We start from the raw sequence: 139,303 nt of genomic DNA on the forward strand, positions 1-139,303 counted from the left end.
TGCTTGAGGGAACATAGGGGATGCTGGGGATTGAACTCAGGTCACCCTACCTGCTGTACTATCGCTCCAGCCCCCAAGTGCAGAGATTTGAAACAATACCATTCTTCTCACTGTATTGGTTTGGTTAGGGGAGATATAGGGTTTTATTTGAAACCTTGCTTTATTATGAGAAATTCTTCTTCTTTTTTTTGGGGGGGGGGGTCGGTGGGTGGGTAATGGGTCAGACCTGGTGGTACTCAAGGCTTACTCCTGGATCTGCACTCAGTGATCACTCTTGGTGGGCTCAGGTGACCATATGGGATACGGGATCGAACTCGATCAACTGCATTCAAGGCAAACACCCTACCCATTGTGCTATCACTCTGGCCCCTATTATTCTTTTTATCTGGAAGGGACACACCTGCGAGAGCTCACAGGCCATGCCTGAGTCTGTGCTCAGAGATTACTCCTGGGTCTGTGCTCAGAACCACGCCTAGCAGAGCTCTAGGAATTTGAATCAGGTTCGTGGCCACAGCTGTATGCAGAGCACGTGTCTTAGCCTCTGTTCTGTCTCTCCAGCCCTGGAATTACTATTACTGGGTGAGGCACACCCGAAGGTGCTCTGCAGTCCTCGGGGGACCATATGAGGTGCCAGGATTCGAATACATGTGGCAGCTACAGCTGCATGCAAGGCAAGTGCCTTAACCTCTGTACTGTCTCTGTCCCTGGAATTGTTATGGGTAAGTAAACAAGCAATGCAGTGAACAACACCTCTATACACAGAGCACTTGCGGGTCAGCGATGTTTGTGAGAAGAAGAGGGCCCCGATAGCAAACAGTATGAGGATGTTGGAGTGTGGGGCCCTGAGCAGGACCATGGGGTGCTGGGGGCGGCTCCAAACTCAGAGCAGGCCCATGGTTGGTGCTTCTGTCATCAGCACCCGGAGCTCTGGGCCGGTCGAGCCATCTCTTCCCACCCCTCCTCCCCATCCCCCAGTGGCAAAGGCACCTCAGACCCACCCAGAGGACCCTGAGAGGCCCCCAGAGGGGCCTCCATGCTGTAAGAAGGCGACATCTCCTTCCCCCTTGCTCTTCCTTCTCCCAGTGTCAGAACCAGATCACGGCTGAGAAGCCCAACTACTGAGAAGCCCATGGCCGATGGGCCTACCCTGGCATCACTCCCCCCACACCTCCTCCTTGCTGTAGGAGCTTACTCACAGGCCACGCCTGCTTCTGGCTTTAGCCGAACAAGCCAACTTGTCTGACTTTGACACACAGGGAGGGAGGGAGATAGAGAGGGGGCTGGGGTGTTCCCCTGGGCGGCCCTCAGGCCGTGAGCTCTGTGGCAGAGCCGGGGAGCCTGGAAGGCCTGGCAGCCTGGGGGACCCTTCCCGCGTCAGGTCCTGCCTGTGGTGGCCCCTGGGCAGTCCCCTTGCCACCCATCCCCTCTCTGGCCCTTCTACAGGGCCCAGCCTGCTGGCAGGGAGTAACCCAAACCAGGATCTGTGTTAGAGTCCTTGACCTCCTCTGACCGATCTTTCCTTCCCCAGGAGCCAGCCCCCAGTCCACTCTACCTGGCAGAGCCAGTGGTGCGAGCTAGGGCCTTTGAGGCGTGCCAGCCAGTGCTTCCTGGTGCCAATTGCCCTCCTGGGTCGGCAGCATGAGGGCCCGTGAGGTCACTTCCTCCCGAGACACCGTGCCTGTCACTCGGCGGGCTGCTCAGTGGGGCGGGGGTCATAGGTGTGTGTGTGTGTGTGTGTGTGTGTGTGTGTGTGTGTGTGTGTGTGTGTGTGTGCTGCTGAGGCATGTGTGTGTCCATGGGGGGTGGGCCTACGGGGGCTCAACACTCCTCAGTTCCCGCCCCAGAGGGGGCTCCCCACTCAACCCTGCTGCCACACGGGGGCTGGGGCACGAGGGACCCACCCCCAGCGGGTCTACGTGCCCGGGAGGAGCTACGGCCCGAGATGCGTGAGGGCGAATCCACCTGGGCCCGTATGCGGATCCGTCACAGGCAAGCGTTCCGCAGCGCGTGCCTCACAGAAACGGCCAAACGTGCCCAGCCGAGATGCGTGTGGGACCAGCCTGCACCACAGCTTTGCCCCCTGCCCCCAGCACACACACTCCCCGCAGGGGACCCGAGTCCTTTCCAGGGATCCCCTGAGCCCCCTCGAGCGACTGAGCTCTGCCTGCTCCTTCTGCGCGTGCTGAACTCAGAGCCACCCCGTGCAGTCAAGCTGCCATCGTCAGAGACCCGGGCGGCCAGCTCAGCGAGCCAGAGCCCTGCGGAGGCCAGCCGTGCCGAGGACGCTGGTGCTGCTTATTCTCTGGCACGTGTGAGTGCATGTGTGAATGGTGGGTCAGTACGTGCAAGCATGTGTGTGTGTGTGTGTGTGTGTGTGTGTGTGTGTGTGTGTGTGTGAGTGGGTATGGCTCTGTGTGATTATATGTATGAGTGGATGCGGATGGGAGTGTGTGCATGTGTGTGTGTATGAGTGGGAATGCTGTGAGTGTGTATGAATGTCTGTGAGAATGTATGTGAATGTGTGAGAGGTTGTGAATATGTTTGAGTGGTGTGTGTTGGTGTGTGAGCCTGAATGTGTGTGCGAATGTGAGTGTGAGTGTGAATCTGTGAGTGCGAATTTGTGTGTGCAAGTGTGAATGTGTATGTGTCTGAATGTGAAGGTGTGTGTGTGAATGTATATGTGTGAGTGTGAATCTGTGTATGAGTGTGAATATGTGTGTGACTGTATGTGTGTGAGTGTGAATCTATGTGTGAGTGTGACTGTATGTGTGTGAGTGTGAATCTATGTGTGAGTGTGACTATGTGTGTGAGTGTGGATCTGTGTGTGGTTGTGACTGTATGTGTGAGTGTGAATCTGTGTGAGTGTGACTGTATGTGTGTGAGTGTGAATCTATGTGTGAGTGTGACTGTATGTGTGTGAGTGTGGATCTGTGTGTGGGTGTGACTGTATGTGTGAGTGTGAATCTGTGTGAGTGTGACTGTATGTGTGTGAGTGTGAATCTGTGTGTGTTAATGTATATATGAGAGTGTGAATCTGTGTGAGTGTGGCTCTGTGTTCGTGTGTGACTGTGCACAGCTCCGTCTGCTTCCTGCCAGGCTTAGTGAGATTGGAGAAGGATCATGTTAGAGCCACTTTTTCGCCCCACCCCTCCCCCCGCCAAGGACTTGGCCAACTCTGGTAGCAAAATGGGCCAGAGGAGACCGTTGCCCTGCAGTGCGGGTTTTCTTTAAAGGAAGACACTGTGGCCAGAGCTGGACCCCGCGAGAATGGTGCTCAATGCACCCACACCCGCACTCCCACACAACTCTCTCTTTTGCTCTCTCACCCCCCCCTCCCCACACACACACCCAGCTTGTCTGGCCGATTCACATTTTCCAGAAGGCCCTGTGACCTTGCCATCTCTTTATCGCTTCTGTGGTTGTGGTTAGGTTCTTTTTTTTTCCAACTTCCTTTTACTCTTTCCAGCTGATTTAACTTTCCATGCTTGAGGCCAAATCATACACCAGTTGCTCCTGCGCCGCTATGACGTGCACTCATACAGTGTGTGGTGTGGGGTTTGAGGGACGGACCTCTTTGAAGAGAGTGCAGACACGCACCCAAACTCACATACACTCACACACATACTATCACACCCACAGGCACTCACAAACATCTGCACACACACACTCAGGCACACACATTCACACACATACATGTACTCACATTCACACATTCACACGTAAGCGCAAACACACACACTCTTGCACACATATACTCATGCCTCACACACATACATTCACACACTAACATATATTCACATATTCACCCATGCACTTGCACACACACACACATGCACATGCACTCACACACATATACACAAATACACACACACGTGTGCCCCTCTCAGGGCCAGCTCTTACACAGCTGTGTGCACTCTGCTGGGGCAGGGACCACCCCGAGATCCCACCCAGATCTCCAGTGTGGATACGCTGCCCTCCTCCCTTATTAGGGTAGAATTATGTCCTGCTCCAAAGGCACCCAGGGAAGTGCTCACCCCAGAATGAAGCCTTCAAGCAGTGTGGCTCATCCTTAGAAGAAGTGGAGGGCTGGAGCGATAGAATAGCGGGTAGGGCGCTTGCCTTGCATGCAGCCAACCCAGGTTCAATTCCCAGCATCCCATACGGACCCCCGAGCACCGCCAGGAGTAATTCTTGAGTGCAGAGCCAAGAGTAACCCTTGAGCATCGCTGGGTGTGACTCAAAAAGAAAAAAAAAAAAAGAGGCGGAGACCAGGACACAGACACACTGAGAGGGGGGCAGGGGGAAGTTCTGGGAGGACATGGGAGGGAGCCGGCAAAGCCACCAGTGGGCCAGGAGAGAGGCCTCCAGAGGCGACCCCTCCTGGACACCTTGACCTCCAACTCTCCTCCCTCCACAACTAAGAGAAAAGACACGTCTGTTGTGTAAGCTGCCCAGTGGTGGGGCTTTGTGGTTTTCACCTCAGCGACCCCTGTGCTCTGCCGGGCTCTCCCTCCTGCTGACTCCCCCAGCCGCCAGGTGGAGAGGCGCCTTGGTGAGATGGCTCTCTCGTCCTTGACTCTCTCTCCCCAGCCTGAAGAGGAATTTGTCTTCACACCTCAGTGCCTGAGTCTTCAGGTGCTCAGGAAACCACTTGCTGGACCGAGCTCAACATTTCTTGACCCAAATACACCTGCTTTATAGAGCTCCACAGCGAGAAGGAACTGAGACTGGGCCTGGCTCCACCGACTCTTCAACCCTCTCGAGCAATCCAGGGGCACCCACATTCCATTAGCTGCCGGTTAACTGACAGCTGAGGCGCCTGAGGATGTCCTCTGAACTCCCGCCTGTGTTCCCGTCTCCAAGCCATGACCTCTAGTGCCCGTATGCACCTGTCCTCTCTTTTCAGTCTGAGTGGTGCATGGTCTTGTAGTATCATTGTGTAGTTACACATGTATGAACTGACAATGCATGAAGTCAAAGAGAGCTGTTCCTATAAACACTAAATTAAGGGCTATGCAGCTATTTGGCCTCATTGAAAATAGGGCCAAAGAGTTAGTACAGTGGGTAGGGCATTTGCCTTGCATGGGGCTGACCCCGGCATCCCATATGGTCCCCCAAGCACCGCCAGAGTTATTCCTGAGTGCAGAGCCAGGAGTTACCCCTAAGCATCGCTGCTGTGGGCAAAAAAAAAAAAAAAAAAAAAACCTATTGAGGGTGAGTTGCTTTAAGAAATGTCTCTGGGGGCTGGAGAGATAGTCCAGTAGGTAGAGAATTTGCCTTGCGTGCCATCCAGTCAGTTTAACCCCCAGCACTATATACGATACGTTAGCACCAGAGTAAGCCCTGAGCACTGCAGACTGTGGCCCCCAAATCAAAAAAGAAATGTCTCTGTTGAATCCAGTTGGTGGATCAGATCCCACCCAGGTCCCAGCGTCTGAACCCTTGTGGGTCCTCTAGCTCTGAGCTGCTCTCCCCTGTAGAATCGAGACCAGCGGGTGAGGGGAGAGATGTGGAGAACGTGACCCCCAGAGCCTTCTGACATCCTCTGGGCGTGGGTGTCTGCCGGTTCTCTGGGCCACTTGGGGCAAGCTTCCGGCCACGAGGGCACTCTGCCCTCCAGGAGAGGCCCACAGCAAGAGGGGCTGAGGCTGCCCACCACAGCCACAGGAGGGAGCCGTCGGAAAGCCAGGCTGCCGCCCCGGGCTGCCCTCTGCACGCTCTCACTCACGGCCCTGGCCCCCTCTGGCCACAGCCCAGAGAGGAGCCCAGAGCAGACAGCCCAGCAGGCTCCTCACTCGGTCCAGTCCCGTGCGAGAGGCCCAGTCCTGCAGCACTAAGGCTCGAGGGGCCGTGGCAGATGGTCTCAAAGCAATCAATCGTCACCCGGCACGCCAGGACAGACCTCGGAAACGAATCCCGGAGAAACAGCACCACGACCTCAGTGGAGCCTGCGCTCTGCTTGCTCGGCCACTGTTTTGAAGCTCTCTGTTTCAGAGACGTAGGAAGTAGGAGGGTGGAGGGGTACCGTGTGGGTGCAGCTGACGCAAGAAAGTCAACTTAGGCCCCGGCCACGTGACCACACTCGGCGAAGGCTGTGCCCACATCAAAACGGGCTGGTGCTGGCGCTGCTGCGTGACCTGAGATACAAATAAAGGTTTCAAGAGATGCTGGGATGTTTCTAACACCGCCCAGGTTGGCTCACGTCTCTGTTTTTCTTATGTATCTGGTTTCAGAGATCGAACTCGGGGCCTCGATGAGTTAGTTCCACCACTTAGCCACATCCCCAGCTTTGACCAACGTTTTTGTTCTGGGGCCACACCCAGTGGTTCTCGGCACTGGCTTGTGCCTCTGCACTCAGGGATCACTCCTGGCGGGCTCTGAGACCTTGTGGCAGGCTGGAGAGCAAACCCAGGTCAGCCGTGTGCAAGGTAAGCACCGTCCCCGCTCTGCTGAGTCCCTGGGCCCGGCCAACATGCTGGTGAATGGAGCGACACTCCCAAATGCTTAGGGAAAGCGCTTCTGTGGAAATCAGTGACTGTGAATGGATGCCCTTTGGACAACGAGCGGGAAGGGAGAGGTCGGTGAAGCTTCGGAGTATTTGGACTACACTCTAGGCCAGTTTCTCAGCCTTTTTTTTTTTTTTTTTTGCTTTTTGGGTCACACCCAGCGATGCTCAGGGGTTACTCCTGGCTTTGCACTCAGGAATTACTCCTGGCGGTGCTTGGGGGACCATATGGGATGACGGGGATCGAACCCAGGTCGGCCGCGTGAAACGCCCTACCCGCTGTGCTATCGCTCCGGCCCCTCTCAGCCTTTTTCTGATCTTGCTTCCCTCCACTTGCCTCCTGTCCTACGGGTTGGCCCCCAGTCTCATGCTGTGGCCTCATCCCATTTACTCTATTTTCATTGTGGGCCCCTTGCAATATCCTGGGGGCCACGGAGAGCTCTGGCCCCCAGCTGGAAACCGCTGGTCCGGGTGTCCTGGTGGATTGTGTGCGCAGAGGGTCCACGGCAGTCCTGTGGCTGGGCGACACTCAGATCCTGGGCCGGCTCAAAATCTGCTCTCGAGGCTTCGGCCTCCTCGGCCAGGGGGGCGGGCCAGAGAGAAGAGTTCACGCTGGCGTTGTTGGGCGCGTGTGGCCATCCTGCCAGCCCCTACCTCTGCTCTTCAGACGCTTCTTCCCTCACATTTTCATGAATGAGAGGTTTGAGGAAGATGGAAGCATCCCCGCCCCAACTGGCTCTGTTGGTCCTGCTCCAGCCTTAACATTCTGTAACCGCTCCTCGCCACACCTGGTCCTCCCAACTCTACACCTGGTTGTCTCACCACACCTGCCCTCTCCTCGCCACACCTGGCCCTCTCCTCGCCACACCTGGTCCTCCCCTCTCCACACCTGGTTGTCTCTCCACACCTGGCTGCTGCTCTAGACTTTCCTGAGCCCAGACTCCTTTCTTGTATGTCCATGTGCCCGCTGGACAGCTGGCAGACACACAAAGATCCTGATATGAGCATCTCTGCCTTGCCCACCTTGACCCTCCTGTGACCTCTTACAAATAGAGCCACTCTTCACCCAAGTGACATCTATGTTGGAACCCCAAGAAGGACGCTCGGAGAGGCAGGGGTGGGGGCAGCGGGCCTGCCTGAAGAGAGGTGGGCCCCAGCAGTGGGCCAGGGAAGGAGTGTTGAGGGAGTGGTCAAGCCTGAAGGCAGCCGGGGAGCCACCAGGTGCTCTCAGGTGTTCTGAGGCGTGCAGAGGAAAAGGGGGAGCTTCACTGTGTTCCCTGTCTCCCAGCTGCCATGATCCGTTTCGTTCCTGGAGCTCCCCTGCCCCTGGGGGCCTTGGTGCCCGGGAGGTCAGTGGGCAGGTCATGTAGAGTGATGGGAGGGTCATCCCAGCATGGACAGGTCAGAGGCACCACAAGCAGGTGGCCAGGAAACCTTAGCGGGTCCAGGGGCTGTGGACTGAGCACTCACATCTCCCCCAGATGTACATGCTGGACCCCCCCCATGATGGAATTCCTTCCGCATAACTATCCCCACGCCCCTTGCAGCCTCCCCCTCAGGCAACCTGCCTGAGGGTCTGAATCCAGGACTGGCTTTGGTGGGTTTTTCTGTTCCCTTTATATCCCACACCAGAGAGAGGTCAGCCGGTACTGTCTTTGGAGTCATTTCAGTTGGCACCAGGTCAGGGGACCGCCGGCCCCTCTCCATGCAGCCGCGCAGGCACCGTGGTGCAGAGACCACGTCTTCTTTCCTCTTTATTTCCAGCGCCATCGCAGGGCTCAGGGCTTACTCCCAGCTCTGCTCCCAGAGACCACTCCTGGCGGAACTGATCTCGAGGGACCACCTGGGGTGCTGAGCAGAGGGCCCAGGTTTTCCGTGTGCACGGCAAATGCCCTACCCACTGTACTATCTTTCCTGGTTCCCATCCTTTTCTGTTTGGTTTTGGGGACATACTCAGCAATGCTCTGTGGCTACTCCCAGTACAGTGCTCAGGGAACTTGTCCTGCAGAGCTCCAGGGAGCTTGTGGTGCTGGGGATCAAGCCCAGTGCTCCAGCATGCAAAGCCTGGCCCCGGCCCTTGAGCCACTCCCCCCAGGGGCCACATTTCATGAGTCCTTTGAAGACTTTAGATATGAGCTCCTGGTCAGATGTATGATGTGTGATTATTTTAGAAAGAAGATCATTCTCCAGAAAATTCTAGAACATTTCTTGAGACAGTTATGGTTACATGAATGCAGAGGGATGGGGTCCTAATCTGAGGGACGTGTTGTCCTTTCAAGGACGGAACCAGGGGCGGTGGATGAAATTTAATAGTCGAGCTCCTGTCCATTGTGTTGAAGTCCTCAACTGGTTCCCCAGTAACACACACATGCACATACATGTATACACGCATCTATGCTCATACAGACATGCATAGATACACACCAAAGGATTAGAACTGGCTCCCATGTGAGGACAGTGAGAAGCTGGTGTCTGCCAGGACACAGCTGCTCACCAGAAACAGAACTTTCCAGAACCTTCTGGAACCCTCCAGAATCCTCCAGCAGCCCCTTTCCGACTGCCCACTCCAACTATTTCTACTGAGAAGTAGATGTCAGCTGTGACCGTCATCTTGGTCAGCGAGGCCTGGCGGAGGCTGCCTGCGAGTCTGTGATTTCTAACAAGAAATATTTTGGGTCTCGAGTCCCCCCAAACCAGTCGAACCTCCGAAGCGAAGGTCCTGATTCGCAGGGCTCCCCTTCGCTGGGCAGGTGGAGGCGCAGGCAGGGTACATGTGGAGCGCAGCTCGTGGGGGCTCTGCCTGGCTCCCTGCTGAGGTGGTTTTAGAAGAACCCCACGCTTGAGATCTGTTCCCCGGCACTGTGCGTTGTTCTTACAAATTCCTCCGACCGATGATGGGATTCCGGGAAGCTCTGGCATCACTGAGCTCTTGGACACCCTGACTGCAGTGGGCCCTAGAGAGCTGGAGGGGGCGGGGAGTGAGGGGGTGGGGGATGGAGGGGTGAGTGGAGGAACCAGCCTTGTCCGGTTAACCCCTCCAGGTAGGCCCGCTCAGGAGTCAAAGGCGCAGCGTCAGCAGCGGGAGTGTCTGGGGAGATGGCTTGGGGTGGGAGACACAGCTGAGGACAGAGTAGCTGGAGCCCAGCAGATTTCCCCCATTCCCCCTTTTTATTTGGGGAGGGGAGGGTCTGGGGATGGGCGACTCCAAACAGGGCTTGGCGGGGGCGGGGACCCTTCCCAAAGATTCTTGGTCTCTTCTAGAGGTTCCGTGTGAGGCCCAAGGACATGGCACTGCTGGGGTCCTGCCGTTCTGGGGCCCTCCAGGGCCACCCTCGGTGATGCTCAGGGGACCATGCGTGCCAGGGATTGAACCCCAGGCCGGGCACTTGCCAGGTGTGCACCCCAACCCCTATCTCATCTTCCTAGCCCCAGAAGGTTTTCTTTGGGGGGGTGCATGAAGGGGGACAGCAGGCCGGGCACAGCTGGCAGTGCTCAGGGCTGACTCCTGGCTCAGTGCTCGGGGACCATATGGGACGTGGGTTGGCCGCTGTACTGTCCCTCCAGCCCTCTCCTCACCTCCTCTACCCTGCCTGCTCTGCTCCGGCTTCCTCTCTCCTTAGAGCTCAGTGCGAAGCTCCCTCCCCGCCAGCCCCCACCCCCTTCCTGCAAAGCCACATTAACTTCATTTCCTACTTCTTGAATAAAAGGGAAATATTTGCTTTTTGCTCCGGAGAGGTGCATTCAACCCTGAAATCGGTTTAATCCTTCCTCACCAACAAAGAAAATGAAGAAGGGGGGCGGGTGGGAATGACAGTTTCTGTGTGAAACCAGGTTTGTGTTTATTTCCCGGCCTTCGTCCCTGAGACACTTGTTATTTGGTCTCAGAGGGACCCAGAGGGGACTCAGGCAGCCCCCAGCAGCTGCAGGGTCACGTTACAGAATCAAGGTGGTGCGGGGCGGAGGCTGCTCAGGCGTGGAGCCTGGAGCGTGACTGGGGCTGGAGACGCAGGACTGGGCTGCCTCTGGCCCCGAGAAGGGGAGCTGGACAGGACAGGCAGGAAGCCGGGGCTGCCCCCACTCTGAGATGCGGGGAGCTGAGCAGATCCCTGTGCTCCAGGTCCCTCTGCCATCGGGGGGTGGGGGGTGGGGGTGGGGTGGGGAGCCGAGGTCTGTGCCGGGTTGGCTCAGTCAGAGCCTGGCACGAATGCCCAGGGTGGCACAAAGCTGCAATGTGTCCTCTGGTGCCATCGGTGGAACCCGCATCACCAACCAGGAACAAGGGCCGTGCTGAGGGGAACCGGGCCCTGCAGTGGCTACTACCCCCCTCCCCTGAGAGCGCCCCCTTCTCCTCTCCCCACCGCTCTGTGCCCAAGAGGACCCCCTCCTCCCACCCCAGAGGATGGGGGTCCTCTGTCCTCCCACCCCTCCCCCCACCCCTGATCCCTGAGAGGACCACCCCCCTCCCTCCACTCCCCACCCCTGAGAGGATCCCCCCCTTTCAGATCCTGCCCAGAAGCCCCGGGACTAGCGTCCTGCCCTGTGACTTGGGGTTTGAAAGCACAACAGCAGAGCCCATGTCAGCCTAAGCCCAAGGCATGGGAGGGAAGAGGTGGCCTGACCTTTACCCCGTCCCCTCGCCCCTGCTCACAAGCCCCTCAGCTGCAGTGAGACGCTCCCAGGGGCTGCTCACTCCTCCCACCTGGAGGGGTCCCACAGTGCAGAGGCTGGAGCCAGGGGGTCAGCGGGGATGGGGGGTCAGGAAGGGTGGGATGAAGGCCAGGAGGGGATGGGGGTCAGGGGGGTGGGGGTCCGAAGGGTGGAGGAGTGCCAGGAGCAGTGGGGGCCCGAGGAGTAAAGTTTTCTGGGTCTCACATCAGGAGCGGGCATTTGCGTGACACCCCCAGGCCTGTTCTTTCCTTGGGGACTCTGTGCCTCTCCACTTGGGGAAGGGAGTCGCCAAGTGCCTGTACCTGGCCCTCGGCAGGGACGGGCAGCAAGGACGCTGGGAGAGAAAGGGTGCAGGCTGAAGAGAGCCTTGAGGGGAGCACCCTAATGCAGGGGTGCACAGGTCCGGGCCAGGTGTCCTCTCAGAGGGCTGCAGAGGGACCGGGGAGACCCTTGGGTCTGAGTTTGGGCACGGGGCCAGCGGTCAGGATGGGGTCACTGTGGTTCCAAACCCGCTTTGATTTTTTTTCTTTTTTAATTGAATCACCGTGAGATACATGATTACACAGCTGCTCATGATTGGGTTTCAGTCACTGTTCCAACACCCGTCCCTTCACAGTGTACCTTTTCCACCACCAATGTCCCCAGTTTCCCTTCCGCTACATTCCCCGCCCTTTGGCCCCTGGCCTGCCTCCATGGCACACACTTTTCTTCTCTCTCTCTCTGTGTCTCTCTCTCTCTGACTCTGTCTCTCTGTCTGTCTGTCTGTCTCATTTTCCCTTTATTTTTACTTATTTTTTTATGGGCTCCAGCTTCCCTCCCCACCCCGAGCAGAGCTCCCGGCGGCCGAAGACCACCAGAACCTAGCCATAGCCATGCTCGAGGCCCTTCTCCACACAATCGGACAGGCCTCATGCATGAAGGTACCAGCAGAAGAACCCGGGTGTGTGTAATCCCATCAACGGCCAACATCCAGAGACTTAGCGATATCTTTAGCCTACTTCTCCCTCTGGGAGAAACTGGCAAGCTTCTGAGAGTTTCCTGCCCACATGGGACAGCCTTGCAAGCTTCCCATGGTGTATTCATGGTGTATTCATATGCTAAATCCAGTAACAAGCTGGATCTCATTTCCCTGACCCTGAAAGAGCCTCCAGTGTGACATCTTTGGGAGGGCCAAGTCTAGAGAGACTTCTAAGACCTCAGGGAAAAATGATGAATGGAGAGATTACTGAGTCCGCTTGAGAAATCGACGATTAGCGGGATTTTGTGATTTGTGTGATTTTTTATTAGTGAATCACCGTGAGACAAAGTTACAGACTTACAGGTTTTCATGCTTACATTTCAGTCATACAATGATCGAGTGCCCAGCCCTCCACCAGTGCCCATTCTCCACCACCAATGGTCCCAGCATCCCTCCCACCACCCCCACCCTGTCCCCTTCACCCCACCCTGCCTCTGTGGCAGGGCATTCCCATTTGCTCACTCTCTCTTTTTGGGTGTTGTGGTTTGCTACAGAGGTATTAATCTCATTTTCCCTTTAGGCACTGTGGTTTGCAATACTATTGCTGACAGGGTATCATACATATCACTTTACCTCCCTTCAACACTCCATTCTTGTCTAGAGTGATCATTTCCAACTATCACTGTCATAGTGGTCCCTTCTCTGTCCTATGTGCCCTTCCCAACCCCCTTGGTGGCAAACTTCCTTCCATGGACCAGTCCTCCTGGCCCTTGTTTCTACTGTCTTTGGATACTATTCACGTACAACGTTGTTGTTGTTGTTTTTATATCCCACAATTGGGGTTCAATCATTCTCTGTTTGTCCTTCTCTCTCACTCTGATTTCACTCAGCAGAATGCTCTCCAGTCCATCCATGTATAAGCAAATTTCATAACTTCATAACTTCAGGGAGATGCAAATCAAAACAACTGAAATATCATCTGCCCCAGAGACTGGCACACATCAAAAAGAACCAATGCTGGCGTGGATGTGGGGAGAAAGGGACTATCACCCGTTGCTGGTGGAAATATCAACTGGTCCAGCCTTTCTGGAAAACAATATGGACATTTCTCCAAAAACTAGAAATGGAGCTTTTATATGACCCAGCAATACCACTCCTAGGAATATACCCCGGGTGGCCCAAAATCACACTGCAGAAAAGCCACCTGCACTCCAAACCCACAGCCCACTTAGATTTGGGAGGAGCTGAGTTCTCATGGGCTGGAGTGATAGCACAGTGGGTAGAGCATTTGCCTTGCATGCAGCTGACCCGGGTTTGATTCCTCCGCCTCTCTCAGAGAGCCCGGCAAGCTACCAAGAGTATCTCACCCGCATGGCAGAGACTAGCAAGCTCCCCGTTGCGTATTCGATATGCCAAAAACAGTAACAACAAGTCTCACGATGGAGACGTTCCTGGTGCCTGCTTGAGCAAATTGATGAGCAATGGGATGACAGTGAGACAGTGCTACAGTGAGTTCTCATAGCCGTGCTCGGACCCCAGAGGCAGCGCCTGCGCCAGGCTGCAGCGAATGGTCAGGGCAGATGAGACCTGACGTCTGGGCCTGGGACGGCATCTCAGACTTGCAGGCTGGGCCTGGCGGAAGTGGAGCCTCTCAGCAGGAAGCCACCTCCAGTGCTGAGTCACTCGGCCTCCAGGAAGGCGCAGCCCGGCTCCATGACCACCGGGTCCCCGGTCCCAGGGCTCCCGGCCTCTGGGGCCTGTCCAGCTCCTGCAGCGAGCCACTGCTGGCCCCCAGGGTTCCCTTCCCCAGCCCCGCATGCGCATGCTCTCGGCGTGAGAGCGGGGAGGGGTCCAGGAAGGTCACGGCCAAGCCTGGCCATAGTGCCCTGGGTGGAGGAGACCAGACATTGCAGGTGCAGGGTCAGGATTTGGCGGGGGGAGTCGGTGCCTGCCGCCTGTCTGGTGCTCGGGGAGCTGCCGGTACAGCTTCGACATGAGTTCTGTGTCTGTGTGTTTGCTCTGGAGACACACTGGTGGTGCTTGGGGAACCCCACGTTCCGGCATGCAGAGCACACCCCTGCTCAGAGCTCTCTCGAAGGAGCAGGGCAGAGAGGAATCAGGAGTGGGGAAGTGGGGGGGGCTTGTGGAGGGAGGTGGGCGGCAGGAGGCTGGGGAGGGCGCTTGCCTGCAGGAGGGATCCAGGGAGGTGGTGCTGATGCAGTGTGGGATGGGATGAGGGTCACATGGTGGGGGCAGATGGGGGTGGACAGGACACGTCTAGGAGGGCAAGGGGCCGACTGGCAGCCTGCCAGCAGCTCAGGGCTGCCCACTTGCTGTGGGCCCTGGTGTTTCAGCACCTCCCCCCACCCACTTTGATCAAGTCCTCAGGGCGCTCTTGGGCTGGGGAAAGCTGTCAGTTTGGGGAGCTGCCCTGTCTCCAGAGTAGCCCGTGCTCCCCTCTCCAATCCTCTCCTTTGGTTTGGTTTCTTTGGGGGGCCACAGAGGTGACTCCTGGCCCAGTGCTTGGAGACCATGTAATACCAGGCGTCACACCCGGGCCTCTGATATACAAAGCACTTTCCAGCCATCTCCCTGTACCCATTTTTGTTTTATGTTTGTTTGTTCGTTTGTTTGTGGGCCACCTGCCGGCTGCGCTCAGAGCTTACTCCTGGCCCTGGCACAGGGATCACTCCTCATGAACTTGGGGATGCCAGATGGGGTGCCAGGGATGCAACCAGGGTTGACCACAGGCAAGGAAAGTGCCCCATACTATCACTCCAGATCACTCCAGCCCATCTCCCCTTACCTATCTATCTATCTATCTATCTATCTATCTATCTATTTATTTATTTTTGTTTTTTTGGTCACACCCAGCGATTACTCCTGGCTCTGCACTCAGGAACTACTCCTGGCGGTGCTTGGGGGACCATATGGGATGCCGGGGATCAAACCTGGGTTGGCTGCGTGAAAGGCAGCCCTCCCCTCCCCTCCCCTTCCCTCCCCTTCCCTCCCCTCCCCTCCCCTCCCCTCCCCTTCCCTCCTCTTCCCTCCCCTCCCCTCCCCTCCCCTCCCCTTCCCTTCCCCTTCCCTTCCCTTCCCTCCCCTCCCCTTGCCTTCCCCTCCCCTCCCCTCCCCTCCCCTCCCCTCCCCCCTTCCCTTCCCTTCCCTCTTCTCTTCTTAAGCTTCTTTTTCCTACCCTCCCTTCCTTCTTCCTTCCTTTCTTCCTTCCTGTAATAGCTTTATTGAGATTAATTTTTATACCAGACAATTTACCCATTGTAGAGTACACAATTCGGTGATCTTCAGCATATTTGGAGTCATGCATCCATCACCAGTCATGCATCTAAATTGTTCTTAGAAATTGTTTTGTTTCGGGGCCACGCCTCGAGTTGTTCAGGGCTTGCTCCTAGCTCTGTACGCTCAGGGGACTTGACGGGGTGTCAGCTGTGAGCAAGGCGAGCTCTCTCCCCGCTACACTAGCTCTCCGGCCTATACTGTTTGACATTCCTTCCTCCTTGTTTTGGGGGCCACGCCCAGTGACGCTCAGGGGCTGTTCCTAACTCTGTGAGGGGCTGTTCCCAGCCGAGGGAGGCCATACGGTGCTGGGCGTGGCACGGGGGTCTCCCGAGGCACAGCGCATGTTCCAGCCCAGTTCATGGGCTGGCGCTGGTGTGCAGGTGCCGAAAGGGCGAAAACCACTGAACTACTGCCTCAGTCTACCTGCCTGTTCATGGCCCAGAGCAGGACAGGCACCTCCAGCTGGTAGGTGTGAAAGGGTGAGGGACGCTCTTAGTCCTTTGAACTGTGTCCCTGCTCCCTGACCCTAAACATTCTTTTTTTTTTTTTTAAATCTCCTCAAAAGAAGGCTTTCAGCAGATATCCCCGTTTCCTCCCATCAGCACCCCCTCAAGTCTTAGGATCCCACAAGTTTATTGTCGCACTGTAGCACTGTCGTCCCGTTGTTCATTGATTTGCTCGAGCAGGCACCAGTAACATCTCCATTGTGAGACTTCTTGTTACTGTTTTTGGCATATCGAATATGCCATGGGGAGCTTGCCAGGCTCTGCTGTGCGGGCAGGATACTCTCAGTAGCTTGCCGGGCTCTCAGAGAGGGATGGAGGAATCGAACCCAGGTCGACCACATGCGAGGCTAACACCCTACCCACTGTGCTATCGCTTCAGTTCAAATGTGCTAGGAAAATGAAATGATTTTCACTTAGAATTCTGCAGAACCTAGCTCAGCCCCCATCCCAGGAGCACAGACACACTTGGAGCTGATATTTTATTTCTTTACTTTTTAAATTTAGTCACCATGAAATGATGAAGGTATTCAGGATTGGGTTCCGGGCATACAATGTTTCAACACGGATCCTTCCCCAGAGTCCTTTTCCCTCGACCAATGCTGGCCCCTCCCCCGCCCGGCAGGCGCTTTTCTTTTGTTAAATACGGTTTTGCAGGTTTACAGTTCTGTTACACATAGGGTTTCATGCCTAACTCTTTATGGCCTTCGGGCTGACATGTTGATGCCCTGCCTTCTCTGGGAATGGCCCCAAACCTCCCCAGGGTCCACGTTCCAGCCTGATGTTTCCCTTGAAGTATACAAAGTATTTTTTATTTCACTGACCTTTTCAGAGAAATCTTTCTAAGCGACTGCGGGAATTGTCCCAACAGTCCTTCTGTTCCCCCCACCAACAGAACCCGATTTGGAGTTGCAAAGATCCCCGTTAGAGGACTATACATGTTCTGGAGCTACTGCCTGAGTGCACGCTTCACAGCTTTGCATGCAGGAGGCCCAGGTTCAATCCTGGGCACCACCTGGTCTCCTGAGCTTCACTGGGAGTGTGCCATTGGGTGTGGATCACCCCCCACGCCCCAAAAATAAAGCAAAAACAGAATAAGAAAGGTCTCTAAGTCCTGTTACTCAAATCACATTAAAAAATAAACAAAACAAAGGACTACACATATTTTCACCTCTTATCAGAAGGTAGAGTCATCTGAATACAGAACTGTAGTCTGGCACTTGTCTTTAGAAGGGAGGCCTTTTCCCCTTCTCTTTTCCCTTTGGCTAGAAAAAGGGTGCAAATGCTGGAGCTTTTGCAGCCATTCTGGGCCACGAGGTAACTTTGAGATAGGAGAGGAAGAAAGGAGGAGAAATATAGAAAACTAGGTCTCTGTCACTAGGAGCAGTTTTAATCTCTCACCTCCTATCTCTGTGCTATACACACATTAAAAAATTGACCATAGTGTGCTTTAATCTACATTAAATAAATTGCGCCCATTTTTAAGTGTATAGTTCAGTAAGATCTGACAACTACATATACGTTTACATGTATATACACATATACACTTATACTTATGTAACCGCCCTCCCGATCAAGATATGGAATTTTCCCATCACCCTAAAAATCTTCCTTTGCAGTTTTCTCTCTCCTTTGCAGTTTCCTCCCTCCTGCCCTTCCCCCCTCTCTCTCTCATGTGTGTGTGTACACGCACACCCACACAAACATACACCACAGATAAACCCCTATCAGCTTTCTCCCTTCTAGATTAGTTTTACCCTGGACTACTTTTATATGAGAAATAACTTAATTTCCATCTTGCTGAAGCCAATATCTTTCAGACCTTTATTATTTGCAGCTGATTCTCATGCAGAACTGAATGTAGATATATTACACCCAGCCTCAATCGAGGCTCCTAAACACATCGCAATATTTTCCTGATAACTTCAGACCGTTGTTAGATTTCTGTGTCTTAGATTGGTTCCCTGGGAAACAGATTTGGAGATGAGATTTGCTGGCAGAAGGTTTATTAGGGAATGCCCTGGGGACATACCTCGGCAGTGAGCAAAGGACCGTTCCCCAGAGGGAGCTGCCAGGCTGGGGGAACCTTCAGAGACAGCCTGGGCCAAGCCCCCCAAATGTGCTGCTGTCCCTGGGAGGGCTGAGTTCCCAGGGCAGGAGCAGCTACTGACCTGGCCTGCGAATGGGGCTGGACCTGGCTTCTCTCGGGCAGGACCTGGGCTGTGCGTGACAGCTGCTCTCCTCTCCACCCCCCTGAGTGCTGGTGCTGAAGGGGCGGGGGTGGGGGCAGGAGCTGGCACCTGCCTGTTCGTACCTTCTAGCCCTGTAGCTTCGGGAAGCTCTGCCCCCACAAATACTACACTCCTCCAAGGCTGTCTGCTCGACCTCGCCTGGTTTCATTTTTTGGTGGGGGGAGTAGGTGGTGGGTGAGGGGGGGTTGGACCACACCTGGTGATGCTCAAGTCTTAATCCTGGCTCTCTGCTCAGGAATCACTTCTGGTGGGGTTTGGGGGAACCATATGGGGTGTCGGGGATCGAATACGGGTCAGCCACTTGCAAAGTAAGCAGCCACGAGTAAAGTATACTATTGCTCCGGCCCTGGGCATGCTTTTATTTTATTTTATTTATTTATTTATTTATTTTGCTTTTTGGGTCACACCCAACGATGCTCAGGGGTTACTCCTGGCTCTGCACCCAGGAATTACCCCTGGCTGTGCTCAGAGGACCATTATGGGATGCTGGGAATCAAACCCAGGTCGGCCATGTGCAAGGCAAACGCCCTACCCACTGTGCTATCACTCCAGTCCCCTGGGCATGCTTTTAAAACAATTGAATGAAGTAGGGCTGGAGCAATAGTACAGCGGGTAGGGCGCTTGCCTTGCAGGTGGCCGACCTAGATTCAGTCCCCGGCATCTCATAGGGTCCTCTGTGCACTGCCAGGAGTGATCCCTGAGTTCAGAGCCAGGAAGCCCTGAGCACAGCAAAAAGCCCCCAAACAAAACAAATATCTTGCCCAGCATATAAGTGCTGCATCCCTGGTTCAAATTTCAGCATCACATGTAGTCCCCTGAGCACCGACCCACGTGTGGCTCCTGAGTACCACCAGGTGTGCCCCTCGCCCCCCAGTGTCTTGGTGGGAGGCCTTTCCAGTGCCCGCGGTTCTCAGCCCAGGAGGCTGCTAGGGCCGGCCACACAAAGCTGCTCAGCTTCTCTGGGGGACGGCAGGGTTGTCCTTCCCGTGGGTGATGCATTGGGCTTTGCTGGTTTTGATTTAGGGGCCACTCCGGGCTCAGGGCTTACTCCTGACTCTGTGCTCAGGGATCACTCTGGGTGGACCCAGGATGCTGGGGTTCAAACCCGGGTGGGCCCTATGCAAGGCATGCATCCTCCCCGCTGTAATACCTCTCCTGCCTCGCATGAGTGATGCTTCTGCTACAAGTCACACAAATATGCATATCACACAAATATGTTATTAAGTGGTAACGCACAGTCCAGTCCCCATTCTTCGTCTTCGTCTCAGACTTTTCTAGAGCAGGCCAAGGTGTGGTAGGGCTGTAACTTTTTGTGCCAGCCCTTGCCTGGGCCTCGAGGCAGCTGCCATACTCCCTCCCCAGGGCCGGTGCCCTGCTGAGTGTCACTGGAGGGCTTTGTTGGGAGGTATTTGCCCTGGGGCCTGACTAGATAAGCTCAAGTTGATCTCCAAGGTGTTTGCTCTGATGGACTCTCCTGTCCTCAGGCCATGAGCCCGGCTCTCCTCTTCCCTACTCGGAATTGGATTTGGAGTGATGTAGGGGTGAGGGGGGGCAGGGAGAAGTTTCCTGCCAGTGCTTTGCTTTCTTAGCTGCTGGTGTGGCTGTACCTCTTTACTATTTATTGGTCATTTGGATGATATTTTCTTTGAAGTTCTTTTTCACTTCCTAGGGGTACTTCTTACCTTCATGTTTCTTGTAAAGTCTCATCTTGCAGCACTTCTTGCTGGGGTGGGTGGGTGGGTGGGTGGAAGGGGTTTGGGTCATGCACAGCAGTGCTGGCAGGCTGCCTTCTGCCTGTGCTCAGGGCTCATTCCCAGCAGTGCCAGGAATGGACCTGGATTCGTGGTATATTGTTCTTGCTGTTGTTTTTAGGCTTCATCCTGCAATGCGCAGGCTAAGTTCGGGGTTACTCCTAGCTTAGTGCTTGGGAGTTGCTCCTGGGGGTGCTGGGGAGGATTTACAATGCTGGGAATCGAACCCAGGGCCTCACATGACACTTACCCCCCACACACCCTGCTCTTCTAGTACTGAAGAAAGTGTAGCAGTGAATCAGGGATGTGGGTCAGTGTAGAACACATGCTTGGTTTGTGACTTTGGACTTGGACCCCAGGCACCAAAAATTACATGGGAGAGAAGGGGAAAGGAAGGAGGGAGGGAGGGAGGAAAGGAAGGAAGGAAAGGAAAGAAAAGGGAAGGAAGGAAGGAAGGAAGGAAGGAAGGAAGGAAGGAAGGAAGGAAGGAAGGAAGGAAGGAAGGAAGGAAGGAAGGAAGGAAGGAAGGAAGGAAGGAAAGCAGTGATGGAGGGAGAGAGGGAAAGAGGAAAGCAGTGAGGGAGGAAGGGAGGAAAGGAGTGAGGGAGGGAGGGAGGAAAGGTGGGAGGGAGGGACAGAGAAAGAGAGGGAGGGAGGGAAGAGAGAAGGAGAAAGAGAAGGAGGAGGCAGGGAGGAATGAAGGAAGAGAGGGAGGGAGGCAGGAAACAGTGTAGTCTCACAGCTCAGAGATGTCTTTGCGGGAGCAGAGAATCTAGTCTAGACCTGGATTCAGCCTTTACCCTCACCTTGACTATCTCTGTGTTCGGGTAAATACATTTTTGCTTTTTTAAAAGTTTATGTAATAGGGGCTGGAGCAATAGCACAACAGGTAGGGAGTTTGCCTTGCACACGGCCGACCCGGGTTTGATTCCCAGCATCATATATGGTCCCCTGAGCACCACCAGGAGTAATTCCTGAGTGTAGAGCCAGATGTAATCCCTGTGCATCACCAGGTGTGACCCAAAAAGCAAAAAAAAAAAAAAAGTTTATATAATAATTGTATTGAAATATACCATTCGGTATTTTTCAGTACAGTCAGAAAGCTGCACAACCATCACCATTAATTCCAAAAGGAGCCCCACAACCAGGAGCAGTGACGCCCCTCTCCTCTCCCCAGCCACCGAAACCCACACGCCCCCGCCGCACCCCTCCCAACTATTGTCCATGTACGCATCACTACATTTCATGCAGACGGAGCCTGGCCGAACGTGACCTTTTTGTGTCTGGCTTCTTCTGCTTAATACAGCATCTGCAGAGCCCAACATATTGTCGCCTCTGTCGGTGCTTCAGCTCTTTTGGGGGCCGCATGATGCTCCACATATGGACAGCCACATTTCCTTTATCCATTTATCCACTGATGGACTTTTGGGTAGCTTCCAGTCGGTTGCTGTTGCGAAGAGTGCTGTCATCAACATTCAGACATACGTTTTTAGGTGGACGAATATTTTCAGCTCTCTTGGGAGTATGCCTGGGAGTGCGATTGCTGAGTCACATGCTAGCTCTAAGCTTGACTTTTGGAAGAACCACCGAACTGTTCTCCAGTTCATAGCCCCCCCAGCGATAACTGGGCTCCAGTTTCTCCCATCCCCACCAACTGCTGGAATTGACCATCTTTATGACTACAGCAACTGTAGTGAGTGAGTGTGCAAAAGATGTATTTTTTGGGGAGTGGGAGGACACCCAATGGTGCTCAGGGCTCTACACTCCTGGCTCTACACTCAGGAATTTCTCCTGGAGGTGCTCAGGAAACCAGGGATGCTTGGGAACGAACCTGGGTCGGCCATGTGAAAGGCAAACACTCTACTTGTTATACTATCACTCTGGCCCCGTAGTAGATTTTCATTGAGACCCTCATTTCAATTCATATTTCCCTGATAACTAATGATATTTAGTATTTTTGGTGTGGGGAGCATACATGTATTGGTCATACATGTGGTACACAGGGCCTTCTCCTGAATCTGTGCTCAGGGTGACTCCTGTCAATGCTCAGTGGACTATGCAGTGCTGGGGACGGAACCCCAGGCCCCCTGCTTGCAAAGCATGTGGTCAGTCCTTTGAACAATCTAGCTCCATTTAGTATCCATTATTATTATTATTATTATTGTTTCAATTTGGGGGCCACACTTGGCAATGCTCCGGGCTCACTCCTGGCTCTGTGCTCAGGGATCACTCCTGGAAGGGCTCAAGGGCCCATATGTGATGGCGGGAATTGAACCCCGATCTGCCACGAAGAAGGCAGGCATTCTACAGGCTATACTACGGACCCAGCCCCCACTGAATATTTTAATGTGCCTTATTACCCCTGGAGAAATAGCTGCTCAAATAGTTTTCTATTTTTAAATTGGGGTAGTAGTCTTTCTGTGATTGAGCAATAAGGGTTCTTGATAACATTCTTTTTTGTCTGAGGCATGGTCATTTATAGCGCTGTGGATGTTAGGGTTCCACGCGTACAGCACTCCAAGCCTCCACCCTCCACCAGCGTGTCAGGTCCCTGTCGCCAACTGCACCGCATAAGGGTTCATATATAATCTTGGTAGAAGTTCCATCTCAGAGACCCTAACGTGCACTTCTCCCCCAGGTGTGTAGTCTTTTTAGTCTTTCAAAACTTTGAAGCACAAAGTTCTACATTTTGGTAAAGTCCAGTTTACCAACAGATTGTTTGGTTGTATACACTTTTGGTACTCTATCTAAGAAACGTGTTTAATTCAAGAGCTCAAAAACGTACACTTAAGAGTTCTGCTAGGAAACTTCTACTTTTGAGTTCACACATTGAGGTCTCTGATTCATTTTGAGTTAAAAAAAAAAATCAAGGAGGGGGGTCCACATCCTGTGTTGGTCAGGGCTCACTCCTGGTTCTGCGCTTAGGGATCACGGGACTATATGAGATGCTGGGGATCAAACCCATGTTGGCCACGTGCAAGGAAAGTTCCTGCTGTACCCTCTGGCCCCAAGTTGAAAATTTTTAATGGTGGGGCTGGAGCGATAGCACAGTTGGTAGTGCGTTTATCTTGCAAGTGGCTTACCCAGATTCAATTACCAGCATCCCATATGGTCCCCCAAGCACTGCCAGGAGTAATTCCTGAGTGTATGAACCAGGAGTAAGTAACCCCCGTGCAATGCCGTGTGTGACCCAAAAAGCAAAAAAAAAGAAAAAAGAAAGAAAGAAAAAAGAAAGAAAGAAAGAAAGAAAGAAAGAAAGGAAGGAAGGAAGGAAGGAAGGAAGGAAGGAAGGAAGGAAGGAAGGAAGGAAGGAAGGAAGGAGGAAAGAAGGAAAGAAAGAAAGAAAGAAAGAAAGAAAGAAAGAAAGAAAGAAAGAAAGAAAGAAAGAAAGAAAGAAAGAAAGAAAGAAAGAAAGAAGGAAAGAAAGAGAGAGAGAGAAAGAAAGAAAGAAAGAGAGAGAGAAAGAAAGAAAGAAAGAAAGAAAGAAAGAAAGAAAGAAAGAAAGAAAGTAAGAAAGAAAGAAAGAAAGAAAGAAAGAAAGAAAGAAAGAAAGAATTTTAGTGGTATGAAGTGGCTGCTAAATGCCATTTCTTGAGACAGGTCTGTCCTGGGGGTTAGGAGCTCTCTCAGGTACTATTTTGCACTGGATAGTTCCTGGGTTCAGTCCCTAACCCCCTGAAAACAAACAAATAAAAATGGCTCTCCAATTGTTCCAGTGCTGGTTGTGGAGAATGTCCCCTTGAAGAGATTATTTGCTTCCAGTTGAATTTTCTTGATACCTTTGTCTTTTTTTTTTTTGATACCCTGTCAAAAATCAACTGATAATAAATGTGGACGTTTAATTCTTGACTCTCAATTTTATTCCACCATTACATTGATGATAGTAACAGGGTTGATTGTGATAGCTTTGTCCTCATAATTCACAATAGCTTTCTAATAATGATAGCATTTTTCTAGATGTAAATTAAAAAGCACATTTCTTTTCTTGACTCTGAGGACTCTCTAGGCCACTGGTTCTCATCCTGTGGTTTTCCAATCAACAGTTTCAGCCTCCCCTAAGAACCTATTAGAGCTAGCTCCATGCACGTCTTAGCATGCAGAAGACCCTGACTTTGATCCCTGTGATCACAAGTCCCTAAGCTCTGCCAGGGCGGGAGCAGCAGCACATCTCTATGCCTGAACATCAGTCAGGTTGGGTGATGTTGCTTGGGAGCTCCCCTCCCCCAACAACAACAACAACAACAACACTGTAGCACTGCACTGTCATCCCATTGTTCATTGATTTGCTTGAGGAGGTACCAGTAACATCTCCATTGTGAGACTTGTTACTGTTTTGGCATAACAAATACGCCACAGGCCACAGGTAGCTTGCCAGGCTCTGCTGTGCGGGTGGGATACTCTCGGTAGCTTGCTGAGCTCTCTGAGAGGGACGAAGGAATTGAACCCTGGTCGGTCGCATGCAAGGCAAATTGCCCTACCCACTGTGCTATCGCTCCAGTCCAACAACAGCAAAAAGAACAAAATATAAATTCCCAGGCAACATCCCAATTTGTGAGTCAGAAACCCTTGTGTGGAGCCTAGTAATTCATTTCTGCTTTTTTGGTTTGTATTTCGGGCCACACCTGCCTCTGAGCTCAGGAATTACTCCTAGCGGGCTTGGGGGACCATACGAGGTGTTGGATTTGAGTCAGTCTTATGGTCCAGCCACATGCTGGGCGAGTGCCTTCGTCTTTGCACTATCTCTCTGACCCACGGTAATCTGCAGTGTTACAAGTCCCTCCGGAGATGCTAGAGTGTAGCCTGGTTTGGGAGCCTCGGGTCTTCCTACCTCTGGGTGCTACTGACGCTAGCCTGGTAGCCACGCCGGGATCTGAGCAGTTAGTGGAGCACACGTGGAAGTACAAAGACAGCGGGCAATCAAAACAGATGCGAAGCATCTCATTTCTCATTGTTAGACATTATATGGAGCAGAAACGCTTTCTGGGGTGGGTAAGACACTTGCCTTGCACATGGCTGATTAGGGTTCAATCCTGGACACCCCATATGGTTCCCTGAGAACACAACCAGGTGTGGCCCCCTCCCAAAAAGAAAATTTCTTTTATATATTAGACTAAATGGCAAAGTCTCTTGCCCACGTGCCTGGCTGTCTTCCCTGGGACCCCTCGGAGGGGATGGGCTCCGGCTTCCTTCCCCACCCCCAGCAGAGCTCCCGGCAGCTGAAGACCTCCGGAACCTAGCCACAGCCATGCTCAAGGCCCCTCTCCACACGTTTGGACGAGCCTCACGCATGAAGGAACCGGCAGAGGAACCCAGGTGTGTGGGACCCAGGGCTGAGACCTCCAAGGCTGCTTGGATTGGGACTGGGCCTGCTCCGCCCAGATTTCCCATTTCCTAGTAGCTAGGCGGTCACACCCAGGGACTGTCCCTGGCGCCGTGTAATCCTGTCAATGGCCAGCATCCAGAGACTTAAAAGCAAGCTCCTGGAAGTGCGCGGCTGCTTTGAGGCCCTGCGATATCTTATAGCCTAGTTCTCCTCTGGGAGAACCTGGCAAACTACTGGGAGTTTCCTGCCCATGTGGGAGAGCCTTGCAAGGTCCTCGTGGTGTATTCATATGCCAAAACCAGTAACAAGCTGGGTCTCATTCTCCTGACCCTAAAAGAGCCTCCAGTACGGCATCTTTGGAAGGACGAGTAGAGAGAGGCTTCTAAAATCTCAGGCCTTGGACAAATGGAGACGGTACTGAGACCGCTCAAGAAATTCAACCCCCAACCGGATGATGATGATGATGATTAGACTAAATAAAAGGCATTATTAAAGCTCACCTCAGCTGTGTCTGTTTTACTTTGAAAAATGAGCCCTCTAGGAAAATTTAAGACACCTCCTGAGGCCAGTTCCCTTCTGCTGGAATCTGGATAGCACGCACAGGGCTAGAAGAGGGGAGGGAGTCTGGCAGAGCCCCATGTCTGTGGCCGACTGTGTTTCAGCCTTCCTCCTGCTGGGGCGCAGGCCAGGACCCCATTTCTCAGTCATCAGCTCCAAGTGGCCATTTCTGGTTCAAACTGGTTTGGCAACCTGGGGCTGAGCTGCTATTTAGGTTTGACTTGGGGTTTTGAGCTGTGGCTGAGGCTTGTGGTCAAACGGGCGTTGGGTGTATGTGGAGAGATCCCCAGGCTGGGGTCTGGGTGGGGGGGTCGCCCTCAGCTGCTGCCAAAGCTCCCCTTCCTGCACAGTCACCAGGGATTGAGGACTGGACGCTGGTCCACCCAGCTGTACAATCCTTCACCCTGCAGCCATCCCCAGGGCTCAAGACACACCGTCCCTGCTGAGGCTGGGGGTCAGGATCTGCACTCGGGGACCTGCAGAGCATGTCTGAGGGGGCAAGGCCGATCCCCATATCTGAGCCCTCACACACACACACACACACACACACACACACACACACACACACACACACCATCTTTGAGGAGAGGGGTGCAGAGTGAGGTGGCAAAACTGGAGGACTGGATGGGGACAGAGCCCAGGGCCCCCGGGGGTGACTCCCGACCATGTCTGCTCTGCACGTTTGGACGGTCAGTGCCCATTGATTGAGAATCCATCGGCTGAGAACTTTTGCCTGCCTTCCTGCTCTCACTCCCGAGGAAATGTTCCTGTCCACATTTTGCCCACTATCAAATTGGAACACTGGGTTAGGGCTCCATCAGGGCTGCTGAGGAGACTGCTCTAGACTTCCTAAAAGTGGGGGAAGGTATAGGGAGGAATAAAAGAGAGCTATTTCTTGGACTGGAGAGATAGCACAGAGGGTAGGGCATTTGCCCTGCACACGGCCGACCCAGGTTCAATTCCTCCACCCCTCTTGGAGCCCGGCAAGCTACTGAGAGTATCCCGCCTGCACAACAGAGCCTGGCAAGCTACTCGTGGCGTATTCGATATGCCAATAACAGTAACAATAAGTCTCACAATGGAGACGTTACTGGTGCCCGCTCGAGCAAATCGATGAACAACAGGATGACAGTGTGACAGTGCGATTCTCAACAAACACGCATTACCTTCATAGAGGAACAGCTGATGCAAACCTGTCTTAGCTTCTCAACCACCCCACAAAGTAGCTCCAGAGGCACCACAAGGTTAGGGGGCCATCTAGGGTCTGAAAGCCAGTGACTGTGAGAGCCAGACCAGGAACTGGCTTCTGGGCGTCTGACGTGAGCCTTCACTCACTTTCTTCTGCTCCTCCGAGCCTGCCTATGGACCCCCTTTCCCGCAGCTCCACGCCTCAGCCTGTTTCCCAGACGTCAAGAATGGGGGAAGGCTGGGGGCTGGAGCAATAGCACAGCGGGTAGGGCGTTTGCCTTGCATGCGGCTGACCCAGGTTCAATCCCCAGCATCCCATATGGTCCCCTGAGCACCGCCAGGAGTAATTCCTGAGTGCATGAGTCAGGAGTAACCCCTGTGCATCGCCAGGTGTGACCCCCCCAAAAAAAGGAAAAGAATGGGGGAAGGTCAGGGAGTGGGGGTCAGAGGTCAAGGCACTGCTCAACGAATGCAGTGAGGTTCCCCAAGGTGCTGGTGTGGGCAGAGAACCCAGCCTGGAACTGAGGAGAGGCCGCAGGGCAGACGGGGCGGGGCATCCTGGGTGAGGAAACAGGCAGGCATTACCTTGTCTGCTGGGGTCTCCGTGCCCCCCAGTCTCACAGGGGTGCACTGCTGGACATTCACTTCTCACAGCCCTGGACCTCCAGCACCAGGAGCCAGCCCAGCCAGGCCCCGGGAGGACTCTCTTCCCAGCTTCGAGACCACCGCCTTCCTGCTGGGTCCTCCCGGGGCCCCTGTGAAGAGGACAACCTCGAACTCCCTCTTCTTCTTCTTCCTCTTTCTGTTGTTTTGAAAAAAGGTTTGGGGTAGGGGGCATGCCCAGAGCTGCTGGGTGGGAACTGAACAAGCTGTGTGGCAATCCATCAAACTTGGTCCTCTTCCTCTTCCGAGAAGGCCTCTCAGATTAGCCCTCATTCTCAAGAACTCTCGAGCCCCGGTTGCCTCCCGGAAGCTCTAGCTCCAAATATATTCACCTTAGGGGGTGTGTGTGTGCGTGTGTATGTATGTGTGCATGCGTGTGTGTGTGTGTGTGTGTGTGTGTGTGTGTGTGTGTGTTTCTGTGGGGGGGGGGATCACAGTTCAGTCCACAGCAAGGCTTGTGGATGGCTGCAGGGCACGGGATTGTGCAGCTGGGTGGACCAGTGTCCAGTCCTTGGCTCCTGGTGCAGAATGGGGAGCTATGGCTGCAGCTTAGAGGCCCCCCCTTGACCCCAGCCTGGGGTTTTCTCCACTCTCTGCATACCCCCCACCCATGCCAAGACACACACACACACACACACACACACACACACACACACACACACACACACACACACATACGCATGTCTAGTGGACTCTGCAGCTTCAAGGACGAAGCGACAGAGCCTGCCCTAGTAGAGACTGAGTCATACCGCCTGAGCGAGCCACAAGCCACAGCTCTAGGGCTGCCAGAAATACCCGCGGCCCTCAGACCCTCGCTTCCTCCAGGCTGAAGCTTCTGAGGTCAGGGAAAGAGCAGGTAGGTAGCCAGTGGGGTTGCCTGTGGCCTGAGGGAGTGTGACCAGCCCTGTCCCCCCCACCAGCCCCCATTTCCACGGGCTATTCTCTCTGCTGTCATTACACAGGAGACAGAGAGATGGGAGTCAGGGGCACCCAAACAAACAGGTCGCACACAATCAGGTTTGTGAGCTTGTCGGTGCTCATCCCAAAGGGCCTTCCTGGGAGAAGGAAGCTCAAGCTCATTCAATTGCAACAACATTTTTTTCAACTCTCATTATTTTTCTGGGGAAGGCAGGGGAGGGGGGAGGAGAGTCGGGTTTCGGACACACCTGGCTATGCTCAGGGTTTACTCCCGGCTCTGTGCTCAGGGATCACTCCTAAAGAGGTTTGGGGGATCATGTGCAATACTAGGGATCAAACCCAGGTTGGTGAGGTCTGAATAAAACGCCCTCCTCACTCGCTGTACTATTTCTCAGGCCCTCAAATCTCGTTCTTTCCTGAGCCTGTGTGGGTCCAGTCCCAGGACACAACTGTACAGAGCAGGTACCAGAAACATCTTATTTCCTTTGCTTCAGGCGGGAATGGTGCCTTTGTTTTGCTTTCTCATTGACACTATAACCACATGACATGGCATGAGAAAACATTTCCCTAGGTATTCTTTGGCTTGAACCCAGTTCCTAGGAACCTACCAACAACATTCAATGAAAGTGTACTGCCTGTGGCACCACACCAGTTCTGGGGTAAGTGGTCCCCCAAAGATGCCGCAGCCCCCTAACCGCTGGTACCCAGGAAGGCCACCTCACCACCGCAGCGCGGCAGGTTGGGGTGAGGTCATTCAGGAGCTGAGGTGTGGAGCACCAGGTCACTGTCCCTCTCCACCCAGCGAACAGGCAAACAATCAGAATGGGGAATGGGATGGCTGGGGGGCAAGGTTTGGCTGCAGATGAAAGGAAGCCCCCAGCCCAGCTCTCCTCTTTTTGGACCACTCATTCCCTGGACCCTCTTCTGTCTTCCTGGACCTCCGGGACGGGTAGAGTGGCGTGACCCTGGACAGGGCCTACTACAGGGGGGCAGCTCAGGGCCAGACAGAGCAGAATATGGACAGGACTTGGATGCCCAGGAAGGTGGTGAGCACAGGCCTCTCACCCATGCGCACGTGGCCGTAGTTGGAGGGTCCGGAAGCCGGGAAAGGACAACAGGAACTGCTGGGATACAGCTGAGAGGCCCAGCCAGGGGTGTCTTGTCCACGTGGGCAGCTGAGACCGGAGACAGAGGAACATAGGGACAGGACCTGGCCATTGTTCACGGGTTAATGAGAGGCCTGGATTTCTGGGGAGGGACCCCGGACCCACCTACCTTTATCGGTATAATAATCTCACTTTTCATCTACCGAGTTGTGTATACATATCTTTCACACAACTCTCAGGAGCCCACCGGCGCAGGAAAAATCCTCTTTCCCGCTGACGTGCAATATGACTGCAAAAGGGGAAGCTGGGACATGAGGACATGTGACAGAGAGGGAAGATGACGCGGGGACACAGAGAAGAGAGTTGTCCAGCCTCACCCAAGGCTGCAGAAATGGGGCCTGGAAGAGATTCCCCCACCCCCTCACCGCTCTCAGGAGGAACCAGCCCTCTGACAGCTTGCTCTTGAACTTCGGCCTCCAGAGCTGAGACCACCCCCTCCCGAGCTCACTGTCTGACCTGCTCTGTTTTTTTTTTTTTTCTTTTTGGGTCACACCCGGCGATGCACAGGGGTTACTCCTGGCTCTGCACTCAGGAATTACTCCTGGCGGTGCTCAGGGACCATATGGGATGCTGGGATTTGAACTCGGGTTGGCCGAGTGCAAGGCAAACGCCCTACCCACTGTGCTATCGTCCAGCCCCCCCCCCCCCCCCCCCCCCGCTCTGGTTTTTAAAACCTGGAAGTGCAGACTGAGCCACTACCGAGTGCTCTCTACCCGACAGGCCTGTCCTGGGGGTGCAGGGCCCAGCGAAGAGACTGTAGTCACCAAGGGAGAGACTTGCCTTCCTCAGAGGCTCCTGGAAGGGAGAAGTGCCGGGGGGTGGGAGGGGCTGGCCAGAGCTGACCTCGCCACAGGTGTGTGGGAAGACTCAGAAAGTTCCAGATCGGTGGGGAGAAAAGGGAAGTCGGGCTCCATGAGGAAACAGCCTGGGCATAGGCACCAAGGCCCAGGGGCGGGAAGCACAGGAGAGGTCCATGGGGGCGGGGGGGGGGTCCACAGGAGAGGTCCATTGAAGGGGTCCATGGGAGAGTCCACAGGAGAGGCCCACAGGCGGGGTCCATGAGAGATGCCCACAGGACAGTTCGGAGGAGAAGTCCACACTAGAGATTCCCAGAAGAGGTTCACAGGAAGGGTCCACAGGCAAAGGGAGACCCACAAGGGGGTTCACAGGAGAGGCCCGCAGGAGGGGTCCACGGTAGGGAAGCGTCCAGGGGAGGCCCACATAAGGGACCCACAGGAGGGGTCCCTGTGAGGTGGGTTCAGAAACAAGCCAGTCCACTTTCCCAGAGTTTCTCTGCCTCTACCCTCTAGTGCCGGGGTCTCCCCTGATCTCTTATTCTTTGGGGGCAGTGTTGGGCCATACCCAGGGGTGCCACTGAGTCAGGGCTTACCCCTAACTCTGTGCTCAGGACTCCCTCCCGGTGGTGCTAGAGAGGGCCACATTCAGGTGCCAGGGACTGGCCTCCAGCGGGGCGAAGGCCTCACCCCTGCAGAGAGATCTCTCTGGTCTCTCCCCTCCTTGTTTTCCAAGGCCCAACCCCACGGTCATCTCCTTTGGGAGGTGACTGCCCAGGAGCAGAACGAGGCAGGCAGGCTCAGCGCTCGCTTGCTTGCTCGCTTGCTCGTGGCTCAGGCTGGGGCGACGGTGATTACAGGGCTTTGTGTAGGCAGCCGTTGCCTCACGACCGGGCATCAAGAGGAGCGCTCGTGCGTGTGGTAGGGACATGGTGACACGCTTACCAAAGAGCCTGCTTGCTCCTGGGTGCCCGAGGAGGTGGTTTGATTCCCAGGGTCCCAGCGTCCAGGTGTGGCGAGGACTCACGTCTGGCCAGTGATGCTGGCCAGAAACATGCTCTCTCCAGACCTGGTTCCTAAGGATGGTGCCCCTAACTCTTTGCTCTGGTTGCTGGCAGGATTTTGAGGTGCTGGTAGAAGTGGGGGGGGTGTGCGCCCAGGAGTTCAGGGATGGAAATACTGCGACAGGAAAGCCCCTGAGCGTCCTGGATCCCTCCCCAGCCCTGTAACCTAGATCAGACTCCACTCAGGGGACCCAGGATCTGGTGTCACTTAGCAGGTGGGCCTGGGCGGGGGCTCTCCACTTGTAACCCCAACCCCCTGCCACCCTGCTGGGACTGTGCCACAGGAAGCCCCCGGGAAAAGCTTCGGGAGCTGGGCTCTGCGGGGCAGGAGAGCGGGAGCCCCTCGCACCAGGCTGGCTCTGGCAGACAGCCTGAGCCTGCTTTGGCATGTGCATGCACTCAGTCTATTCTGGGGAGGGTTACACCAGGCGGTGCTCAGGGACCACTCCTGGTGGGGCTAAGGGGACCATTGGGGTGCCCTGGATCTGTACCCCGTGTTGCGGGGGGGGGGTAGGGGGGAGCACACCTGGCCAATGTTCAGGGATTACTCCTGGCTTTGCACTCAGGATTGACTCCTGATGGTGCTCCGGGGACCCTAGAGGATTCCGGGGGATGGAACCCCTGTCAGCCACGAGCAAGACAAGTGCCCTTCCTGTTGTCCTATTGCTCTGGCCCCTGCACTTCATTCTTTCTGGCTCCTTGCAGCAGAATCCAAGAGGCACCAGCTCCCTGTGTGTCTGGGGTGGCTCCTAGCAGGCGGAGAGTGGGGATCCAGGCTTAGACCGCTTAGCCTGCGGGCTCCCTGCTGGTGCCCCCCCCTCCGCGGCTGGGCCACCTGCTGTCTCTGCTGCTATGTGTGGTGGGCGTTCACTCACCGTGTTTGTATGGAGGAGGATCGGAGGATGGAGATTTCCCCTAGAGACGCCAGAAAGACAATTTGTCTCAGCCTAACACTAAGGCCCTGCTCCACGTTTGTGGCTGTTTCTGTGGTTACCTTTGCAATGTTTGCGGTGGGCGGTGGTAGTGATGGGGGCGCGTGCATGTCTTATTTGTTCCCCTGAGCCCAGCTTTTCGTAGCTCTCGGAGGTACTGTCCCTCCACCCTGTTCTCCCTAGCAGGTCCCTTGGGAGTGGATCGGCCAGCAAGAACAAGCACCCCTCTGCCCAGAGGTCAGCCAAGACCATCCGGGGCACAGACGGGCAACGCAGAGCAGGTCAGGGAGGGAAGGGTCCGCAGGGGCGCGCTCCTCCCTCCCCACCCATTTTAGAGCTGGGCAATCAAGGCACAAGGAGTTAGCCGGAGTAGCCAGATCCGGGGCTCCGGGTTCCCTCAGCGCAGCGGGTTTCTGTCGCCTTCAGAGGCGCGGCCAGGTGGGTGGTTCGTGCTCAGGCGACCCGCGGCGGCGGGGCTGCCCCGGGGCCTGGACTCGGGCCTCTTCCCGGCCGGTCCGGGCCACCCAGGCCGCACTTCCTGCAGAGGACCGCGGGGGCGGAGAGCGCGCCGGCCGGCCCCTCCCGGGCGCCGCCTCCCGGCCTCTCCCACACCCGCAGGCCAGAGGCCAAGGGTTAGGGAGGCGGATCCGGTGCCCACTGCAAGCCCGGGCTTCGGAACCCCCCGCCACGGTTGGGGACCAGGGCAGGGCCTGGGCAGGGAGCGGGTGGGTGCAGAGTGCGCCCCCGGGAAGCCCGCGACGCGCCGGCTCCCGCAGCCCCGCGGCTGGACAGCCGGGGGCGTGGCCGCGGCGGGGGCGTGGCCGGGCCAGCGCGGGTGGCAGGAAACTTAAGCGCCCGCCCCCGGCCGCGCGCCCCGCCCCCGCCCCCGCCTCCGGGTCCCGCCTTCGTGTCCCTTCCTTCCCGGGGCTGGCGGCGGCGGCTGCGGGCGGAGGACTCGCGGAGCGGCGGACGCGCGGGCGCCCTCACCTCGCCGGCTCCCCGGCTGCCCGGCTTCCTTTTGTCCTTCTGGGCGGCGATGAGCGCAGCGCCGGCGCGTCGGCTGCGGGCGCACCGAGGAGGCCCGCGCTCCTAAGCACCCTTTCCCGGCCTCGGCGCCCTCGTCCCCGGCAGCGGCCCGCGCCCGCCCGGGTGGTTGCGGGCGGCGCCGAACTTGAGCTCCGAGAGCCGGCGGCGGACCGCGTCCTGCGCCTGAGCAGGTAGGGCAGAGGCCGGCTGCGGGGGCGCGGGGGCGCGGGGGGCGCGGGGAGTGCGCCCTGGGCGAGCTGCGATCGGGGCTTTTCTGCGTGCGCGTGAGTGTGCGTGTGTGTCGGGGTGCGGGGGGGGGGTGCCTGGGTTTCTCTGCGCCGTGGAGTTGTGCGTGACCGAGGACGCGTGGTGGGCTCCCGGAACGGCGTGGGGCCTGTGGGGTGTGCACCATTCGGGCTGCGTTTGCGGGCTGGGGTGATGTCTGGGGGCGCCGTTCTTGGGGTGCGCGGCGGGGCGGGGGCTGCACCGATGCCGTACGGGTGTCGTGTGTGAGCGGCTGTGCGTCGGCTGGGGGTGGCGGAGTGGGCGTGGGCGGTGCAGCCCGGCGCGCGGATCCCGGGTCTGCTCTGGTCCCCGCGGGTCCCCGCTGGCCAGCGCAGTGCGGAGCTCCCGAAGCCCAGGGGACCGCGGGGACCCGGTGGGGGTGGGGGTGCGGGCGTGGCCCGCCCCTCCCGGAGCTGGTCAGTCCGGGTGGAGGGGGCAGGTCTGAGCGGCCCACGTGGGGCGCCCGTGTTCTCCGGCCCGAGCAGGGGCTGCCACCCGCGCTCTTGCGAGAGGACCACGACGAGCCCTGCTTGCCCCGGCGCAGAGAGCTTTGGCATCTCCGCCACTCGCACCGCGACCCGGACCAGACGCCACCTGCCTGTGTCACCGGATTGCTCGCCCCCGAACGGGGACATTTCCCCGCCACCCCCACCCCTCCCCACCCCCTTCCCCACCCCTGGGACTGTCGTGACAGTTAAAAAAACGGGAACGCACTAAAGATAGCACTTGACCCAGTGCCTGGTCCGTAGTAGTAGGGGATCGCCACGGGGATTGGGAGGCATCGCTGCCTTTTAAAAAAATCTGTTTTTTTCCCCCTTCGTTTTCGTGTAGGCGGGACACTTGCATCTCCGGCACCTCCCACCCGCCGGCGCCCCCCACCCACCCACACATACACAGGCATTGCGCGTGTTTGATGCCTCTCTTGTTGCCCCAACTTCACGCGCCGAGATGGGAGAAAGTTTCGGCTGCGGGGCGGCGCCGCCTCGGGGGTGCCAGAGCGCGCGGCGCGGGGCGTGCTGCGACCCATCTCCCGCGGGCGGCCAGCGCGGGGGTCCCCCTCCTGGTGGAAGGCAGCGGCTGCGGGAGACGAGAGCCCTTTTGTTCAACAAGTGCCCGGTCCCCCGGTAGGGGGGATGCGGCTCAGACACCAGCCCGCTTGTGAAAGTGGCGCCCGGGGACAGGGAAGCCAGGCGCTCCTGCTCCCGGGGGCATCCCTGCCCTCTCCATCCCGGCCACCACCTCCAGACCCACAACCCGATCTCTCTAGAGCCGAGTGTTTGTCCAGACTGCCGGTCCTGCCCCAGGCCTTGTCACTGGACCCACTCTACCACCCCCGGCACCCCCTGTCATCCTGAAAGCAGGGTGCGGGTTCTGAGAACCCTTCGTGCGCCTTCGGAAACGATGTCGCTAGCATTGAGCTGCAGTGAAGAACGCACCGCGGTTCACTGTCAGGGAGAGTCCTGCCAGCCTGCCAGGGCCCTGGCTGTGCCCCAGCCTGCCGAGCTGGCCAGGGCTGCCCTGCTGTCTTGCCAATGATTCTCTCTGTCGCTGCGGGTTTTTCCCCATGTCTCAGGACCCTTTCCAGTTGGAAGAGCTAATATGGAAAAGCTCCCTTTCTCCAGGAGAGCAGGGCCTCGTGGTGGCACCCGATGAGCTGGCACGCAAAGGGCAGGGCAGGGCAGGGCATGGTGGCTGCTTTGGGCATGGTGTGTGTTTAGCAGGTGCACCTCCTCGAGTTTTCTCAGGGAAGCGGGGACCCTCCGGAGGCGTTTGTGACGCTGGGAGCAGAGCCCCCTGTGGGCTGGCACTTTGGTTTTCTTTCACCAAGAGTGAAACCCGGAGATCTCAGGCGGAGTGGCAGGCCCCGAAACCTGAATTAGCCATTTTTTTCATCCTGATTTTGTTGTCAGGGGTGCACTTAAGAGTGCAACCTATTTTTTTTTTCCTGTTTCAGAAAATGACTTTTTTTTTTGTGTCCTAGTGGAGAGAAGGGTTTATTATACTTGGAATCCTATTCTCTTCTCCATAATTAGATTTATAATAGTGGGGAAAAAATTTAGTCTGGTTTTCTCAGCTTCGAAGACAGACTAAGAGCTGACTGTGGGTTTTTTTTTCTTTTTCTTTTGGTTGTTTTGTTTTGTTTCCAAGTTAAAAGAGGTCCTTTGTCTGCTCAGGCAAACCAGCGTTTTGGCCCTAGATCTATTTCTGTTTCACTTTTGAAAGTGCCTGTAATTACCGAACTCTTGAGGTTTATTGGATAATGTACCAGCAGGAAGAAGGCCCTGGGCTCTGCCCTTCTCCTGTCCTGGGACATGGTGCTTCATTCTAGATTTGCCAGACCCCCCAGGGGCTCCCTTCTTTACCCTTTTTTTAATTTTATTTTTCAGTGTGTGAGGTGGCATGCAGATGTCACCGTTAGATAAAGGTTTGGAGGGCTTGGCACAGGGAATTAGATGCCTGAAGCATCCTTCCTTGTACGGATGGAACAAGAACAAGTTAAACCCCCAGAAGAACAGAGATTTGGCCCAAGCTGTGGCCGAGGACCCATCCGTTCATTTCCCTTCCAGAGAGCGGCTGTCAGAGTGGGGACAGTGAGAGAGCTCTGCGCCTCTGACGTTTCTAATGGGGCGTTAGAAGTGCAAGCTCAGGGGCTGCAGCGATAGCACAGCGGGTAGGGCGTTTGCCTTGCACGTGGCCAACCCTGTTTCGATTCCCAGCATCCCATAGGGTCCCTTGAGTACTGCCAGGAGTAATTCCTGAGTGCATGAGCCAAGAGTAACCCCAGTGCATCGCGGGTGTGACCCAAAAAGAAGAAGTGCAGGCTCCTCTGAGTTGCCCTGCCTTGGTGCACGTGCCCGGCCTCTCGCTGTGGGACCTCAGGTGCTCCTTGGAGCTGCTGTGCCGTTTTTACCGGGTGAAGTGGAGGCCCGCCTTCAGGGCGCCCCACACCCAGTTTCATAGAAGACGCCCAGCTAGGTGTCATGCGCCAGAGCTGTCTGTCTATCCCGCACTCCTTTCTCCAGACACGGCCGCCTGGCCTTGCCACTCCGAGAAGGTGAGATGCCAGCATCTCGGATGAAGCGGTGCTAGTCCAGGATACTAATAAGGTGCTCTGGAGTGTTTCTGGCACCAGAGAGTCGGCTGGCTGGCAGCTAACGTCTTATCTAGATGGCGATCAAGTTCGTCTTAGTATTCCAGCAAGGCCGAAACCATGTTTGTCGGTGGTGGGAGAATGCTTCTAATTTAGGAGTTGCCAGCCCAGACTTGATGGGGGCCTGTGTGCGTCCTGCTGGTGTGTCAGCACTTGATGTCACTGTGTTTGGGGAGGGAGGGGACCAGTCGACTTCAGTCATGCTCTCCGTGGGGACGTGTCTTTCTCCCCGTCCCATCGGGTCTTGTTACTGTTGGCGTGCCCGCACCTTGGCCGCGCAGCCCATCCGGCTCTGGTCCTTTTTCCCTTCGGGTTGAATTTCTAACCAGGGGATGACAGAAGGTAATTGTCTAGGAGACACTGGAGCCTGGAAGACACCCTGTGAGGGGCTCTCTCAATGCCACTTGTCTCAAGGGAGAGACATGTTTCTTTCTTAGCACCTCCCCCCACAAATACGCACACCTGCATGCACAAATACTCACGGGCATGCACACACATGAGCACGCACACACTGGGACTGGTGCCTGGGCTTTAAGATAGCTTCAGGTGATCAATACACTCTGACAGGTGGAGTATGTCTTTCTTTCTTTCTTTCTTTCTTTCTTTCTTTCTTTCTTTCTTTCTTTCTTTCTTTCTTTCTTTCTTTCTTTCTTTCTTTCTTTCTTTCTTTCTTTCTTTCTTTCTTTCTTTCTTTCCTTTTTGGGTCACACCTGGCGATGCTCAGGAGTTACTTCTGGCTCTGCACTGAGGAATTACTCCTGGCGGTGCTTGGGGGACCATATGGGATGCCAGGGATTGAACCTGGGTCGACCGTGTGCAAGGCAAACGCCCTCCCCACTGTACTGTCACTCTGTCTGGCCCCTGGAAACATTTCTTAGGCACTGATGAGCAAGCTGCAAGTTTTTAGATTTTATTTTCCTTTTTTTTTTTTTGATATCATCTAAAAAGCACAGTAAATCCTTTAGAGAGCCTTACCTTGGCCGTGTTGTTTCAAGTAAAATTGGATTTCGAAGGCAAAGCTTCATATCTCTGAATTTATGAGGCATGACTAACGAAAGACCTTTCCAGAGCTCTCTGCCGGCAGGAGGGCAGGAGACCAGGAGCCGCCTCCACCGACTCCTCCTTTCCCCTCGCAAGCCTGGCGCGCTCTCTGCTCGCCCAGCCCGAGGCCACCTTTCCCAGGCGTTTGTTTCCCATGTGAGGCGTGGTGGGATGTGGCCGCAGCTCGGACACGGTGTCTGAGAAGGGAGCAGCGGGGTCCCCGACCTTGGCCGAGAGACAGGCTGGTTAAACCCTCCTCCCCCACTCACGATCTCAGGACCCTGGAGACGGAAGGAAAGAAGGCTTTGGCGGTGTCTGGGTTCCGGCTTAGGAACCGTCCCGGGCTTCTGGTCCAGACCCCCCTTTGCCGAGTGCCCTCCAAGTACCTCTGCGTGCCGCCCTGGCTCACACCCACCGCTGTCTCCCCCCCCCCCCCATGGTGTGTGGCCCCTGAGAGCTTCATGCCCAGAACTCCCCTCACTCTGCTGTGCCTGTTGGTTATAGCTGGGGGCCCCCTGGGGTCTGGGCACCCCTTCCCCTTTCTCCACTACCCAGAGGGGCAGAGCCTGCCCTGTCCTTAGGTCTCTCCCTGCTCAGAGAGCCCTGGAGGGTGGGGGGGGGCGGTTGGGGGGACGGTAAGAGGAGCCTTGAATCCACCGCGTGTCAATGTTTAAACCAGATTTCATGGCATGCCCCTCCCCCCTCCTTCCTTCCCCCTGGCATTGTTCTGAGCACCTCCTGTGTGCAGCAGGCTCCTCCCTGCCCCTCGGAACTTGATCTTGGCCTGGCGGGGGAGAAGCTGGAGTCCTGAAGCCTGACTCGGGCTCCTGAGCGGAGCACCTCTCTGGGGCTGGGGCTGGGGCCAGGGCAGCCTGGGAGGAATTTCCTAAAGCTGACCCAGGAGGGCTGCCTGGAGGGGGCGGGCGCAGGGCAGGTATCTGGCGGGAGCCCTGCCAGGGTGCGGTGCTGGGTGGGGGGAGTGGAGGGGGCTGCTGTTCAGAGCCCTCTTCCCCCTCCCACCCACACCTCTTGATCTGCTGCATTCCTGTCCTGAGAAAAATGCTGGGCAGGCCGTCTGCGGGGCTGCCTGGTGGACCCTGGCGTGGGGGCCACACCTGCTGGTGCACAGGGGCCTGGAAGGTGCCGGGGTTGAAATTGGACCTCGCACGTGCCTTCGAGCTAGTTCTAAGCTACCCTATTATTATTGTTGTTGTTTTAATTAATAGCTCTATGGATCTATAGTTTGCGCACTGTGGCGCATGCCCGTTTCAAGTGTAGGATTCTCAGGAGGTTCCCACATGGTCTCAGGGACCCCGGGTGGAGGCCATCGGGGCGTGCCACCATCTCCGTGCGGCCCGAGACGGGTGAGACCGTTCTGCCCGGCCCCTTGCCTTTCAGCCCCAGGCCCACTGGGAGAGTGTGGGCCTGGGGCTGACCCGGACGGTGGCAGAGCTGCGAGAGGACAGCCCTGGGCGGGAGTGGCGGACCCGGAAGCTGCTGTCGGACCTGCTGTGGGGACCGTGCCAGCTCCCGTCCCAGACGTGTCCCCGGCACCCTGACCCGGGCACGTGCAGAGACCCGCTGGGTGACCGTGGGCCGGGAGGAGACTGGAGGACCCTCCGTCTCGCCCCACCCCGAGGGCTGGCTGAGTCGGCCAGCTCGCTGCCTGCCAGGGACTGGGGGTGGCCCCGGGACACAGACAGGGCTGTAGCCTTTACGTCCCCAGCACCACAAGGCCCGGGGGCAGCTCCCCGCCCTCTGCCCTGGCTTGGTTCTGCTGTGATCTGTTTCTGGGGGAGTGAGAGTCTCTCCAGAGCCATCACCTGGGCTTAAAGAAAACCATTTCCAGTGTTTTCCAGTTTCCGGGATTCATGTGTGTGGCCGGAGAGTCGTTCCCAGAGCGGCAGCGTGAGTGGGGGATGTGCAGGAAGGCCCCTCTCCGACGGGGCATCAAGGAGGCGGGGGCAAGCTCCCTCTCCTCCTCCCTCCCCTTCTTCCCTCCCTCCATTCTTCCTCCTTCTTCCCTCCTTCCCGGCTCCCTTCTCCCTTCCTTTCTCCTTATTCCTTTCTTCCTTTCCTCTCTCTCCCTCTCCCCTTCCTTCTTTCCTCTCTTGCCCCTTCCCTCCTTCCTCTCTCCCTCCTTCCTGCCTTCCTCTCCTCTCCTCTCTCTCCCTCTCCCCTTCCTTCTTTCCTCTCTTGCCCCTTCCCTCCTTCCTCTCTCCCTCCTTCGTGCCTTTCTCTCCTCTCTTCTCTCCTCCCTTCTCTCCCCCCTCTCTCCTTTTCTCCTTCCCTCCTTCCCTCCTCCCTCCACCCCATCACCTCCCTTTCTATCCCGCCTCCTCCTTCCCTCCTTCCCACTCCCTCCTCTCTTTCCTGCCTCCCTTCTCCCTTCTCCCTCTTTCCCATCTCCCTTCTCCCTCTCTCTGTCTTCCCTCCTTCTCTCCTCTCTCTCTATTACTCCGTTCTTCCTCCCTCCTTCCTCCATCCCTCCTTCCTCCATCCCTTCCTCCTCTCTCCTTCCTCCCTTCATCCTCCCTTTCCCTCCTGTTCCCTTCCCCTCTGTTGCACCCCTTCTCTCTCCCCCTCCATCACCATCATTGCTCTCCACTCCCTCCCCCCAGCCCCATCCATCTCCCACTGTCATCATCTTTCAGCCTCAGCATCATTCATTCTCTCGGGTTGGGCACTACGGCGGTCCGCAAGTGAGAAACCATCATCCTCCCCCCTGCCTGCGGCTCTCCCCAGCCCAGCAAGGGCCGAGCAGGACCGAAGGTGGCAGGAAGGGGCGCGCTGCCCGTCTGGGCTGGGTGGCCGGCCTCCTTGTTCTCAGACATCCCGGTGTGCCCCGTTCCCAGGCCTCAGGCCTTGCGGTGACAGTCACGCTCCTGGCTTTACATGACGCGTGGGACCGAATGAATGGCTGAGCCTGAATAGATACAGCTCGGCCTGATCTCTCTCCCTCCAGCGCTTGACGGGTCTCCCGCTTGTTCTTCAGGCCAGGAGAGCCGGGGTCCCTGTTCTGTTGCGCCTCCTCTGCCCACAGAGTCCTCTCGCTGCTGGCCACCGTGTTCGCCCGCCTCTTCAAGGGAGGCGAGGCAGGACCTCTCCTCTGGGCACCCCCACTCTCCCGTTCCTGGCTCAGGGGGTGCTCAGGTGTGTGGCTGATTCACCACCCGCTTCTCCTCTCTGTAGGATGGTGGGGGAATTGGATTATTTAAAACTTATTTAAAACTTAACGCCTTGGCTGCTGGGGCTCGCTCTGCAGGCCGGTGTGTCCTGCCTGGTCGTGGACCAGGAGTGTCTCAGACCCTCGTTGCTGTTGTAGGACCCACCCCCCACCCCCCCGCTCCACGCCCCCCTTGACTCTCTGGCTTCCTTGACTAGGCATGGCTGCCGTTTCTTCCTCTGTTCCCCGGAGTCAAATGCAACTCGGGCGAGATGCCTTCTTGGTTCTCCAGCCCTGGACAATCCAGGGACGCTGCCTAAACGATTTCCAAGAGTTGTGATCTGTCAGAGGCAGGGGACGTGCGGCATAAAGCAAAGAGAACGTTCAAAGCTCCGTAAGAGAGAGGTGGGGGGGAGGACTGAGGGCCAGAGCGAGAGAGAACAAAAGGAACCTCTTGGAGAACACAGATCCTTCAGCAACTCCCACCCGAACTCGGTGGTGCTGAACACGTGTGCAGGCCCAGAGGCTACGGGAATCAGGTGCACAAACTCTGCGTATTTCAGGCCATCCACAGGACAGTTGTTGGAGGCTTCCGGTGCCGGGGAGGTGCTGTGTTGCATGGCAGGAATGTGGGTTACGATGACCGTGCGGTGTCATGGCGCAGAGGCGCCTTCTCAGCGGGCCAGGCCCTGTCGGGACTGAAGAAGAAGGTTGATAATTAAGTTCTTAGCTCCAGATCAGGAGCTTTTCTCCACCCCCTCCTCCCCCACCTTTTCTGGGCGGGCAGGGTGTGACTTTAAGCCACTCAGCCATCGTTTGGGCCCTTCCTTCCGGGGAGCACAGACAGCAGGACTGCTCCCCCTCAGGCGTGCCACCGGGATTTGAACTCACTACCTGGCGGTAGCAAGCCACTGAGCCATCTCTGGGGGTCCAGGAGCCTTCCTTAGGAGATGTTGACGGTTTCTTTAAAGAGGACAGACTCCGCAGAAAAACCTCTGCACAGGATGCTGCCTCCTCCTCGTGAGGTGTATTTTTGTTTTTCCCGGGAGGTCATACCACTGGTTGTCTAAGAAACCGGCAGACGCATTGTGATTTAGAGAAAAGCCAGAATTATTGTGGAAGACAGCAGCGGTATTATTTTCAGACAGAAGTAGGTGTATTACTGCAGCCTCCTGTCTGGATTTGCACTCCAGTTCGCCTTTTAAATGAGTTACTCAGAATTCTGTGGCGTGAGCACAGTTGTAACGGGCTAGTCGGTGTTTGCGAAAGCGGCTGGGAAGAAGCATTTTAAACATTGCTCCTTATCCTAGGGCCGTAGAGCAAGAGTGAGAATTATGCGGACGGTTTTGTGCCAGTTCTGTTTGGGAGGGGGACGAGAAAGTCAGAGAAAATAGATGGGAAGGAAATCAACTGAAGTTGATGCTAGCAGTTGACGCTGATGGGATTGTTAAGTGCTTTCTCTTCCCTGCCTTTTCCTGTTTCTCCACAGTCTAAATTTTAACCAACAGGCATGCATTACTTTTGCTCTTAGGGGAAAAAAAGCTTTTAAAAGGAACCCCAAGAACACATTCCTCTAATAACCCTGTTTACTCTCTTCGTTTGCGTAGCAGACTTTCTCTTTATAGTCAGACTGGCTGGAACCCACACATTCCATACTGGTGATGATTTAAATGAATGGAAATTTATCATAATGCATCATTCGGATTTGTTAATCCATCAGAAAACTGAATGTTGAGTAACTCTATAAACTGGGATATAAAGAAGAATGTTCTGGTCTCAGAAGGAACATTTCATCACAGCAGAGGGCAGGACTTGTTTATGATAAGAATTTGGGTAGCCACTTTTTTTTTTTTTAATGTAGGAGTACTGCTGTTTATTCAGCCATTGATGAAGCTGATTGAATTGGGCATGAACTCCACGCCACTATGTTTCTTGATATGAAAGTGTCCCTAGCTCTTGCAGTGTGAACTTTGGGTGTATGATGAGGTTTCTGCCTCCTGCCCCTGCCTTCATCGTGGTTTGCTTCTGCGTTTCCTTCTCGTTACTAAATGCTTGTGCAATGGGCCCTTTGCCAAGGGTAACCTCCTTAATGCTTGTCTCTCAGGCAGGCATGTTCCTCAGTTCTTTTTTGAATATTTTTGAACTTTTGTATTCCCCATCCCTGATTTTATTGAGATAACCCCTTAAGAGAAAAATTTCAGCTTTTCATCTCTGACAAAGTGGAGGACTACTCGGGATGGTACCACTAGGTACCATAGTACTACTAGGGAGGGAGAAGGGAGAAGGGAGGCAGGAGGGAGAGAGAAGGGAGTGGAAGGAGGGAAGGAGGAGGCGGGATGGAGAGGGAGGTGATGGAATGGAGGGAAGGAGGAAGGAGGGAAGGAGAGAGGAGAGAGGAAGGCGGGAAGGAGAGGGAGGAGAGGAGAAAGGAGAGAGGAAGGGAGGAGGGAAGAAGGGAAGGAGAGGGAGGAGAAGAGAGGAAAGAAGGAGGGAAGAGAAAGGAAGGAAGAAGGGAGATGGGAAGGAAGGAGAAAGAAGACAGGAAGAAGAGAGGAGGGAGTGGGAAGGAAGAAAGAATGAGGCGGAATGGAGGGAGGAGAGAGTGGGAAGGAAGGGGGAGGAAGCTCTGCCCCCAGCTCCTTGGTGCCATATCTGAGCCTGACCTCCTGGACATCCCCCACTCACATGGCCGCTGCTGTGGACCCTGGGTCGGTGGTGGGGTAATTTGTGTTGGAGTTGGACTGACTTGTGTTGGCTTTGGGTTGACTTGGGTTGGGGTTGTGTTGACTTGGTGTTGGGTTGACTTAGTTGGTATTGGGTTGACTGGGTGGTGGGTTGATTTGGGTTGGTGTGGAGTCCATTTGGGGTGGCGTTGAGTTGAGTTGAGTTGGTGGGGGTCGGCTTGGGTTGGTGTTGACCTGGGTTGGTGTTGGGTTGACTTGGGCTGGATTTGAGTGAACTTGGGTTGGTGGTGGCTTAGCCCGAGTTGGTGTTAGGCTGAATCTGTTTATGTACGGCCTAGTAAAACAACCATTTCAGTCGTTGTCAGGAATAAACCTCTACTCTGGTAGTTTCTGAAGACTTCTTGCATATCCCATCACTTTTCATAAGTTGAATCCTTCCAACTTCAGGATATTGAGTCAGCAGTGGAAAATTAGGAAGGCGAGGCCAGCCATCAGAGAAATTGGCTAATATGAAAGACTAATTTCCGGTGAATAAAGGAGAGAGATGTGGGTAATTGGACCATCTCTCCAGACAAATAATACTGCTACAGAGTGGGAAAAGCCAGAAATTGACTTTGCCACTAACTCAGTGTCTGCATCTAGTTTCTTGGATTACTACCAAACAAACAAACAAACAACTTTCTGGTCAACTGTGTATAGTTAGGATTTTGAAAAAGAAAATATAACTGTCAGAAAAATTCCATACATACCTGGCATTCTTTCAGGATGCTTCCTTATAGGAAAACCTGTATTTAAAAAGCACTTGTATGGCTCCAGTATTCAAAATTGTTATTTTCAAGGGCTGGTTGCTACAGGATTCCACAGAGGCAGGAACCTCTCCTCTCACTGAAAACAGGTAGGTTACCATGGAGATTGGGTGTGAAGTTCCTGTAGAGACTGGGTGTGCCCCTAGCCACCCCCCTGCGATTTTCTGGGTATCTTCCTTATCTGGGCAAAGGGATCAGCCTCGCTTTACATGCTAATCCCGAAATAGTGAGTGTGAAACAAAGTTTTCTAAGCAAACATCAGACTTAAGCTCGTTTAGCGAATGGTTTCTTTCTGACATATTTGTGCTCCCTGGTATGTTTATTAAGTTATTAGTGCTGCATTACCCTTACCTTTCTTGTTCGAAAGACTTAACTGTGTGGAGGGAACCCCTCTTGGAAAGAGTAAGAACAAAATCATTTAGTCAAATGAGGTCTGTGCTCTTTCAAAGCAAGTGAGAGTAACCAGGACGCGTGGAACAAGTGAAGTTCAGCAATTCCATGCTGGCTGCTACGCTCAGGTCTGGGCTGAGGCGGTACTCGGGTAAAGGGGGGGCATGGAGTCTGCCCCGTGGAACTTGCTTACGGTGTGATCTGAGATGGAGGGAACCCAAGGATGGGCCCTGGGCTCCTGCAGTCCCGCCCGAGCCAAATCCCAACCCCGAAGGCCCTCTTGAGGGATTGCTGGATCTGGGTCTCGCTGGGGGGATGACACAGCAGCTGCTGTTTGATTTGTTCTGACGCATAAGCGTTTCCCGGAGCGCTGGGCAACTCTCTACTGGCCTGTCTTTCATAATTTCATGGTCTTGAGAAATCCCATTCTTTTTTGGGGGGATGGGAAGGGCACCACACCTGTAGTACTCAGGGGTTACTTTTTTTTTTTTTTTGCTTTTTGGGTCACACCCGGCAATGCATAGGGGTTACTCCTGGCTCTGCACTCAGGAATTACCCCTGGCGGTGCTCAAGGGACCATATGGGATGCTGGGAATCGAACCCGGGTCAGCTGCGTGCAAGGCAAACGCCTTACCCACTGTGCTATTGCTCCAGCCCCTCAGGGGTTACTTCTGGCTCTGTGTTTGAGGATCTCACTTGCTGCGGTGCTCAGGGGACCACACGATGCTGGGGATCGAACCCAGGCATCCCGCGTGCAGAGCCTGCGCTCAGCTCCGTGCGCTATTGCCTGACCCGTTGTTCCCGCCCCGTTCCCTGCCCAGGGGCTTAGCCAGTGTCCACCCCCTCCCTCTTCATGCAGGCCCATGGGACCTGCCGAGAAAGCACCACTCTGCTTTTTCCTCCTCCGTAAAATGAAAATTCTGAGGTTGCGATTACGCACCGTTAAGTGCCGTGTAAATGTGCCCCAGCCACTAACCACCCGCCACCCCCTTCTGTCCCCCCACGGCCCCTGCTGCACACAGGGTGGACTGAGCCCTCCGGCCTCCCGCCCTGCTCCGCTGCTCCCGTCTGCTCAGCCTGCAGTTTCCATTGTCCTCCCGTCAGGTGTCAGCCCGCAGAAGAGGACAGGATGATGTGAGAGCAGCGGAGGAAAGGAGGGGACATTTGCATGTGGTCTCCCGGGCACCGTGGGCAGGGGCTAACCCGCTGTCTGAGTGCGGGGCAGCCTGGGGCCTTCCTGGTCTCCGGGAAAGCCTGTTCTTGGGGCGCATGTCGGGGCTGGGGCTGGGTCACTTTGTTCCTCCTGTCACAGCCTGCTTCGTGGTCAGACGTGGTCGGGGAGCAGAGGCTGGGCTGAGCTTGCCCCGTCTGATTCTCGGGGACTCTTTTTTCCCCGTCGGACGCTGGCTTTGCCCAGCGGCGTGTTCCTCCCTGGCAGGCTTGGGTTTGGGGTGATGGGGAAAAGAGGCCGGTCATCTTCATTCTCTGCACCTGCCTTTGGGGGGGGGCGCGGAGCATTTGCTTCCTGCTCCCCCCTCCTATGAAAGGGTTTCTTGCACCTTCCCAAACCCCTCACAGCCTCCTCCCAGAAGCCCCCTGGGCTCCCTCGGGTCCTTTTCTTTCTCTCTCTCTCTCTCTCTCTTTCTTTCTTTCTTTCTTTCTTTCTTTCTTTCTTTCTTTCTTTCTTTCTTTCTTTCTTTCTTTCTTTCTTTCTTTCTTTCTTTCTTTCTTTCTTTCCTTCTTTCTTTCTTTTTTTTGCTTTTTGGGTCACACCCGGCAACGCACAGGGGTTACTCCTGGCTCATGCACTCAGGAATTACTCCTGGTGGTGCTCGGGGGACCATATAGGATGCTGGGAACCGAACCCGGGTCGGCCGCGTGCAAGGCAAACGCCCCACCTGCTGTGCTATTGCTCCAGCCCCTCTTTCTTTCTTTCTTTCTTTCTTTCTTTCTTTCTTTCTTTCTTTCTTTCTTTCTTTCTTTCTTTCTTTCTTTCTTTCTTTCTCTCTCTCTCTCTCTCCCTTTCTTTCTTTCTTTCTTTCTTTCTTTCTTTCTTTCTTTCTTTCTTTCTTTCTTTCTTTCTTTCTTTCTTTCTTTCTTTCTTTCTTTCTTTCGTCACATCCAGCAGTGCTCAAGGGTTACTCCTGCCTCTGCCCTCAAAAATTACGCCTGGTGCTGCTTGGGGGACCATATGGGATGCCAGGGATTGAACCCGGGTTAGCTGCGTGCAAGGCAAACACCCTACCCACTGTACTATCACTCCGGCCCCAGGTCCTTTGCTTTTCCTGTGGATGCCACAGCCTGGCCATGTGCCTGGCTCTGGCCCTCGGGACAGTTGCTTCTGTCCAGGATCTTGTACCCTGGCTGCGAGGGCAGGGCTGTACTGCGAAGTCTCTGTTTAAGGGAAAGTTGGGCCCAGAGAGGGGGTCCCCCTGTGTAGGGAAAGGTCTGCTTTTCCGAGTCCATCGTAGGACCTAAGGCGGAGCTCCACTCGCTGGCTCTGGCACAGTCTGTCTGTGCCAGCTCCTGTGCCGGAGCGTCCGGGCCTCGTCATTCCAGCTGGGAGCCGGCGGTGAGCTGGAAGCTGACAGAGGACCAACGGACAGTGAGTGGGTCAGGGCATCCTGACTAGAGGAGGGGTGAGAAGTGAAGTTTTTGTTTGTTTGTTTTTCGCTTTTATTTTGGGGCCTCACCCAGCAGTGCTCAGAGGTTCCTGCTGGCTCAGCAGTCCTGGCGGGGCCCTGGGGGCCGTATGGGATGCCCAGAATAAACCCAGGTTAGCTGTGTGCAAGGCAGACGCTTCACCTGCTGTACCATCTCGACAGCTCTAGAAGTGAATTTCTTAATGGGGCATGGGGGGCCGTCAGGAAAGACCTGGTGAGGAAGTGCCAGGTGAGTGAAGATGGGAAATAAATGAGGGTGCCGGCCACGGGGGCGCGGGGGGGGGTCAGGATGGGTGGGGTGGTCAGAGGGTAGCAGGGGTAGGGACCAGCAATGCCTGTTACTCAGAGGCTGGACAGCTAGTGGCTTCACCTTCCAGACAGGAGACCCCCGTTAATGCAAGACTGCTGATATGTGCTCCTGACCCCACTGCTTTCCTCTGCGAAGACCCAATGATACCAGGAGGTTTTCAGCCAGCCCATCTTCTTTCTCCCTGGAACAGCAGATGGGATTTCTTGAAGTAATACAGCCACCCTGGGAGCACGAGGTCGTAATTCATGCATGTTGCTGAGGACTGTCGTGCAGAAAAAGACTCAGAATCCTTGTTAACTTCCATTTTTTTCAGGGGCGGGGGCGGGGGCAGTGACACATCCGGCAGGGCTACTCCTGGCTCTGTGACCCTGGCAGTGAGGGGAGGGCCGTATGTGGTGCTGAGGGTTCCCACAGAATCCTAGGATTCAAGGCATGCACCTTGACCTCTGCTCTCTCTCTCTCTCTCTCTCTCTCTCTCTCTCTCTCTCTCTCTCTCTCTCTCTTTCCCTCCAGTTCTTTGATGATGTTCGTGAGCTATTGCTCAAGCCCTAGACCCCTGTCCCATAGGTTTGTTCCATTTCACCAAGAAAACCCTTTCTCTTTCTTGGAAATGTATGTTTGGTTTGGTTTCTGGGCCACACGTGGTGGTGCTCGGGGGCCACTCCCAACTTGGCCTTGGAGTTCACCCCCCCCCCCCCCGCAGTGCCTGGGATCGGAACTGGGTGTCCTGTATGCCACCGTGCGCTGAGTTCCGACACTCTGGCCCGGAAAACCCTTTTCTAAGTCACTGCCGCTGTGTTTTATGTTGGATTAAACGCTGGAAACATGAACACATGCTTCCCGAGACCCCCGGTGTGCACAGTCTGTCTGAGCCCCAGCAGGTAAGGGGGCATTCTCGTGCCTCGGCAGCTCTCTGAGCCCTGTGTCCTTGCCCTCCAGGCATCAGATCAGGGGCTCCAGCTGGATCTCAGTCCCTCGGGTGTCCCCATGACGGGCTGCCCCCCACTGCCCTCAGTGTCGCCATGCTGCAGCCCCCACAGTCCCAGAGTAGATGGGCCACACTGTCTCCTGCTCTCGGACCCTTTTAGTGGCCCCGAGTGTCAACTTCACAGCCTCTGTGTGGCCCCATCTTTTCTTCCCTTCCCGTCTCTCCATCCTCCCAATTCGCATCATCTATCCCTCTCCCCCCTTTTTCCTCCCCTCTAGGCCACACCCAGCTGTGCTGGGGGCTCCTGCCAGTTCGATTCGAGCCTCACACATGTAAGCCCAGTGTTATCGTACCGCACCCCTCGTGCCCTCCTCCGTCGAGTACTCCATCGATCGGCGTTTCTCTTTTCCTCTCTGCTTGGGGTCCCGGCACATGTGGCTCCTGCTGGGAGCCCCTGGCCCCTCATCTCCACTTGGAAAGCACCCACTCATCTTCCTAGAGGCAAGCAGGGCTGCTCCCGCACCAGCTGGGGCCCTTTCCCAGGGGACCCCAGTGCTGAGGGTGTCTGGGGGGGGGGGGCATTTCAGGAAATGGGATTCTTCTTTCTACAGTCAGAGCCCTGAGGTGCAGAGACCAAACCTCGTTCCTGTGCATCTCAGCTCCTCTTATCCCATCTCTCTTCCTTTGTGCTCCAGGTCTTCTGGGGGGAGAGACAGACAGACAGACAGACAGACAGACAGACAGACAGACAGACAACAGACTGCATGTGTGTGTGTGTATGTGTGTGTGTGTGTGTGTGTGTGTGTGTGTGTGTTTGTGTGTGTGAGATCAAGGAGGTTCAGAGAGAAAGGAAGAGAAACAGAGACAGAGACTGTGTGTGAAAAGAGACAGAGAGAGAGAGAAAGAAAGAGAGAGAGAGACTCTGTGTGTGTGTGTGTGTGTGTGTGTGTGTGTGTGTGTGTGTGAGATCAGGGAAGTTTATATGTTGGTCCCAGATAAATCCCTCTAGCACTTGTCACCCTTACCTTGGAACTGGCCTCATGGTTTTTTTTTCTTTCAGCTGGTTGGTTGGTTTGGGGGCCCCACCTGGCAGTACTCTAGGGTTCCTCCTGAATCTGTGCTCAGGAATCACTCCTGGCAGTGCTCAGCGGACCATATGGGATGCCGGGGATGAAAGCCAGGTCAGTCACATGCATAGTCAGTGTCCTACCTGCTGTACTCTCTCATGTTTACAGGCCCACAAGTACCCCACCTTTGTCAGGCAAGAAGCGCAGTGCACTTGTAATAGTAAAATAGTAAAAGCCGGGGGCTGGAGAGATAGCACAGTGGGTAGGGCGTTTGCCTTGCATGCGGCCGACCCGGATTCGATTCCCAGCATCCCATATGGTCCCCCGAGCACCGCCAGGAGTAATTCTTGAGTGCAGAGCCAGGAGTAACCCCTGTGCATTGCCGGGCGTATCCCAAAAAGCAAAATAAATAAATAAATAAATAAATAAAAATAAAAGCCCACGTAAGTGGCCCTGTCTTAAGTGCTTTCTGCCAGTGGGTTCCAGCCCTGTTACACCGGGGACTGGTGGTGGAGACCTTTGCGCTAAGCAGCAATGCTTTTTTTCCCAGATCGGAAGCAAATCTCTGCTGACGGGCACTGGTCCATGGAGCGTTAGTGGAAAGCCGCTGCCTTGGACCAGAGAGCTAGTACCACGGGCGGGGCACCTGTCTTGCTTGCCAAGTCCCTGTTCAGTCCCCAGCACCCCCTATGGTCCCCTGAGCACTGCCGGGAGTGATCCCTAAACACAGAAATAAGCCCTGAGCACTGCCAGGTATGGCCCCAGCCCCCTCACTCCTACCAAAGAGAAACAAGAACACACAAAGGAAATACTGTTTCATACACTCTCGGGTCATGGGAGCTAGCCCAGTGGCTTTCATTCACCAGGAACAGGGTTACCCGGTGCCCGCTGCATGCCAGGGATCCAGCGGGCATGAAGGGGCCACATGGGTGTGTGGGTGGAAACTGAGAAGAAACAACCAAAAGACTCTTCCGGAACTCATTTTCTCTCCTTTGTTGCAGTTCAGACATTCCTCACACCTTGAGATCATGCACAAAAGCTTTCTAATCTTTAATTTTTAAATGTGACGCAGCGAGTCTCAACGATGAACTTCGGCGTGAAAAAGGCTCAGCTGCCTTACCAGGAGAAAAAGGGGAATGAAATGAAATGTACTTTCAAAAAGCTACTGAGGAATTTTTTTTTTTCCCCAAACACGAAAATTTGAAAATGAGTAGCTTTCATCTCCTTGTTTTCTAGGGTCGCACTGTTTAAGAACTCCTCCAGCCTGTTGTTATTAAGGGCGAAACCAAGACGGTTAGTTATGTAAAAGCCAATTAAAATAAATTAAATGCAAATACTGTTTCATTGTGATGTTAATTTTGAGAACTGGATCAATCAAAGGTTGTGGAAATGCCAAAGTTAAGACTTTGGTTCCCATGACAACTGTCCTCTCCGTGAGGGTCTGTTATTCGGAAATTTTGCAAGGTGGATGGGGGGGGGGACATTTTTCCAGGCTGAGTCTGGTCTGCTAGAGATCTGGACTCATCTGTCCTTTCCCCTGGTCCTCCAAGTGCTTCCCTGCTTTAGGCCTTCCCCCCCTCGCCTCCCCCTGCCCTCGACCTGCTGAGTGAATGGGAGTGGGGGGTGGCAGGGCTGGGGCTGCCCACTTGCTAGCGTTCAGCATGCCTCTGGGAGAAACATGAATACTGCAGAGGGGGCAGTCAAGAGACACTTGGGTCCTGCTCCTCTGGCGATCGTGGGGTTCTTTCTCGGCTGATGGCCAGTGAGCCCCTGTGGGCCGTGGTTGTTCCACCGTTTGGGGTTTTTTCCTGGCATTGTTTCTGGTTTGCAGTGGGGACACCGGCTTGGCAGACTCTGGTTCTTAGGGGGCCTCTGGCAGCAGGCCCACCCTGGGCCGGGGGACTGGTCAGGGGCAGGGGGCACCTGCCCACAGCCCCTGTCTCATGCCCCTGTCCCAGCGCCCAGCCCCGGGGTCCCCGCAGAGAAGCCCCTGAACCAGCGGGGCTGCTGGAGCTGTCTCCCCCCTCTCTGCTCTCTTCTCCGGGACTCACCTGGCTTCCTCACCTGCCCTGCGTCCTGCTTCTCCCCACTGGGTCGGGGCTCACTCTCTGCTCCTTCATGAGGGGCGTCCAACTGGCCCTTTCACCCTTTGTGGGGGCGTTTGTCGGAATGATGAAGTGGTTGGGGCTCTTTAAATGCTGTGTGAGAAATGTGCCCGGCACAGGCCAGGCCTGGAGGAGGCAGAGGTGAGAGGGGAGGGAAGGGGAAGCTGGCTTGGCCCCAGGGCCCTCGCTGCTGCCTCACGCAGGGGGACTGTCTCCCCCAGGACCACCTGTGGGATGCTAGACCAACTGATCGAAGAGCAAACAGATCACGGTAGCAGTTGTGAGTGAGTGTGTGCGCGTGCCTCTGTGTGTGTGTGTGTGTGTGTGTGTGTGTGTGTGTGTGTGTGTGTGAATGCAGCCAGGGGCGCCCCAGCCTGGTGCTTGGAGGGCAGGGCGCTCTCAGCACCTACAGGAAGAAGCCGCCCGCGTGCCCTGTCACCGCGGGCTCTTACAGCAGGTGATGGAACTGTCTGGCTGATCCTGTTGTATTTTCCTTTTTATAATTTGGTTTTGGGGACCATGCCTGGTGATGCCCAAGGCGTGTGCCGGGATCTGCACTCTGGAATCACTGCCGGTGGGTGCTCAGGGGACCATCTAGAATGTCTGGGGTCGAACCTAGGTGGGCCACGTGCAAGACAAACGCCCTACCTGCTGTACTGTCGCTCTGCCCCCTGTTCCTGCTTGGAAAACCTTGACCGAGCACTCCGGGGGGTGGGGGGTAGGTGGGGTGGGGAACTGGGACCCGGAATGGGTGGCCTGGTGTGTGGGCGGACCCGCTCGCCTGTGACGTTGGCCGTGTTTTCCCCTCGAAGTGAGCTGAGGCTGTCTTCTGTGCCAGCTCCCGGGCTCGGGGTGCGGGTCGAAGGGGAGGCTGACAAGCTAGCAGCTGGCAGGGCCCCGAATAAGGGGCTCCCTCTGCCCCCAACAGCAGCGCGGGGTAGGAGACATACGGTCCTCCCCTCAGCGAGGCGTGGGGCCCCCCTGTCGCCCGACGCGGTTCTGTCTTTTATAGAACTTGCCCCCTCGCTCCCCGCCCCCCTCCCTGTGAAGTTGGCTGGTGCCTGCGCGCAGATGCTCCAGGCACCCAGCCTGGGCCGCTGGCCACTGTGGCGGCCTCTTGCCCCACATCCACCCCACATTCCAGCTGGGCTGGCCCTGGGCCACCCCACACACACCCGTCTGTCCTTCTGCCTCCAGCTCTCGGGCTCTGGTACTGCCCCCTCCTGCTCCGTGAAGCTCTCCGTCCGGGTGGCCCGACTGGGACTGATTAAACCTGGGGACCCCCATATCTTAGAGTGGGGGTGGGGTGGGCTGGCATGGGCTGGGGTACACCTTCCCCGAGGCCCCGGGGCTCTCTCCAGGAAGGGCAGCTTTGACCAGAGACCACTTGGAATCCAAGCTCGCCTTCCTCCCCAGCTCCTGCGATCTGCAGCCAGCGCCAAGAGTTGGAGAAATACTTTTGCATTGTTCCAGCTCACACTAAGCAGGGTTTCAAAACACGGGTTGTGTGGGCAGCAGGTCTGTTCCCCCAAATGTGGAAAGCAGCACCCCCACCCCCGCAGCTCCTGTGGGCGAGGAGGGGACGGACCCTGCCGGCTGCTTCTCTTGGCCGCTGTTGGGCCAGGGAAAAAGGTGACACCTCATCCTTTATCCGTGGCCCCGTGACCCCTCGGCAGGTCGTGCCATGCTCGGAGCACCCGTTTTCTCACGCGCCCATGATCCTGCCTTGGGCAGGTTGTCAGGAGGCTGGTAGGAGTTGGTGGATATTGAAGTACTATATTTGTGTTAGTTATTTTATTAACATTAGAGCTCCAAGAACTTGGTTTTTTTTTTATGATTTATTTTTATTTGAAGATTGAGCAGGAACCAATCCGCCAGAGTCATCTGTGGGTGTAAGGACTCACCTTCAGTCAGGACTTAATTTGGGCCAAGAGCCTCGTCTTAATTCCGGTGGGGGATGGAATTATTCCAAGCCCAACTGTACGGACTTCATCCTCCGGGCAGCGTTCTCTGCAGATGGTGCCCGTGCTAATGACTTTCTATATATGTATTCACAAGTGGGTGATTTATGGTTAACACCAGGCCCGTAACTTTTCTATTTCCTGACTGATCTATCAGAAGCTGCGTTGAACGGGGCTTAGAGAGTTGGGTTTCGTTAGTGGGAAAAGGTTTTGTTGGAGGCGTCTTCTGCCTGTGGAAGTGTTTATGGGATAGTGGAGCAGCCACGGACAAGGGGCAGCATCTGCTCCATGCGGTGTCCTCAATCTCCCTGGACGCTCAGTGAACCCCGTTTTATTTATCTGTGTGCTGCTGGGGATGGAACCTAGGGACTCACACGGGCCCCGGGACCACTGAGCCACACATCCCGTGGCGGATTCTGTGGCCGCAGAAGACACAGGAAGTGAGGTGAGTGCCTCTGGCTTGGAACTGCGCTGAGCACAGAGCAGGTGCTCAGGAAACGTGACTGCCCGAGATCTGGGTCACTCTCAGTACCCGGTCACTCCGTCCCGGGAAGAGGGGCGGGGAAGGGGTAGGCGTTGTTAAATGCAACTCCCTGGCCCCGCCCTCCTCCTGGCCTCTGGCAACGCAGGGCTGAGTCTCAAAATGTCTCTGAGCTGCGCCCCAGAGGGTTTTTTTTTTGGGGGGGGGTCACACCCGGCAATGCACAGGGGTTACTCCTGGCTCATGCACTCAGGAATTACTCCTGGCAGTGCTTGGGGGACCATACGGGATGCTGGGAAGCGAACCCGGGTTGGCCGTGTGCAAGGCAAACGCCCACCCGCTGTGCTATTGCTCCAGCCCTGCGCCCTGGGTTTAGAAAGCCTTCGTTTCAGGGGTGCCTTTCACCTGGAGTTGTCACTCACGTGCAGGTCACAGGACAGCCCCTATGAGGGGGTCCTGCCCACAGGAAAGGGAGGCCCAGCGCCCCGAGTCCTGCCAGGTGACTCTTAAGAACGGGTGTATCGGGGCTGTCCTGGCAGCCATGTCATCTGTTGCCGTCTTCCAGCTGCACTGCAGCTACAGAAAGGGCTGTGACCCCTTACCTCGTCCCCACGAGCAGCCGTACTATCTCCCTGGCCCTCGTTGGAACACTTCAAAGAGCCAGCTACCGGTAGACATGGTCTGAGTCTCAGCAAATGAATTAATTGGGAAGGGAACAGCTCAGTTTACCTGGCAGGGCAATGGTCATGCTCTCGACTAAGGTTTTTACAGGATTAATATAGGTGATGGCGCCCTGTTTATTTTGGGGGACGGTGGGAGGCGGGGTTACACCTGACCGGTGCTCAGACACTGCTCCCGGCTCAGTGCTCAGGGGTCACTCCTGGTGGTGCTCGGGGATCCGTGTGGTTCTGGGGCTGGACCCGGAGCTCCGACACTCAGGCGTTGTGCTCCAGACCACTGTGCCGTCTCTCTTGCCCGAGGATCCATCTCAGCGCACGCTCAGGAGAGCCAGCACCACTCCGGACGGGGAAGACCATCTGTGGAGTCGCAGTGAGGTCGGGCTCGCTAGAGGTCAACTCACTTAGTGGGCCTGGCCCCGCTTTCCAGACCGGGCATCGGGGTTGCGCCCTTGAAGGCCTGTGCGAGGATGCCACACTGATTCTTTGGGCCTTTTCCCAGGTTTTGGAGCCGGAAGCTGGGCTGCGGTTTGGAGGGGAGCACTTTAAGCGAGCCTGTTCCACCCCCACCGGCCCTCGGTGCAATTTGAGAAGCTGCTCAGCCGTCTTGCGGCCTGTGCTCCCTGCCCTCCCACAACCCACCAGCTCCATTTCCGTCTCCAGAGCCCCGAGGCCTCCCCCTACCCACTTCTGCGGTAATCACTTCCTCGAGCCACACATACCCACCCCCACATGCTTTGGGGACAGTGCAGAGGGCAGCCCCTGCCTGCTCTAAGGACTGCCTGGCAGCCAGGTTGGGTTTGCCTGTGCCTAGACCATACTTCTCTTCGCCTGCTCCATCACGTTCCAGGTGCCCTGGCCCCTGGATCCTTCCAGAGCCTTCCAGAGCCTTCTAGAATCTTCCGGAGCCATCCGCCATCTGCTGCTCTAAGAGTCCCTGCCTCCTGGGCTTTGCACCAGAGGTTGGAGGGCTCAGGGCTCCTCCAGCTGTTCCTCCTGCCTGAGCCCTCTGTCAGGTCTTGTGGAGACTCGGGAAATCTCTTGTTGGCTCCATGGATACAGGAAGTGAACTCCCAGTACCTCGACCAAGGCTGGAATTCTGATTTTTTTTTTTTTTTGGCTTTGTGGGTCACACCTGGCAATGCACAGGGGTTACTCCTGGCTCTGCACTCAGGAATTATTCCTGGCGGTGCTCAGGGGACCCTATGGGATGCTGGGGATCAAACCCGGGTCGGCCGCGTGCAAGGCAAACGCCCCACCCGCTGTGCTGTCGCTCCAGCCCCAATCCTGCCTCTTTAGCTGCATTGCAGAGGCCTCGCCACCCCTGGGGAGCTGAGACTTTTTTTGCCCATCGCTGAGTGTCCGCAGACTTCTGAGAGCTCATCTGTTCGGGGCGCTCTATGCTTCCTGGAGGTGAGGGCTCGGCAGTTTCTGGCTGCTGCTCCCGCCCCTCGGCTTGGTTTCCCACCGCCTGTGGGCTTGGAAATAAAAGAACTGCCACGGCTCGGCCACGCGGCCGCGGTGGCCTCTGGCTGAACCTGCTGCCCGGGCTGGCTTGCCTTGGCAGGGCTTGGCGGGGGCGCACCGTGTCACCTGTTGTCACTTTACAAGGAGCCTTGTGTCACCTGTTGTCATTTCACTAGGGTGCCTGTGTCACCTGTTGTCACAATTCAAGGGAGCCATGTGTCACCTGCTGTCATCTCAGGAGGAAGCCCGGTGTCACCTGTTGTTGTTTCACTTGGACACCCTGTGTCACCTGTTGTCACTTCATGTCTGTAGACTTATGACTGGGCTGTCACCAGGGCACACGGGTCCCGGCCTCGTGCCCAGGCACACACGGCTGCAGGCGGTGTCTCAGGCTTCCCCTTCCCCTCACTGACCTGTGTTTCACTGAGCTCTAGGCACTGTGTCATTTAAAACTGCTCCGCCCAGGGGTTTGAGGGCGGTCGCTGGGCATTTTCACTAGAAATAGCTCATTATTACACATCTGAGTCGTGCTGAATATGTAAAATCTTTTCCGTTCAAGGTATTTGCCACTATTTTTTTAAACTTCTTTTTTTTGGGGGGGGGGGGTCACACCCGGCGATGCACAGGGTTACTCCTGGCTCATGCACTCAGGAATTACTCCTGGCGGTGCTTGGGGAACCATAGGGGATGCTGGGAATCGAACCCGTGTTGGCCGTGTGTTAAGGCAAACGCCCTACCCGTTATACTGTCGCTCCAGCCCCTATTCCCCAGTATTTTTCTGCGGTTGTTTTTCATTTCCCTTTCCCTGCTTGCTGAAGTCCTGGCTCCCCACCAGCTTCCCACATTCTCCTGGCCACCCCGCTGGGCCTCCGGAAAAGGCCCTGTCGGATGACCCCTTCATTCTCTGGGCAGCTTCTGCTCAGGGTAGGGAGGTCAAGGTGGGTAAGCAGAACCGCAGGCCCTGGTTCCCGCGCCGAGCCAGGCTCCAGGGACGGTAAAAGGACAAAGATGCCTCCCACGTGTGCAGAATCTGGGAAGACTTGGTTCAGGGTCGCCGCTGGAGACGACCCCTGTGTCTCGGGGCTCCGAGTCATACAGGGAGGGCATGCGGGGACTGACTGCCCCGTAGCAGAGACGGATGGAGTCAGAGTGGGAGGCCCCCGGGCACCGACTTCTTACTGACCGGGTGGGACTGTTGCCAGGGGCACATCTGGGTCTTCTCGAGTTGGAGCGGGGTGGTGCGGTGGGGGGCGAGGTGGGATATCGGGAGGAGAGGGGGCTGCACTGATGGGGCCAGGCCAGGGTCAGGACCCCTGGGGTTCCTATCCGGAGCTCCGTCCCGTGGTCGCTGCGGTTTCTCTCTGGCCAGTGGGTGGGCGGCACGGCTGCGGGCAGAGGCTGCTCCTGCTTGTCACTCTCCGCTCTAGAGTCTGGAGCAGTCTTTCCCAGAGTGGGGGTCCTGTGCTCCCCCCGCCCCCCGCCGGGGGTGCTGGAATGATACAGGACGTGGAGGGGGCTGCAGTGGAAGCCCCGAGTGTAGTCGGTGGACGCTTCCATGTTTGTAGAGAAAGTTTTCCAGGGGCACCAAGTGATTTATTTTTTCCCCTGAAAGGGGGCAGTAGGCCGGCGTGTGGGCACTCTGCCCTCCAGAGGGTCCTGGGAAGGACAGAGGTGCAAAATGCCCCCAGGACAGAGGTGCAAAATGCCGCAGTGCTTGTGCGTGCTCAGCCCCGGGAACTGGTGTGGAGTTTCTCTTCCCGCCTCTGACCCTTGGGGAAGATCTGGCCTGTGTTGGAGGGAGGGGAGGAGCCTTTCCAGCTGCCACCTCCGGGCAGCTCCCCGGGGTCTGACATCAGAACCGCCACCTGGCTCTGGGCTGGGCTCCTCTGAGAGTGCTCTCCGGAAGAGACGGGTTTCCTCCCAGTGCGCTCAGAGCTGGCCTCTGCTGCTCTGCCCCTATGGACATATCGCTTCTGAGCTTAATTGCATTGGGGCAGGAATTTTTAAAAATTCATCATCTTCATCATTCTTATTAGGCGCTATGGTTTACCATGGTGATAATAGCAGGGTTTCACGCGTAAAACACTCCCTCACCACACCTTCCACCAGTGCATTAGCTTCCTTCCACCACTGTCCCTGTGTCTCTCCCCACCCCCCACCCCGGGCCCTTCCCACCCCCAACCTGTTTCATTTGAAAAAAAAAAATATTTTTTCCGTTTGTGAGTCACACCCAGCTGTGCTCAGGGATCACTCCTGGCAGGGCTCAGGGACCAGATGTGATGCTGGGACCAGCCAAAAAATAAAAAAAGCAAAAATTGCATATCACTTTGGTAAGAATAAAAAACACAAAGAAACAGCAAAGAAGCCCCCTGCAGTCACGCTGCCCTTGTCCACTCTGACTTTGCCGCTTTCTATCCTGTATCCCAGTCCCCATTTCTCCCCATAGAAAGGTATGGGCTTTCTCGAGATAGGCAGGTAGAAAATGCATTCTCGGGGGCTGGGGCGATAGTACAGCGGGTTGGGTATTTACCTTGCATGTGGCTGACCCAGGTTTGATCCCCAGCATCCCATATGGTCCCTCGAGCTCGGCAGGACTTAGCCTAGCGGCAGGAGTAAGCCCCGAGCACCACTGGGTGTGGCCCAAATACTAAAAACGGAAAAGCGTTTTCAGTGTGTAAAGGAATCAAAGAAGACTCTTGCTGTCAAAATGTCCTGGGTAGCCTGGAAGCTCATGTCTCAGAGATGTGTATGGATTTTAGTGGCAACATGATCCTGTTTTTATTTTATTGATTTGTTCTGGAAAGATCTAAAAACCGGAAGAAGTCCAAGCAAAGTCCCGTCGCTGCCCACTGCCCTGCCTGCCCGCTCCTGGATGTAGCTGTGTTTTAGGGGCATGTTGTAGAGCACTGGACAAATTCTTGTCTTTGTGTTCGGAAGACCCCTGCACTGTTATTCGGTTTGTCTTGAAGTTGGTTGGCCTGAATTTGGCAACTCGATCCACACTGGTTTTGGACTTCATATAGATACATATACACGGCTCGTTCTCTCCGTTACGGGAGCAGCCGCTGCAAATTCATCCAAAGAGCTTTCCGTCACACCCACTCTCCTCTCTGCATTTCCCCTAATGCTAGCCAATGCTTCCGTGCACGGTGTTACTCGGAGTGACAACCTCAGGCGAGTGGAGCAGGCCCAAGAACAGCCGCAGATGGCTGCCGATGGTGTCCCACCGACCATGGGAGGCTGGAGTCGCCTGGCGGGATAGCCGTCCAGAGCACGGGTTGGTGTGCCCCAGTGGCTTCATCAACCCCCCCCCCCACCAACCTCGTGTCAGCCGGATGCTGCCTGCCTGGCCCCCATCTCCCCACCAGCTCGTCACTCTTCTCTGCTTTTGCCCACTTCCTTCTCCCATCCTGTACAGGCCTCAGCCCCAGTCTGCACGTACCATGGTTTGGGGACAAGGAGTTCACCAGCTTCTGAGCTGCTTGCACTTGAGTAGACCTGTCTAGCACCTGCCTTGTCTCTTTGCTCTTTGAACCGGGAGCAGATGATCCCTGGGTCCAGTCACGTTCCCCCCTTTCCAGTTACCTCTTGCCAAGTGTCCCACTGACTCAGAATTGGCACTCTCAGCTTCCGTTTGTGCTCACAACTGCTGCTCTAGTGAGCACTGGATTCCCGTGGGTGCCTCAGAAGGACGCCTTAGACACGCAGCGCTGCCCTCCAGCCTGTGATCTTGCACCCCGATCTTCATGCCCACGCGTAATTCCCTCCTCTTGGGCAGGGGCTGCACTTCATGGATGCCAACAGGTAGCAGAATTCAGGAGAACGGGCCGACACCTCTGACGTCAGGTTGTAACAAGACTGTGGCTTTCATCTCGCATGGTCTTTGTGTGTGTGTGTGTGTGTGTGTGTGTGTGTGTGTGTGTGTGTGTGTGTGTGTGTGTGTGTGTGTTGGGGGTGCAGGGCACACAACCAGCTGTGCCCAGGGCTTACTCCTGGCTCTGCATTCAGGGGTCACCCCTAGAGAGGCTGGGGGGGCTCTATGGGGTGCTTGGGCTCCAACCTGGGTCAGCGTGTGCAAAGCGAGCGCCCTGCTCGCTCTGCTATCTCTCTGGCACTCCCGTCGTGGAGAGTCTTGATGTCTGGTGGGAGACTGGCCCCAGAGGAGCCAGTCCTGAGCTGGAGGCCCCGAGCGGGGACCAGCAAGGAACTTGGAGCAGATCTGCACTCTGGCTTCCGGACCCACAGAACCCTGGAGATGATGATGCTTGTTGCATGGACCTTCGCTTGGGGCCCAGTTTGTTGCGCAAGGACAGAGAACTGGTATGAACTCGGCTGGAGGATGCCTGCAGGGCTCTGCAGTGTCCAGCGGGCAGAGTGTGAGATCCTGGGAGATTCTTCTGCTCACGTGGTTGTTCCGCTTCTAAATTGATCTCCGAGGTCCTGGTGGCACTTTGGAGGATGCGCCACATTCCTTTCGCCCCCTCCTCCACTTGGGAGGGAGTTGTTTGTTGTTGGGTCACACCTGGTGGTATTCCTGGGGGTGCTTGGGATCAAACCAGGCTGACTGGGTGACATACAAGCGTCTTCACCCCTGTGCTGTCTTTCTGTCCCCTCCAGTGTTTTTTTTTTTTTTAAAGTCAGACATTTGCATTTTCACAAGATTGTTTTATTTATCAAGTTTAACCTGGGGGGGGTCTCCCCTGCAGTGTTTGGGGCCCCGGGGGCCCCTCTCGGTGGTACTTGGCCCTGTAGTTGGGGTCTGACAGCTCATTGCTCGGCCTGACAGTGCTCGGAGCCAGGCAGTGGCACTAATGATTGAAAACTATCCTCCTGGGTGCCAGGTGGGCATCCGGGCCCTTTGAGCTCTCCCTGGCCTCCCCCCGAGGCTGGGTTTTATTTGCATTTGCCTGATTTCTAACAGACTTGAGCCTCTTTCCAGTGCGTTTGTTGTCTTTTTCTGCTCTTAGGGCCTGCTGCTCGTTTTCTTTTTTGGATAGATTATTGTTTTCTTTTTGATTTATAGCTATTTTCCTACTCTGGAGACGAATCCTTTGTCATCCTGCTCTTTAGTGTATATTTAAAATCTTTTTTTTTGTCACCCTGCTTTCTAAAGAAATTTAGGGCCTATTGAGAATGTGCTTTGTGCCAATGTACGCGTCATTTTTTTTATTGACGTTCCTTTGCGGGTAAGTAGATAACTGCAGTTGTGTGCCGCTTAGCCACAGGGCTGTGTTCCGACACATGCAGCGTTGTGAGAGGCTGCTGTGTGACCATCCGAGACCATTTGCTCGAGCCGGGATGCAGTTGCCTGCCGTGCACTCGGGCTGCCGGGAGACCTCGGTGTGTGTGCGGTTCCCCATTCACGGGGGCGCCATCATGACTGTTAACATACACGTGTTCAAGCCCAGTTTGTCCAGCCGGTCCTACTGTTTGGCATTACCAGGGCCACGGCTCCCTGTCGGTGAAGTTGTGTTCTGGTAACGAATGGCCCCAGATCTTACGTCTTCTTGCTCTGGTTACATAACTGTTGCTCATTCACTGGCTGTTGGCTGCACCTCCGCTTTGAGTCCTTGTCCTCTAGGACCTGGGCTGGTCAAGGAATGTCTTGTTGCTTTTTGTTTGATTGTTTGTTTATTCTTTTGGGGCAACACCTGGCAATGCTCAGGGGTTGCTCCTGGCTCTGTGCTCAGAAATTACTCCTGGCAGTGCCCAGGAGATCATAGGGGATGTCGGGGATCGAACCCGGGTCAAGCAGTGGGCAAGGCAGGTACCCTACCTGCTGTACTCTGGCTCCAGTTCTGTTTCTTAGGCATTGCTGGTCTCGTGACGGGAGCAGAGGCAGTGGGACGCGGTGACCGTGTGAGCTTCTTCCCAGGAGGGGAACTGACAGCGGCTCCCTCGCTCGCCTGGACAGTCTTTTGGCAGAAACAAACCATGCACATTGCCAGGACTGTGTCGAACGTGGGGGCGGGGGGGGGGCGGAGAGGGCTGTCCAACTGGGGAGAGACGGTGAGTGTGGGACAGTCAGGTCTAGCCCGGGCTATGCTGGGCGTTCACAGCACCCACGTGCGTGCTTATGCCTCACGTGACACGTTCGTAATTGCTAGATGGGCAACCGCACATTTGCTGAACCTTTGCTCTCACGTTAGCTGGGTTGTAACTGTTATTTCATGCCTGCTGTGAACTTGTAGGAAATTACTAGTTCTGGTGACATTGTTATCATTATTGTAATAGTGTCTATTGTAACAACCCAAATGAAAAGCCGTATAAAGACTCATTTGTGCGGAGAGAACTTGTGCCTACCGAGTTCTGGTTTAACTCACATATACAATCATCTTATTAATGTAGCTGATGCCAGGGCAGGCGCGATGGTACAGTGGGTAGGGAGTGTGCCTTGCACACGGCCGACCTGGGTTTGATCCCTGGCACCCAGTATGGCCCTCCGAGCACCACCAGGAGTGAGTCCTGAATGCAGAGCCAGGGGTAGCCTCTGAGCGTTGATGGCTGTGGTCCCCAAACCAACAATAACAACAGCTGTATATATAACATGTATATTTTTAACTTTGTCTCCATTATAAAAGACTAAATTTGATCAACCTTCTGATGTACTTGCTCCATCCTTTTGGTCAAGCGCTTCATATGTAGGGCTGAAGAGCGCTAATGCGCTGTGTGTGCTGTGTACGGAGGAAGCCTTTGTTCAATTCCCAGCACCATTTGGTCCCCTGAGCACCACTAGGAGTGACCCCCACGAGCACTGTGCCAGGAGTAGCCCCTGAGCACCATTGGGTATGGCTCCTTCGCCACCCACAGGCCTCCCAGTCTTTTCCCTCTGCTTGGGCCCTCTCTTAAGCTTGTGTCTGCGAGTGTCTTAGCTGGCGAGTAACTGGCTGGACCCAGGTGTGAGTTGGTGTCATCATTCATCAGCCACCCCTGCTCCTTCTGGGGCATGCGTACCTGTGCTACCTTGGCATGCAATCCTCACAAATGGTCCCTGGTGCAAAGAAAAGAAAAAGGGAGTGTACTCGAAAGGAACACTGTCACCTCACTGTGTCCCTTCACCCCATGACCATCACAATCTATCTCACTTGATAGCTTTTATTTATTTATTGGGATTTTTTTTTGTTTGTGTTTTTTCTTTTTGGGTCATACCCGGCAATGCACAGGGTCCCTCCTGGCTCTGCACTCAGGAATTACTCCTGGCGATGCTTGGGGGACCATATAGGATGCCGGAGATTGAACCCGGGTCGGCCGCGTGCAAGGCAAATGCCCTACCCGCTGTGCTATCGCTCCAGCCCATTATTGTTTTTTTTTTTAAGGGGGGTTGGAGAGGGCCCACACCCAGTGATGTTCAGGGATTACTCCTGGCTCTGTACACACAGGAATCACTCCTGGTGGGCTCAGGGGCACATACGGGATGCCGAGGATTGAATCCAGGTTGGCCTCGGGCGAGGCAAGCGTCCTAACTGCTGCACTGTTGCACTAGGCCAGCCTTGGTAGCTTTTAAATGACTTTTGGGTTTTCCTCCCTTACACAGCTCTCTTGTCTCTTGGGGATACACAGACCGGGACTCCCAAGGCCCAGAGAGGTGAAGAAGTTTGCTCGGGGCTGCATAGCTGGCTGCAAGGAGAAGTCTGGTCGCCTGCCTCCTCCTGGGCCTGGTCTCTGCCAGGCCTGCTCACCTTTGCCCCCTGCTCTCCTCTGTCCCGTGGCGCCCGGTGGCCGGTGGGCAGGTCCAGCCGCGTCCCTGGAGCGTCAACACCGGCCGCGTCGGCTTACTCTGAATTAAGGCTGCCGACCATCTTTGGGCTTGGGAGGGGATTTGCTATTTTTAGGAGAAGTTGAGGGAGCATCTTAGATCTCCTTAGCACCGAGCAGTGGAGATGGTCCTGAGGCGGCTTGCCCCAGGCGGGTCCAGCGTGGACGGTCAGGGGAGCCGCCCGAGAGGGTTGTGAGGCTCTCAGGGTGCCCACGGGGTGGGCCGGTCTCTGCCCCACCTGCCTGTGCCTTTGCTTTTTTTGGGGTGCGTGTGACATTCTGACATTTTCCCAGTAGTTTAGTCATTTTCTCTGAGTCATTTTTTTTCTTTTTTCCCCCCTGCCTGCCTTAGGTGGTCAGCAGGAAGCCCCAGAAGGGCTGTGTGGGTTGTAAAAGCACACCTGGCGGGGGGTGGGGGGACTGGGTCAGGGCTGGACCCTCAGGGCGGGGGCGAGGGTGTGGAGAGAGGAGAGCTCGTGTGCGCTGCTGGCAGGAAGAGAAAACAGTGTGGTGGCCCCTCAGACAGTGGAAACACAGGGGCCCGAGAGATAGCACAGCAGGGAGGGCGTTGGCCTTGCATGCCGCCGATCCGGGTTCGAGCCCCAGCATCCCATATAGTCCCCCGAGTACCGCCAGGAGGAGTAATTCCTGAGTTCAAAACCAGGGGTGACTCCTGAGCATCACTGGGTGTGACCCAGAAAGACCAAAACAGACACAGAACAAACCGTGGAAACACAGAGTGACCACGTGACCCAGCCTGATTCGTTCCTGGGTGTGGTTGACCCCAGAGAACAGAAAGCACAGGGATCACACAGCAACTGGTGTGTGGCGAAGGCCCTCCACCACTCACCGGGGCCAGAGCACCACCCAGCTGGTGGGCAGAGAAGCAGCATGCTGCTCCCACATTTATTGCGGCCCTCAGGGTGCCGAGTCCTGACACCTGTCTCAGTTGGTGCCTCGGGAAAGCAGCTGGACACGGAAGGCCACCGTAGCAGCACAGTGGACAAGTCACAGTGTCCGCAGCTGGCCGGGTGGATGCGAGGGCCAGGGTGGCCCTAAACTGACTTGGTACAGCCTCTCAAATGTGCCCCTCTCGTGTCCTCTTCCTCTGGGCAGCAGGTGAGCGTGAAGGGGGTCAGGCGGTCCACCCGCTCTCTGCAGTGCCTCTGGCCCCTGGCCCCTGACCCCTGACTCGTGAGTTCATGTGTGCATGTGTGGGGTGCTGTGGGAGAGCTCTGAGGTCTGTGATCTCTGTATGATCCAAGACCATCTCCTCTGACGCAGGAGAAAACAGCAGACGTGGGGGCCGGAGCCATAGCACAGCAGGTAGGGCGTTTGCCTTGCACGAGGCCGACCCGGGTTCGATTCCCAGCATCCCATATGGTCCTCTGAGCACCACCAGGAGTGATTCCTGAGTGCAGAGCCAGGAGTAACCCCTGTGCATTGCCAGGTGTGACCCAAAAAGCAAAAAAAAAAAAAAAAAGAAAACAGCAGACGTGAGGTGAAGTGATGCTGGTCACAGGAGAAGAGGCTGCTAGCAGGAGACCCCCTGACGCACCTGCCGGGAAGACAAGCCCCTGTCTCCGGGACCTCGCCCAGTACCCCTCCTCCTCCGGCTTCTCAGACAGGGGCAGAAGCCGGCATGAGGAGATGTTTCCCCAGAGGCTCAGCAGGGACGGAGGGGACCTCATGGGTCATGGCTGGGGGATGCGTTACCAGTTGGCGCGGGCTGAGGGCTGGAGTTGTGTTTTGCTTTTTCCCTTCCCCAGTGGGAACCCCACTAAGCCGTATTCAGTACTTACTCCTGGCTTTGTGCTCAGGAAGGACTCCTGTCAGGCCTTGGGGGGCTCTATGGGACACGGGGGATTGAACCCGGGTCGGCCGCATGCAAGGCAAGCTCCTTCCCCTCTGTACTGTTACTCGGGCCCCTTTAAACATTTGCCTTGGAGAGCTGGAGTCTGGAAGCGGCGCTCCTGCAGGCTGCCCGGGGTTCACCCGCCCGTCCTTGCAGAAGGGTCCCGCGTCTTCTGGGCAGCAGCTTCCTGAGTGCCCGCAGGAAGGCACTGATGTTTTGGTAAGACCCTCCTGTGAGGACTTGAAAGGGGGGGGGGTCCTTTTTTTCAGACCCTGGGCTCTCTGTTTCATGTGGATGGGGCTGGTGAGACCTACGACGGAGTTTAGACAGTGATTGCGAGCTGGTCCCTGCGTACAGCTGGGGGCTGGGGGCTGCAGGGAGTGGCCCTGCCCTGATCCCTGGAGGGGGCATTGCAGCTGTGCGCCCTGTGGAAGCGTCTGCGCACCCCCAGCCCTCCTACCTCCTGGGCAAGGCCAGACGGTGCAGAGGGCGGAGCGGCTGGTGGATGTCCCAGTGCAGCACCCTGGGACAGGTGCCCAGGGGACTCCGGGGAGGCAAGGCGGGGAGGCAGGGGAAGCCCGCTGTGTGGGTTTGCAGAGCCGCTCGCCCTCTGACCCGGCAGGAAGCGGGAGCGAGGCTCTCCAGGCCCAGGGAACAGCGTGTGCTGCCTCCCGAGCGGCAGGGCCAGATGTGTCTAAGCTACGCTCCCCTCCCCGCACCCCTCCCGCCCTTTTCTGGGGCTCTCATTCCGTCTCTGGCGGAGTTTTGTTTTGTCGAAGAAAGGCATGCTCTGTTCCCGAGCTGGCCGCAGTGTCCCAGCCCGGCCTCTGAGGAGTCTCCGGTCCAGCTGTCCTGTGGCCTGAGCCTGCCCAGGGCTGGGAGGCACGTCTGTCCGTCCGTCCGTCTGTCCGTCCATTCGTGGCCGTGTGTGTCTGTCTGTCTCTCCCAGGTGCCCTGCCCCTTTTGGTGGGGGCAGGCTGTGCTCCGCAGCGGAGACCACCAGCCTCAGGGAGGATGGGAGGGAGGAATGGGACGGATTCCTTCTCCCTGAGGTCAGGGCTGTGGTGGCCGTGTTTGAGACACGGGCAGCACGTGCTCCCGTCCATGCCTCTTCTCTTCCCCTGCACTGGGTGTGCCCGTCTGGCCAAAGACTCATCTTCCCTGAATACACCCCGGCCATGTGCACGTGTGTGCCCCCCTCCCCCCACAAACACACGCCCACACATGGCTTAGCACCTGTTCCTCTGCCCCTCTACGAAGAGGCTCCTCCTTCAGTGCTCATTCACGGTGATTTCCTATCTTCTTCCTCCAACCCCTCCCCCACACACACACACTAGGACGAGTCTTGGGTACTTGTAGGGGGATTTGGGGTTGGAGGGAATGGTGGGTGGGTGACCAGCTGAGCCAGCCTCCTTCCACCATCCACAGCCCTCCTTCCCGTTGCTCTTGAACTCAGAGATCTCCCAGGTCTTCAGCGTCCTCTGGGGGAGACGCCGGTTGGGCCAGGAACGGGTCTGCACGCACTAAACGCTTTCAGCCTAGGGCACAACCGGCCCCACGACGGTCTGATTCCTGAGTGTGGCCCCTGCGCTGGGTTGGGGCAAGGAGGAAACCTGAAAGCGGAGGAACAAAAGCCGGACGCGGGAAGGGCCCGTTAGAGGGGCTGCCGCAGTTGGCACAGAAAGCCTGTCTGCTCTTCTCGGGGGCAGTGGTCGGGGGGCAGAGAGGGGCAGGGAGGGGCAGGGGGAGTGGGCGGAGGAGCAGAGGGAGGGCTGCATCTCCCAGCCGGTGGGGCTGGTCTGCGCCTCCAGGAAGACCCGCTTCTCTGGACCGCGGGCAGATGGTGCCCTGCGTCCCAGCCTGGGCCTTTTGAACCGGGTTATTGAGCTGCAGCGGGACCAAGGGCGAAGGGTCTCTTATTAAAAACTGAGAATAAACAAACAAAGCGGAACCAGCTGAGCAGAAGAGTGCGTGCTGGAGGGGCCGCATCAGCCCTGCAGCTTTGATCTCCGGACCGAGGAGGAGGAGGCGGAGGACGAGGACGAGGAGGAGGAGGAGGAGGAGGAGGAGGACGACGACGACCTGGGCTTTGATGCGTGTCCCTCTGCTCTCTCCGGCATGTGCGGCTCGAGGAGGATTAATTATGTAACAGCCCAGATCCCCGCTCGCGGGCACCGTGCCAGCCAGGGCCCTGGCAGCTGCTGCCCACGTGTGCAGGTGCCCGAGGACTCAGTTCGTGCACACCCTGACTGGGAGCCCCCGATCTGTGTCGCTGTCTTTATGGAACCCCAGGGCAGCGTCCGGGATGTGGCTCCCAGGGCCCTGAAATGCAGCTTGTGCAGAGAAACGAAGAAGAGTGCTCAGGGCAACCGCAGCTGCCTCTGCACCATCCCGCAGCCCAGAAATACAGTATAACCCGGTGGGTAGGACCAGCTTCCCCGGACAGGCCTGCAGCGGCCACACCTTCGTCCCCAGCCACGTCTCCTCCCTCCCTCTTCCGATCCTTCCATCTCTCCCTCCTCTCCCTCCCTCCCTCTCTCCCTTTTCCCTCCCTCTTCCTCCCTCCTTCTTTCCCACCCTCCCTTCCTCCCTCTATCCCTCTGTCTCCCTCCTTCCCTTCTTCCCTCCTTCCTTCTCCCTCCATCCCTCCTTTTCTTCCCCCTCCTTCCCTGCTTCCTCCCTCCCTCCCTCGCTCCCTCCCTCCCTCCCTCCCTCCCTCCCTCCCTCCCTCCCTCCCTCCCTCCCTTTGGAGTCAGGGCTGCTCTGGATGTGGGTTTTCAGGTCCTTTGTCTCCTCCCTGCCCGCTGCCCACTCCGAGCTTGGCCCGTTTTCGATACTGCACTCCATCCCCCACCCCCCCATCCCCTCTTTTTCCTCTGTTTCACGGGAACAGAGCACCGGCAGGCTAGCCCAGGTGCTGCGTGCCTGCACTGCACGTCACCTTCAGAACTCTCCAGAACCCAGCTTGCCCGAGACCAGCCTGGTTCTGAGGCCTCGGAGTGGGAAGGGGTCTGCCCTTGACCCCTGGGTGAAGCTACATCCTTCACATGACTTGCTCTCAAGTTCACTGGCCTGGGGGTTTCCGGTCCACCCAGGGGTTGGAAGCACCTGGGGACAGGGACCCGGGCGTCCGGGAACATTCCCTCACGGCCCGATGCCAGGATAGGTCTAAACTGCACTGATGTTGTTGCCTTCCCCAGCTCCAGCCAGGGAAGGAAAAGCTCATCTGGTGGTTTCACCTGCCCCTCTCTGATTTGGGTGTCACTCCCACGCTCCTGCACTCCCCGCCTGCTCTCCCTTCTCAGACTCTGGTCCTTCTGCCCACCTCTGTTTCTCTACAGATTCCTTATTATTATTTTTTTAATGTTTTTGGTTTTGGGATTACACCCATTGGTGCTCAGGAATGTCTTCTGGTGGTGCTCTGGGAACCTGTGGGATGCCAGGGATCGAACCTGGGTCAGCTGTGTGCAAGGCAAACACCCTATCTGCCATCCTGTCGCTCCAGCCCCCTCAGTCAGATTTTTTTTTTTCCTTTTTGGGCCATACCCGGTGATGCACAGGAACCCCTGGCTCATGCACTCAGGAATTACTCCTGGTGGTGCTCAGGAGAACATATGGGATGCTGGGAATCGAACTTGGGTCGGCCGCGTGCAAGGCCAACGCCCTACCCGCTGTGCTATTACTCCAGCCCCACCTCAATCAGATTTAAATGTGCCTCGATGGGCATCTCTTTGCGTAGCCCTTGTCAGGAAGAGGCTGGGAGTTCCGGGGGCTTCCGGGGACCCACTGTGACCTGGCCCAGGCTCCTGTCGACTTGCCGTCAGCGCCCCAGTTCCTGCATTTCTCTGTGCTCATTGGTTTAGGCCGGGTTCCGGGGTTACGACTGCAGGTCGAACCTGGGGAAAGGTGATGCTGAGCAGGGTCGTGTGTGCATGCCTCTGTGTGTGTGTGTGTGTGTGTGTGTGTGTGTGTGTGTGTGCACAGTTGGACAGCACGAGGAGAAGGACTCAGGGTCCTGCTAAGCCCCCTTTGGCAGCCTCCTCTAGTCTTGTACCCCGTTATCATGCCTCCTGTTAACCACGCAGGGGCTGAGGCTGGAGAGCGAGGGCAGGTCTCAGGAGTTGAGGAGTTGACGTGCCCCCTTGCCCACCCGTAGCAGAAACCTCGCCGAGTTGGGAAATGCACTCGGAGCTCTTGTCTTTCCCCCAGAAACCAGGTCTGTGTGCTGAGACATTGCTCCAAGCTCTTTGGCTCATGGGACGGACCCCTTGTCCCGAGGGTGGGGACAAGTCCGTCTGTCCACTGCTCCCAGGGATGCATCTGTCTCTTATTTGGGCTGGGGCCTGTCCGTCTGTCCACCGCACCCAGAGATGCTTCTGTCTCTGTGTCTTGTGGGTGCTCACAGAGAGACGCGCTGGTCACCCCCTCTTGCACTGCTTCTGCACGAATCCTTCTGCTTTCCTGCCCAGCGTGGGGGGGGGGGGGGCGGGGGCGGTCCACGGCGGGGCCTCATCTGAGTTTCTCCCCATTGTTTGCTGGAAGTCATGGAATCTCAGTCTGGAAAAAGTTCCTTTTCAGGTTTTTGGGTTTTTTTTTCCCCCTTTTGCTTTGTTTTTATTTGTCTGTTTTGGGACCAGTCCCAGTGGTGCTGTTGGCTTCCTCCAGGCACGCTGGTTTAGGACTTGGTCCTGGTGCTCAGGGGAGCCTAGGGAGGGGGCCCTGTGCTCAGTTCCCCGGGGACTGAGCCTGGGTCTGGCAGGTGCAGGGTGCAAGGCAAGCACCTTAACCACCGTACTCTCTCCAGCCCCCAAAGCACATATTTTTTGTTTGATTATTTTTGGCTTGAGGGGATCATACCCGGCTGTGTTGGGGGTGGGGTGGGGACGATTCCTTGCTCAGTGCTCAGAGACAACCCCCTGTGATGTTCCAGGGGACCCTAGGGTGCTGCGTCTTTGGAAAAGGATCACAGCTGGCTAGATCTTGTGCAAAACAAAAGAGCTCCAACTGCTGTACATTCATTCATCCTCTCTGGCCCTAACGTAGTACATTTAACTCTGCGTTTTCTCTAGTAGGAAGCAGCATGTATGTTTTAGAACATCTTGAGCACATGAAAGGAGATTGAAAGACAAATGGCCCCTGGCCACAGCTGCTCTCTGGGGAAAAGGGTGGGCGTTCCCAGGCCAGGGAACCCCCGTCTGTAAGTATCGAGAGGAATTTCTCATTTATGGTATTGTTATCTTTGGCAGTGTGTGAGTTAATTTGGGGGTGGGGTGAGGGAAAGAAACGGGTGGAAAAGAGGAACCACAGATATGTCTGGGCAGGCGTACCAGGAGCACTTAACAGAAAACATTTCATTTTGAGATTATAAACACCCATTCTCTGCCTTGTCTCCGGGGCCCAGGGCTTTCTCGGATTTGAGGCTCGCCACACGATAGTCTGTTATCTTTTTCCAAAACCCTTATCCTTGAATGCGTGTTCTGTGCTCCTCAGGTGCTGTTTCTGCCCCGTGAAATAGGAGTTGCGTGCCCGACCCTGGCAGGTTTGCTCTCGCTCCTAATTTGATACAGTTGTTTTGTCCACGCCTCATTTAACGGCAGTCTTCCCAAAGCAGTTAGCTCTGTTTTATAAAAACAGTTCCTTTTGGACTCCTACCCCCATGGTTTGCTAGAATTTAATTAAGCTCTCTAATTGCACAAGGAGAACTGGCATCAGCAGGCGTGAGGACAAACACGACGGAGTTTGTGTCTGGGCATTGGGAGCGTTGTTGGCCCCGCGGTTCTGACACTCTGCTCCTTGCAGTGGTTCGGGCATGTCCGCGGGTGGGGGCCACCGGGAGGTGGATGCTGAGGTCCGTCTTCCCCTGGTGTTTTCCTTTCTCTGCTTATTTTTGTTCAATGGAAAAAATGGTGTGATTTTCCTCTTTTAATTACTAGGGCAAGTTTCCTGAGTGTGGTTTTTTTGTTTGTGTGCTTTTTTGGGGAGGGGGGGCAGGGCGTGTTGGGTGACACGGTCCTGGCTCTGCACTCAGAAATCACTCCTGGTGGTGCTTGGGCCGGGGGGGGGGGGGGCGGGCTGTATGGGATGCTGGAGATTGAACCCGGGTCAGCTGCGTGCGCGGCAAATGCCCTCCCTGCTCTGCTCTGTGGCCCCGAGTCTCATAATGTTCATCAGTTCTAGGGTGGAGTTTTTAACGGCTTGAATAAGAAGCAGGGAACTTAAGAAAACAGAGGCCAGGGGCTGGAGCGATAGCACAGCGGGTAGGGGTTTACCTTGCACGCGGCCGACCTAGGTTCGATTCCCAGCATCCCATAGGGTCCCTTGAGCACCGCCAGGAGTAATTCCTGAGTGCAGAGCCAGGAGTGACCCCTGTGCATCGCCAGGTGTGACCCAAAAAAGAAAAGAAAAAAGGAAACAGAGGCCAGCTCTGTGCTTCAGTGGTTCGAGGGTCTGGGGCTGTGTCCCAGCGGCGGAGCACGTGCCTGGCATGTGTGAGCCCCGAGTCCCATTCTCAGCACCCAGTGCCAAGTGTAGGTGGCCCTGCGCAATGATGCATTACTGAGTTCTGAGGCTGAGCACCGGTGGAAGTGGCCTCACTGCCCCCGTGCCCGCACCTTATGGGGGGTGGGGTCGGGGTGTGACGAAAGAAAAGTAAATAAATTGAAGCGGCACACAAGGACTTGGGCTTGTCACAGGCGAACAGGGGATGGAGACGCGTGGTGATTCCGCACGAGCTCATCTGGCATGGTGGGTCCGTGGGCCAGTGCCAGGCCTGTGCTAGCTTCACTCGGAGGGCTCAGGCTCATCCACCCACCGGTGCTTCCTCCCACACTCTCAGCCCCTCCCTTCCCTTTGTGGTGCTGATGCTGCGGGGGTCACGCATGTGGCTGTGCCACTGAGAGCAGAGCCAGAAGCCGAACTCACACCCTCACACACGGCGGGCGGGAGCCCCACCACTGAGCCGCATCCCTGGCCCTCCCCCGTGCTGTGCTTTTGAGGATAAACTTTTCCTGAGGATCGGAACGATAGCACAGCGGGTAGTGCGTTTGCCTTGCATGCGGATGACCCAAGTTCAATCCCCGGCATCCCACCTGGTCCCCCGAGCCCCGCCAGGAGTAATTCCTGAGTGCAGAGCCAGGAGGAACCCCTCAGTATCGCAGGGTGTGACCCAAAAAGCAAAAAAAAAAAAAGAAAAGCAACTTTTCCTGAGAACAGCCGTGCTCGTTCGTCCTGCAGGCAGTTTTTGTACTTGGCATTTTGACCTGCTGAGCCCTAAGTATCGACTCTCTGGCCCTGGTGCTAGTGTGTCCCTGGCCTAGACTAGAAAGAGGAGTGTAGAGTCAAGATGTCCCGGGTGGAAAGGGACTTTGCCAGTGTGTGTGTGTGTGTGTGTGTTTGCGCACGGAGCAGGTCTTGGGGCTCCTCTGGCTCTGTGCTCAGGGAACACTGCCAGTGGGCTCGGGGGACCCTCTGTGGAGCCAGGGGTCGAATCAGGGTCCTTCCCTCATGATACCGACTCTCACTGCCTTGGGAAGGGCCTCTGGGGGAGGCCGTAACTCGAGCACCGGCCTTGCGTGCTTTTTACTAGGATTGTGCAGTGATCGCTTATCTGCTCCGGGCTTGCACTCCTCCTGCGACCGGGCACTCGCTCCCCAAACCGAGCGATTCCATTGCTTCCTCCAGCCTTGGCACACACGCTGACCTCTGCCTCCCCCGACCCTCCCTGTGCTCACCAGCCTCTTCCTTCGCCCACCGAGCTCTCGGCACTGCTGACGGCGTCCCTACCACCCCAGGAACCCTGGCCCCAGCACCCTAACTCCCTTTTTCACCTGGCCCGGGTATCTGTGGGCGGAGACCAAGAAGGGCTGCTTGTCCAAGTTGAGGTCACAGGTCAAGGTCGACTGCTGTCTAAATCAAACTCTGGGGCCTGTGGTACCTGTGGCTTCGAGACTCAGGGCCCGGGGTGCGGGCTGTGACGTCCACCACGTCCTTCTGTGGACACACAGTGCCTAGGTGGGGATGGGGCCTCTAGCCACTCAGATCTTCCCTTTGCATCTGCCCCGGTTCTTGCCCGGGGCCTCAGCCCTGGAGGCAGGGAGTAGGGACGTCATGGGCCCAGACTAACCCAGGGGCTGTCCTCTGGCGGGCTGCTGGGAGAGCCTGGGATGTGACCTTTGTGTGGCTGATTAGGTGCCTCCCGACAGGTCTGGAGTTGTCAGTCCCCTCCCGGGGGCCCCCACCCTGCTTCACCGGGTGCTGGGGGCATGAGGGAGATGGTATCCCTGTGCTGTGGGACATCCCGGACCCGCAGGCCCACCCAGCCTGTGGCAGTCTTGCAGCACCCAGGCTGGAGTAGCTGGCGTTGAAGGGTGGTGAGAGCCCCTGGGAGAGCCGCACAGTGCATGGAGGGTGAAAGCCAGGAGCGGTGATGGGTGTTTGCTGCTGACAGGGCCTCCCGCGGATGTCGCCACCCCTTAGTGTCACTGGGGAGACCAGTGACTCGACCTCCTGCAGCCTGAGACCCTGGTGGAGTGTAAGCGCCGTGTGGATGGACAGTCTTTCCCTGTTTTTTAAAATTGGATCACCGTGAGATACTGTTGCGAAGCTTTTATGATTGAGTTTCAGTGATAAAGTGATCGAACACCCGTTCCTCCGCCAGTGTGCAAGTTCTGCCACCAAGGACAGTCTTTCCTTACCTTCAGAAATGGTCAGAGGGGCCTGGAGCCATAGTATAGCGGGTAGGGCATTTGCGTGGCACGGGACTGACCCCAGTTCGATCCCCGACATCCCACACCGTCCCCTGAGCACCTCCGGGAGTAATTCCTGAGTGCAGAGCCAAGAGGAACCCCTGAGCATCACCAGGTGGGACCCAAAAAGGGGGAGAAAAAGTGTCTAAAAATTTCAGAGAGTTAGCACAGTAGCTGACCCGGACTCGACCCCTGGCACCACATACACCCCCTAAGTAACACCAGAGTGAGCCCTGAGCACTGCTAGGTCTGACCCAAGCCATAGTCCCTGCCCATTTAATTAATTAATTAATTAATTAATTTATTTTTGGGGGGTTCACACCTGGAGATGCACAGGGGTTAGTCCTAGCGATGCTCAGGGGACCATATGGGATGCTGGGAATCGAACCCGGGTTGACCACATGCAAGCCAAACGCCCTACCCACTGTGCTATCACTCCAGCCCCTATTTATTTATTTTTAAGATTAAAAAAAAACTGAATCACCGTCAGATACACAGTTCCAAAGTTGTTCATGATTGGGTTTCAGTCATACAATGTTCCATCACCTCTCCCGCCACCAATGTGCATTTCCCGTTTTAATTTAAAAATCACGTCCCTGGAGTAGGGGGGAGGTATACTGTGGTTCTTGGTGGTGGAATATGTGCACTGGTGAAGGGATGGTTGTTTGAGCATGTGTAACTGAGGCTTAAGCCTGAAAGCTTTGTAACTTTCCACATGGTGATTTAAAAAAAAATAATTAAAAAAATTAAAAATTAAAAAAAATAAATAAAATTTTTTAAATGGTGGGAAAAAAATCAGGTCCCTGGGTTATGTAGTGTTCACACTGACGGGGATGATGTGTGTAAATAGTGCACCGCACTGCCAAAGTGACCGAGACCACCCCCCCCCCGCCAAGAACGGAAGTGGGCCCCAGGTGTATGTCCCCTCTCGCCCCCTCTTTCTGCCCCCTGGCCCTCCCCTGTGCTCGGTACTGTTCGAGGTGCAGGGAAGGGTGTGCTCTGTACTGCCGGTCACTCTGCTTTGTGTCTCTGGGCACCACGGATGGGTGGTCCATCTGCCTCTGCCCTTCTCTGTCTGACCGAGGCCCTTTCTGAACAGATGCAGAGGAAGCCTGAGGAAGGTTGACTCTGCACCTGCCCCGTGGGGCTCGCTGGGGGAGGGGGCCGACCCTCGCCCAGGCGCGGGGCTCCGGGCTGGAGATCCTTCCCGGCTGGCCCCGGCCCCGGCAGCAGCGTTGCGAGAGCAGCTTGCCTTGGCAGTCACACAGAATGGGATGGTGTTGGTTTGGGGACCGTGTTGTAGCTGGCAGCAGGAGCGGCTGGAACACGTGGCCGGCACACCTGGCTGCACGGTCAGATCCAGCCTTTCCCGGAGAGATCCACACGGAGGGCGAGAGCTAACGCGTGGCAGGCCAGGAGCCGGGAGCGAGAAGGCACCAAGACAGAAGGCGGGCGCAGAGCAGGGGTGAGACCGACGGGAACTCGGACCCGGACGGGGCAGAGGGAGACCCAGAGGAAGAGAGAGACCGCGCAGGGAGAGGCACCCATGGGGGGCAGAGACAGCGGGTCCATGGGGGGCTGCTGTGCCCCGAGTGACCTCCTGCAGGGTACTCAGGCCCGGGCTGCGGGGCCACCGCCCGCCTGCCTTGGTGTCTACGCTCCGCTCCCCCCCCAGCAGCCGTCCCGGATGCCGCGGCCCTACGGCTGAGAACCCGGGCGTCTGGGACGGGGGTCCTCGCTGGCTGCTCTCTCTGCGCCGTCCCTCGGCATCTGGGAGCTGATGGGCGCCCACCATGGCCTCGCGTGCTTCCCGCTTGTCCGGCCAGGCCCAGGCGGTCCACGCAGTTGTGTGCTCCCTGGTCCCAGCGGTCAGGGGCCTGGGACGGGTCCCCATGTCGCCACCTGGTGAGATTAGGCGCCTGCATCCCACTGAGACGGCTGGGCCCCTTGACGCAGCCTTTCCATCCTTCGTGTCCCCCAAAGGAGCGAGTCAGTGAAACAGGGATGCAGCCCTGGCCTCAGGCTCCGACTCCTGCTGCCAAGGGTCCGCCCCAGACATTCAGAGAGTGGGGCAGGGACATTGGGATGCACAGCAGGGGTCCGGGCGGTGAGGTCCAGGAAAGTGGGGCGCACAGGAGGGGCCGGGCAGTGAGGCCCACACCCAAACTAGCCCAGGGTGGCCCGGCTCAGACTTGCTCTTGCCTCCTGTGTTTTCCTTCCCATGCCTTCAGTCTCTCACTTCTGTTAGCAGCGCCGGTTACTGTGCAGGGCTGAGTCGTGTCCCTTATGAGGGGCTGCTGTACCCGCTGCTGCCCCGACCCAGCCGTGACCCCCCGGGTGCAGGAGGGGCAGACTGTCCTTTGGCAAAATCTGGTCCAGGGCCGGAGCAATAGCACAGTGGGTAGGGCGTTTTGCCTTGCACGCGGCCGACCGGGGTTCGATCCCCGGCATCCCATATGGTCCCCCAAGCACCGCCAGGAGTGATTCCTGAGTGCAGAGCCAGGAGTAACCCCTGAGCATCGCTGGGTGTGACCCAAAAAGCAAAAAAAAAAAAAAAATCTGGTCCTGATGGGGACAGCTCCCCCCCCCCCACTCCTCTCCCTCCTCCCCACTCTCTTTCTCCCTTCCTCCTCCCTCCCCCTCCTTCTCCTCCCCCCTCCACTCCTCCTCCCTCCCCTTCCCTCCTCCTGCATTAGAAAGTGAAACTGCCCCCCTGGTTCTTTATCAGCTCCTCTTCCATGCCAAGCCAGCCACAAGCCAGGATGTTCTTCCACACATCACGACCTCCCTCCCTCCCTGGCTGCTGTTTACAGAACAGTGTTATTGGGTTGCACACACACACCTGTTATTGGGTTGCGCGAGCGCACACACACACACACACACACACACACACCACACACACACACACACACACACACACACACACACACATACACACACACACACACCCCTCCGCGCCCCATCTGCAGGGCAGAGGAGAAAATCAAGAAATCCTGAGTTTCTCCCCACGTCATCCTGGCCCCTCCTTGCTAACAGCCAGCCTGTCTTCCTGCTCAGGGGAGCGAGACCGCTCTTGGCAGGAGAGCATGAGGGGGAGCTGGCAGGAGAGGGGAAGGGGAGTGTCTGCAAGCAGGGGGGGCTGCGGGGGTGCAGTGATGCCCCCCCCCGCATCCCCACCCCTTCCCCAGACACCCCAGCACCCTCTCCCGCCCAGCCTGTCAGCTCAGCCTCTTCCCTTCAGGGGGCCAGGGCAGCCCAGGAACCCTCAGAGACAGGGCCGATGCGTCAGCCACTGGGATAGTGGGCTTATTAAGCCCCCTTTGGGGGGCCTCCTTGGGGACCCCGCATACAGCTCAGCCTGGTTTTGTGTACGGAGTAGCTCAGTGTTTGGGTCACAGTGTTGGTGATGTCACTCAGGCACGGGGGGCACTGGAGTGGGTGCTGGGGTGTCTGAGGAACCCCCCCAACTGTTCAGAAGCTCCTGGGGGCCGCGCCGAGGGCAGAGTGAGTGTCGCCGTGCCCTCAGAAGGGCGTGGGGCCTCGGAGACCGGCCAAGACATGAATGGTGGCGCCTTTGTCCTCGGTTCTGCCTGCCCTGGCTTTGTCCCCTCATCCCGGCGACCTGCGTCCCAGATTTGGCTTGGGGATGCCACAGAGCCACAGAGCGAGGGTGCCAGGACAGTGGGCAGGTGGCAGAGCCATGGAGTGAGGGTGCCACGGAGGTGGGGGAACCACACAGTGGGCAGGTGGCAGAGCCATGGAGTGAGGGTGCCACGGAAGTGGGCGGATCACAGAACCGTGAGACTAAGAGTGCCAACGAGGTGTGGGAGACTGCAGAGTCGGAGTGAGGGTGCCACGGAAGTGGGCGGACCACAGAACCGTGAGACTAAGAGTGCCAACGAGGTGTGGGAGACTGCAGAGTCGGAGTGAGGGTGCCACAGAAGTGTGGGGGCCGTAGAGCCACAGAGGAAGGGTGCCACAGAAGTGGGGGCACTGCAGAGCTACAGTGTGAGGGTGCCACGGAAGTGGGGATCGAAGAGACATGAGACTAAGGGTGCCACAGAAGTTGGGGGGGCCGCAGAGCCACGGGAGTGAGGGAATCATGAAAGTGGGGTGGGGGGGCTGGAGCCAACTCTCTTGCCTGCCCCAGCTGTCCCCAGGGGAGGGGGTGCCTCCTCAAAGCAGGCTCAACACGCTCTCCTCCCCGTGACTGGCGGTCTCACCCCCCTCCTCTCCTCCCGAGGCCCCCACTTCCATCGCCTCTGGGCCTCTGCTCTGCCTCGGGGGCCCGTGGGCTCAGAGAGCAGTGCCCAGCGGAGCTGACCCTCTGGGTTCCCCATTCCAGACCCTTGCGGGGAGCCCACCCGCCCGCCCTCCTTCCTCCCCGCCAGCTCAGCACAGCATGTGCCGGGCGTTCCCGGGAGGGGCTGTCCCTGCTGGGGGTGGGGGTGGAGGCCCCGGCGGGGCCAGGTGCACCGTGGGCTCGGGAACGTGCCCCTGGGCCCTGGGAGGTGCGAGGAGGGCCCCACCCTGACGGTCTGGACCACGGAAAGCAAAAACAAAATGGAATCTTACCGGACTTTCTTTTGGAAAACAAATCCCTCGTGACAGGAAGCCGGCCAAGGGCCCAGAGTGTGGGCTGCCCCGCCCCCCACATTCCAGGGTGCTTCCCGGGGCTCCACTGTCCCTCTCCTTCCCTTCCCCCCCCCGCCCCTCCCTCCCCCTGCTCCTCTCCTCCCTCCCCTCCCCCCTTTCCCTTCCCTCCCCCCACACTCCAGCCCCCACCTCCCCACCCTGTGACCCTCTCAGCCACGCTCTTCCCCATTCATCCCTTCCGTTCTGTGGGCTGGTGTGTCTCGTGGCCAGTACCGCGCTCAGCACCCCTGGGTACTGTTGAGTCAAACCACACCGAGTTCTCAGCTGGTTTCCCCGCACCCTCCAGGGAGGAGCACGTATGAAGTGGCTGGGGTGGGGCTCCCTTCCCCTCACTGCTTCCAGGTGTGTGGCCCGGAGGACAGTGACGCGGCCCCCGAGGCCTGTCCACGGGGTGACTGTCCTCCCCATCAGAGGCTCCGTCTCCTCCCGGGGGCTCTTCTCTCCCGATAGGGGCACCAGTGCCTTTCTGCGTCTCTCCAGAGCGTGCTGATGGCTCGTCCACACATCGGCATATTTGATTCTCCCTGCGATGGCGACCGTGAACCGGGGTCACCGTGTCCCTTTCAGAGGGGGCCCTGGCTCCGTGGGGCTCCTGAGCACCCCCGGTCTCGCAGCCTGCGGGCGGAGGAACGGGCCTGGTGTCTGAAGTTGGTTTGCTCCACCAAGCACGCGTCTCCGTTGGGTGTTTGCTGGTCATTAGCCCAGCGGGGGTGGGAGTGGGCAGTGCCCCTGGGCAGCCGGGAGGCGTAGCAGCGGTGGGCAGCACTGGGGCAGGTGGGCTTTGGGCGCCGGCAGCACCTGCAGGGAACGGGCACAGACCTGGGGGCCGCTTCAGTTTTGTCTGTTCTTGTTTCTGACCCGATGGTGGTCGGAGCTCAGGGCCTTTACCCCTGGCTCTGCACTCGGGGGTCACTCCTGGCGGGTTCGGGGGATTATAGAGGGTGCCAGGGATCAGACTGGGTCGGCCGTGTGTAAGGCAAATGCCCTAACGTCGTGCCATCTCCCCGGCCCCTGGGTCCACGTCGAGTGGGCAGCGTGCGGGACGGGCTTTGGCGGTGGGGCCGGGAGGAGTGGGAAGGGACATTCTCCTCTCCCTCCGCTAACTCGTCTAGAGGCCAGGCGAGCCGCCCCTGGAAGGAGGCCCCGGCCGGCGTCACAGTGTCCCCATTGTCCCCTCTGCCAGTTGGCAGCCTGGCGGGGCACATTCCACTGCCCGCGCTTATCTGCAGATAAGCTGGCTCCCATTCCTGTGCCAGGGAGGGAGGGAGGCAGCCCGCGGGATGCTTGTTCACAGAGGGGCGGGTGCGAGGGCACCTTCCCCGAGTCCCCCGGCCCACGCCCTCACCCGTGCCCCTCTGACCCAGGGAACGCCCGGCCACAGACTGGTCTGCGCCCACGTGGGTCAACCAGGGCCTTCTGAGCACCCCGGGGCCAGCATTTTCTCCCTGCACCCTGCGCTCTGGCCTGCGGGGGGCGCTGCCACACCTCCCGGGCTGCAGGGTTGGGTTCCGGCCCAGAGAGTGAGGGCCTCTTGGGGGCTGCCAAGCAACAGGGCGTGGTTTGGGGGTACAGAAGGGAGTGCCAGCCCCCAGAGAGGTGCTGTGCAGGGTGGGGAGGATGGGCAAGGCCTCTGGGCACAGGGAGGAGGCTGCATGGAGGGCCTGAGGCCAGTCTGGGGCAGAGCCAGCAGTGGTGCTCCAGGCCGGTGCTCACTTGCTGGGCCCCATCCACGGGCTTCCAGAACCCGGGCCCACAGGCCATCTGGGAGTGGGTGACCCGGTGAGCCGGGACCCGCCCAGGCTCCGCCCCAGCACAAGCTTTGGCAGATGTCTGACCCTTGTATGGGGCTGGGGTTGGGGGGGGCAGGGAGGGGCGGGAAGATGGGGAGGCCCGAGACCATCAGATAAGAGGGGTCCTGGGGGCAGGGCTCCCGCTGGAAGGAAACTCCCTTTCCTGTTGGCTGGTCTTCATGGAACTTTCCTCCACCCCCCCCAACTTCCTCTGCATGTCCCCGCCCCTGCAGCCAGCCTCCCTCCTGCTCTGCGCCCCCTTCCAGGAGAGAGTGCCGGAGAAGGTGTCCTTGGCCCATCTCTGTCACCCGACCGTGGGCACTGAGAGTCCTGCGCTGCGTGAGGACCCCCAGGTGTTCCCTCGGACCTCCAGACTGAGAGTGGCCTAGACGCATAGCTGGGCGCCCACACCACACCTCCTCCGGGAGGCCCTTGTGGGCAGGGCTGGCCCCGAGTTCTGGTGCTCTCTCATGCACCTGCTTCACAGGAGAGGACATGGGAGTCTTTGCGCCCGGCGGGGAGCCCCTGGAACAGGCTGGAACAGGGCGTTCCTGTTTTAGATCAGGGGGTCCTCAGCTTGCTTCACCCACCACCCCTTTTCAGAGAAGACATCACTCAGGGCCCCCCTTGGAAATCTACCCTTTGGGGGTGGGTGGGGAGGTGCCTTCTAGGCCATGGTCAGCGAGCCCAGGGCCACTACTGGGGATCTCGCCCCGCTGGGCCAGAGGACGAAATCTGCTTTCTTTAGGCTGGCAGCAGGCAGTGTCCCCAAGGTCACTGCCACCTCCAGACCATCACGGTGATGGTCTCCACCATCCTCACCCCCGCAGCACCACCCACTCTGGGGACAGCGTCACAGATGATGTCTAGGATGGACACCGTGCACCTGTTCCAGCCTGTGTGTGTGTGTGTGTGTGTGTGTGTGTGTGAGAGAGAGAGAGAGAGAGAGAGAGAGAGAGAGAGAGAGAGAGAGAGAGAAACAGTCATGTGTATATGTATGCTTCTGTGTCTGTACCCATGTGTCTGCATGGGTATAATGTGTATAATCATGTACATGTGTGAATGGTGTGTGTGCATATGTGTACATGCCTCTCTGCTTATGCATATGTGTGGAGAGTGTTATGTGTACATACTCATATATATGTCTTTGTGTACCTGTGTCTGTATGCACGTACATGTGTATACATGTGCAGGTGCCTATGTGTGCATGTTTATACCGCACCATGTGAACATGTGTGTATGAAAATGCATATATACCACATGTAGGTGCACATGTGTTTTACATAGCATAGTACGTGTGCCTGTGCATGTATGTACGTAGCATTGTATAAGTGCACATTGTATTATTAACACATGGATGTGGGGGGTGTGCACAGGCATGTGCTGCATGTCTACGTGCAGGCATGCATGACTGTGCACTGTATAGTGTGCGTGTGCACACGCATTTGTGACCCTGTGTGTCCATGTGTGAGTTGGGACTACATGCACGGGTGCGCAGAGGTGTGTGATTCCTGAGGGGGCAGACGGCCTGTGTCCACCCGAGACTTGGTGTGAGCTGGCTGATGGCCAGAGGAGGCGCCAGCAGTTCTCGGGGGGTCTGTCCCCAGCCTGATGCTGGGGGCTCCCTCGGGCCTGGTGACGGTCCTCCACACGCCGGTCCCTCTCCTGCAGCTGCCACACACCCTCTTGTCCAGCACCCCACTCATCCTGGTGGCCTCTCTTGCTCCCCAGGAGGCCCGAGGAGGAGGAGGGGTCCGAGGAGCATGCAGGCCCCAGGCAGGCTCTCGGTCCCTGGGAAGGGCGAATGCACGAAGACCTGGTTTTCCTGCATGTTCCTGTCTGGCCAAGCTTGTGGCCAGTCTCCTGCCCCCTCCCCACTCTGTGTAGCCTCAGCCTCTCACCTCAGACCCTCCAGCCCCCGAGGCTGCCCTGCCCTCCCGGGTCCCCGTGCCCTGGGCTCTGTGTGTGGGCGCCGTCCCTGCCCCTGCTCCTGGGCCCGATGCTGCGGCGAGAGCCTCGGGTGCTCCCTGCAGGGCCCTGACGTCCAGGGGCCGCGCTCTGCGGGCGGGCGCTGGCCACACAGGGCTCGAGCCGGGAGCCCGGGGCGGTGGGGAGCGCACGGGATAGCAGCTTCCCGGGGCTGCGCCACTGTCATGTTGCCGTCTGGAAGCCAGGAGCACCTCGTCCTCACACACACTTGGTCTTTTTCACTCCTTGCGGGGGGGGCAGGCGGTGGGGCTTACGGGGGAGCGCTCTGTTGGCAGCCTTTAGTCTCAATAGTAATCCCGGCGTGGGAATTCCTGCGCTGTAGAGAGCGGCCAGGAGAGCGGAGTAATAATAATTATTATTATAGTAATAGCAGCCACTGTAATCCCACACACGGCTTGGTTCAGATGTAAATTGTCGGTTTCCGGGCAAAAATTTGTCCAAGAAATCTACGGAAGGCTCTTACTTAGGATGGGAGAGATTGCGCGACAGGGCAGGCTCTAACCTTGCCGGAACTGACCCGGGTTCTATCCCCACCACCCCGTATGGCCCCCCCAAGCCCCGCCAGGTGTGACCCCCTAAGTGCAGAGCCAGGAGTAAGCCCTGGGCACTGCCGAGTATGTCCCAGACACCAAAAACAAAACAGTCCCCGAACAAAAACTAAAACAAACCCACTCCCTCCCCCACAACCCAAAGTCATCCCCTTGCCTCATGCCCCAGGGCCCTGACTAAAGCTCCACAGAAAGCCCTGAGCTGTGACAAGCCCCAGGGTTGGGGTGAGGGTCAGAGATGCTGCTCCCTGCATGCACACGTGTGAATGCATGTGTGCTTGTGTGAGCAGGCGGTGGACACAGGTGTGAGCGGACATGTGTGTGTGCATATTCAGATGTTTATATACACGGCTGTGGGTCTCTGTGCCTACCTGTGTGGACATGCAGATTCATGTGCACATACATGTGGCCTGCATGTATGTGTGTGTGCACATGTGCGTGTTCGAGCTTGCACGGGCACACATGTGTGTATGTGTGTGTCTTGTATGTACATGTCTGGACCTCAGGCCTGAATAGGAGCCCCTGAGGGTAGGGGGCGTCCCTCCTCCCTGCCCTCTCCCCTTCACCCACCCCAGCCCCACATAAGCCTGGCTGTCCCAGCACACAGGGCTGCTATGGAGCACGTGTGCACACGAGTGGGCACCCCAGGCTCTGCAGGTGCGGAGAGGAGCTCTTTCCTCAAGCCCATGCCTTCTGTCCATCTCTCTAGCAGGACACCCCTCCCCACTGGGGTCAATATTTGCTCTTGGTCAGTGCCTCCAGCGCTGCCTGACCGTGCCCTTGGGAGCGGTCCCTAGTGCGCCCAGGCGTGTGTGTGTGAGTGTGTGTGTGTGTGTGTGTGTGTGTGTACGAGGTCAGTGGGGGTGTGTTTGGGCTGGGCCCGGAGTGTGTTTACTGAGCTTCTGCACCGCCTGCCCCGGCGCCTCCAAATGACATTTCAGGAATTGAATTACGACGTTTCAGTGCTTGCGGGATCCAGGAATAGATGATTTGATTCTGTCTGTTGGAAGTCACTGCCGCAGCCGGCGTCGTGCTCCGCGCCAACATCCGTCCCGAGCCGGGAGAGGGGGCAGAGGGCCGCGGCGGGTGTCTGCGTGTCCCGAAAGCACGTCTCCCGGGCTTCCCTTCCGGACTCAGGAAAGCCCGGGCCGGAGGCCGCCTCCCCGCTGGACCCAGACCGCCGGCTTCCCCGCTCAGGGCCCCCGCCCACAGCTGTCGGTGCCCTGGGAAACTGCTCTCCCGAGCTCGGGTAGCACGAGATTCTCCAGAGCGCCCAGCTGCCCTTTGGGGCCCTCCTGGGGCTGCCGCCTTCCTGCCCCTGGTCCATCGCAGTGACCGGGCCAGCTGAGGGTCAACGTTGGCCCGGTGTCCCCTTTGTTCATTGTGGGGCCGATTGGGTCCCTGGCTGGCCCTGAGCACAAACCCAGGAGTCCAGAGCTTCCTTGGTGCTGAGAGAGGGGTGGGGGTGCTGGGTTCCCCCCGCCCGGGCCCCCAGGTGCCTCCTGCTGTGCTGCTGCCAGAAGGAAGTGGGTTTCCACAAGACCCGTCCTCGTCACCTCCCCTCGATACCCTCCCTCGGCACCCCTGCTCCCGCCGCTCTGTGCCCTGCTGCTGGCGGGAAGCTGGCCGGACCCCCTTGCTCTGGAGCAGGCGGGCGAGGTCCTGTGGCTGTGTCTCCCTTGCAGCGCTCCCCTCCACCCCAGGCACCCGGGACTGCCCTTCCTGCTTGAGTCTTGTCCATCCCCACCACTGCCGGGAGTGACCCTCGGGACAGCTGGGGTAGTCCCCGAGTATCTCTGGACGTGGTCCCCAACCCCAAACACAGGCGGGGCTGACCTGAGAGTATTTCAGTGATAGAATGTTCTTTCGTTTGTGGATTAATGGTGCTGTGTGAATGTATGTGACTGTGTGCATGTGTGAGTGCAGGAGTGTGTGTGCAAGTGTGAATGTGTGACCGCGCAGGTGTGAGTGCATGAGTGTGTGTGAGTGCATAAGAGTGTGAGTGCATGTGTTTGTGTGAGTGTGTACATGTATATTTGTGTGTGCATGTGTGTTGGTGTGTGAATGTGTGTCTGTGTGTATATAACTGCGTGGTATGTGGATTTGTATATGAGTTTGTGAATGCGTGTGGGTGTGTGTGTATGTGTGTGTTTGTGTGTAAATGTGTGTGAGCTTGCATGTGTGTATGTGCCTGTGCATCTGTGTGTATGTGCCTGTGCATCTGTGTGTAAATGTGTGTGAGCTTGTGTTTATGTGTGTATGCGCGTTTGTGCATTTGTGTGTTTGTGTGTGTATATGTGAGTTTGTGTGTGTGCACGCATTTGTGTCTGTTACAGACCCGTGTGCCCTCAAGCCTCCTGGCTGGTGTGCAGGTGCATGTGACGGCCCTGTAGCACCTGCTCTTGTCAGCACAAAGTTCACACAGCAGGCCCTGCCCTGCCCCTGGGCGCCCGGCCAGGGGAGGAGTCTCACCTGGCTCAGACCGAGTGAGGCAGAGACAGCGGCCAGTGTGATGGCTAAACTATCGGAGATCCCTTGGGTCTTCCTGGAGGAGGTGGCTTTACCCAGGAAGCCGCCAACTTGGCTGGGAGATGCTATTGATTTCCTGTTCACCAGATAATCCTGGCTGTGCTGTGTTTGGATCCACGGGGGAGAGCTGACAGTGGGCTAGAAGGAAGCAGGACTCCGTCCAAACCAGAAATAGTCACCCTCTGAGAAATGCATCTGATGATTTTGAGAGAGACTCTGGCTTCATTAGGCCACCCCCAGTGTCCTTGAAACCTTTTTACTCCCTGCGATGTGCTGCTTCGCCTTTGGAAAAACAGCTCTCCGTCTATATATAGCCTTATCTCCATATGCAGGCGCGTACCTGCGCCACTTAGCTTGGGGCTGGCGCGGGGCCGCCGCTCAGGTATGGCATTTGGCCTTCAGCCCAGCTCACGTGGGCCCCGTGGGGTGGCAGACGCCTGGGAGCCCCTGCCCTTAGCAGTGACCATGCTCCCCTCTGGACACCTGTCCTCCAGCCCGGCGTCCCCAGGCCCTGGAGCAGGAAGGGGGCGCTGGGAGGGGAGGACAGTGGCCTGTGGTGTTGGGGGTCTCCTCCTCACTGGGGAGCAGGTGGTGTTGGCAGGAAGGGGCTCCAGATGCAGGGGTGGGTGTGGGGGCGCCTCTGTGAGCCGAGCTGTGTGCACCCAGGGCAGGGGCGGCCGTGTGCTGGCCCCACGCTAAGGCCCGGCTGAGCCCTCCATGTGCCCGCTGGGAAGGTGCCCTGGGCCCATGGGCCTCAGAGCAGGACACTGGGCCTGGTCCCGTCCTGGGTTTTCTCAGCCCTTTGCTGTGTCTGGTCACTCGCCTCGGGGGCTAGAGGAGAGGAGGGGCTGGCCGGGCTTGGTTGGTGTTGGACTGGGCTGGGCCGTGCAGGACGTCTGGAACAGGCAGAGACCCCCCCAGGAAGCAGCCCTGCTCGCCGGCCGGTGACACAACTGCAGGGGAGGCGGAGAGCAGGGCAGGTGGGGGCGGAGGGGCGGGGGATGGTTCCGGAAGGGGTGCTTTGTTCGTCCTGGCTCCCGCCCGAGCACTGCCCCATGAATAAGTCATGGAGGGCTGCGGCATGGCAGCGTCCACCTCGGTAATAGAAAAATTAAAATTTAAAGTGGCAAGAGCAGCGGGGGTACAGGACAGTTCCTAGAAGCCGGAGGTGGGGGTGACCGAGGGAGCTCCGGGCCAGCTGCTCAGACACAAACCCTCGGCACTGTGGGCGTCTCATGGTCCCGAGCTCTAGGCCCAGGGCAGACGGGGTGCTGGGGACCCCCCAGACTTCCCTCCCTGTGTCTGGGCTCACGCCACAGCTTGGTTCCAGGGCAGAGCCTGCAACACTAGGAAACGCCTTAACCCTCCCCGCCCCCAACACTCTCCCAGGAGGCAGAGTGGCCGGACGGCCGGGCCCCTCCAGTGCCCTCACGGCAGGGACCCTGGCCGGATGGCCGGGCTCCCAAGGCCCCTGGACTCTGCTCCCAACCCACTCTCGGCCCTCAGCAACGGCTCTCCTCCCACCGGACCCCTCAGCTCCTGCGACCACAAGGGCCTCCGGGCCCGGCTCTCTGGGCCCTCGGGTTGGGGGGAGCCCTGGCGAGATGCAGGGGCAGCCCCACCTCTGCCCTGGCCCCGGGGACCCAGTCCTGGTGCAGACCCGCCCGCCTGGGCACATGCGGGCCATGCCGGCCCACCTGCTCCATTTCTCTGGGGCGCCTCGGTCTTCTGGGGGGCCCGGGGCCTCTCATGGCAGGTCACTGGGCCGGGACGCCAGGCCCAGGGGACCGCAGGCCCACGGGGCACTGCTGTGAACTAGAGGTCAGAGCTCTGTGGTGGCGCCCCCCAGTGGTGCCCAGTGCAGGACGTCTGGACCCCCGACCCCGCAGAGGCAGCCAGGCCTCCGCACATCTGGGTCTCCCTCCTGTGGCCTCCGCTTCACAGCAGTGGGGTCAGCCGGTGTTTCTCATGGTTCTTGCGGGCGACCAGGGGGCTGTTTCGCTTCAGGGTTTGATGGAGGAGTCGCAGCCCCGGGCTGCCCTCGGGACCCGCCTGTCCAGTTTGCGGCAGTGGAGAGGCTGTCCCCTCCCTGCCCCCTGCCCAGCCGCCGTGCCCGGGGGTCCGGCGTGGTTCCCAGCCAGACCGGCCCTCCTGGACCCCTGCGCCGGGGGTTATCATTGTCACCAGACAAGGTGGGTGGGTGGGAGAGAGAGGCCACTTCGGGGCCGGAGAGACAGGACAGCGGGCGGGGTGCTTGCCTTGCATCCGGCCCACTCAGGCTCGGTCCCTGGACCGTGTGTCGCAGCTGGAGCCCCTCCAGGAGTGACCCCCGAGCCCCGAGCCAGGTGTGACCTGAAACCAGTTGAAAGAGGCAGGTGGGGGGCTGGAGCAATAGCACAGCAGGGAGGGAGTTTGCCTTGCACGCGGCCGACCTGGGTTCGATTTCCAGCATCCCATAGGGTCCCCTGAGCACCCAGGAGTGATTCCTGAGTGCAGAGCCAGGAGTAACCACTGAGCATCTCCGGGTGTGACCCAAAACGGAAAAATAAAAAAAGAGGCAAAGTGGGAGAAGGGCCCCCGAGCACTGCCGGGATTGATCTCCCAGTGCAGAGCCAGGAGTAAGCCCTGAGCGGTAGCCCCCGGACGAAAGCAAACAAAGCAAGAAGCAGGACGGGGGCCATAAAGGCATTTTTCCTCACGGTTCTCCGTAACGGCGCTTACACACACACACACACACACACACACACACACACACACACACACACACAGAGCTGACTCAGTTGCAGTAACACCCACGTGTTCACTTTGCGGGTCACACCGACTTGCAGGGTCTTGGGTCTTGTCTCAGCCCCTGGCCCTGCTCTGCTCCCAGGGCAGCTGTGCCGACAGTCCTTCCACACCAGCTTCTCGACAAAGGCCCCTGGGGTCTCGGTGTTGGCCCAGCCGTGGGGCAGTGGGGGAGGGGGTGTTGGGGGAGGGAGCCTGGTCACCACCCTCCCCCCCAGTTTCCAGCCACAGCATGTGAGTGGAGAGGAAGAGAAGCTTCTAGAAGCAGCCTGCTGTGGGCTTGCGGATGGCCGGGAGGGGTGGAGCGTGCGTGCCGTGCGGGAGGGGAGGTCCGGCGTGGCCGACACTTCCTGAGGCTTCTTCCCTGAGAGTCGGAGGTGCCTGCCAAGCCCCTTCTCCCGCCGTCTTCATCCCTGCACTGTAAGGCACTCCTGCGGAGTTATCTGGACATGTGATGTATGTTCATTGCGTGTGCTGCATTGTGCATTCCCGCCCTTCTTCCTCATGAATATGCAGGAGTTTTCTGGGGCATAAAAAAAAAGAGCCATCAGAATGTGTATGAGCTGCCAGGTCAGCCTAGCTCTGCCGGGCGTCACACAGAGCCCCCACCACCCACACCCCTCCCTCTCTTTAAAAAAAAATTTTTTTTTTAGGGGGGAAACACAGCAGGCAATGCTCAGGGGTTACTCCTGGCTCTGTGCTCAGAAATCGCTCCTGGTGGTGCTCGGGGGGCCATGTGGGAAGCCGAGGATGGAACTTGGCCTAGCCACATGCAAGGCAAGCGCCCTGCCCGCTGTGCTGTCTCCCAGCCCCCCCACCCCCCCTCTTCAGAGCCGTTCCCTGTCCGTGTGGGCGGACATGCCCTCCCGATGGCGGCAAAGCAGCTCTCACCGCCGTTTCTGGCTTTCGCAGGGACCGCTGGGAGTGAATTGGGGGTCGTTCTGCACCAACTCCCCGAGCCGATGAGATTCCAGAGACCAGTTTCCCCCCAACCAGCGTCCCTGCTGGTGCCATGAGAGGTGTTGCCTGGGGAGGGGCTGCCCAGCACGATGGGTCCGAACACCCCAGTTCTGAGCACTGCTGGGCCAAGCATTGCCACGAGTGGCCCCCAGAGCCTCCTGACCACCACTAGGGAGCCCCCCACCCCCCCGGAAAGTACATGCCATCATAGGCAGCCAGCTAGCCGCCGCCGAGCTCCTTGGAGTGGGGTGAGGGGAGCAGAGCAGGGGGCCTGGGTCTGGAGAGGCTGGGTATGCCACTCTGGCACCCCCAGGAGACCCCCAAACGGCCTGCCAGGCTGTCCCTGAAGCCCCTCCAAGGAAGGAAGGGACAGAGGGCCAAGGCCCGCCTCCTTGCACCTTGGACGTGGCTGTTCTCTGGGGCCCTCGCGCCTCAACCAGCCTTACTGCTGGCCACCTCTTCCTCCTGGCTCCCGCTGGACCTCAGGCACTGGCCCAAGGCAGCGAGAGAGAGGAGCAGGGGCAGGAGACAGCAGCGGCATAGCAGGGCGTGTTCAGGCAGAGAAATAGCTAATGGGGTCAGTTGGGGGGCGGGTCCTGTACTCTAGAACACCCCCCCCCCGCCCCCAGACTTCCCGGGGATGAGGTGACCCGAGCCAGCCCAGCTCAGTGAGAAATGAGACTCAGGGTCTGGAGCGAGAGCTGGGGTCTGTGGGGCTTTGCACAGACTTTGTGGGGCTCTTGTCCTCCTGTCCCTGTGACTCCAGAGTGTAAGACCAAGCTGATGGTTGGGGGGAGCCAGGGGAGCTCCTCCCCCTGGCACGTGTTGGGGGTGCAGTGCCCCAGTTCGAGCCCTGCAGGTGGGGCGCCCAGGCTCTGCGTTTCAGGGCACTGCTGACTCCTGTGTCCTGGTGCCCGGGGCTGGAGTGCTTTGGGGCTGTGTGTGTGTGTGTGTGTGTGTGTGTGCGCGCGTGCGCGTGTGCATGTGCACATGTACATGCAAACTTGTGTGTATGTATGCGTGTGTTTATCTGTGTTCATATGTGTGCGTGTGTTTATCTGTGTGTTCATATGTGTGCGCATGTGTATGTGCGTGTGCACATGTATATCTGTGTGTACATGCATGTATGTATATGCAAGTGTGCGTGTGTGCATGTATGTGCGTGTGTGTGTACACATGTGCGTGTGTGTGCACGTGTATGTGTGGTGGGGGGTGGGGGGCAGCCTTCTGGAGCCGAGGCCTTGGTGTTCCTCAGGCTGCAGGGCTGTGATTTTCCCACCCGGCAGGCGGCTTTCACTGGGGTGCAGGATGGAGAGCCTGCTGGTCGCTCCCCTGAGCACCTCCCGGGGGCTGCCAGTGGAGCCGGTGACTGCGTGGCCGAGTCGTGGCCGAGTCGTGGCCGAGTCGTGGCGCTAACAGGATTCTCCGAGAATCTGTGGCACAGCGGCTGTTACGGCAGCCCAGAGGCTGCTCATTTGTGGGGCATGAATAATTTATCTGCGTTTCCCGATGACTTATCCCCTCCTCTCAGCTGAGGCGGCGAGCAGCCCCCGCCGGGCCCCCGGTACTCAGTGGGCCGCTGAGTAAGTGGCCCCAAAGCCGCCTGCCCTGCCCCCCTCTGCCGGGCCGTGGGCTTTGCAGGCTGCTCTGTGTCCCTGCCCGTGCTCTGCGTCAGGGAGCGTGTCCCGGGTGCCAGCTGGCCTGGAGTTGGCGGGGCCCGGCAAGTAGGTTGTTCCCACCGCGAGCACAGCGGGGCTGTCTCCGAGTTTGTTTTCAATTTCTGTGTGACCCCAGCCCGCAGCTGCTGCCCTGCTCGCTCCACAGCCCTCAGAAGCCCGCCCCCAGCCCCACTGTCCAAGACCCCCGCCCCTGGCTGTGCGTTTCTCCCCAGCCTCTTCGCACCTCCCCTGCCTGAGCTGCCCCCTTGCAGACTAGCTCATGAACTGGCCGAGGGCGTGCAGGACGGCGGGCACCGGCCTCGAAGGCAGCTGTGGCACCCTGGGACCACATGTGTCCCCCAGACTGCCAGGAGGAGTGATCCCCCCCGTGAGCACCGGCCTTGCAGGCAGCTGTGGCACCCTGGGACCACGTGTGTCCCCCAGACTGCCAGGAGGAGTGATCCCTGAGCACTCCCAGATACGACTCGACCCCCCAAATAACCATTACTGGAGAGTCAGCCACGATCTGGGGGGGCAGGGGTTGCGGGGGACAGCGGGAAGGACCCCGGGGGTGTGGGGGTGCAGGAGCGCCCAGTCTAGGGGGGGCGGTAGGTTGGTGAAGGCGGAGCCCACTAGCCCGGGCTGTGGAGCAGTGCAGGAAGGAGCCTCACAACTGGGGGTATCTGAGGCCATCTGGCGGGGTGGCCTCTTGGGGACTGGGGCGGGGACACAGGGCTCCTGGGCTGGTGAGGGACCCCCTGCCTCTGCGCAGACCCCCTCCCTCATTGTGTACTGCTGGCCTCAGGACCCTGAAATGCGGCGATGGCGTATTTCCCACTTTCCCGGCTTCCTCCTGGGTCCCGGGGGCCAAGGTCTGGTCTCTGCTGCCCCATGGCTGGGTCTTGTGGCCACTGGGGTGAAGCCTGGCCTGCAGGGCAGGGTGGACTGTGCCGGCCTGCTCTGCTGTGTGGCCTTGGATGAGTGGCTCGCCCTCTCTGAGGTCTGCAGGTAGGGGTGACGGTTCTAGGCAGAGCCATGTGCCACCTTCACATGTTCACACCCACAGCTTCCTGGGTCCTCCAGGCCACCTCTGGGGGCTCATGAGGAGAAGAGGAGGAGGAGGAGGAGGAGGAGGGGTGACCTGACAAACGTGCCCCTGGTTACTGCCAGGTGTGGCCCTGAAACCGACAGAATCAAAGTTCCTGTTCTCGCTCAGCTGTGGGGGTGCAGCCCGGGGGCAGAGTGTGCGCCTTGCGCCCCGAGCCCCGGGTTGGTGCCGTGAGGTTTCTCAGCTCACGCCCCCTAACTCGGGGCCACGGTCTGGGGCTGCTCCCAGACCGAGCAGCCGAGCGCCTGCCTCCACGTGGCCCCCTGAGAGCTCCCCGTGAGCCCGGTCCCCCGGCGGGGGGAGGGCGTGGACTCGCAGCTCCACGCCATCCACAGAGACCCCCTCGGCGTCTCTCCCCAGGGACGCTTCCTGGCAGAACCAGATTCCAGGAGATATTAAACGAATCCGTCATCCCTGGAGCACACACCCTCGCCCGGTGCGAGCCAGGGGGCTGGCCACAGGGGTGCCTGGGTGGGTGCCTTGCTTAGGAAGACGCTGCCCTGGCCCCCCTGCGGAACAGGACCCTGAAATGGCCCGAGCACTTGTTGGGGGGCCGCAGGGGGTGAGCTGAGAGGGCCTTCAGGGGCCCTGAGTTGCCCCCCCACCCGCCAGCCCTGCGGGAAGGAGCAGCTCTGAGTCCAGACAGCTTCAGAGTGCTTGTGTCCACGCACCCTGGAGGGTCCCCAGGAAGGAGGGTCGGGAGGGTGATCGGACCTAACACAGCCAGGAAGCCTGTGTGGGGAGAGTGCTCGGACCCGCAGCCCAGCCCAGCATCCATTCCCGCTCGTGGTCACTCCGGGGGAAAGCTGAGGGCACTGCCCAGGGCTGGCCTCCTGACCCTGTGTGCTTGGTCGAGTTCGCTTTTCTGCCCTCTGGTAAAGAAGCAAAGGCCTAGATCCCGTAAGAAAAGGAAAAGCTGGGGCCAGAGCCGTGGTACAGCAGCCGACCCGGGTTCAGTCCCCAGAATCCTGTATGGTGGTCCAAGCCCACCAGGAGAGATCCCTGAGCACAGGGCCAAGGAGTAAGCCCTGAGCATAGGTAGGGGTGCCTCCCCCTTCTCCCCCCCCAAAAAAAAGAAAGACTTTGGTTTTGGTATCAAGGCGTAGACCAGGATGAAACCATAGAACGAGCAGGGACGCTTCCTCCCCTCTTCTGGTTTTGGGGAAGGGCTTGTAAAAGCTTCCTAGACAGGTACTTGTCCTTTAAGCGTTTCTCGGATTCAGCCGCCACACCATCTGGGTTTTCTTTGCAAGGAATGTTCCCGGTTCCTAATCCAGTCTCTTCTTGATCGTTCAGTCTCCTGTAGTATGATCTTGTCACAGGCCTTCATATTACTCCTTCTTGAGTCCCTTAGGCTCACTTGGGTCTTGCTGGTTGGCCTCAATTCTTACCAGCATTTTTTTTTTTTTTTTTTTTTTGCTTTTTGGGTCACACCTGACGATGCACAGGAGGTACTCCTGGCTCTGCACTCAGGAATTACTCCTGGCAGTGTTCAGGGGACCATATGGGATGCTGGGATTCGAACCCGGGTCGGCCGCGTGTAAGGCAAACGACCTACCCGCTGTGCTATTGCTCCAGCCCCTTGTTTGTTTCTTTTAATTTTTCTCTGAGCCGTCATGGTTTGCAATGCTGTCAATGATAGGGTTTCATGTATGTGCGCACGCGCTCGCGCACACACATACACACACACACACACACACACACACACACAGCATGCTTTTGAAGGCTTCTCTGCTCTGTCAGACCCAGTGGTCATTTATTGAGCTCCTCCCAATAAATGAACGTCGTGTCGTAGAATCTCAGTCACCACCCACCTTGATGAACTGGGTGCTTGATGAACTGGGTGCTTGATGAACTGGGTGCTCCCCTTTTTCATCGTCTCCCTTTCACAGAAGGAAGCAAGGCAGACGGCAGCTCAGACTGGCTCTCCTGGCACAGCTAGGCAATAGTGGAGCGGGGTCAGTGAGCCTGACCTGTCCAGCCCTTGGGGCACCTCCTCCCAGGACCCCTCCCTGGGCCTGACTTGGGGCTGGAGCAACAGTGTAGCCGGTTAGGGAGCTGGCCTTGCACACGCCCACCTGGGCTCGGTCCCCGGCATCCCATAGAGTCCCCCAAGCCTCACCAGGAATAAGCCCTCAGCGTCGCCGGGTGGGGCTCCCCGACAAAGGAAGACACAGACCTGACCTGGTCACTCTGGGTCCACCAGCGCCAGAGGCCAGTGAACACTGCCCAGGAGGCGAGGAGGAACTGGGTGCAGGAGGGCGCACCTGGGGACTATTCCCGGTCTGCTGGAATCCCCCCGACCTCTGTCGTTGCCTCCGTGCCTGACGGGAGGGAGAGGAAGAAGCCCCCGTTCAGTCTCTAGACAGAACCCAGGCGCGACCAGACATAACTCAACATAATTATTTCTGCCTAATGACTTCTGCTCTCCGATTCCGTCTGGAGCAATGACTGTAATCTTTATCTGTCACAGGAAAGCCGGTGGCCCGGGAGCCCCTGTGGCTCAGTGATAGATGGGGAGGAAATTTGCAAGTGGAGTTAATGGACTGTCCAAGCAGCCGGGGAGCCAGAGCCTTGGCAGTCCCAGGGATGATGGACACTCCTCCTCCCTTCCTCCCTCCCCGACTGGGCCGGGAAACCAGAGCTGGTACCCCGGGGGGCGGGGGGGGGGGGCTGAGGGTTTGGGGGACGACTTAGCACTGATGGAGACGTCAAGAATGCAAGAATGCAGGGGTCGGGGCTGGAGCGATAGCACAGCGGGTAGGGAGTTTGCCTTGCACGCGGCCGACCTGGGTTCGATTCCCAGCACCCTATATGGTCCCCTGAGCACCGCCAGGAGTAATTCCGGAGTGCAGAGTCAAGAGTAACCCCGTGCATTGCCGGATGTGACGCAAAAAGGGAAAAAAAAAAAGAATGCAGGGGTCATGCAGAGTTAGGGGCCAGAACTGCCCTCCCTCCCTGCCACACATGGCTTTGCCCCTGTTGTGAGACAGACTTGCAAAGTGTCCAGTGGGTCACTGACCGGTCATGAGCTTGTCGATTGTACAGTGCTGCCCCCATGAGGCTGGGGGTGGTACTGTATGCTGATCTGCCCCCAGCTGAGACTGCCAGTGGATTAAAGGTGCAATGTGGCAGCAGGGCGTGTCCTGGGGGGGGCCTTTCCCCCAGAGCTTCTGACCCAGCACCCCTCACTCCTGATCAGTGCATTCCTGGGGCCTCCTAGAAGCAGCCGCCCAGAAGGTGCGGATGAGCACCTCTAGAAAGAGTGGCGCCTGGGTCATTTTGTAATCCTGCTGGGCCGAGTGTGACCTTGGCAAGTGTCCCCAGTTCCCTCTGCTCCCCTGTAAACGGGGCGGGGGTGGGGCGAGGCGCAGAGCAAAACCCTCCCTGCCGGGGCCAGTCAGAGAGTGGAATGAAAGATGAGGCCTCGGGTGCGTTCTGCCGCTGACCTGTGCTCCAGGAGACCCCGGGGAGGAGGGTCCCTGGCCTGTCTGGGCCGTGAGCTTCATGTATATCAGGGCGAGCCAGCGCATCAAGCTCCCAGGTGACGAAGCGAAACTGAGGTGAAAGCTGCTGTGAACAACAGTGGGCGAGGGTGGGGAGAGAGCTGAAAGGGCAGGAGCCTCTGCAGCAAGCAGGAAGCTCGGAGTCCTTCCCTGGCATCACATGCTCGGGCTACTCCGAGCACTGCTGGGAACAGCCCTGGAGCACAGAGCCAGGAGTCGCCCTTGAGTACCACTGGGAGGGGCTCCCCTGCCCACCCCCCCAAAAAACCCAAAACCCAAACCTACAAACGAAAAAGCAAAATACGGGAGCGGGTGGGCACCACAGCTGTTGAGGGCAGTGTGGTACTGTTTTGAGGGGACACAGCACACATCTGTCGGACTCACGGAAACCAGAGCCTGAGAGAGGACCCGGCCGTCGGTCGGCTCTGGGCTCGGCCATGACAGCCGTCCCCACGGCAGAGGCCGCCCGGGGGACAGAGGGACGCGGGAATCGTGTCCTTTGCCACGCACAGAAAGCAGCTGTAAGAAGCGCCTCATGCAGCCTCCACGGGGCGGGCGTGCGGGCGTGCGCGGCCTCTTTCGGAGCAGGCCCAGGTGTTTCCCGCGCGCAGCAAGTGTAGGTAATGGGACTGGCAGCTTGGCATGGGAAGCTCTATATTAGGGGAACTGGGTAGGGCTTCAACTCCGAGCAGCGCGCGCTCCGCTTCCAAGAATATCTGTGGTGCACCGGCGGGGCGGGGGGGGGGGGGATGCGTTTGCCAAACAGAGGTTATTTATCGAGCGCCTGCCGCGTGCAGGGCCAGGCACAGCTGCACGGGGACGATGAGGACGCGCCCCCAGCCCTGCAGTGCAGCTCACAGTTGGGGTGGAGGGCAGGAGGGGTACCCCTCTCTCGGCCACACCGTGGGGAGTACAGCTGCCCCCCGCCGCGTGGGGCTGGGGTTTCGGGGCAGGTCAGCGCCCTGGGGTCCTGACCTCAGGACCATGCCTTCGCCGGGGAGGGCGAGAAGGGGTGTGCCCGGAATGCCGCCCGCTGGGGAGAGGGGCCCCCTTCAGGAAAGATCCCGGCTGAGGGCTTCCTCCTGGCTCTGCCCCTTGGGAGCCTGTGTGCATGTCAAAATCTCTGCTTGCTTCCCCATCTGTGAAATGGGCTGCGGGGAGGTTGAAATAAGACCGAGCAAATCACGCAGCGGGGTGCTAGTGGGTGGGTGAGAAGACGGTGCTCCTGCGTCCTGGCTGGGCGCTCTGGGCTCTGGGGGGTATGGGAGGGGCTGTACTCTGTCCCCCGTGCACGGGAGGTGTGAGCGCTGGTGTGGGAACTGCTGCCTGGAATCAATGATGCACCTGGCCGGGGTGTCACTGCGAGGGGCGGTGATGGCTTGAGGGGCCGCAGGGAGAGAAGGGCGCACCCCAGTGCTGCTGTGGGGATCAGGAAAGCTGTGGAGGCCTGAGTTTGACGGGAGCACGCCCCCTGAGCCCTCTCCATGCCGGGGGCGTTGGGGCCAGAGCCAAGGTCGAGGCAGCCCTTAAAGGTGCACTGAGGGGCTGCAGGGCCCCGGGGATGTGGCTGTGCTGTCCCCACTTGTCTCAGGGGAGGCCCCTCCCTCCAGGTGGGGGCAGGAGTCGGGTTCCTGCACGTGGTGGGGGGCTCCGGAAGCTACGCCTCCCACCCCCCCGCCCCCCGATACACAGGCACGTCCTGAGAGAAGGCAGTGCCCCCGCCTGAGTCCCCGTGGTCTCTCACAGGGCATGGTCTAGCGGCTGCCGCAGGACACGAGCCAGCCCGGAGGGTGTGACCCGGCCCCGACTCAGCCTCCGCTCAGCCTCCGGTAAGTCGTTCTGGGGCGGGCACAGACCCAGGGAGGTGTGTGTGTGTGGGGGGTGAGGTCCACGGGTAGAGGTGGAGGGTGAGGTGCCTCCTGCTCTCTGGTGCTCGGTGGATGGGGGGTGGGGGGACACGGGGGGGCAGCGCCCTGAGACTCCGTGAGGACAGAGCCTACTCGGGGGTCTTTGTGGACAAGTCTTTCCCCCCCAGGGCGCGTCTGTTCGGGGTGTCCCCTGGGAGAGGCTGGGGGGCAGCAGGTGGGGAGTCGCTCTCGTGCCCCTCCTGCACCCCTGAATCTGACCAATCCCTCCTCCCGCCCCCCTGCCTGCTCCCCAAAGGCGAAGCCTTCCTGGGCCCCTTGTGGGTGAATCGGCTCCCCGTCCCCATCCCAGTGTCCCTCCCCCCGCAGCCGCCTCCCGCTGCCTCCCCCATCAGACCCTCCTCGCACTCCAGCTCGTGGGGGGGTGGTCGCACCCTCACTCCAGGCCCAGAAACCCAGACTTTCCCAGCCCCCTTTGCCCTGGCAGAGTCCTGCCTGGCACCCCACAACTCCTTTGCTCCGCCCCCGACTCCTGTCTCTGCCCTCGCCCACACACACTGCAGTCGGGACCCCAGAGCTGTGGGGGCTCACAGCACCCCCCCCCCTCAGACCAGGGCGGCTCCGGAGTAGTTCCTGCGGCCTAGCGCCCTGCTTTGTTGGAACCCCTCCGGGCTCCGGGTGCGAGCCCGGACCCTCTGCGTGGGTACCTGCCCCGTGCCCACTGTGAGCCCTGTCTGCCGTGCCCCCCTCTTCGCCAGCCCGGCCGCTCCTGGCTGCGCTCAGGGTTCCAGAGCAGGGCTTGGCCCCACGCCCCTGCCGTGCCTCCTCCCCAGGGGTCCCCGCTGTGTAAGGTGGGTGCCCTGGGCCCGGAAAAGGGATGCTCCTGCTCCTCCCCCTCCTCCTATTCCTCCTCCTCCTATTCCACCTCCCCCCTCCCCTCCCCCTCCTCCCCCTCCTCCCCCTCCCCCTCCTCCTCCTACTCTTCCTCCTCCCTGTCCCCCTCCCCCTCCGCCTCCTCCTTTTCCTCCCCCTCCTCATCCCCCTCTCCCTCCTCCTCCCCCTCCCCCTTTTCTTCCTCCTCCTCCTTCTCCTCCCCCTCCTCATCCCCCTCTCCCTCCCCCTCCCCCCCTTTTCTTCCTCCTCCTCCTCCTCCTCCCCCTCCTCCCCCTCCCCCTCCCCAGGCAGGCCACCACACAGTGATGTTAGCCTCTGCCCTGCCCCCATGCAGTGCTGTGAGCAGCTGAGGCCAAGATTGTGGAGTCTGTTGCCAAAGATTGGGGTGAGGGGTGGCATCCAGGACAGCCCTGCTGGCCATGCCAGTCCTGGAGAACCTTCTGGAACTTTGCAGGCCCCCAGAGCAAAAGATACCCCTTCGTAACTCTGCTTACCCTGTGAGGGCCGCAGCTGTGCTGTCTGGCCCTCACCCGCCAGGGCGTCTCGGGGAGGGAGCCCCAGGACAGACGCCCCAGGCCTGTCTCAGGGGAGGCCCCCCACAGAGCGGGTGTGGGCAGGTGGGACCCTCAGGCTCAGAGCCACCAGCGGGTGGCGTGTTAGGTCAGGGCGCAGCACACTGTCCTGGGCCTGTGGGCCCAACGTAGCGACCTCCCTCGGTTGGGGACAGGGGTGCCCCTGCCGTTCCTCCGTCCCGGGCGTGCTCGCACACCGCCTGCAGAGCCCTTGGCTTCTGGCCTCCAGAGCTCCACGGCGGGGCCCAGGGTCGCCCTGGGGGGTCTCTGGGCTTTCCCCCCACAGGAAACAGGCACAGCCTCCGGCACAAGGTGCCTTATCTCTCGCTGGAGTGAGCCCCAGAAATCCTGCAGTAGGCGAGCAGGCTGGGGGACAGCGGGGCGTGGGGGGATAGAAAGATGGGCCTGGGTCTCAGTTTTCCCCCTAGCGCTAAGCCTCCAAGGAAAAGACTTGGTGGCATCTTGCAAGCCCAACTCACAACCCCCCATAATGGGGCCTTCCAGGCCTTTCTGTGGCAAGCCCCTGACCCCCCAACACTGCCAAGTCAGTTGTCTCTCATGAAGATGTGTGTGACCACGATTCTCCCAGGAGGCTTAGATCCACGGAGACGTTCAGGGCTCCCCGGGAGAAGGGCCAGGAAGGAGTGAGTGCAGGCAATAGCCAGAATCTGGAAACAACCCGAGTGCCTGAGGACAGTCGACTAGTAAAAGAAACTTTGGTACGTTTACACAATGGAATATTATGCAGCTGTTAGAAGAGATGAAGTCATGAAATTTGCTTATAAGGGAATGGACATGGAGAGTATTCACATGCTAAGTGAAATGAATCAGAAAGAGACAGACAGACAGCAGAACTGCACTCATTTGTGGAGTATAGAATAACATAATGAGACTAACACCCAAGGATGTTAGAGACAAGGGTCAGGAATATTGCCCCATAGTTGGAAGCCTGTCTCATGAGCTGGGGGAGAAGGCAGATGGAATAGAGAAGGGATCACTAAGTCAGTGATGGTTGGAGGAATCATTCAGGATGGGAGATGCATGCTGAAAGTAGACAATGGACCAAACATGATGACCTCTCAGTGTCTGTATTGCAAACCAGAACGCCCAAAGGTAGAGAGAGAGTATGGGGAATATTGTCTGCCATGGAGGCAGGGGGAGGGTAGAGAAGGAGGGGATACTGGGGACATTGGTGGTGGGGAATGTGCACTGATGGAGGGATGGGTGTTTGATCATTGTGTGATTGAAACAAACACGAAAGCTTGTAACAGTATCTCACGGTCAATCAATACAAAAAAAGAAAAAGAAAGAAAGAAAGAAAGAAAGAAAGAAAGAAAGAAAGAAAGAAAGAAAGAAAGAAAGAAAGAAAGAAAAGAGAGAAGAGAGAAAGAAAAGAAGAGAGAAAGAACGAGAAAGAGAAAAAAAAGAAAAAAAGAGTGAGTGCAGGGCCAGGCTGACCTCGTGTCCAGGGACAGGCTCTGCAGTGCCCCAAGTGTTGGCCAAGAGTGAGGCCCCCATGTGGGACCACAGAGCCTGAGGCCTTCTGGAAGTCGCTACCAAGTGGCACGGACTCTGGTTTCCAGGCGGGGCACCCGGAAAGGGGACATCCTCCCTCACTGTCCGCAGACAGTTATTTTTAGCGCCCCTCGAGGACTCTGCGGCACCACTTCCTGTGGGCGTTCCCCTCTGCCCTGCACCCGCCCTTCCCGGAGAAGAAACTGGCCCACACGCATGCCTGCAGGGCTCACACACACACACACACACACACACACACACACACACACACACACACACACACACTGCACAATTCATCAATGCACCCCCCCCACACACACACAGACTCTACACAACTCAGCAATGCCCCCTGCAGGGGATCCGTGCAGGGGCAGGGGTCATTATTCTGGTCTGACCCCAGGACCCCTGGTCAGCAAGGGGGCAGGCGATGCCCATCAGTGTCCATGCCTGAGCTCAGCCCACACACGTGACTGTGTCGAGGCTGAGTGAGAGCCCCTACACCTGGCGGTAAGAGGCGGTGTTTCACTGTCTCCGTCTCTGGAGAACCAGGGCTGAGACAGAGGGGGGTCTCCCCAGTGTCCCTGAGATCTCCCTGCCCGCTGGCACCTGGGCTTCTCCAGCCCGTGTCTCCAGGCTCCGAGACTGGTCTCTGCACCTCGAGTGACCCCAGGCACAACTCCACCCACCCCCACCTGCCAACCCGTTCCACACTCTGGACGTGTCAGACCCTCCATGTGCAAATCCCTTAGCTCGTGTTTGCTCTTGAGCGCCTGGGGGTCCCAGAAACTGGCTTTCCCGCTGAACTGGAGACAGCGCAGGTCGGATGGATCCCTGGTGGGGGGGAGGGGGTGAGTGAGCCCCTGGTGGGGTGGGACGGGGCCTGTCCCAGGCACCCCGGCAGTGCTCCACAGCCGAGTGGACCCCCATGAAGCAGCGCACCCCACAGCAGTTGTGGGTCATGGGGAAGAGGTGCCTGTATCATCGGCTCCATTGTCCTCCCTGACTTCCTTCCTCTCCCCTGTGCAGGCCTGTCCAGGTGGGCGGGAACAGCCGAGCGTGCCCTGGGGAATGGAGCTCGGCTGTGTGGCGAGCCCTTCCTCAGTTTCCCTTTCTGCTGCCACAGTGCTTGGCTCTGCGCTCCATCAGGCCGGGCACCCCCAGCACTCAGCGCCCCGTGTTGTTCACTACGCCCTCGCCCCTCTGCGCATGTTGATGGATGCGTGGTACCCCGGTGTCCAGGCGTCCAGCCCTGGTGGCAGAATCTCCTGGTGTGGCTGGGAGGAGAGAGCGGCAAAGGGCAGCTTCTCTGGGCCGTCCCGGCTCCCGGTGACAAACACTCGTGTCAGCTGCGGGCGGCCGCCGTCAGTGGGGCCTCCCAGGAGGAGGCCGGGAGGGGGGACGGGACAGCTGGATCTCCGTCATGCCCGGGCTCGGCATGTCAGCCGCCCGATGCTGGTTTTCTTGAGAATGACTTACTGTGTTTTTTTTTTTTTTTTCATTTTCTTCTCCAAAGACATTAAAGATGAATCAAAAAAGCAGCTGAGATGATTCACTGGAAGTTCCTCCAAGTTTTAAAAACTCTGCGGGGAAGCCCTGAGTGTCTAGCAGGCAGGCTGCTTACCAGCCCCTGCTCCCCTCGGCCACTCTGCTCCAGGGCAGGGGACCCCTCAGGCTCGTCCCATGGCCCCGGGCAGCGGCTGTTGGGCAGCTGGTCTTTTGGGGGTTTTCTTTGCTTTGCAGCGTGAGTCGCCCGGCGATGCTCAGGGGTTACTCCTGGCTCTGCACTTAGGAGTCACTCTTGGCAGTGCTTGGAGGCCCAAACTGGATCGAACCCGGGTTGACTGCATGCAAGGCAAACACACTACCTGCGGTACTGTAGGAAACCTCGGCAGTGAGACTCAGTCGCTCGGCACTGGTGATGGAAAGGCCCCTCCTCTCGCCTGCTCTGGGACCCGCTCCCTGCTCCTCCCCACCCCCTGCCCAGCCAGAGCTCAGAGCCTGAAAAATGGGGCTTCTGGGAGGGTGGTGTGTGTGTGTATGTGTTGTGTGTGTGAGAGAGAGAGAGATGCATGTGGTATGTGTGTGTGAGATGCATGTGGTATGTGTGTGGTGTGTGGAGGGGTGCAGTGAATGTGAGATGCACGCGGTACGTGAAGGGTGTGTGCGAGGGATTGGGGTGTGCACATATATGTCTGTGGTACAGATACACGTGCTATGTGAAATGTGTGTGCTCTATGTGAGAGGCAAGTAGTTTGTGGTGTGTGTCATATTGCTCTGTGTGTGTGTGTGTGTGTGTGTCCCACCTGTGTCCCCAGCTGCTTAGCCTTCCAGCCTTCCACCTGCCAGCCTTGGTCACACCGGGCTGGGTGAGTCCCTGTGTCTGCGAGTCCCTGCCCGGCCTGCAGGAGGCGTCTTTCTTGCTCTTTTGATAAGTGTCTCCCCCAACTCGCTAGAAGCCACAGACTCGGGATGTGACACTCCCGAGTGTGAAGAGCCAGCAGCTCGCTGAGGCTCCCCACCCACTTGTGTCCAGCAGTCAGGTCACTTCCAGGTCAGGGGCCACGTGGAGTGACCGTCTGCTTTCCTGCTTCTTCCCCCCATCCCGAAAACAGCAGCTGGAATTTGACCCTGTCCCTGCATGGGTGTGGGTCGCTGGACTCCCAGCTCGCTCCCTCTGGGTCGTGGGAACCAGGTTCTGATCCTCACGTGCTGGGCGTGCGGGTGGGAAGGAGCTGTGAGAAAGTGGAGCACCCCACACCCCAGCAAACACACACACACACACACATGCACACACACGAGTACACATGTGCACACACGCATGCATGCACACACGCAAAAATGCACATACACATGCACACACACTTAGATGCACACACATGTATACATGCACATGTATACACATAAGCATTCATATGCACACACATGCTTAGATGCACACACATGCCCAGATGAACACACGCACATACACGTGCTCGGATACACACATGTATACATGCACATGCACACACATGTATGCACATGCACACACTTGCTCAGATGGACATACGCATACACACATGCTCAGATGCACACATACACATACGCTCACGCTCAGATGCACACACACGTACACAGTTGGATGAGCACACACACGCTTGGATGCAGCTGTGTGTGGGGCTGAGTTCATACGGTCTGCCGCGTGTTTCTTGGGGCCTCTGCTGGCCTTCGTCGGGGGCCCATGGCAAACCAGTTTCCCGTGACCCTCCAACCCATTGTACCTCATCAGGGGACCAGATCCCCTTAGATCAGCCCAGAGAAGTCATACCATCAGGACCCCAGGGGATGTGTGGGGGCTGAAGGAGACGGGGCTGGCCCTGGGCTGTGTGCTGCTGTCTGGCGCAGACTGCTGTGTCCACGGCCACTGTCCCCGTCCCCACCCTTCTGGGCCTCTCCAGAGAACAGCCTCAGCATCCTAGTTAGGCCTTTCAAAAGCTGAGGGGCAGGCGGGCTGGGGGTGGAACGAGAGACCTGTGCCCCTTCCCTCCCTCCCTCCCTCCCTCCCTCCCTCCCTCCCTCCCTCCCTCCCTCCCTCGAGCCCTCTCTGCCCGCCCCGGGCTGTTTGGTTGGGAATTGGGGCATCACCAGCCCCTGCCGTCTCTCTCCTTGCCTATCTCTTGAGGCTGGCGTCGCCTGCTTGGCTTCCTCCTCTGCTCACGTGCCGGCCCTTGTGGCGGGTGCCGTCCCCACACTGTCCCTTCACCCACCCACCCACCACCCAGCCCTGGAGCCTGCATGGGCCTCGGCCCTTATCCAGTACCTACGTGCTGGCCGGCCGGCCGGCTTCCAGGGCAGGTAGGGGGCCTGGGGGCGGGGGACGGTGCCCCTTATCCTGGTGGGCAGGTGTCTCGGGTACAGCTGGGCGGAGCCTGTGACTTTTCATCTGGTGGGCCGTGCCCAGCGCAGGGCAGGTTGGCATGTGGGCCTCCAGGAGCTCAATCAGACGGTGCCCTCTGCTCCAGCCAGCGTGGGGGCTGCCCGCCCCACCCCTGTGACCCCCACCTTCCAAGGGACGAGGGGAGTGTGGTGGCTGCGGCCAGGGCCGAGGGCTCTGGACTCTGTGTCTAGTTCTTCCCTGGGTGCCTCACCGGCCAGCAGGCGGCTCTGGGTGGATCACGGCACATGCCTTGAGCCCTGCCTCGATCTCCTTTCCCTGGGCAGCCTGGAGGGAGAGGCGTGTCCTTCCGGCCCAGCCCTTCGCTGCCCTTCCCGTCTCCAGAGCCTCACTGGCCGCTGTTCTGCTCGCCTCCCTCTCCCCTCTCCCAGGAAGCCTCCCGGGGTAGGGACAGGGCAGGGTTGGGATGGTGAGCCCAGCAGGTGGTGGTAGTGAGCCCCCCAGGAGGGGGCAGGAGAGCTCAGGGCATGGGGGCCCCCAAGTCTGACCTGCCCCCGGCCCTCTCCTCGGCCAGAGTGGTCTGGGGTAGTCACACCTGAATTACAGCTTGTCCCGCCTCAAAGCTGTGGGCCTGGAGTTTTGTCATCCTGGTCCCTCATGCCACAGAAAGAGGGGGCACGGAGAAACCCAGTCAGCTCATCTGTCTGGTCATTCAGACCGGGCTCAACTCTGTGTCCGGGCCCCGGTCTGGGCCCTGCGGGGCTGGAGCAGGAAGTGGAGGAGAGCACTGGCCCATGGAGTGCCAGCGCTGGGGAGAGATGTCCCTTCTCCCCCGGACGGGGACCCGGCTCTGGCAGGAGCGTGGCACCAGGGGTCACTGGGACGAAGAACTGGCCCGGGGCTGCTGGAGGAAGCACGGGCACCTATGCCAGGGTCCACTGCCCGACAGTGAGACTCACCCCAGCCGTGCCTGCCGGCCGCCCTCCAGCTTCATGCGGAGCTCTGACTTTGCGTAAGGAGCCGGTGCGAGGGGCTGGAGTGACAGTACAGCGGGCAGGGCACTTGCCTGCCACGCAGCCAGCCCAGCTTGGATCCCTGACGTCCACCGAGTCCTACCTGGAGTGACTCCTGAGCACAGAGCAGCCTCAGTGTTTCCCCTGAGCACTGCCAGGTGTGGACTCCCCACCCCACAAGAAAGAGTTGGGGAGGGGGGGGAATTGATCTGTTGATCTGTTCTCTTCGATCGTTTTCCCTCCATGTATTTCTTTTATTTATCTATTTATTTATTTCCCTTTTTGGGTCACACCCAGCGATGCACAGGGATTACTCCTGGCTCTGCACTCAGGAATTACTCCTGGTAGTGCTCGGGGGACTATATGGGATGCTGGGGATCGAACCCGGGTCAGCCGCGTGCAAGGCAAACACCCTACCCGCTGTGCTATCGCTCCAGGCCACCTCCATATATTTCTTTGTATTTCTTTGTGTGCGTGTGTGTGTGTGTGTGTGTGTGTGCGCGCGCTATGTGTGCTGTGTGTGTTCTCTGTGTATTTGTGTGCAAAAGGTTGGGGGACCCCCCCAAGAAGTGCCCAAGGGGCCCCAGGGCCACTTCTGCTGTTTTCCAGCCGATTAGATTGGTGGGTCAGTGCTCTGGCCGCCCCATGCCGGTCACGTCCAGGAAGTGGTGTGTGTGTGGGCTGTGGGGTTCTGGGGTTCAAACTCGGGTTCTGACGCACGGAGAGCATGCATCAGGCCTGAGCTAACTTCCTGTCCCATACCCCCCGCCCCCACCCCCTCATCCACCAACCCCCACGTATTTCTGAGTCAGGTTAGCACCGACCGATCGATGGATAGCTTCGGAGATCTGACGGGCCCCAGTGTTTTCGTGTGGGTTGAAATGCTGACCAGCGGTGCAGCTGGCTGTGAGTTGTGGCTAATGGAACCTTCCAGCACTTGGTTTCAGGGCTTTACTTTGCAGGCTCTACTAACTCGGGGTTAAAGAGTTCTACTGGGCCGCCCTGGCTACAGGTTTACATTTTTTTTTTTGAAACACTTTAGCACATTAAGAACAATAACAGTCTCGCAGAACCAGGGAGGGAGCGAGGCCGTGGCTGCCCCATTAACTCCTGCCCCGTCTTTCCATTACCGGGAAGTAAAGCGTCCTCTTTGATGCTCTCAGAAAGCTGTTGCTTGTCTGATGGAGCTGACTGGACGGGAAGCTTTTCAGCCAAGGAAGAGGTGACTGACCTCGAGTGGGTGTCTCCCGCCCCCCAGCCCCCCCGCCGCCACCACCACCATCCCGGGCGTCCCACCTTTCTCAGGAGATGAAAGGAAGCTTTTCTGGTAAATGGAGCCGGAATGTTTGTTCGACTGGAGAATGGGCGGCGAGACTGTCTGCCTGGTTCTTTGTCCGCTGGGATGTCAGGAAGGTTGAACGGCTTAGTGAAAGACAGAGCTGTCTCCTGGCGTGCTTCCCCCTGCGTCCACCCGTCCACCCTCGAGGCCGCAGAAGGACAGATGAGGTCCTGGGGACCATTCCCTCTGGGCCTTTGTTTGTTTGTTTGTATTTGGTGGGGAGGTGGGGTCACACCCAGCAATGCTCAGGGGTTCCTCCTGGCTCTGCGTTCAGGAATTACTCCTGGCTGTGCTCAGGGGGACCCTACGGGATGCTGGGGATTGAACCCGGGTTGTTCGCCTGCAAGGCAAGAGCCCTCTCTGCTGTCCTATCGCTTCAGCCCTCCTCTGGGCCTTTGCTTTTTGGGTCACAGCCGGCAATGCACAGGAGTCACTCCTGGCTCTGCACTCAGGAATTACCCTGGTGGTGCTCAGTGGGACCCTATGGGATGCTGGGAATTGAACCCGGGTTGGTCGTGTGCAAGGCAAACGCCCTCCCCAATGTGCTATTGCTTCAGCCCTCCTCCGGGCCTTTGGAAAGCAGACCCAGGCTGGCCCCGGGTGCAGGTGGCTGGACTTACTTCATGGGCTCCAAACGCAGCAGTGGGAAGGCTGCCTTGGCACCCTGCCTTGGGGAGCAGCTTGCAAGGTGAGGAGCCGAGATGGGTCCCCATGGGGACCTTCGGGGGGGTTGGGGGGTTGGGGGGCTGCCACCTGCCAGGTGTCACAGGAGGAGTCTGGGAAGGCTGGGGCCACAGGCAGGGAGTCTGTCTGGCGGGACCCTCCTGCTTCCCAGCTCCTCAGTCCTCCCCGTGCTCCCTAGAAGTCACCCATTCAGGGGAGTGGGCTGTGTATGTGGGGGGGGGGCAGTCATGCCGGTGGTCCTGAGCCCCACATGTCTGGTGGTGCTTGGGCCCAGTGAGGCCTTGTTGCCCAGACCTGGTGGTACTGGGCAGGATCGGTCCTTGGGGGGGTCTCAAAGCTCGACCTGGCAGCTTGGGGGAGCACAGTGCTGGGATCAACAGTGCTCAGCGCTGCAGTGCTCAGGGCCTTGTTTGCAGACTGCCAGGAGCCGTGAGGTCTCAGCTCCCATCCCCCTGCCACCTTCTAGCTACCGTCCCAGGGTGAATCATCCCCCCGTAGAGCCCCGCACCCTTCGTGCCCTCTCTCGGGCCTCGTTTAGGTGCTTCTGTGCTCTAAGGAGCCTCGGGGGCCCCAGCTGGAAGGAAAGAAGGAAGGAAGGAAAAAAGGAGGAGGGGAAGGACCCGCCGGGACATTTCCCTGCCTGTCATCCCGAAACACTGGATTCCTACCTCCACCCTCAAGACAAGGGCAGGGAAACACGGTCCGGTCCCGAGGATGTGGCCGTGCCCCAGGACCCGGCACACCTTTCCTGCCCGCCTCACTCATCTTCTCTTCAGGCGGGGGAGGCCAGGGTTGCACTGGGGATCAGGGTCACACGGAAGAGAGCTCTGGGGCCGAGCCTAGTGCCCAGGCCCCAGCTCCACTGGCTGGGACTTGCCCCAGCCCCCAGCCTCCAGCCTCAGTTTCCCCATGTGCCCGAGATGTGGTGAGCTGTGATGGTAGCTGCTGGCCTGGACGCTGTGGCAGCTCGCCAGGATGGTGTGCCGGGACGGGGGAGCGTCGTGGGGGAGCAGCCAGCAGGGTGTAGAGACACGGGCTCCTGGAGCACTGGTGCAGAGCCGTCAGGACTGGGTTCGTCCTCTGTGACAGCGTCTCACCGTGTTGCAGTCACATCCTATCGGCACCTTTCCGGTCGGGATTCCCACCGAATCTTGGCGCTGCGGGTCTTTCCTGTGGACTGGGGCTGGGGGCAGGGAGGGGAGCCCGGGCCCTGGGGAACTGTGCTCCGGGGGCCTGCTGCACACGTGTCTTCCTGCTGGGCTTCCCACCGGCAGGTGTGCTCCGTTTGTCTGCAGCCTCCGGGCCTCTATCTGGGGGTCGTCCCTGGGGGTACCTGCTGGGGAGACTCTGGGCTCTGCACCTTGAGGGCCTCTTCCCGGGAGACTGTCCCGCGTCCGGGCCTGTGTGCATTGCGTCGGCCAGGACAGGGCAGGGGCGACGGCCCGAGAAGGTGGAACGTGCGAGTTCTCCTATGCAGGAAGTTTGGGTTCGATCCCTGGCGCCCCATAGGCCCCCTGGCCACTGCAGGGGCACAGTGTGGAGGGCCAGGCTCTGCCCGCCCCCCACAACCTCAGGACCCCCTGAGGTTTTACTCTGCTGCCAGAGAGAGGGAGCAGTCCTACTGCTGAGCTCCGGGACCACCTGCCCAGCAGCAGAGACAGAGACGGGCCGGGGGAGGCTCTGGGTACAGGTTCCCAGCATGGACGCAGCCTGTGTGGGCCTGAGAGAGCCCCCCCCCCTTCATGATGGTCAGAACAAAGTATCTGGGTGCAGCTGGCTTTGCCCCGAGCTGATGGGGGCAGGGTGGGCGGAGGGCTTTATTTTCTTCTCTTTCTTTCTGAATATATTTTTTAATGAATACAGGGAGATACAGTTATGGACTTACAAACTTTCGCGATTACCTTTCAGTCATAAAATGACCGAGGGGGCTGGAGCAATAGTACCAGGTAGCGGCCTACTGGGTTCAATTCCCAGCATCCCATATGGTCCCCCGAGCACCGCCAGGAGTAATTCCTGAGTGCATGAGCCAGGAGTAACCCCTGTGCATCGCCGGGTGTGACACAGAAAGAAAAAAAAAAAAAAGATCGAGTACCCATCCTTCCACCAATGCACATTCTCCACCACCGATGTTCCAGCGTCCCTCCTGCCACCCCCACCCCATCCCCCACCCTGCCTCTGTGGCAGGCACATTCCCTCTTACCCTCTCTCTCCTTTTGGGTGTTATGGTTTGCAGTACAGGGAGTAAGTGGCCATCATGTTTGGTAAAAGGTCTACTTTCAGCACGCATGGAGTGCTTTCTTTCCCATCCCCCAATTCCATACAGTCCCCCCCCCCTTTTGGGGAGGGTTTGGTTTGGGGGCCACATCTGGCTGTGCTCAGGGTTCCCTCCTGGCTCTGTGCCTAGACATCACTCCTGGCGGTGCTCGGGGGGGACCCTGTGGGATACCGGGCATCTAACCCAGGTCAGGCACATGCAAGGAACCCCCCCTCCCTTCCCTCCCCTCCTGCTATATTATCACTCCAGCCCCACTTCCTTCGTCAGTTTTCCGTGGTAGATTTCTTTTTCACGTGTCACGTGTCACATGCCACATGCTCCTTTGGCGACCAGGATCTGCTGTGAGAGGGTGGCCCAGCCCGACTCCCAGCAGCACTTGGGCTTTTCCGGGGAGGGGGCAGAGACGTGTGAACCGCCCAGTGTGCAGCGATGCCCAGAGGGGGCCCAGCCCGGCCCTGGGATCCCGCTGGGTGACTGCCGTGGCGGGGAGCCACCCCCAGCCCCGCACCGTGTCCCCAGCAGAGCCCGCTGTCTCGCAGGTGTGATTCCCGCCCCCGCCGGCCATGGGCAAGCAGAACAGCAAGCTGCGGCCCGAGGTGCTGCAGGACCTGCGGGAGAACACAGAGTTCACGGACCATGAGCTGCAGGAGTGGTACAAGGGCTTCCTCAAGGACTGCCCCACCGGCCACCTGACCGTGGACGAGTTCAAGAAGATCTACGCCAACTTCTTCCCCTACGGCGACGCCTCCAAGTTCGCCGAGCACGTCTTCCGCACCTTCGACACCAACGGGGACGGCACCATCGACTTCCGGGAGTTCATCATCGCGCTGAGCGTCACCTCGCGGGGCAAGCTGGAGCAGAAGCTCAAGTGGGCCTTCAGCATGTACGACCTGGACGGCAACGGCTACATCAGCCGCAGCGAGATGCTGGAGATCGTGCAGGTAGTGCGGGGGCAGGCGGGGTCCCGTGCGGCAGCCTCGAATACCTGTGTCCCGTGGCCCTTCCCGACCAGGCCACTAACCTGCTTCTCTGGCAGTTTGGTTTGGTTTGGGGACACTCCCAGCATGCTCAGAAATTGCTCTTGCTGGTGCCCAGGGGAACTCAACGGTGCAGCAGGGGGGTGTTGGGGGGAGGTCAAACCCTGGACCCCTGCCTGCAGCACCCGTGCTCCAGCCCCCGGAGCCCTCCCCAGCCCAGCTCCCCTGCCCTTGGCCTGGTTCTTGCCCGAACCACGGCTCCTTGAGTGGCATCAAGGAGAAAAAAAAGAAAAATAACCCCAGGGCCCAAGGCGGGTCGAGGACCTGCCTTTTTGACTGGTTGTTTCCGCTTCAAGTGGCCTTTTCTAAGAATTCCTCTGAGGACTGGCTCGCGCTCGATGCTGAGTCGTGTCTATCGAGCGCTCTCTGGCCAGCAGGCTCTCGGAGCACCTGTCATCGGCCCCGCTCCTCGTGGGGCTGCGCTCTCTGCAGGGTGAGAAGATGCCAGGCTCTGGGAGAGGAGTCCGAGGAATTCAGAGCCAGGCTGGGCATGTGTCGAGGCACAGAGCATGTTTTTAGCTTGCGTGAGACCCCGGGCTTCATCCTTGCGCGCTCTCTCTCTCTCTCTCTCTCTCTCTCTCTCTCTCTCTCTCTCTCTCTCTCTCTCTCTCTCTGTCTCTCTCTGTCTCTCTCTCTGTCTCTCTCTCTTTCTCTCTCTCTCAGTCTCTCTCTCTCTATCACGCGCACGCGCGTGCATGCACACACACACACATACATGTATAGTAAAATATGAAAAACAAACAAAGATGAGCTGTGCTTGGGGCTGGAGCGATAGCACAGCAGGGAGGGTGTTTGCCTTGCACACGGCCAACCCGGGTTCGATTCCCAGCATCCCATATGGTCCCCCGAGCACCGCCAGGAGTAATTCCTGAGATGCAGAGCCAGGAGTAACCTCTGCGCATCGCTAGGTGTGACCCAAAAAGCAAAAAAATAAATAAATAAATAAACAGGAGCTGTGCCAAGGATGGTGGTCACTGGGGAATCCCTGCAGATGGCACTTCCCGAGCCTTTGGGGGGTCCCGTGACAGGTGACTGGTAACACGGAGTCATAGAGCGTCTCAGAGATGGCCCCCACCTCCAAAGCGGCCCTGCGGCCTGGGCGTGCCCACCAAGCCCGCCTCTCTCCACCTCAGCCTGTCAGCCACTGTTCTCTGGAAGGCCACAGTTTGGGTGGGGCTGTGGCTCAGCCTGGCGCTGAAGACCCCCAGATTCTACCCGGCCCCACACCCCCTTCAGCAACCTCACCCCCGGGGGGCCTGCAGCATCTGCTCCCAGAACTTTCTCCAAATGGGTCCCGTGTGCAGGCCTCGCCCTGTTGGCCCAGGGCTGGGGCCCACGCCTCTGTCCGCACAGTGGCAGGTGACTCGGGGGCCCGTGGCCACCCCTGGCTCCTCTGTAAGCAAGAGTGGACATCCCCGTGGTCCCTGGCCTGCTCACGTGCAAATGGGCTGGCCCGCCCCGAGTTCTGAGGTCCTGGTGGTCAGTCCCGCGTGGTGAGGGCAGCCATGCCAGTCCGTGCCCAGTGGGCAGTTATTTCTGAATTGGTGGGGCTTGCTGAGGGTCCGGCTGCCCCTTCCGTGTGGGGGGAGATTCTTGGCTCTCAGAAGCGTTGCGGAATCTGGTGCTGCTCTCGGGTCTCTTCCCAGGACCCTGGCCGGTCCCGAGACCCGTGCTGGCTGGAGCACGAGGCTGCCCTGGCCACTTGGTCTCGTGCCCGGAGGGGCTGCCCAGGTCCGCCGGGTCCCAGGCCCGGACATGGGAAACAGGGCTGGAGCGGGCGGCAGAGCCGAGAGCGGAAGCCCCGCCCAGCCCCTCTCTCGGCTCTCTGCACTTTGAATTTTTTCCCCTGTTCATCCTTTCACACAGTCGCCCCCCGGGCTCTGTGGCTCTGAGCCCACCCCGGCAGGGTGACATGCTGTCCTGCGTGTCACCCTCTGAGCCTGGGTCACTCACTGGCCTGGTCACACCTCCCCATCCCCTGGGGCGCTGCCCAGCCCGCAGAAGGAGGTTTATCACCTGCCCCTCATAGCCCCTGGGTCTATTTTGGCCGTGGGGTCCTGGTGCCCACATGGGGGGTCAGCATGACTGCAGGAAAAGCCTGGATGCCCCCACTGGGGCCTTCCAGAACATTCAAAGCCCCAAGGGTCCTCACGTGCCTCTCCAGGCCCCTCCCTCTTTCTCAGGGCACAGCCATGTCATGATTTCCACCCTTGATTCTCTCTCTCTCTCTCTCTCTCTCTCTCTCTCTCTCTCTCTCTCTCTCTCTCTCTCTCTCTCTCTCTCTCTCTCTCTCTCTCACACACACACACACACACACACAGGCGTGGCAGGACCCACTGCCCTCTGTCAGCTCATCACAGACCGTCCCTGGAGCAGTCGTGGTCTGGGCAGACGCTCACCTGTGGGGGGCGGGGGGCTGCCCACCCAGGAGTGCCCCGCAGTCCCCCGCAGTCCCCCGCACGCGTCTCTGTGCCCCTTGCAGGCCATCTACAAAATGGTGTCGTCCGTGATGAAGATGCCCGAGGACGAGTCCACTCCCGAGAAGCGGACGGACAAGATCTTCCGGCAGATGGACACGAACAATGACGGTAGGGGGCGCTGTGGGAGCGGGAGCCGCGGGCCCCTCCCCCCTCCCTCCCTCCCGCGCCCTCAGCCCGCCCCCGTGGCCGGACAGCTGTGTGCAGGAGAAAGCTGGGACCTGGTCCTTGGCGCCTGGGTCTCCTCCTGGCTTGACCTTTCCTGAGGATCCTCTTGGTGCGGGACCAGGAGAGGGCCCTGGGGTCCCCGTGGGCCTAGCACCTGCAGAGCCCTGAGTTCAGTCTGCGGCAGCACAGGGCGTAGCTCTGCTGGCCCCAGGACTGCCCGGCCCTTGCACTGGCCCCCTAGGCCTGGGTATTGCCGCCCCTGCACCCCACACCTCTGACTGGGACCCTGTAAGGTAAAGGAATAGAACCGACCTCTCCTCCCTAAGGGTCAGCCCTGGGTGCTCGCTGCCCAGCCGCGGGTCTCATCTGTGAAATGGGGCAGTGCTGCAGGTGTGGGGAGGCTCAGAGGGATCATGGCTGGGTCTTGTGGGGGAGTTCTAGGCTTCCCCTAACTACATCCTGCATGTGTGTGTGTGTGCGCGTGTGTCTGTGCATGTATGTACACATGTGTGATTGCGTGCACATTTGTCAATGTATGTGTCTGTGTCTGTGCATGTGTATCACATGTGTGTTCTTGTATGTGTACACATGTGTATGTGTGCACACATTTGTGCGTTTGTGTGTGCACATGTGTGCATCTGTGCACATGTGTGCATCTGTGCACATGTGTGCATCTGCATGTGTCTGTGTCTGCATGTCTGCATGTGTTTGCACATGTGTGTGCACTTCTGCATGTGTGCATCTGTGTGTGTGTGCAGGTTTGCGTCTGCATGTGTGCATGTGTGTGCGCCTATGTGTGTGTGTACGCGCCTCTGTGTGTGCGCGCACGACTATGTGTGTGTCCATGTGTACACATGTCTGTCCATCCACTGCTTGGGTTGATTGGTGGTTCCCACTTTCTTGGCATCTTCGACCTGGAACTAGAGTCCCGAACCCCCACCCTCGACTCCAGGTTTCAGGCGTCACTGGTGTCACAGGTCAGGTGTGTTCGTCTCTCTCGCTGACCACCCTCCCAAGGGCAGGTGGTGCCCAAGGAGCCCATGGCTGAGAGCTGGGCAGACACTGAGCCCCGGCCCGGGGGCGCCCACGGAGCACGGGGCTGTTTCCCGCCTGCCAGCCCGAGGTGGCACGCCCCGTCTCTCTGCATTCAAGCCAGGGGGCGCTTCAGAGCGCGGGGGTGGCAGGAGGTGTTCCCGCAAACACCCAGCAGAGTGGAGCCCCCGAAGCCTGTGCTTCAGGAAGGTTCCAGCCTTGGGCTCAGTGGCAGAGCCATAGTACAGCGGGTGGGGCCCATCAGCGGGTAGGCTGACCGGGGGCTCAATCCCCAGCACCCCGTCTGGCCCCCCCAGCCCTGCCAGAAGTGATCTCTGGGTGCAGAGCCAGGAGTGAGCCCTGCCTGAGTATGACAGGCATGACCCATATGAAGCATGGTATGAAGCAACGACAAAATGTCTTGGGGCTCCCGGGGATCGCCCCCACCTCCAGGGCTGCCCCCACTGATCGGGAGGGCTCAAGAACAGGAAGGGTGGCTAACGCCGACTCCCCCCCATTCTCCTTGTCCCCCATCATCCCGCAGGCAAACTGTCGCTGGAAGAATTCATCAAAGGTGCCAAGAGCGACCCCTCCATCGTCCGGCTGCTGCAGTGCGACCCCAGCAGCGCCAGCCAGTTCTGAGGGGCCCAGGCCCGGGCAGTCGAGGAGAAGCACAGGCTCGTCCCGCTGTCCACGCTTAGTCGCAGAGGCGGCTGCCGCCTCGGTCATCCTTCCACCCGCTGGCCCGAGGCTGCGCACCCCTCCCCACCCCAGCCCTCCGCGGTCCCCATCCAGACCCCTCCCTCCCTCCCTCCCTCCCAGGCGACTCCCCCCCGGGATGTTTCCCCGCAGACTTCCTGGGGGTCTCGCACTGGGGGCCACCTCTGCACGCACAGGCAGCCCGGAGGACGCCCCCGGGGGGCCCCAGGCAGTTCCTTTGAGCGCACCCAGGCTGGCTGGTGTCCTCGGTGGGCGAGCGCAGGGCGGTGACTGACTCTGTGGGCGGGGTGGGGACCGGAGCGGAGGGAGCGTCGCCGGACAAGCCCTTCCTGTGCATGGCCGCACCCAGCTCGTCCGACCCTCAGCGCCTCCTGCATGTCCGTGTACTGTGGTCTCCTTCCTCTGAGTCCAGTGACGCGTCAGGTGGAGTGTCCGTGACTGGTGCCGTGTAGGTTGTGTGTTCATGCCTCGATCACCTTTGCACCGTGGCTCCTCCGTGGCCCGTGCCCCCTCCGAGCCTGGTTCTTTTGTGGTATTTATGCATTCTCCGTCTCCACAGGAAACGCATGCACGCCCGGGGCCCCGCGCCCGGCTCCTGTTAAGGGTTCGTTGTTGTCGCTGTCCAGTGATCTGGCATTTCCTGTATTAAAATGATCCTGTCAACCCACGTCTCCGAGTAGTTTGGTGTTGGTGGGTCCCCGCGACTCTCCTTCCACTGAGACAGCCACCGTGTGTGTGTGTGTGTGTGTGTGTGTGTGTGCGTGCGCGTGCGTGCCTTGAAGAATGTGGGTGAGCGTGGGCCTGCGCTGTTAATACAGTGGGTGAAGCACTCGTACCCCAAGCGTGCCCCGAACCTGTAGGAGTAATCCCTGAGCACAGAGCCAGGAGTAAATAAGCCCTGCACGCAGCCAGATGTGACCCCCCCCCTAAACAAAATGAGAAAAAACCGTGAGTTCCGCAGGCTGCAGTCATGCTTCCGTCTGCGTCTCTCAGCTTCCTCTGGCCCAAGGTGGCAGGACCACACTCCCCAGGTGAGGCCAGCAGGGAGCGGGTGGCCTGGGGTGGCAGGCACTCCTGCTCAGAACTTGAACCGGCGGCTGGAGATGGAACCCCTGGGTTCATTGCCAAGCGGCCAGTTCCAGAGCGGGAGCCCGTCCATGAGGACCCCAGACCCTCCACTCCTGGCCCCACAGAACGCTGTCGGGCTCACCCCTGTCTCCTGGGGGTTGCAGACTGGCCTGGAGCTCTGCACGGACATGGGAGGCCCTGTGTTCTGTTCTTGGATGGGGAGAACAGAATTTGCATGGGAATTTCCAGAATTCCCCGCCCAGTTCCATCTGCCCCTGGCTGGAGTCGGGCCAGTAGTGCCTTGGCTGGGAGCCCCGGGGCCCCACCTCCTCTGATGGGCTTGGTGCTGGGAAAGGGATGGGGTGCAGGGTGCGGCGCTCTGGTGCCCCGGGGAAGCGTCTCCGGGCTGCACTCAGCCTCCCTCATGGCAGGGCCCGGGGCTGGGCCTGGGCTGGGTTTCAGGAAAGGGAGCGTTTCTCTGCATAGAAAGGAGGCACCGGGGCTGGAGCGATAGCACAGCGGGGAGGGTGTTTGCCTTGCTTGCACGTGTCCACTCCCTTCTATCCCGGGCAGCCCATATGGCCCCCCGAGCACCGCCAGGAGTGATTCCTGAGTGCAGAGCCAGGAGTAACCCCTGAGCACCACTGGGTGCGACCCCCTCCTCAAAAACAAAAGAAGCAAAAATAAAGAAAAGGGGCGCCACCTCCAAGGGTGGCTGTCCCCGTGGAGTGCCGTGACGGGCAGTGCCCTTGGGAAGGGGCATGAGGCACGTGCCCGCTTAAACCCAGTGGCCAGCCTGCAGCTTTGATGGACCTTCCTGGTCAGGAGGTGCCCGGATGTTCCAGCAGCCTCCCCAGGCCCTCCCCAGCCGGGCTGACCGTGACTGTCCCGACCTTCGTGTTCATCCCCTGCTGCAGGCAGGTCCAAAGGCTTCCTGTGAGGGTCCCCGCTCAGCGCTGCTCCCAGTGTTGACCTGCTAGTTCACATCCGGTGGCCTTTGCCCAGATCTGGGGCTGGGCTCAGACTCAGCGGGAGGCCCCGGGGAGGAGGTGTGGGGGGCGCTTCCCTGCCTCCTGAAGTGGCCCGCTTGGACCCTGGAGGCACAGAGCTGCAGGAGGCCCCTTGCACCCCCGACCTGGCAGGACCCAGAGGCCCGGGTGTCAATTCTGACCTCCCAGAGCTGCAGGCCGGGGGGAGGCCCTGGCACTGCCCTCAGAAGCTCTGGCTCTAGTGAGGGGTCCAAGTGGGCCCCGCTTCTCCAGATGTGAGGAGTGGGGCGGGCTCGGGGAGGGACCTGAACCAGCACCCCCGGGAAGCTTGGAAAGATGGGGACAAGGCTGGGAAGAGGGGACAAGGCGCTGGACCGGCTTTGGTACCAGGTGCCAGGGTGCAGAGACAGCGGATAGGGACCCTCGAGGGTGGCTCCTGGGGAACCCCTGAGAGCTGTAGCCCATGGCCCCCAGGCCCACAGGCGTCAGGGAGGAAGCCCACTCCCATAAGCCGGGTGGGGCACAGGACAGCCTGTGGGGCTCAGATGCGGCCCCTCCAAGGATGCCTGGGGTGTCCCCTCCTCCAGGCCGGCACAGCACAAGTCCAGGCTGCCGGGACCCACCAGCTGGGCTCTAGGTGAGGCAATGCTGGGGCTGGGCCGGGGGTCGGCCTCAGAGAGAGGGTTTTCTTGGTGGGGGTCTGACACCTTGCATTAAATTCCCTAGAGGTCCATGATAGCGCATCCTTGCCCGTGTGGCTAAGGAACCCCAAGCTGCAGGCGCTGCTACCCTCTGGTGGCCACAGCTGGGAGGGCCATCCCTGTCCGTCCGAGGTCCCTAAGCTATGGAGTACCAGCTTTCAGAGCCAACTTGGCTGCTTTCTACAGGCTGGAGAGAGACTAGAGGACACAACGCTTGCCTTGCACCCCCCTGCCCCTGCCTGAATCCCTGCAAGCACTGCCATGGGTTATTTTCGAATGCAGAACCAGGAATAGCATCTGAGCACTGTCAGGTGTGACACCTGGGAGTGGGGGGGAAGCTGAGAAAACTTTTGTCCATGTCATATAAACAGGAGTGGGGTCTGAAACCTGGGGAGGGCTTGGATTTCTTTCTTTCAAATTTTTTTTTCAAAAATTTTTAGCTGCTTAGAAACTGGCAATCTTCTGAGAGTTTCCTGCCCACAGGGGACAGCCTTGCAAGCTTCCCATGGTGTATTCATATGCAAATCCAGTGACAAGCTGGATCTCATTCCCCTGACCCTGAAGAGCCCCTCAGTGCAACATCGTTAGGAGGGCCGAGTCGAGATAGACTTCTAAGATCTCAGGGAAAGGACGAAATGAGATGTTACTGAGCCCGCCCGAGAAATTGGTGATTAACGGGATTTCGTGATTAGCGATTTCTACTAAAAAAGATTTTAAAAATTTAACCACTGTGACTGGAGCGGACTGGAGCCATAGCACGGCAGGTAGGGCGTTTGCCTTGCACGAGGCTGACCCGGGTTCGATTCCTTCATCTCTCTCTCAGAGAGCCCAGAAAGCTACCAAGAGTATCCTGCCTGCATGGCAGAGCCTGGCAAGCTACCCGTGGTGTATTCGATATGTCAAAAGCAGAAACAATAAGTCTCACAATGGAGATGTTACTGGTGCCCACTGGAGCAAATCAATGAACAATGGAATGACAGCGCAATAGCGCGACTACCACCGTGAAATTACAGTTATTTGTGATTGGGTTTCAGACGTGCAATGTCTCAACACCAATCGCTTCACCAGTGTTCACTTCCCTCCACCAATGCCCACCCTGCTTTACAAGAGACTTTTTTTTTTCATGTTAATTTCTTTACGTTTTTGCATTGTGGTTTCCAATACTGGTGCTGAGAAGGTTTCACACCTAATACATACTTTTAGTTTCCTGTTGAACGCTTCCCTGCTTCCCTCCAGCATACCTGTTGCTCCCTCCCTGTTCTAGCCCCCAGGCCCCTCAAGTCATGTTTCCCACTGCAGAGTTCTCATGTTCTTTGTTTCCACGGAGGGCTTGAGGTCAGCCCAGCGCCCTGACTTCCTGTCTATAAGGCAGTTACATTGCAGAGGACTCGGGTGCTCATTCACGATACATCTTTGCCAGGCACCAGCCTCCATCTGCTAACTTTGCAATCCTGTTTGTAGCCGTGGGACCCGCATACCTCTACAGGTCAGAGATCCAGACCAGGCAGCCCTAGGCTGGGTACCTGATCCTGGGAGGGCCATCTTCAGCTGTGTACCCCCGATGCCCCAGCTCCCAGAGCTTAGCCTGCACATCTCTCCCAGTCTGGGGAAGGGCTAGGCTAAGGTTTCCTGCAGTGTCCCAGCCCCGGAGCTAGCAGGAAGCACAGCTCACCTTGTCATGACCGTCATAATTAGAGTGGGCAGTGATGGGGCCAGAGCGACGGCATAGCAGACAGGGAGCTCGCCCTGCACGAGACCAACTCAGGTTTGACCCAGAGCATTGCATATGGTCCCCCAGGTCCTGCCAGGAGTGATTCCTGAGTGCAGAGCCAAGAGCACAACCCCCTGAGCACTTCCAGGTGTGGCCCCCAAACAAACAGAAATAGAGTGGGCAGTGAGGGTGCAAAGCACCTCCCACTCCCCAAAATAGCAGTCAGAGTCACCCTAGCGCTGTGAGGGCACCGAAGGCTGGGCCTTGCCTGATGGCCTCGCCCGTTCTTCCTGCGAGGCGGCGAGGCAGTTGCAGAGGTCAGCGGCAGGCTCACACAGCCCTGCTGGGCCCAGGGGCAGTAAATGGGGGTGGTCCTGCCCTTGCCGAGACCAGGAGGCCACCCAGCTGCCTCTCCTGGGGCTCCCTGGGGTTACCTCGGCTCAGGCCCACTCTCCATCACACACACCACCCTGCAGAGTGCCCTGCCCACCCTGTTCCCCTGGGGACCCCGGTTTGGAAAGGGCTAATCTCCCCGCCTCCAGTGGAGCCAGGAGGTCGCTCGGAGCAGCCTCCCAGGCCCACCACGGAGCAGGCTGATGGCCGGAGAACCTCACTGCAGAGTGTGCTGCCAGCCCGCTAGGATGACTGAGAAACCTCAGGAAGGCCAGACCTGGCCAGGAACACGAGGTCACCATGGGGTTGTGGGGGACACATGACTAGAGGACAGGTGGGACCTCACTGCCCCAGCAACCCACCACACACACACACACACACACACACACACACACACACACACACTGGGTGCATATCACATAGAGGGAGTGAGACAGGATGCACGGTCTCCCCTGGGCTCTGGGCTCACCTTTGGTGCAGACTGAGGCACATTTGGGACTTGAGCACCCGAACCAGCTGACTGAGCTGAGGCGGCAGGGGTGACAGCCTGGTGAATGTCCCGAGAGCCATGTCCAGCCCGTGCTGAGGCTAGTCCGCTGGCTAGAAATTCTACCTTAGGTCCTAATGTTTCTTCCCTGGGGGCCCCCGCTGGCCACTCTCTGCTGTTCTTTATGTCTTGTCCCTCTGCGTCGTTGGCACCTTCAGCCTGAGGGGAGTCAGGCCTGTTGTTTCTACTTCGCTGAGTCCCTTTCAAATTTCAAACATTTTCTTTTTCTTTCTTCTTCTTTTTTTTTTTTTTGGCTTTTTGGGTCACACCTGGTGATGCTCAGGGGTTAACTCCTGGCTCTGCACTCAGGAATTACTCCTGGTGGTGCTCAGGGGACCATATGGGATGCTGGGAATTGAACCCGGGTCGGCTGTATGCAAGGCAAAGGCCCTCCCCACTGTACTATCACTTCAGCCCCCGCCCCTCAAACATGTTGTTTTGTGACCTGTTACTAAAAACTTCTTCCAGGAGTTACCCAACTGCCCACGTTTCCTGCTCCAGCCTCCTCTCTGGGTTGGGACCAGCAAGTTTTACTTAAAATTTTGCTTTTATTTTTTGGGTGGTTATTATTATTATTATTATTATTATTATTATATTTTTTTGGTTTTAAGGACACCCACACCCACCTGTGTTCAGAGCTTACTCTGGCTCTGTATTCAGGCATCACCCCTAGCGGGTATCAGGGAACCATATGGGAGCCTGGGGATCAAACCTGAGTTGGTTGTGTGCAAGGTGGCCTAGCCGCTGTGCTATCACTCTGGCCCCCCAATGTTTTTATTTGTGGAAGGGAGAGGCGGTTCCCATGTAGTAGTGCTCAAGCGATGACCAGCCAAGGTGACTGGCAGAACTGCTGGGTCAGTGCTGGCTGATGTCGGCCAGTTCCTCCCATTCTGCTCTGGCATCCGAGTAAGCCCCCAACGTGCAGTAGTGCTCAGAACTGCAGTGCTCAGGGGCCTCCAGGGCTGCACCCAAACATGCTTGAAGGGCTGGGTGGCATCAGAAATGAAGCAGGCAGAGCAGTGCTTTGTACTCTTGTACTGTTTCTGACTCCTTTACATTTTTGTTATTTTTCTAGGGTCCACTGTTGGTAGTGCTGGGTGGAGGCGATGCCAGGGCCGAACCCGGCCTTGTAGGTGCAGAGTATGAAGATTAAGACTCTTGGTTTGCATCTGGGCAACCCTGGTTGAACCTGGCACTGCACAGGGTCTCCCAGGCACCACCATGGGCTCACTCCCGGGGAAGAGTACATACCAGGCATAACGCAGAATCAGAAAGGAGGGGGAAAGCACACTTACGGCCTTGCATGAGCCTTGAGCTATGCATCCCGTTCCCACACACAGAGCAGTGCTGTTTCCAGTGATGACTGAGAAACCTGAGCCCAGCAGGGGCTGTGTGAGCCCGCCGCTGACCTCTCCAACTGCCTGTGTGCTGGGGTGAGCACAGGCACGCCTGCCACCCAGCCGTCTCCCTCGCCATCTAGTCAGATGTTCCGTGGGGCTGGAGCGAAGCACAGCTGGTAGGACAATCAAAACGACCTGGGTTTGATTCCCAGCATCCCATATGGTCCTCCAAGCACTGCCAGGAGTAATTCCTGAGTGCAGACAGAGCCAGGAGTAACCCCTGTGCAGTGTTGGGTGTGACCCAAAAAGAAAAAATGTTCCAGAGTAACTCAGAAGTAACCTGAGCTTACAGTGCTGCTTCTGTAGGCCCCCTGTGCCCTGGGGAAATCTGTCCCTCCCCACCAGGACCACAGTGAAGACCTGGAGCCATAGGCCCCCAAACACCTTTCTGTGAATGAGCCAAGGATGGTATAAACGCAAGGATTTGAGGAACCCAGGGTAATGTCCACACACACCCAACCGTCCAAGGTCTGATTGTCTTTTACCAAACTCACTTCCAGGTGTCAAGGGTTGGGGGGGTCCTTTGACCCAGGTGAACCCTATAAGCTCTACAAGGCTGGCCTCTACAGGCCTGAGTGGCTTCACCAGGTGGGAGGCAAGTCAGGTCAGTCGCTTTGTGGGTGACCTGGGGCTAACTAGGACTGTTTGTCCCCACAGGCAGGGCCACAGCTGATCTGAGTGGTCTTTCCCAGATAGAAGTGCACAAGCCCTTACAATGCTGCAGTGTTTTCAAACCAGCTCAAATAGTCACTGGGCTCTTGCTCATCCCTCCCTCTAAAAGTGGCATCTAATTTACCAAGGCTTTGGGTTTTGGTGTCTAGCTCTGGCTGGTTTCTTGGCAGACATACAGACTCAAGGCCAGTCCTTCTATTCTGCACATTAGAAGCGGGCACCAGAAAAGGATGCGCTCACAGGAAACAGGGCAGACTGCTGATTAAAGCCTTCTTTCCGCCCTCTTAGACTCTGGGCAGAATCACTTTCTTTGTGGCTCCTGTGAAACTTTTTTTCACGTTCTGGCAACTAAAGCCATATTCTTGGGAGACCAGAGCTGGTGACAAGCTAACTTTAGCTTGCACTGTGCCCGCCACGTGGAGTTGTCTTGGGGGAAGGTGGCTCTTTAGGAACAGCAAAGTCCCTCCACTCAACTCCCAGGTCGATGTAGTAGTGAGTTCAGCTAGGGGCCAGAGTCTGTTCTGCACCTGCAGTGTGTCCTTGTGCCATCCCTCATGCAGCTGCTCTGAAACTGGGGAGAACCAGGGGCTGCTATGGTAGAGTTGCCGCTCGTCTGCCTTCCTTCTCAGTCTGCAGCTAGATCCAAACTGTCTCATAGCATGGAAGCCTGCCACCATTTTGCAGAGGGGATACAAGCTGACTAGAACGTAAGACAAGTGGGCAATGTGAAAAGAGAATGTAAAGATCTACAACACGGAATAATTCTTGCTGGATTTATTTAAGTACTTTGACTGTCAAATTTATTACAGTCCTAATGTGTGCGTGACACAATCTGTCCTGGGAGTGAAGTCAGGGTGAGAAGGCGAAGCCTGTGGGCTCTGTAAGCAGGAACAGAGGGCCTCATGCCTTGCACGAGCACTGGTCATTGGGAGGAGCAGGTCAGCCAATTATCCAGGGGCTCTGAGGCTTTGAAGTTCATTGCTGCCACTAAGTGGGGCAAGGGCTGGGTGCTCAGATGAATACCAGGGGAAGATGTCTCCAAGCTCTCCCTTCTACCTTCCCTTGAGCTAGGATCCACTAGCTTTGTCAGTCCACAGCAAATTTCACGGGACTCCTGTCACTTGGAACAAAACACAAAGGCATTCGTTTCAAAGGATTTTCAAAATAATGAAAACCATCAACTCATGTTTACAGGAATAAGAATTCCCATTCATAGAACACATTCAAAGTGAGCGGTGTGGATGGACACACTAAAAATTTCCTGATGCCTAATTATTTCAAGATACTTTATTTTAAAACAGATGAGGACACTAAGCTTTAGTACCCCTATTCTGCCAATGCCCAAGCTACAAATGCTTGTGCTCTAGCAGCTGAGGGGGCGCTCTTTAGTAGCATGTTTGAAAAGTGAATAAAAATCCATATAAAACAAGTATTCAAATAGTTTCCATAGGAACACAGATAAGTGTGACCCATCTCCTAGTCTTCATATTGTTGCATCTGTGCCAACCCTCCCTGCTTACAAAGACATTTCCAAACTAGCAGTAATTAAGTTAAATGGTCCCCCAAATCCCATAATTCAAGCTAAACTTGCAGTGAAGAGCTACAAGAGTAGAATCTACACATTAATACTAGTGGAAGCACAGGCTGCTGGGGGTCGCTTCATGCCACTCTCCCGTGCACAGGACACAGGCAGAGCGCTGACATCCTGCTCCTCTGCTTCTGAGGGCTCACGGCTCTGGATCTGCTGCATGAGTTGCCTGTGATATAGAGACAAAAGCGCAGAGTCAGAAACCTGAATCACCCAGCCCATAATAGGGCAGGACTATTTCCATGGTCACTAGGTCATCAGAAGAGGTCAGTGTATCTTTACGGCCATTTCTTTGGAACCATCTTTTTCATTAGCAGTTACATTTGTTAATTAAAATACTTGTTACATGCAAATAGATTTCTCTTCCCTTTGTATTACCTAAACTTTGCAGAGCATGTTAAACTAAGTTTAAAACAAACTTGGGCCAGAGAAAGCCATCAGTTTGGAGCATATGCTTTGCATGAGGAAAACTGCACAGTCACCCAGCACTGTCAGGTGTTGCACAAGAAACCAAAACCGAAAATCAAAACTTTAAGGCTGAAGACAGCTCAATGACCTCAGTGGAACACCTGTTTTGCAGTCAGGAAGCCCAGGTTCAGTGCCCAACAGCCAAGAATGACTCAGGCTTAGAGTAGCACCAAAGACAAACCAAAAACTATTGAATCTTTAGCAAAAATGTGGGTTTCCCCCTATTTTCTGGTACAGTGCTAAGCCACATTCCTAACACACAATTCTCTTTTCAATTGGAGAAAGCAAGTTAAAGAATACTCAAGTGACTATTCTAGCAGACCCATAAACACCCAATGATCACTAACCATGTTGGCCCTGACATCACATAGTAGATAGTGGGCCTCTGGAATCCGTTGAAAGTCGAGGCAGCAGCAACTGTGTAAGCACCCATGTTTTCAAAGAGCATCCAATCACCCACATGCATCTCAGGCAGGTCACAGCGCTCAACTATACGATCCAGGCCATCACATGTCGGCCCCCATATGCTGGAGGAGTAATACTTCTCATCTGGTTTGGGTCTCTACATTCAAGAGAAAACTAGTTACAACTGTTATTAATCACCATCCTAACTGTTTCCTACAGAATAATATTCTAAAATACCTTTTGCAGAAGAGGCTTCACGTGTGCATGATCATAAAGGATGCAATTAAATGATCCATATACTCCGTCATTCACATAATACATAAAGGTCTGTTCACTCGACTCATCTTCATCTAGAAAGGTGGTTAAATTAGCCTCAGTTACTATTTTTCTATACCAACTTTTAGTTATGCACGCAATGACTCATCCTTCATACATACCATCAGAGCCCGTCTGTTCCTTTATAACAAGTTTTTTAGCAATGATATTAACTGCAAGTGTGAATGCTGAGGCAACATAGTATCTTCCCGGCTCAGCTATGATTCTCACTCCCGAGTCAGAGGGAAAATACTTGTCAAGTGCTGGGTTGATTACACTGGTGATCTAAGAGTGACAGATAAGAGCAGTCAATGATGACATAGAAATCAGTCATTAGGTGGAGGAAGCAGTTCTCTCAGAAAACCAGTCAATCACTGCTCTTAATTCCCCTCCAGATACCCTTTCTAGCCTATTAATCTGACTATGATTTTATCAATGACGTACAAGGTCAAGTCTTGACAAAATCCACACATTAACCCCCACCCCATTTCTTAGTTGGGTAATGTGTGAAATTTATTCCCTACTTCCACATTTCCTTCGTTTATTTGGAGGGAGGGAAGGCTACACACAGTAGTACTCAAGGTTTACTCCATACGGGTTGTGCTGGGATGGAACACAGGCCAGCAACATGCAAGGACAAGAGTCTTATCTGCTGTGCTATCTCTCTGACCCAATTTTCCACATTTCTAAATGTGACTAACAATTTTCTAAAACTTTTGGAAAAAGTTGACATTTAGAAAAACAAACTGGTTTTCCTGTGGTGGCAGGGAAGTCAAAAGCTGTACTCTTGAGCACCTTTAAATAGCATAGAAGTCACTAATATATATATCCAAAAAGTGGAAGGGAGGTGGAAGTTAGGATAAAGAAGTGACTACTATGACAATGATAGTTGTCACTCTGGACAAAAGCTAAATACTGAAAGGAGGTAAATGAACATACATGATCACCTTTCAGTACCTGTTACAAACCATAATGACTAGAAAGAAAGAGCATGCGAGAAAGAAAATTATCTGCCATAGAGGCAGGCTGGGGTAGAGGGGTGGCAAGAGGGAAACTGGGAACTTTGGTGGTGGGAAATGTGCACTGGTGAAGGGATAGGTATTGGAACACTGTATATGTTGATGAAACCCAATTTTGAACAACTTCTGTGTATCTCACAGTGATTCAATGCCCCTTCCAAAATATATATACTTAATATTGTTAATATGGCATAAAGACACTATCTTCCAAAAGAAACTTGCCAGAATATCTGTTAAGCATATTCATGTTGTTATACATTACCTCTTCAAATTTAAGCTTTACATCCTCAGATCCAGGAAAACCACCACCAATATCAAGCAGATACATATTGAAGCCAACCTCAGCCTAGAGCCAACAAAATGAAATCAATAGAATAGCCACAAATGCATCTAGTCAAGTCATGCCTAGGATCTTAAGTTTCTGTACGACATTATAAGGTCTACAAACTTAATCCTAGAATCTAAACCATTATTATTCCAGGCCCACCCCACCTCACGATGCAATATATTATATATAATATATATATACACTCACCCCCATGTCAAAGGCACAGCGAGCATCAGAAATGGCCTGCACAAAGGTCTCAGCATCAGTACAGCCACTGCCCACATGGAAGCTGCAACAAAAGAAAATATGCAATTTTTCTTAAATGTACAAATATATAATTTAATAAAAAACAATGTTATCACCAATACAAACTTACTAATATATGAAAGCTTTTTTTTTTTTTTTTTTTTGCTTTTTGGGTCACACCCAGAGATGCTCAGGGGTTACTCCTGGCTCTGCACTCAATTACTCCTGGCGGTGCTTGGGGGACCATATGGGATGCCGGGGATTGAAGGTGGGTTGGCCACATGCAAGGCAAATGCCCTACCCGCTGTACCATCAATCCAGCCCTGAAAGCATATTCTTAAGGATGAAAAATAATTTTCAGTGAGGGATGAGGGGATCAAGTAAAATAAAATAGCAACTATGGATCATAGTGAAATGAATTGCTATTAAAAATTTTTAAAACAAGATTAAATTATTAGCAAAACAGTGAATGTAAATATGCAACTTCTTACCATTTCTGAGTTTTTTGTTTTGGGGCCACACCCAGCAACACTCAGGAATTACTCCTGGCTCTGTGCTCAGGGAACACTCCTTGTGGGCTGCATAAAAGCAAGCACCCTACCCGCTATATTATTATCCCAGGCCCATTTCTGAGCTTGAGAAGAAATAAACCCGTAGAAACTTGCATTACTTAGTATTTCAACCTCTAATCATTCATTATCAAAATCTCACCTGACACCAATGACATCAATGTTCAGTTCTTTTGCCCGTTCTAAAAGCAGCCTGCTGGTTTTGAGTGTGGCACCAAATTTAACACTGAGGCGACAAACTGCTTTGGAATCATCTGTGGCAATCCGCAAAACCAACCTAGAACAAGAAAACTGTATCAAATTTCTCCCACCAGAACACTTATATTCAAGGATAAAACAGAGGGCTGAGGTGAGAGCTCCAAGGGCTGGAGTGAACATGCCCTTGGCAATGTGTGTGCCCTAGTGTGCATGCGCTTGGTGGGCAGTCCCCAGCTCTACTGCCAGGACTGCACAGCCAGACCAGGAGTGGACCCACTCCCTTCTCCCAGATAAAAAGGATCACTGGAGACAAGGGGGAGAACCAAACCCTTGGTTTGAACTGGAGAGGCTTTTATTAATATAATTTCAGCTATATTCTACTAGGTCTCCAAGCCAAAGGAGCAACATGCTCTGGGGGCACAGCCCTGCACAGTCCAGAGGGTGCAGTAGGGGGGGGGGAGAGGGGGGCTTTCTTTTGGTTAAAGGCAGATTTCATGGAGAACTGAGGATTTTTTTCTGAAAGGGGGGGAAGAGGACAAAATTTGGGACCCTCTGCTCTAAGCCATCACAGGGTCATGAGTTTAGTCTGATGGTCTATAATGCATCTCTGAACCCTGCCTCCAACAAGGAGTAACTCACTTTGCCTTGGGATGTGCCCTGGCAACTTTCATCAGCTCAACTTCACTGTCAAACGTCATCATCTGGACTCCATTATTGGCAGCATACTTAATTTGAGACACTTGTTTACACGGATTTGCATAGATAATCCTCTCTGGAGGCACCCCAAGACTCTGCACCAATTGTATTTCATTCTGAAAAAGAGGGATTATGTTATGCAACCTATAGCTAATAAACAATCACAGGCCCCTTTCACAGAACATTTGGTCCCATACACCATATAATACAAAAACTGCTTTTGCTTACCTTACTGGCACAATCAAACCCTGCCCCAATAGCAGCAAGGGTCTTCACTATGGTTCTGCTATCATTGCATTTGACAGCATAAAAGGGGGTGACCCGAGGAAGAGTTTTTAACCACCTCCGATGTTTCTTTAGAATATCTCCCAGGTCGGCAACATAGAAGGCATCTTTGTCATCCTGAAGGAAGAGTGAGGACATCTCAGAACAGCCTCTCAGGTGTCCCACTTGAGAAGGCTCCCTTCTTTCCCACCAGTCCCAATGACTCTGATTTTTAATGTTGCTGTCAATTCCAGGTCCCCCAGCTAGACTAGGCAAGTTCCAGAACACCTCCAAGACCCCAGCAAAATTTCCCTTCTCATCTGCCCCGATTCCCAAGGTACACTGTCTACAGACTCGTACTTACTGAAGAAGAAACTTCATTGATTTTTTGGTCCAGAATGTCCTTGGCAGTGAAGCCTTCATCAAGGAAATGGCAGTCAAACTCTTCATTACTAAAGTTGTTCATGGTTTCTGGACGTTCCTTTGATGCACAACACTGCAAACAGGTTGGTGAAATTTACTTAGAAGCTTGTGTAATCCTCAACTGGAGGAAGCTTTAGCCACCAAGAATACTTACACGGAAACTACTTGATGACCTTTAAAGAAATTGCCAGATTTCTCACAAAGAAAAGTTGTCCAGGAAATCCCAGCCCCGCTGAAGATGTGAGTGCTCTCAATGCAGCGTTGGAATGTTCTAAAAAACACAGAATTTGTGGCCCATATTAGGAACACAAGGTGTCACTCACATAATCCATAAGCCAACACATCACATACTCAATGCCTTTTTCAAAGCAACACACTAAACTCCCTACATGGTATAGCACCTCACAGTAAAGCATTTGCTTTGAATGCAGGAGTAAGCAGAGCACTGCAGGTGTGTGGGCCCCCCCCACACACACTTCAAAACAAAGACACTAAACATAGTGCAGAGTCACAGAATACACAGACAAAAATCAGTGCTAAAAACTGCAGGTAATTTCTGCACCTTGCTCACTGATAGGAAAAACTCTGCTTAACAACTTACTGTTTAGCCAGCATTTTACTGTTTTATCTAAATGAGCCCTATAATTATTCAGAGATACTAAACACAACTTTCTCTAAGTCCTAGACAATCATTTTTAGTGATGATCATGGAACTATCTGGGGACCTCAATTTACTGAGTGCACAGTACATTTCCCAAAAATGTTCTAAGCTATATATTTTTTTACACTGGGCATGCATTTTTAAAACTGCATTCTCCAATTAAACAACGAATCACAGCTGCGCTGCATCTTAAAGAGAAATTTGCATTCCTGAACCAGCTCTACTGCTCAAATAAATCAGTGATTCTGGCAATCCCAAACGCCCCTTACAGGGACCTTAATATTTGCTTAGCAATCACATGAGTGATTTTTGGCTAACTTTGTGAATAAGAAACAAGCATGAATGAATGCAGATAAGCAACAGTAAAGCCCTAGACAATAATAGCCACTGTTCCCTGGCCTTCCGGAATGTGACATTGGCACCAGACAGTTATCCCACAATCAGTTACTCCAATTTACTTATTTCAGCCAGGTAGGGATTCCTCAGGAGGGCTGTGCGACCCACATCAGTGCCCACAGCCCACGGGCAAGGGCCAGGCAGTGGTTCTGGGCCGCAGCTTGATCTGGCATGGGGCACTATGAGAGGCCCAGGGGGACGGACCTGCCATAAATCCAAACCCATGCAGGGCAGAACCTGTTTTGTTTCTTTTTCTTTTCTTTTTTTTTTTTAAAAAGAATCGATCGGCATGTTCTTTTGGCATGATTATCCTCCCAGGTTGTCTAAATAGGCAGAAGGGAAAAAGCAAGGACTGCTGCCAGCAAACCCATTTCTGTCCATAAAAGAACAGGAACTCAGCACCAAAGGTGACAGCTGGGTTATTTAAGGGTCCTGCTCTGTTACTATGTGACCTCCTTCGGGCCTACACTTGGGAAGCTTCTCTTTGCAATAGACCCTCAAACAGTTCGCGTTTCTGTATCTTCGATTATTTTCTTTTTTTAAAGCGGTGCTATAAAGAGATTTCACCCAAGAACACTGTAACTCTGAACTCAACTGAGCTTGTTAAAAATAAAAAGAAACCCATTAGCAGCTTCGGCGAACAAACTTCCTTGACTCCCAACCGGGTAACAGAGGAGCAGAGACCGGGACTAATTTAAAACAAGAGACCGGAACAAGTAAAAACAAATAAATAAAAACGGCCCAAACTTTTTCACGAGCCCGCTCCATTCGGCCCAACTTCACCCTGAGCACCGCCGACCCATTCTTTTGTCTTCCACGAGGCGGGACTTTGGGGGGGGGGGGGGGGAAAGCACAATCCGTTTTTTTTTTTCCTCTTTAGAGAAGACTCCCCCCCCCCCCCCGACGTCGCCTCCCCAGCCGCTCCTTCTTCAGCCCGGCCGAGGCGCGTCCCGGGGCGCGGGCGGCCGGGCTGGCGAGTCCTGAGCGCACGGGCCGGCGCTCCGCCTTTCCCCACCGGGCTCTGGGCGCTCGCTCCGGCGGGACCCGTGCTCGGGCTCACCGGGCAAGAAAACTAAAAAGCGCTTCCAAAAAAAATAGTAATAGTAATAGTAAGGAATTAAAGACTAAGAACCGGGGCTCCGCGGCGGAAAAAAAGACGACGGGCGCCTCAGACGCGCCGGGCGCACCTCGCTCCCGTCCTGCACCTGCTACCGGCCTGGCCCGATGATTATTTTTTTCTTTCCAAAAATTATTAAAAAAAAAAAAAAAAACCTCCAGAATTTGGCGGTTGAGAGAACTCCGGGGCCTCCCGGGCAACTTCCGTCTCGGCGCGTCTTTCACCGCGGCGCGGTCCGGGCTGAGGGGAAACTCGGCCACGGGCAGGGACGTGAGGGGGACGGCGCGACCGCGGGCCGGCCGGCGCGTCGGGGCCGCCGCGGTCACCACGTGTCTGTGGCCGCGGCGGCCGCGGGCAGCGTCCCCCGGCCCGGCGCGCTCAGGCCCCCGCAGGCCCCGCGGACGACGACGACGACGGCGGCGGCGGCAGCGACGGCGGCGACAGCGACACGTGCTCGTCGCCCGCTCCCGGCCTCCCAACCTCCGCGTCCCGCTCACCTCAGCGCGCACGGCCGCCTCGGGCCGGCCCCATGGAGACGCCGCCGCCGCCGCGCTCGCAGGCCCGCCCGCCCCCGTCCGCCGCCCGCCCGCCCGCCGCCTCGCTGGCTCCCGCGGAGGACCGCCGGCCCGAGGTTGGCGCCGGAGCTCAGGCCGAGGGGCGGCGGCGGCGGAGGCTGAGGGCACTGACAAAGCCGCCGCGCTGCCGCGCCGCTACTTATAGCGCCGCGCGTGTCGTCATGGAGACGCACCAGCTCAAACCAGCCGCGATCGGTTCCGTCCGGGCGTCCTCCGCGGGAGGGGGCGGGGCGCGGCGGCGGCAGCCAATCGGAAACCCTGGCGGTGCTGTGGGGGCGTGGCGCGGGCGCTCCGACGTCAGCCCCGCCAGCGCTGCTCCGGCCAGCCCGCCGCGCCCCCGGGGGCCGTGCGCCCCTCCCGGCCCTGCGGCAGCCAGAGCGCGCGCATGCGCACGCCGCCGCCGCCGCCGCCGCCCGGGGCCGTCTCTACCCGCTCCCGGGCCTGGTGCTCCACGCGCCGCGGAGAGGCTGGCGCGCGCTGCACGAGCGGTGACTGCAGCTGCAACGGGACTGCTGCCGGTGCTATGCAGGACGGGTCTTCCTCCGGGGGTGGACCCACTCGTGGTCCGAGCGGAGGTCCGGGCGCGCGGCGGCCGCGGCATGAGCCACGTGCACACTCCGCCCGGGGAGGGACCCTGGGTCCCCGGAGAAAGGACCGTGGCGCTGCTCCACCGCATCGTGCAAAGGGTGTAGAGATACGGACTCGGAGAAGGGATGGGCAGTGGATCGCCGGGCAAGTTCGCGGCCCCGCTGCCAAGCCGCGGCGCCGGCTAACCGAGGTCTGAAATAGCCAGGTACCGCCTCCCTTGGTGGCCGATGCAAGCTGCAGGACCGCGTCTGGAACCAGAGATACGTCTAAGGGTTCCAGGGGCAAGATTTAGGCGGTCGCGCAAGCGGCGGGACGCTGCAGCGTGAGCCTCGGCGCCAGCAGTGATGGGTGCATTTTGCATTGTGCCCGCTGTGTGCCCCCAGTGAAACATTATGAACGCATTGTGCGGGGAGGGATAGGGACACTTGGCGTCCTGCGTGCTTTAAGCCCCAACACACCAACGAAGTCTTGAGCACTTAAGACAGTGAGCCTTGTTCGGAGGAATTTGGTTTCCCTAAGCATGTAGCCCTCCTTTGGAGTGGGGACCGTTTCCCATCCCCAAGCTTGTCCTAAAGATTGAAAGGGTTTGGGAGCCTCTTTTCGTGTTTGTTTGTCTTTTGTAATCCTGCCCTTGAAGGCAAAGTTCAGCAGATCCACCCTTAGGGTGTGGGTTGTTCTTGGTCCAAGGGCGCCTAGTAAGGAGTGATCAGCAAAATAAGCCTTTTCCAAGGCTGTGGGTGGGTGTGTAGGGGGATCCTGGTGCACTCCAGGTCCCCCTCTAACCCCCAATTTGCTTTGTGGATTTGGGCAAGTTAGCCTCTTCCTCTGGGCCACAGACTGGAAGGATCTTACCAGCTACAAAAGCCTGATTGCTGAAAGCCTTGGTGTAGGCCCCCAAGGCTGTGAAAGCTTGTTGAGTGAATGGCACTGCTCTCTGAAGTCCACAGAAACAATAACGGGCTCTCTCTTCTCTTCATTTTTCAAGCCCGGAAGCAGCCAGGTACCTAGTTTTGTCCCGGAGAGGTATGTTAGTATCACTCCAGCAGCCTGATTTCCTGGTATTTGCCCACCACCCATCACCCCTCCTTAAAGATCCATCTTGTTCTAATGACACACGGAGTTTTTCCGTCACACTTGGGAAGTGTCCCATGACCAGTACCTGGGACCAGAGGGGAGTTGGGTTCTCACTGCTCAGCTTGGAGTACAACCAGTCAGCCCGAGACCCAAAGAGCATCCAGTTTTCCAGCGATCTGGAGAGGCCTGCCAGATCTAGGGCTAGCTCAGTTCTCTGTTTGTATATGTATATATGTATATATATATATATTTTTTTTTTTTGCTTTTTTTGGGGTCACAACCGGCAATGCACAGGGATTACTCCTGACTCTGTGCTCAGGGATTACTCCTGGCCTGGCGGTGCTCAGGAAACCATATGGGATGCTGGAAATCGAACCTGGGTCGGCCGCGTGCAAGGCAAACGTCCTACCCGCTGTGTTTGTATTTTACAGTAAGACATGAAGTGCTTAGTCCTCTGCATGTGCTCTCATGTCTATCTGTCTCTCTCTGTCCTCTGCATGTGCCATTTCTCTGTGTCACGGACACTGTCTTCCTTGCCGGCCCACCCCACAACGGGCAAGCTCGTGTGCCATGCTTGCCTTTGGGGGGGCCGGACCTTCCCCCAGTGACCCCTCTGGCTCTTCTGTAGGAGCATGAGCAGAGGACCAAGCAGCTTCACCTGGCAGCACAGGCCCTGCCAGCTCCAGGTGCACTTTGAGCGACAACCCCGCCTTTCACCCCCCCATGGCCTTGACTCTGAGCGTCTGACTCATTGAACCTGGTTCCAGCTCGGACTGGAGAAGAAAAGCCGGTAGTGACTAAAGCGGGTCCTGTTCAAAGGCACAAACGAAGGTCTTCCTGCATGTTTAGGGGAGACTGGATCCTCTCCCTGACTATTTTTATCCTGAGAGATAAGCAACAGAGCCTCTAGAAGATGGGATGCCAAACATCTGGAAGTTATTCTTACACGGGGATGAGAGCTTCCGTTGGATGTGGAAGTGGGAAAGGAAGTGAGCACCATCAGGGCCCACCTTGTGCGTAACAGTGAGACCCCAGTCCTTCATCCTCACACCTCAGTTCCAAGACCCACTTAGTAAGCCCTGGCTCTGAGTTCCGGCCAGCCCTGGGCCTCGCGTGCTCTGCTTCAGCTCATTCTTACAAAGCCGCTCTGCCCAGATTGGACTAGATGCAAAGTCAGGCTCTGGTACTCGGAGGGTCCCAGAATTTCTGACTTTGACACTGTGCCCTATAAATCTGAGCAGGTTTCCTGAAATACCAAACGAGGAAACATCTAAGGAAGGAGGTGCTTTTCTCTGTTTTGCTTTTCTATGTGTGTGTGTGTGTGTGTGTGTGTGTGTTTGGGCTACATGCAAGAGAGCTAAAAGGCTTCTGGTTTTCTGCTCAGGGATCACTCCTAGGAATTCTTTGGAAACAAGTGGCATAAGGTATCGAACCGGAGTTAGCCTCATGAAAGGCATGTGCCCAGACCCCTGTACTATCTATCTGACCCCAAAGGTTTTGTAGCATATTGGATATGCCCAAAACAGTAACAATAAGTCTCACAATGAGAGACGTTACTGGTGCCCGCTTGAACAAGTCGATGAGCAATGGGATGACAGTGACAGTGACAGTGTTGGCTAATTTATTTGCACTAAATTGCTTATGAGGGTCTGGGTGATAGATAGCACAGCTGGTAGAGTACTTGTCTTGCTTCTGATCGCGGTATCCCACCTGGCCCCTGAGCACTCCAGGGTGATTCCTGAGTGCAGAGCCAGGAGAAAGTCTGAGTCCCATTGGGTGTGGAACAAAAACAATAGTAAAGAGCTTATAAAGTTTAAAGTGATAAAGTATTTAAGATCATCACTGGACAGAAATGATAGTCATCAGAAAGAACTGATGTCTCCATTTATTTGATGTTGGAATACTTGACACAGAACTTTCTGGGAAGTAGAGCATTGTTATATCCATATGCCCACGGTCATACACTGCTGCACCATATATCCCTGATCATACACTGCTACTCCAAATTTCTCCTCCAAAGCATAGTCGTCATAGTTTCTGGAATGAAGCTTATGACTCATGGGCACTTGGGGAGGGGAGATCTGTCCTTGCCAAGGTGATGTCACTCAAGAAAATTAGGTGCTGGAAACCAGTCAAGGGACACTGTAGTCATTTGGGGGAAACTCAGCCAGAAGTACCTACCTAAGCTTCCTCACGCATCTGCCCAAGGGCACCCTTGTCTAGCCCTTGGATTGCTGGCAGCGCCTGCAGAACCCCAGCATCCCTCCCATGCCACTGTCGCTGCCCTTCAAATGATGGGCCCCCATGCAGAGGACAGCTTCCGGGAAGACCCTCCTGACTCTGAGTGATGGTGATATCACCGGAGAAGCCCAGCGTCTCTCAGAGCAGCTGTTGGGAACCAAAGCCACGCTCTATGAGGAGAAGGCCCAGAATACCCATTGTATAAAGTGTTGCTTCGCAGCTCTACCCCAGTGTAGCTCTCGAGGAAGTTGCTGGCACAGGAGCAGGACCAGGGCCAGCAGGGTGGTGTGGCAGGTGGCAGGCCCCTCAGAGTAGCCCAGGGTGGTGGCTTCTGTCCAGATGTTGAGAGCAGGCGTTCTCGGGCCCGGCACATTAGTGCTAGCGCTGCTCGGCTCCTCTCAAGGTCTTCTCAGTGGGCTTAAGATGGAGCAGAGTCAGGGGCTACCTGAGGGACCTCCTCACACATGGGCTCAGAGCCAGGCAACAGGCTTGAGATCTGGCCACTCGATTGATTGATTGATTTATTGATTGCAGCTTTTGCATTTTTATTACCATGGATTTTTCTTTTTTAAAAAAGGCAGCCACACTAGCCAGGGGGGCCAGGGTGGTAAGAAAGGGCAAGGCAGGGGTGGGGGGGTGGGGGCTGGTTCTGCTCTATTGGCAGTAAAGCTCGAAGTTCATCCCATCATGATTTCATAGTACCCCAGAGACACGTGGTCATTGAAAATCGTGTGCCCTTTCTTCAACGTGACCTTGTTCCAATGGGTGCCTATCTGGGCCGCCATCAGCTTCTTGGAGTCCTCGACGGTGTCATGTGTGTTGCACTTAACACGGACTTTTTTTTTTTTTTCCCAAGTAGTTGTTTACACACAACCTCAATCATTCTGTCCGGAGCTCAGATCGCCTGGAACCTGTGGAAAACACAATCGCTCATTCTGGCTGCTCTAAAATTTCTGTACTGGTGGAGAGATACAGTAGGGGCTTAGGTACTTGCCTTGCTGTGCTTCTGAACCTGCTTTGATCTCTAAGTACTCCACCCTACGCACTGCTGGGTGTGACCCAAAAACCTAAAAGTAAACAAAAAACACAAATTAAACCCTTTCCTGGTGGGCCCCAGGTATAGTACAGGATTTAAGGTACTCAGCTTTGTTCAACCCCCAGCTTTGCATAGGGTCTCCCCTGAGCACTGAGCACTGCTGGGTGTGGCCCCCAAACAAAACCCTGGGTCCTGAAGGTAAATAGACTTTAGCCAAGAGCCTGGACTCTTCAGATCTGCCCTGCTTACCTGCACAGCTGCCTGACGCTGCCTCTCCTTCCAGCCACCTTTGAAGTCAGGATCTCCTTATCCTCACACATCCGGTTTGGGGCCCAGTTACCGGCACACACCAAAGTTACCCAGTACCTCTCAAGGAAACAAATTCCTCCCTGAGGAATCTTTGACTTGTGGTTCCTACGGGGCTGAATAGCTCTCGGGAATTTCTCTCCCTGCGCTGTCTGCACTTGAACAGACTCTGAACATAGGCTCTTCCTGTAATTTCTCTCTTCCTTTATTAGTTCAGCAGATATTGATATAGAACATATCCCAGCAGCAGCTGTGGGCTGTGGGCTGGACTCTCTCGGACCAGCCATGGGCTCCTGCCTCGTCTGTGTCTGATTTATTCTGAGTGTCTGGTGGCTGCCTCCAAACCAGCATGTCACAGCGCTTCTGCTAATGTTGTCACTGCCCCATTTTTGCCCATGCCCCACCCTGCAGGGCCCCACCTCTGGGAAACCCCAGCGCCCGCAGGAATTCTTCCTGGGGTGGCAGGAACAGCCTTGTGCAATGTCGGCCACCTTCTGCAAGGTGTGGGCCCTGCACTTAGGTGGGCGCCAGGCCCTAGGAGTGCCCACACCCGTCAAGCTGCCTTAAGCCTCAAAATCTTTGTGCCCAAGACTGGTGGGTGGCCAGGCTCCACTGAGTGAGCTGTGGGGAATCTCGAGGGACTGTCCAGAGTGGGAGGCTGACCCCCAGACCAGTGTTGTAGTAACAGGGACAGTAACCACAGGGTACAGACAGTGGTCGCGGACTCACTGACAGAAGCCAGGATGGGAAGAGGCCATCCTGGGAGGCTGAGTTGGAAAGGGGCCCAGGTGCACAGGACCAGAACCACCTACAGGACACAGAGAGGAAAGCCCTGCCCGGCCTGGCTCACTTGAGCAGAGAGGTCCGAAGCCACAGTGGGGGCGCTGCAGGATTCCGGACTGTGGGGCGGAATTATCGGCTCTCTGCCAATAATTCACCTTCGGCTGCTCTCTGCAGCACTCCCGAGTCCCTGCTGACCACAGGGCCCGGGATCTTAGTTCAGGGTTCACTTGGTCACGCAGGAAGGCAGCTGGGTAGAGCATTTTGCACCTGGGAACCAGTCAGACCCCACCCAGCACATCCTACCAACTCGGGGAGCTCAGAGAAGGGGGGAGCTTGGGCCCCGCGCAGCAGAAGCCCTGGGGTGGGGGGCTGTGCATTGGGAAGTACCTGGCCCAGGGCTGAGCCCGCAGACCTGCCGTGAAGGGGCAGTG

General features: G+C 57.1%; 2 protein-coding genes, 1 non-coding gene and 1 pseudogene across 5 annotated transcripts; 1 reads left to right on the forward strand and 3 right to left on the reverse strand.

Annotated features, from left to right (window-relative positions):
- The first annotated feature begins 32,675 nt into the window (after positions 1-32,675).
- HPCAL1 (hippocalcin like 1) lies at positions 32,676-116,758 on the forward strand. Of its 3 annotated transcripts, none has more exons than XM_055121854.1 (5): positions 32,676-32,821; positions 98,380-98,462; positions 111,201-111,602; positions 114,181-114,286; positions 115,920-116,758. In XM_055121854.1, exons 3-5 carry the CDS (start codon positions 111,225-111,227, stop codon positions 116,015-116,017), a joined length of 582 nt encoding a protein of 193 aa, XP_054977829.1. In that variant the 5' UTR covers positions 32,676-32,821; positions 98,380-98,462; positions 111,201-111,224; the 3' UTR covers positions 116,018-116,758. The 3 variants fall into 3 exon arrangements, with proteins under 3 accessions (XP_054977829.1, XP_054977831.1, XP_054977828.1); XM_055121853.1 differs by lacking the exon at positions 32,676-32,821 and adding an exon at positions 33,291-33,757; XM_055121856.1 differs by lacking the exons at positions 32,676-32,821; positions 98,380-98,462 and adding an exon at positions 33,286-33,757.
- Positions 116,759-124,341: 7,583 nt separating this feature from the next.
- Positions 124,342-132,863, reverse strand: ODC1 (ornithine decarboxylase 1). The gene is made up of 12 exons (XM_055121424.1): positions 132,767-132,863; positions 130,250-130,366; positions 130,037-130,168; positions 129,637-129,810; positions 129,352-129,524; positions 128,657-128,791; positions 127,907-127,988; positions 127,634-127,717; positions 126,475-126,637; positions 126,275-126,387; positions 125,980-126,194; positions 124,342-125,333 (listed from the first exon to the last, which is right to left on the reverse strand). The coding sequence occupies exons 3-12, from the start codon at positions 130,136-130,138 to the stop codon at positions 125,192-125,194; spliced, it is 1,383 nt and encodes a 460-aa protein (XP_054977399.1). The 5' UTR covers positions 130,139-130,168; positions 130,250-130,366; positions 132,767-132,863; the 3' UTR covers positions 124,342-125,191.
- Positions 131,246-131,379, reverse strand: LOC129400682 (small nucleolar RNA SNORA42/SNORA80 family). Its single transcript, XR_008627869.1, has one exon. It is a non-coding gene; the product is annotated as a small nucleolar RNA SNORA42/SNORA80 family (small nucleolar RNA).
- Positions 132,864-137,401: 4,538 nt separating the features above from the next.
- LOC129399569 (ubiquitin-like protein 5) lies at positions 137,402-137,630 on the reverse strand (annotated as a pseudogene).
- Positions 137,631-139,303: the final 1,673 nt, after the last annotated feature.

Source organism: Sorex araneus, chromosome X (genome assembly GCF_027595985.1).
Source record: "Sorex araneus isolate mSorAra2 chromosome X, mSorAra2.pri, whole genome shotgun sequence".
Taxonomy (NCBI): Eukaryota; Metazoa; Chordata; class Mammalia; order Eulipotyphla; family Soricidae; genus Sorex; species Sorex araneus.

Coding starts and splice junctions, on each gene's coding strand:
- HPCAL1 (XM_055121854.1), top strand. CDS start 111,225: ATGGGCAAGCAGAACAGCAAGCTGCGGCCCGAGGTGCTGCAGGACCTG. Junction 111,603..114,180: donor AGATGCTGGAGATCGTGCAG/GTAGTGCGGGGG, acceptor TGCCCCTTGCAG/GCCATCTACAAAATGGTGTC. Junction 114,287..115,919: donor GATGGACACGAACAATGACG/GTAGGGGGCGCT, acceptor ATCATCCCGCAG/GCAAACTGTCGCTGGAAGAA.
- ODC1 (XM_055121424.1), bottom strand. CDS start 130,138: ATGAACAACTTTAGTAATGAAGAGTTTGACTGCCATTTCCTTGATGAA. Junction 129,811..130,036: donor TCAATGAAGTTTCTTCTTCA/GTAAGTACGAGT, acceptor CTCTTCCTTCAG/GATGACAAAGATGCCTTCTA. Junction 126,388..126,474: donor GGAACAGACGGGCTCTGATG/GTATGTATGAAG, acceptor CCACCTTTCTAG/ATGAAGATGAGTCGAGTGAA.